The sequence below is a fragment of the Dendrobates tinctorius genome, unplaced genomic scaffold (genome assembly GCF_039654945.1).
Source record: "Dendrobates tinctorius isolate UK_male_01 unplaced genomic scaffold, ASM3965494v1 ptg000116l, whole genome shotgun sequence".
Lineage (NCBI taxonomy): Eukaryota > Metazoa > Chordata > Amphibia > Anura > Dendrobatidae > Dendrobates > Dendrobates tinctorius.
The window spans coordinates 208,711-352,889 of record NW_027361784.1 but is presented as its reverse complement, the minus strand read 5'-3'; the positions used below and the strand labels follow the sequence as shown (position 1 = coordinate 352,889).

General features: G+C 48.2%; 2 protein-coding genes across 3 annotated transcripts; one reads left to right on the top strand and one right to left on the bottom strand.

The window, feature by feature from the left end:
- Positions 1–43,462: 43,462 nt before the first annotated feature.
- VIRMA (vir like m6A methyltransferase associated) lies at positions 43,463–105,150 on the top strand. 2 transcript variants are annotated; one of them, XM_073590066.1, is made up of 24 exons: positions 43,463–43,619; positions 47,614–47,729; positions 49,033–49,119; positions 52,402–52,450; positions 53,128–53,296; positions 53,647–53,778; positions 54,084–54,377; positions 71,319–72,474; positions 74,383–74,874; positions 76,324–76,478; positions 76,904–76,986; positions 84,050–84,143; positions 85,487–86,031; positions 86,132–86,367; positions 97,659–97,908; positions 98,017–98,234; positions 98,776–98,908; positions 99,748–99,897; positions 99,984–100,144; positions 100,849–100,945; positions 101,086–101,249; positions 102,876–103,207; positions 103,475–103,615; positions 104,715–105,150. In XM_073590066.1, exons 1-24 carry the CDS (start codon positions 43,485–43,487, stop codon positions 104,876–104,878), a joined length of 5,553 nt encoding a protein of 1,850 aa, XP_073446167.1. In that variant the 5' UTR covers positions 43,463–43,484; the 3' UTR covers positions 104,879–105,150. The 2 variants fall into 2 exon arrangements, with proteins under 2 accessions (XP_073446167.1, XP_073446168.1); XM_073590067.1 differs by lacking the exon at positions 43,463–43,619 and adding an exon at positions 43,938–44,000.
- Positions 105,151–105,154: 4 nt separating this feature from the next.
- Positions 105,155–116,476, bottom strand: LOC141101203 (RING finger protein 151-like). The gene is given in 7 exon segments (XM_073590069.1): positions 105,155–107,149; positions 109,852–109,972; positions 110,520–110,614; positions 110,617–110,690; positions 110,772–110,908; positions 111,752–111,965; positions 116,382–116,476. Coding segments are annotated over 6 exon segments (867 nt in total). The 5' UTR covers positions 111,958–111,965; positions 116,382–116,476; the 3' UTR covers positions 105,155–106,915.
- Positions 116,477–144,179: the final 27,703 nt, after the last annotated feature.

Here is a 144,179-nt window from a genome sequence, read left to right as displayed (position 1 = left end):
CAGTCGGGTTTCACGAAACCCGATCCGACCAAAGTCGCTCAACTCTAGTGGTGACCTCTTTGCCCCCATCTAGTGGCCACAACCCAGACTGCACTGTCCCTATCATACATATGGTGCAGTAACATGAAATATACATCTAACATGAAATTTTGCATCAACGGTACAAATACAGCACACACACATACACACACACACGTTAAACATAGCATAATATAGTATATACATCAGCAGCACAGAGAGAGTAAAAGGGGTTAAACCTACAACCCCTTACATTCCCCCTTTCTTAAATGATTGTCACTCCTGACAATACTATAGAATCAACTTTACATATTTACAAACGATACTCCATGAAGGAAGAACACTTATGTGCAATAGCTCTATATGAGCCAGGTCCATGAGAAGTAATGTCCACTTCTTTCTTTTATTCATTATTTTTCAAAACAAGTGCCTGTCCCGACAGTCCACAGGCAGTCTCCCTTAAAACACATGAATACAAACGGATGACCCTCCTTATAAAGCCTACAGTCTTTCAGGGTGATCCCCCTTTTAGGGGAGCACCAGAAATATTTATAAACAGCTGCGTGGGAACAGTCCTTCCATAGGCACCATTTTAACTTATTTACATTGGTAGAGGTCCTTTAAGAGGGAGGTCGTCCCCCTTCCCTTGCGGTTAGCACGGTTCCTTGCTCAGTAAACAAACATCCCGATCCACAAGTTCATGGATCCACAATTCCTTTAAAGCCGAGTGCTGCTATTCAGCAGAAGAGGCAAAACAGATGCAACAAAACAACAAACACAAAAACCAATGCTTCGTCTCAACGTTTCTGTTATGCCGCAACGGCCGCAATGCTCTTTAACTCCAGAGCGTAGTAGGGTTCCCTGCCCTGTGTTGACACAGAACAGTCCCTATTCAGCACGGTGCAACAGGCATCCAAAAATTTTTTTACAGACTTCACAAGGACACACTTAAAGTGTCTCCTCCTGGTAATCCCATGCCCTCGTATGGGCCGATGAGGACTCAGCAGCCGCAAGGTCCCGATGCTGCCAAGCATTAGCAGAAGTAGAGCCGGAGGCAGGCATCCCATGTGGGACCGACTATTCTGTACAGGGATCCGTATCTGATATGGGACGGCCGTCTTTTTGACACAGTGTCACGGCTATGGCGTAAGAGCCCCTGGGACAGTCTTCCCTTATAAAAGAAATCCAGTCCCCCTCTGCCAGGGGTCTGCCATGTTTTACTAAGGCGGCATTGATATCAACTTTTGTGTCAGTGCCTGCCTCCCGAATAAAGCCGTATCCACAATCTACATTAGTGAACACTAACTACCCATGGGGGCGGCACCCAGCCACAGCGCACTCCCCTTATTGATGTAGGCGAGCCCACACTTCTTTTTCCTTAGCCTTTTTTTGGGCTATGATATCCGCAATCCAGGCGGAGGGACCGGCGGATGACCTGGAACCCAAATTCCCCGTAGAGGTGCGAGACTCATATGCTGCTGGAACTGCAGGTGACATGGGCCTAGGGTTGGTATACTCCGACAAGATGGGTAAGGGCCTGTTTTCTGACTGTGGATATGATGGCTCACTCACCGGCCTAGCTGTCTCCTAGGTCACATGGTTTCATCTGATCCCGTCCCGCTGAGGCTGGACCTGACCTACGTCAGCATCCGCTGTACGCTGGCTGCCAGGTCATCTGAGAATGCAGCGGGTTTGACCCATTGGCATCAGGCTCCTCCGCGGACGCAGTGGTGCACCCAGTCTCTCACTGATGTAGATCCGACATGGCCTGCTCTTCCGGGTGATGTTCTGTGGAGGTGGATGCTCCAACTCCCGGTCCCCATGGTGGTGAAGCTGACCCCGGAGAAAAACGTTCCGCCATCCGCTTGGGTTCCCGACATTGCGGAAGTTGCGTCTCGCCCTCAAGGGTCTTCGGCACGGCACATTCCCTTGACTAATGACTCGCCGGCGTGGTCACTGGCTCCGGCATGGGAAAATGATGCCCACACTCTGGCGGCGTGGAGGTTCAGGTCCAGGCAGCCGCCAAGGATCCTTCTTTACTGGTATTAATTTCTCCACTGTTAATTCATCCCACGAGCGCTCAGGTCGGGCCTTTTCGACCTCCTTCAGCCACCTCCATTCCATCCGCCCGATACTCCGGCAGTGGAGAATGCAGCAGTGATGCATCGCCGCCGTCATTACGTCTTACACTGACTTCAGGCAGCTGCACCCAAGACTTCCTGCTGTGCCACTCCTGTCCCTGGGTGGGGTTGTTTCAGGCCTCTCCACCCATTTCCTAGAAGTCTGATGCAGGGGGCATGTTTCTCTTAATTTTTGTCGTGCCCACCAGGGGTGGACCTGACGTTGACAGCAATCTTCTGGCACCATTTCTGCACCATCATGCCCATGAAGGTTGTCATTACAGTCCTTTTTGGCGCCAAAGTCCTCCATCTTCATGGCCGCCATCTTTTCACTCCCAGTCTTTTCCACATTCAGTTCTTCAGTCACATCTGGTAATTTACTCACAATTGCGGTATCTTCAACCCACACTCCTCATGTCAAACTTGTCACATCCAATTTCTTCTCAGCATCTCTTTTTATCTCCTCACTTGAATTTCCATCTCTTCCTGCGGTTCCTCCGCACTGTAAGGTGTCGGCAACCTGCCGACTACGCCAATTGTAGAGGTTGGCCAGGGCGGTAGTCGTGGCTGAGGTTGTCGGGCATTGAACACCCTGGCCTTCCTCTACAAGAAAAGAAAATGGTACCTTTTCCCTTGCATGTTACAATTGGTACTCATGGTGATGTCAGCATCTTCTTTGCTGCGCTGACTTGAAGTTGGTCCTGGATCCCAAAGAATAGAGACACAGTCCAGGGCAACTCTTAACTGACTATATTTATTTGCTTCAGGACACAACACATCCACGTAGTAACCAGCATTTCCATTACAGTAAAGACGGAACATTAATTCATCTTTCCCTTCACTGTTCCTTGCGACACTAAGTGTTTCCTGACGGGGTGTCTCAGACGACCCCTCAGTGTCCTCCCGGTGGAGTGCCACCACGGTAGAGCGTTCTCCCGTATGCTTCACCTCAGGTCTCCACTATGCTAATGCTTATAGGCACATGGTTTCCCATGGTTGCAGTTTGCAATGAATCCCCTGATGATCTCATGCATGACTGATTTCCATCTGATCCTTGGATGTGTAATACTAAGTTGTGTTCTTGTCCTAATGGTGTACTGCCAAGCGTTATGCTAGGGACCACACCATATGAATGCCCTAGTGTGAAACATGGCACTGCTACAGAACTACCCTTGTTGCATACAAATCTTGTTTCAACCATTGGGGTGCGTCCACACGTAACAGAAAAAATGCTCCATTACATGTACATTTTGGTGCACATTTCATCCTACGCGTTGCAAAACGGAGAAATCCAATGTGAAAGTCTGGACAAAAATTTTGCATGCTGTTTAAATCAAACAAGCCCTTCACTAAGGACAGTTTCACATACCCGAACTTCACAGTCCAAGTATGGACCCTAGACGTGCCACTGCTCTACTGATCCGAAATCAACAGCCTCCTATGTTTTTTGGGTCAGAGGACTCGTGGCCGATCCAGCCATTACATACTTGGACCATGACTATCCAATGTAGGAAACCGACCTAAAACATAACTTCAGGCACTACAAACCATGGAGACTTCAAAATGACTTGCAGATAAAATTTATCAATACTAACTTGACAGTGCACCAGCCTTTCAGCTAAAAAAGGTAACAGAAATAGACCGCAACTACAACCCCAATTCCAAAAAAGTTAAGAAACTGTGTATAAATTGTGAAAAACTACAAGAATGCAAGGATTTAGAAATTTCCTATAACCATGTTTAATTCCCAACAGAACATGGATCAGAAGGTGAACGTTGATAATTTTTACGTTTTAGTTGAAAAAAGTAACTAATTTAGAAAAGTAAGTGGTACTAATGAAATACACCGAGAACGTTATTTTTTAACTAAGTCACATGACTGCGTATAAAAAGACCATGTTAGAGAGGCAGAGTCTCTCAGAAGCAAAGGTGATCAGAGATTCATCAATCTGTGAAGAACTGCATCTAAAAATTATGAAAAAAATCAGAAAAATGTTCCTCAATGTAAAATGGAAAAGACTTTGAATAACACACCATATACATAATACAATATCATCAAATGACTCAGAGATGCAGGAGAAATCTATGTGCACAAGGGACAAGGCCGATGGTCAGTATTGGATGCTCTTGATCTACAAGCCCTCAGGTGGCACTGCATTAAAAACAGGCATGATCGGGTCATGCAAATTACTGCATTGGCTCAGGAATAATTCTAGAAATCATTGTCTGTGAACACAGTTTTCTGTGTGTTTCCTTGCTAGCATAGAAGTGCTAAAAAATTTCAGCAGGAGGTATGTGCCCCTGAGGTAGACTGGTAGTCTCTGGTCCATACCAGGGACATCACATGCCAGTGTAAATGCATTATTTCCATGCCATACCTATAGTAATCTGATATCAACACCATCCATGGATATATACCGGTATGTGATAGTTAAAAAGGCAAGAGCAGCACCAGCAAAATTAGGTGCAAAGCATCCCAGGTATATACCAGTCCATAAATGTAGCAAAAATGTATGGAAGCAGCATAATCCATGAAAAAAAATACATAATAGTGCTAAAAGAAATCGCCAGAGGAATAATTGAGGAGGGAGAAAACTCCATCATGGACAAAAAGGAGAAAAAACACAAAGCACAAATAATTCCATCAAGACAGACATCACAAAGAAGAAGGGATTAGACCTAAGGTAAATTTATCAACAGCTGATATCTCTGTATTGTCAAAGGGATTTTCATCTAGTCCTACCAAACACATTAACTGGTTTAAATTAGAAACCGAATTGTTCAGATTTTTTAGATCGATAAAACTTAAATTTTGGTATTCGAGAGGATCTAAGGACCCGTCAGTGGTCAGTCCTACTAAATCAGTTTTCAAACTGCAAGAATTCACACTCTAACAAGTGATTATGTACCCGATATCAATGTTCCTGTGATAGAAGCATATATACAGTATATATCTGCTGTAAGTAGGGATATAGAGATATTTAAGCAGACCTATAGGAGAGATAAATTTAAATATCCTAATTTTACCAATGAAGAGAACGTGGCATTGAGAGCAATGGTCCATGATGGCGACATCACCATCAAGCCAGTGGACAAGGGTGGTGATGTCGTCGTCATGGACACTTGGCAAATATGTAGGTGAAATTGAATGGCAATTGTCTGATTTAGAGGTCTATGAGAGACTTGATTGGGATCCTAAATTTACCATTTTCATGAAAATTAAGGAATTATTAGATGAAGCTAATTACTATGATGTAGTAGATGAAGATCTGTATTAATATCTATTAGTTGAGAATCCAGTTACGCCAGTAATATATTTATTACCTAAGATTCACAAATCCTTAAATAACCCTCCAGGACGCCAAATAGTGTCAGGTAGCGATTCAATATTTAGCCATATTGGGAATATTTCTGGATAAAATTTTGGGCTCATTGCCCAGACAAGCTACCACATTTATATTAGACACTGATGACTTTTTATGTAACTTGAGAGTATTAAGTAACATTATTAAATTATTTTAGCATTTTTTGATGTGGTGTCTGTGTATATCTTGATAAATCGCGACATGAGGCTTGCTGCAGAGCTCAAAAAATTGGGTAACACAACAAATACACCTACTGCGGTTGAATTTGTTCTAAATTTACTGGAAGTGGTTCTAAAGAAGAATTATTTCATGTTCGGGGACGATTTTTATATGCAAAAGACAGGGACAGCGATGGGCGCCAATATGGTGCATGATGATGCAAATTTGACAATGATGACCATGGAGAAGGACCTTATCTATGTATCCCACTCTTTTAGCAAGGTTTTGCGGTGGTGAAGGTACATAAATGTCTTCCTCCTATGGATGGGTACTGATGATGAACTTAAAGGGAGTCTGTCACCTCATTTTTGGCCTATAAGCTGCGGCCAAAGCCATCAGGGGCTTATCTACAGCATTCTGTAATGCTGTAGATAAGCCCCCGAAGTAACCTGAAAGATAAGAAAAAAGAGTTAGATTATAATCACCCTGGCGTTCGGTCCGGTCCGATGGGTGGCGCCGTCCGGTCTGGCGCCTCCCATCTTCATACGATGATGTCCTCCTCCTTGCTTCTCCCTCAGCTCCTGCGCAGGCGTACTTTATCTGCTCTGTTGAGGGCAGAGTAAAGTACTGCAGTGCGCAGGTGCCGGGAAAGGTCAGAGAGGTCCGGCGCCTGCGCACTGCAGTACTTTACTCTGCTCTTAACAGGGCAGATAAAGTACGCCTGAACTGGAGCCGAGGAAGAAACAAGGAGGAGGACATCATCGTATGAAGATGGGAGGCGCTGGACCGGACTGCGACACCCACCGCACCCGCCCCCGGTGAGTATAATCTAACTTGTTTTTCTTATCTTTCAGGTTTCATTGGGGGCTTATCTACAGCATTACAAAATGCTGTAGATAAGCCCCTGATGGCGGTGGCGGCAGCTGATAGGGCTAAAATGGGGTGACAGATTCCCTTTAAAGAATTTCATATATTTCTTAATGATCTAGATCAGTGGCGGCGAACCTATGGCATGTGGTCCAGAGGGGGCACGCAGAACCCTCCCGGTGGGCATGCGCACCATCTCCTTAGGACTAGAGGCTGGCGGGGGTAGGGGAGCGGTGAGCCGTGGGTCACAGGAGGCAGGAGCCGACGCTGTAACTGTACCCGCTGCTAAAGAGAAATTAATATTCACTGCACTGGCAATAAATATTCATTTCTCTTATAGCGCGCACAGTTGCAGCCGAAGCCTCCAGCTTCCAGCAGCTGCCGGGCTAGCATGGGTGCCAGATCATTAAGATAATGAATATTTATGTCTCTCCACTCCCATAGGCTGGAGAGATATGAATATTCATTCCCTTAATGATCGGGAGCACGTGATCGCCGGCAGCTGTTGGCATCGGAACAAGATGCTGCAAGGGCTTTTCTCATGGGGGCCATACATACAAGGATAGGGATGAGGAACCATGCATACTAGGATAGGGATGAAGAGCCATGCATACCAGGACAGGGATGAGGAGCCATGCATACCAGGATAGGGATGAGGAACCATGCATGCAAGGATATGGATGAGGAGCCATGCATACAAGGAAAGGGATGAGGAGTCATTCAGAGATGGGGATATGGAGCCATGCATGCAAGGTTAGGGATAAGGAACCATGCAGACAAGGATCAGAATATGTTAATGTAAATTTCTAGATCAAGATATTAAATTTACGTCAACATACTCTGAGACAGAAATTCAATGTTTAGATGCATTGATCAGAAATGAAACTAATAAGCTTACTACAGAGATTTTTTGTGAAGCCTATGGATAAAAACAATATAATGAGATTTGATAGTCACCACTCAATGGTTGAATCCTTGCCGTATAGCCAGTATCTGCGAGTGAGAAGAATTGTTAGTGATGTAAATACATTGAATACTTCTCTGGAATGTATGACAAATAAATTTAGAGAAAGAAACTACCCTAAAAAATGTTAGATAAATGGAAGGATACAGTGATATTTCTGGAACAGTCGACCATTCTTAGTAATATGAATAACAAAGATTGTGTATTGAATAGAATACCAATGGTAACCATCTACTGTGAAGAAAGCAAAACAATAACCAATATCGTGAAACATCATTGGTCTACGTTGGGGAAATACCTACAAGAGATAGAAAAATTTAGGACTCCACCATTGACTTCATACAACGTGCTGGAGACAAGTTATTCGCCTAACATTTCTCCTTCGCCTCATTGGGGGACACAGACACTGTGGGTGAATGCTTCTGCCGCTTGGAGGCTGACACTAAGTGAAAAAAAGAGGTTAGCTCCTCCTCCGCCGTATACACCCTCGCCCCTATTGCGGGCGGAAATCAGTTTTTTGCTTAGTGTCCTTTGGAAGCACACACGTCTGGTTTGTTCCAGACTTTTCCTCTTTTCTTTTTAACTCTTTTTTTTTGCTGTGAAGCTGAGACAGGGGCGACGGACCCTATTGAAAGGGTCCGATTTCCCCAAACCGTCAACGGGCGAGCACGTGTTGAGTATCGCCTCCACGTACCCTCTCCCGCACCGTGGGACATATCTGGACTGTTTTCCCCAGACTTTTTTTTTCTCTCTCCCATGAAGATTATACAGGGGCAACGGATCCTATTGAAAGGGTCCGATTTCCCCAAACCAACAACGGGCGAGAACGTGTGAGTGTCCCTCCACGTATCCTCTCCCGTGACGTGGGACACAATGCCGGACTTAGCGCTGACCATGCCTAGGTATTGAAACCATGGGCTGTACAGAGGCACAAGACTAGTCCGTGCGGCCCCCACTGCTCCACGAATGCTTAGACTGCGGTGCTGCAAGGCGGCGGACGGTCCCTCTCCTCACCCCCTGAAGGGGTTAGATGGAGCTAGGGTGCCTGCACCATCCTATATTGTCAAGGCCCCCCCTCACTTACCTGAGCTGGGAAGCTGAAGAGGATCGCCAGTGAGGAGAGGGCCTAGGAGGGCTCCTGCGACGAAGATCCAGGGCTGGAGCCCGTAGCTGTCAGATGCCACCAGCCATTCCTGGCTGAGCGTGGCTGCAGGAGCGTGGTGCGATAAAGCCCGCGCCAGTAAGTAGCGCCATTGTTTGCGGTGCCATGAAGTCGCGCCCCCCTGTTCCCCCCACCCCGTCGCAGGCAGGGGAGAAAATCGAGGCCACAGCTTTAGCCAGAGCTAGGCTGCAATCGGAAGTTCCGCCTCCGGGCCACGTGTCACTTCCGGCTTCGGAGCACGGCTAGGCCGTAGACCCGGAAGTTCGCCCCTGGAGCAGTTTATATGCCGGCGGTCCGCCCCGCAGCTGGTGGCGCACAATTTCGGTGGTGTAGGCGTCCAGGAACGTGGGAGGCACAGGACTGGGGTAAGTGCTGCCCGAGAGGCCACGCTACAGGGAAACGAGGTGCTACCTCCTCCCACTCATCCCCAGCAGCGGACAGATACAGCATGTCCAAACAGGCAAAGACGCACACGTTTTTTTTTTTTTTTTTACGCTGCATGCATCTCTTGTCGGGCTGCGTTTCCGCGGGCACGGAGCAAGCGGTTATGCGAAGTCTGCGAGTCCGAATGCGCCCAGGAGCCCTCCCCTGCGACCGTCACAGTCCATGGCGTCGTTTACGAGGGCAATCGAGTCCCTTCAGGATAGGGGCAGGGACAGTGGCTCGCCGGCCTTAGAGGGTACTTCCATCTCACTAGAGCCTTCGGCCTGCAGGGGCCGCTCTCACTCCAGGCAGACACGGGGGAAGAGAATCCACGCGGTGTCACCCAGTCCATCCGGTGCTTTGGCATCCGTAAGTTCTGCTTCTCGCTCCCCGTCACCAGTGTTTGATAGTGAGCAGACCTCAGATTTCGACTCAGACGAGCCCCTTGACCTGGATGCTCCAGGGTCACGTGAGACAGTGGACAGTCTCACAGAAGCCGTCAATCAGACCTTGGGGATTGAGGATGATTCCACCGCGGCTTCAGGCCATAAGGTGGCATTTAAGCGACTGAAGCAGCCGCACAGAATTTTTTCCTCTCACCCTGAGTTTGAGGACATAGTGCAGCGACACAGGGAACGACCAGACAGGCGTTTCTCGGGTCAAAAGGCACTCAAAGTAAGGTATCCATTTGCCCCGGACATCCATAAGAAATGGACGGAATCTTCGACGGTGGATCCACCAGTGTCACGTCTAGCCACTAAATCCGTTCCTAGTGTTTCTTCTATTAAGGATCCCACGGATCGCCTCATAGAGAGCTTAGCTTGTTCAGTTTATGAGGCATCAGGATCAGCGCTCTGTCCCTCGTTCGCAGCAACTTGGGTAGCCAAGGCCATGATCTCATGGTCAGAATCATTAAACAAGGTCGCGCAGGAGCGAGAACTACCTGCCGAGATATCGGAGATCGCGAGTCAGATGGCGATGGCCGGAGACTATGTAATCAATGCGTCTTTGGATGCGGCCAATTGCTCGACACTTGCTGCCGCTAACGCAATTTATATCAGAAGAGAGCTATGGTTAAGGACAGGGTGGGCCGATTCTGCTTCCAAGAAGTCCTTGACTTCCCTGCCTTATCAGTGCGGCCGTCTATTTGGGGAGAAGTTGGATAAACTTATCTCTGACTCCACAGGAGGAAAAGAGCGGTTTTCTCCCTTAACAAAAGGTCAAACCGCCTTTTCGCCACCCTTTTCGGACCTTTCGCAACCCCGGGTAGACCACAGCGGCCAATTCCGCCGCTTCAGGCCGCCCTAACCAGGATAAGGAGCGGCAGGTCTCATATAGAACCAACCCATTGGGGAGAATGCGAACTCAGCAGCCCAGATCGAGGGGATCCAGATCCCAAAGATCGGCAGCTAAATGACTCGAGGTGTTTGCCAGACGTCACCAGCAGGGTGGGCGGCCGTCTACTCTGGTTTCACCACGTCTGGTTCAGTGTCGCACGCGACGCATGGGTAAAGGAGTTGGTGGCCTCAGGTTACAAAATAGAATTTGTCAGATGCCCTCCAAGACGGTTTTTTCTTTCTTGTCTTCCCAGGGTGGATACCCAGGCAGGGGCTCTGTTAGGGGCCATCGAATCGCTCCAGCACAACGGAGTCATTGTTCCCGTGCCAGAACACGAAAGAGCTCAGGGTTTTCTATTCCAATCTGTTTGCGGTCCACAAAAAGGACGGGTCTGTCAGACCTGTTTTGGACCTGAAGCTTCTGAACAAATTCATCAGGATCAGACATTTCCGGATGGAGTTTCTCCGTTCAGTCATATCGGCCATGGAGCAGGGAGAATACTTGGCCTCGATCGACATCCAGGACGCATATCTGCATATTCCCATTTTTCCTCCTCATCAGAGGTTTCTACGCTTCGCCATCAACGGTCGACATTTTCAGTTCGTAGTGCTACCCTTTGGGCTAGCCACGGCTCCCAGAGTGTTCACAAGGGTTATGGCAGTTGTCATGGCCATACTGAATTCTCGAGGCATAGTCATCTTGCCTTACTTGGACGACCTCTTGGTCAAGGGCCCTTCAATACGGGCATGCGAGGAAAATGTCAACATCACGCTGGATACTCTTGCCCATTTAGGATGGTTGGTCAGCGCGAAGAAGTCATCTCTTGTGCCAGCTCAGGGGATTTCCTTCTTAGGAATGATCTTCGATACTTGCCGAGGGTTGGTAATTCTCCCTCAGGAAAAGGCGCTAGCTCTTCGGCAGGGAGTCCGGACACCGCCAACCAGTCCCTCATTCCATCCGGTTCGGGATAAGGATTCTAGGAAAAATGGTGGCGACAATGGAAGCGATACTGTTCGCCCAGTTCCATTTTCGCCCCCTGCAGCACGCCCTCTTGTCAGCTTGGGACAAGAATCCTTTCACGCTTGATCGGCGGTGCCGGCTGTCCTCTCAGGACAGGCAGTCGCTCGAAAGGTGGATAACCAGTTCCGTTCTGACCCAGGGGAAACCCTTTCCCCCAGACCATTGGTTGGTGATGACAACCGATGCCAGTCTCCTCGGCTGGGGAGCAGTGTTTCGCCACCACACGACCCAGGGGCGGTGGTCCCCGCAGGAGGCCCACCTCCCGATCAACTTATTGGAGATACGGGCAATTTGGCTGGCTCTGCAACAGTTTCATCACTTTCTAGCAGGCCACCCTGTCTGAATTCAATCGGACAACGCCACGGCGGTGGCTTACATAAATCATCAAGGGGGCACCGGCAGCAGAGCAACCATGCGCGAGGTGGGGCACATTCTTCAGTGGGCTGAAGCAAACCACTCGGTGATCTCGGCAGTCCACAGCCTGGGCGTGGAAAATTGGACGGCAGACTTTCTCAGCCAGCAGGGTCTTGCGTCCGGAGAGTGGTCTCTACATCCCGAAGTCTTCCAGCAGATTTGTCAACTGTGGGGAACTCCGGTTGTGGACCTGATGGCTTCCAGAGTGAATGCCAAGGTGCCCCCATACTTCGCTCGGGCTAGGGTTCCGCAGGCAATCGCTGTGGACGCGTTGGTTCTGCGATGGAACCAGTTTCACCTCCCATATCTATTTCCCCCGCTGCCACTACTTCCGAGAGTCATCAAAAAGATCAAGATAGAAGGGGTTCCGGGGATTCTGCTGGCCCCAGACTGGCCCCGTCGAATGTGGTACGCAGATCTAATGCAGCTGCTCGCCGACGTTCCTTGGCGCCTGCCAGAGCGCCCAGATCTACTTTCTCAAGGGCCGATTTGCCACCCGAACTCGGCGGTCCTGTGTTTGACGGCATGGCCATTGAATCTTGGATTCTAACCCAGGCAGGGTTTGGGAGCAAGGGGGTCGCTACAATGGTTAGCGCCCGGAAGCCGGCCTCAGCACGAATTTACCACCACACCTGGAAGGTGTTCTTCGCTTGGCGTCGAGGCCGCGGTGTTTCTCCACTGAGATTTTTGATCCACAACATCTTGGCCTTTCTCCAGTCGGGCCTAGACTCGGGCCTGGCCCCAAGTTCCCTCAGGAGACTAATATCGGCTTAATCCGTCCTGTTCCAGTGCGGAATTGCTACCACTTTGCAGGTAAAGACTTTCATCCAGGGAGTCTCCCACTTGGTACCTCCCTATAAGGCGCCTATGGATGCCTGGGACCTTAACCTGGTCCTAAGTGTTCTGCAGGAAGCTCCATTTGAACCGCTTCAGGATATTTCTTTGAGGTACCTTTCCTGGAAAGTGGTGTTCCTAGATCCACTTTGGCTACAAGCAGACCACAAAACTCCTGGCAAGGTCTTATTGGTGGCCGCACAGGGCCCGGGACACTAAAAAATACATTCAGGCATGCGCCTCTTGTGCTCGGAGCAGCTCCTCTAAACAGAGGCCGGCTGAGTTTCTGTATCCCTTGCCGGTGGCAGACCGGGCAATGGAGGTTCGCTACAGTCTGGGTCACACCCCGCATGTCACTCAACCCTCTAAAATGCGAATGAAGACGCCCGCCGACACACATCGGCACCCCGCTCCAACTTCTGCTCCTGGCGACTTAGCCATCCCTGACGCCTTCCACTTGTCCCTTCTCAAACCTGTTCAAATGTCCCGGTTTTCTGAGTCATCTGCCGGGGCATCAGACTTGTCTTCGGAAGAGCCTGAGGCCTACGCCTCTGTGGGACACAAGGTGGTATGTGGCAAAAAACTTTATTTGGTGGATTGGAAGGCTCAGGAGGGGGGGTAATGTTAGGCGTCGGATTCCTGCAGCGACACAACAGGAATCCAGAGCCTCACATGCTGCTCTGCAGCAAGCCATTCCTGAGGCTAAGTCCCTCTGCCACTCCACTGAGCATGCTCATGAGACAATCTCCCATTGAAGGTCGGGAGTCACATGTTCAGGTCCCTCTCCAGATCTGATTGGTCCATCTCAGAGATCTGGAAGGTTCCGGCTATAAAAGGCCCGCATGGCCGCTCGGCCATGCGCTAGTATAGACTCTTCTTGCTAGATGTGTGAATGGTGATGGATGTATGATTCTGGTGACTGATTTATTAAGATTCCCCTCCCTCTGATATTACGCATGTGGATAGGGAACTATAGAAAGAGTCAGCGCCAGTCAGTGGCAAGCCTTAGGCCACTGTGCACACCGCACCTCTACACTAGCGTCCGGTGGTGTCACATCTCTCACGGCACTATCGCATAGCGGCTGTGTCTGCCGCCGCGCTGCATTCATCAGCACTTACCGGCGTCCGCAGTAGCGACGCCGCACGCACGGTAGATCTAGACGGACACCGCTCCCTGTCTTGGACCCGTGTCCTGTGACCAGATACCGCGCGTGCAATTTCGCCGAGATCAGTGAGTCTAACAGGCTCGGTGTTTATGTTACAGCGCCTCTGTGAGTTCGTTGAACCCGTGAGCATTATACCGCCATATAGCGCGTCTGCCATTAATTAGCAGCGGTTTTAACACCTACTGCACGGTGGACCCCGAGCGGCGAACGCACTTTATTATTTATGAATTTAGTGCGTTCCGCTGTTCCTAACAGTTCTCATCTGCCAAGAATCTCTCCCTGATCTAGTCATAAAAGCCTTTATCATTTTTTTTTCGTTTTATTCTGTTTTGGCCTTTTATGTATGTCTTTTTGCTATTTCATCTTTTTGTAACTTTTTAAGCATTGTACCTTTGTTTTTGTATATGAAATCTAAAACTGAATGTATTTCTCCTTGCCACTCTAAACATACCCACAACCCTGCAGAAGGAAAGTATAGCCTGATTATGTTAGGCCTGTTTCACACTTCTGTTTTTTTGGCATCAGTCTAAATCCTCCAAAGTGTTGGAAAACGGATCCGTTACATATTTGGAAAAAACTGATGCACCGGATCCGTTTTTTTTTTACGGATCCGTCACAGCAGTTAGTGTAGGAAATTTAAAGCTACAGAATTTGAGAGAGAGAGAGTTTTCTGTGCCGGAACGGAGGATTTTGGGGTTACATTATGGAAGGGAAATTCGTCCGGGCATGCTCAGTTTGGAAAAACGGAATCTGTCAACGGATTCCATCCTGCGATGGATCCGCCGCCCATTGGCGTCCATTATGCCACATGACGGACGGCAACGGATCCGTCACCAGCCGTCTTTTCGACGCAGACAAAAAATGTTCCTAGGGACGTTTTTCTGGCTGACGGACGCCAATTTTATGACGGACCCAACGGAAGGCCATCCATCACAATCTGCCGCCAATACAACTCTATGGGGAAAAAGACGGATCCGCCAGGCAAATCCGTCAGTACCATTTTTTTCCCCAAACGGTGGATTTTGACTGACGCCAAAAAACGGATGTGTGAATCAGGCCTTACCCTGTGCATGCCAGAGTGCAAGAAAAGTACCTATCAGGTGCTCGGAAAAGTGGGAGGCGAGTATGGTTCTGCCTCCACTGCTATGTATGTTAAGTAATTCAGTTAAATTGGCCAATGAATGCATAATTTATTATATCATTTATGGAAAAATTATTTTGTGAAGCTCCTCAGTTCTATTTTCTTTCTACAAGGATACACAAACACTTACTGATCGTGAGCGAATACTTATTCAGCATGTTTTATCTATACATAGGTTTACAATATCATGCACAAGGGTTATCCATAGGCTGCTGGGCCCCAGTGCAAAATCTGTCAAATGGATCTGCACCAATAATGAATAATCTTTTATGTGACAGAGGAGCACTAAGGCCCCTCATGCTTCATGGATCAGTTAAAACTTTCCTCTTTGGTACACCCAAATCATGCGTACGTGTTGCACAATGGTGTCACACGTGTCTTTTCTTTCTCCACGTAAAGTGCAAATTAGTTTTCTTAATAGATCAGCTGCTTAGAACAGCGATATGCCTATGGAGAACTCATGACCCTCCACCCGCCTGAATCCATTACATTTTGGTCTATTTTCTACTCTTAGCTCATTCAGTTCACTAGAAGTAAAGAAAAAAATCTGCATTTGAAATTATCACAGATTTGTCTAGATATCAAAACAGTAGTGTGAATTCATGCCAGTGGCGTAGCAAGGGCAAGGCAAGTATTTTGTGCTCCCTAACCTGTGGTCAATCAGCACCCCCCAAGTCCCTTCCACGAGCCCAGTATTAAATCCCTTATCCCCCAGGCACATGTATTGTATTCTCATAAAATACTCACAACTATAGTTTGCCCTTTGATTCTTCAGCTTTTTTTGCTTTTTGATGAGCTCTGACATAAAATTTTAATAATAAAAGTTATACATTTTAATATTTTTTATGTAATGATTTTATTAGACAAGCCCTAATCCTAACCCTAGCCCTAACCCTAAACCTAGCCTTAACTTGAAACCTAGCCCTAACCTTAAATCTAGCCCTAACCCTAAAGCTAGCACTTATGGTAAACCTAGTACTAACCCTAAACGTAGACCTAAATCTAGCCCTAAGCCTAAATATACCCATAAACCTAGCCCTAACCTAGCACTAACCATAAACCTAGCCCTAATCCTAAATATCGCCTCAAACCTAGTCCTAACCGTAAGCCTAATCCTAACCCTAAATCTAGCCCTAAACCTAGGCCTAACCTATCCCTAACTCTAAATCTAGCCCTAAAGCCTAAATATACCCATAAACCTAGCCCTAACACTAAATCTAGCCCTAAACCTAGCCCTAACCATAAACCTAGCTCTAAGTCTAAATATAGTCCCAAATCTAGTTCTAACCATAAGCCTAGCCTAGCCCTAACCCTAAATCTAGCCTTAAACCTATCCCTAACTCTAAACCTGGTCATAACTCTAAACCTAGCCCTAACCCTAAATCTAGCCCCAACCCTTTAAGCTAGCCCTAACCGTAATGCTAGCCCTAACCTTAGTTAACATTTTTTTTAGGTAGCTGTAAGTAATGAATCTTGTAAGTATTGAGAGCACAAGATTAAATACATTCTTCATTTATTACCTGCTCAGCCTCTGACATCTGTAATGCCTCCTATGCAGAGCACAGCAGTAGTGATGACTCTGTCTTCAACTGCTGTGCTCTGCATAGGCAACAACTGAGATGGCAAAGCTCATTTCATTATACCGAAATCTTTGTCATCACAGTCGGGGCTTATGTAAAGCGCAGCAGCTGACGACAAATTCATTTTCACTGTTACACTCTGCATAGTCAGAGCCAGGCAGACACTCACTGCACAACCCTATAAAAAAGGCAGCACTTACCATGGAAGTGCGGGCAGGGAGTGACCAAATTTTGCATCCCCATAGACATTGACAACTGCAGAAACTGCTCCAGTTTTCTAATGTCTGTTTAATGGGAACAAGAAAAATAGAAGTGAAACCTAAATATAAATGAATAGATGACTGCAGATCCATGGTCACATATTCTACTGGTATTTCTTGTCTTGATATATTCTGCAAAGCAGGAGAATCACATCACTAGAAACCAGGGGTGGGCAATTAATTTTCGCGAGGGGCCATTTGAGAGACTATGACTGTTGTGAAGGGCCGAACCAATAGCTTGAAATTAATTCTACTCAATATTAATTTATTAATATTAATTGTATCACTTAATATTGAGCAGAATTAAGTATGCTGACACCCCCCTATATATCTTTAAACCCCTCCACAGCCCCTTATATGCAGAATGAGCCTCACACAGCCTACTACATAAGCTGCATGAGCCCCACACAGCCTCCCTATATACGGCATGAGCCTCACACAGCCTCCCTATATACGGCATGAGCCCCACAGAGCCTCCCTATATACGGCATGAGGCCCCCACAGCCTCCCTATATACTGCATGAGCCCCACACAGCCTCCCTATATACGGCATGAGCCCCACAGAGCCTCCCTATATACGGCATGAGGCCCCCACAGCCTCCCTATATACTGCATGAGCCCCACACAGCCTCCCTATATACGGCATGAGCCTCACACAGCCTCCCTATATACGGCATGAGCCTCACACAGCCTCCCTATATACGGCATGAGCCTCACACAGCCTCCCTATATACGGCATGAGCCTCACACAGCCTCCCTATATACGGCATGAGCCCCACACAGCCTCCCTATATACTGCATGAGCCCCACACAGCCTCCCTATATATGGCGTGAGCCCCACAGAGCCTCCCTATATACAGCATGAGGCCCCCACAGCCTCCCTATATACGGCATGAGCCCCACACAGCCTCCCTATATACTGCATGAGCCCCACACAGCCTCCCTATATACGGCATGAGCCCCACAGAGCCTCCCTATATACTGCATGAGCCCCACACAGCCTCCCTATATACTGCATGAGCCCCACACAGCCTCCCTATATACGGCATGAGCCTCACACAGCCTCCCTATATACGGCATGAGCCTCACACAGCCTCCCTATATACGGCATGAGCCTCACACAGCCTCCCTATATACGGCATGAGCCCCACACAGCCTCCCTATATACTGCATGAGCCCCACACAGCCTCCCTATATACGGCATGAGCCCCACAGAGCCTCCCTATATACGGCATGAGCCTCACACAGCCTCCCTATATACGGCATGAGCCCCACACAGCCTCCCTATATACTGCATGAGCCCCACACAGCCTCCCTATATACGGCATGAGCCCCACAGAGCCTCCCTATATACTGCATGAGCCCCACACAGCCTCCCTATATACTGCATGAGCCCCACACAGCCTCCCTATATACGGCATGAGCCTCACATAGCCTCCCTATATACGGCATGAGCCCCACACAGCCTCCCTATATACTGCATGAGCCCCACACAGCCTCCTATATACGGCATGAGCCCCACACAGCCTCCCTATATACTGCATGAGCCCCACACAGCCTCCCTATATACGGCATGAGCCCCACAGAGCCTCCCTATAAACGGCATGAGGCCCCCACAGCCTCCCTATATACGGCATGAGCCCCACACAGCCTCCCTATATACAGCATGAGCCCCACACAGCCTCCCTATATACGGCATGAGCCCCACACAGCCTCCCTATATACGGCATGAGCCCCACACAGCCTCCCTATATACGGTATGAGCCCCACACAGCCTCCCTATATACAGTATGAGCCCCGCCCCACACAGCCTCCTCGTGTACAGCATGAGCCCGACACAGCCTCCCCATGTTCAGCATTTGCCCCACACAGCCTCCCCATGTACAGCATGAGCCCCACACAGCCTCCCCATATACAGCATGAGCCCCACACAGCTTTCGTATATTCAGCATGAGCCCTAGAGTCTCTCAACATACTGAATAAGGCCCCACACAGCCTCCCAAATACTGCATGAGGCCCCCACAGCCACCCCATATACTGATTGAGCCCCACACAGCCTCCCCATATACTGCATTACAGTATACAGCCTTCCCATAGCCTCCCCATGTGCAGCATGTCAACGTCATAGCCTCCCCATGTGCTGCATGTCACCCCATAGAATCCCCATGTGCTGCACGTCACCCCGATAAAATCCCCATGTGCTGCACGTCACCCCCATAGAATCCCCATGTGCTGTACGTCACTCCCATAGAATCCCCATGTGCTGTACGTCACCCCCATAGAATCCTCATGTGCTGTACTTCACCCCCATAGAATCCCCACGTTCACCCCATAGAATCCCCACGTTCACCCCCCATAGAATCCCCACGTTCACCCCCCCATAGAATCCCCATGTTCACACCATAGAATCCCCATGTTCACACCATAGAATCCCCATGTTCACCCCCATAGAATCCCCATATTCACACCATAGAATCCTCATGTTCACACCATAGAATCCCCATTTTCACCCCATAGAATCCCCATTTTCACCCCATAGAATCCCCATGTTTACCGTTCACTTCCATAGAATCCCCATGCTTACCCCTATATTCATACATATGAAAAAAAACAAACCACCACATACTCACCTCGGTCCTGTTCCCAGGCGCCCTGCTTCTTCTTCTACCTCCGGTGCGTTGACTCTCCGGCGGTACACAGCTGACACGATGAGATTACATAATTGCTTCAGCTGTTTCACACATGGATTGCTTACTGCAGGAGACAGCGAGCGAGTGGGCAGGCACGGTGCGGCCCGCGGACCTCAGGATTCCAGCCCCACGGCTGTCTCGGTCCGAGAGCCGGACTGAGACAGCCAGAGGGCCGGAAGTGGCCCGTGGGCTGCACTTTGCCCAGGTCTGCTACAAAGGATAACAAATTACATGTGATGTAGTACAGGTTCTCAACACTAGATGGCCCTATTGTACAAATATCACAAGATAAAGTAGTGATATCTTGTAAGGAAAGATATAGATAGATATGTTCTCCCCGTGTTTGCGTGGGTTTCCTCTGGGCACTCCGGTTTCCTCCCACACTCCAAAGACATACTGATAGGGAATTTAGATTGTGAGCCCCATCGGGGACAGTGATGAAATGTGTGCAAACTGTAAAGCGCTGCGGAATATGTTAGCGCTATATAAAAATAAAGATTATTATTATTATTATTATAGATAGATAGATAGATAGATAGATAGATAATGTAGTATAGTTTTTCTGATTCGCCATACTGCTTACCCCATGTGCAGGGCATTGCAGTAGCTTAGTATCCATGGTTACGACCACTAACAGCTAACTAGCTGTCACTACAGTGGCATGCAAAGATTTGGACCCCTGGTCAAAATTACTGGTATTTTGAACAGTTAGACAAGTTGAAGATGAAATGATCTCTTCAAGACCTAAAGTTTAAAATTACACATTACTTTTGTATTTTAGGCAAAATTATTATGTTCATCTTTAACATTATAAAAATTACCCCCTCAAACCTTGTGCCATAAACCAGCAGCCATGGGTTCCTCTAAGCAGCTGCTTGGCACTCTGAAAACGGGAGGATGATCTCCACCCTGCCTGGGTAGTAAAGGGTGTTGGGAGGTGGGTGGAGTTAGTAGGACGAAAGTGGGAGAAGATAGTTCAGTTAGTCTGTCAGGAGGGGAGGAAGTGGAAAGACGTGTGTGAAGCAGCTCCTTGTCAGAAGGAGCTGCAGGTAAGGAAACAGACAGAAGGAAGCTCCCTGTAAAGGGAAGGGGTCCTAGAGGCACGGCGCAGTGACCATACTGCCCGTGGGGCTCGTTCCACGCCAGCTAACGTTGGGTGGAGGGATCAGGTCGCAGTGGAGTACCGGCCCCCTAGCCTGGTGGAGAGATCATCAGACTCAACTAGCAAGCCAGAGGTAGAGGCACCTGTAGGTGTTTCAGCCACAACCACAGTTACATCGCTGAAAAGGCTGCCATATAGGAGCAAGGGGGCGCAGAGAGGATGTTGCCCGACAAGGTCCGCGGCTGCTGGCTTGGGACACTGACTGTGAGATGTTGGGTAGGAAGCGGTGGAAAACCAGCACAGTGAGACAGCCAGGAAAGGCACATACTGAAGGGAGTCCTGGGAAGGTGGATCCTGATCTACCTGGGAGTTTGCTGAGCCCCTCACCTGGAGGACGCAGCGCCAAGCGGGCACTTGGGCCCATAAGAACTGTGAGTAAACCTTTGGAACTGCACCCAGCTGCGTCACCTATCCAACTCTGCTACATCTATCATCACTGAACACCCACTCAACATTGCTACATCTACCAACATTGCCAAATACTACAACTCTTCTATGACAACTGCCCCGGAACAAAGCTCTGCCTGTGGAGAGCTATACGAACACTGCTGCATCACCATCAGTCCCAGAGGATCTGCTCTGCAGCGCTGGCCACCTCTGACCAGAAACCACAGGTGGTGTCACGAACACTTTATAAACTTTATTACAAACTCTTATCCCTTTTAAATATCCCCTTTAATTGGACGCCATGGGCCACGGATCAGGTCACTGCCGCTGTGGCACATCCCTTTAAGAACCGGCCCGGTACCGAGTATCCCACTGCCCTGGTGGGCGATCCATTTACAAGCTGTGATAATTTCAAAAATGGGGTGCTACTAGGTACTAACCATGCAGGGTGCCCAAACTTTTGCAGCGGCCCATTTTCATTTTTGTAATTTTTAAAATGTAAAAGATGAAATTATTTAGATATTGTTTGCCTAAAATACAAAGGAAATGTGTCATGTTTAACTTTTAGAGATCATTTCATCTTCAACTTGTTCACAATAACTGTAATTTTGACCAGGGAGGCCCAAACTTTTACTCATCTCATCTAAGACTATGGGAACATCCGCAAGTAAAACGCTTTAATGCTGGAGAGGTAGACATGTTGTGGATTTAAAAAACGAACCGATGGTCATTGTATTCTTTGTAAAAAAAAAAAAAAACAAAGTGGACTTTTGAAGTGACTTTGAAGGGTCTATGTGACAGAAAATACATAAAAGTGACACGATTCTAAAAACTTCACCCCTCAAAGTTCTGAAAACCACATTCAAGAAGTATATTATCCCTGCAGGTGCTTCACATGAACTAAAGCAATGTGGAAGGAAAACATTTTCATTTTCCTTTTTTTTTCACAAACATTTTACTTTAGCCCCAATTTTTTTATTTTCACAAGAGTAACAGAACAAAATTCACCACAAAAATTGTTGTGCAATTTCCTCTCAGTTCGCAAGTACCCTATATGTGGGGGGGAAGGAAAGGAGCACCATTTGACTTTTTGAATGTAAAATGGCTCGAATCGAGAGCGGATGCCATCTCACGTTTGGAGAGCTCCTAATGTGTCTAAACAGTGGAAACTCCCCACAAGTGACCACTTTTTGGAAGATAGACCCCTCAAGGAATGTATCTAGATGTGTGGTGAGCACCTTGAACCCTAAGGTGCTTCACAGAAATTTATTAAGTAGAGTCATGAAAATAAAAAAATATATTTTTTATCGCAAAAATGTACTTTTAGCTCCAAATTTGTTGTGCTATATCTCCTGAGTATGCCGATATCCCATATGTCGGGCAAAACTACTGTTTGGATGCATGGCAGGGCTCGGAAGGGAAGGAGAACTGTTTGACTTTTTGAACGTAAAAATGTCTGAAATTGAAAGAGGATGCTGTCATGAATGGGTCACCGAGGAGGAAAAAACAACACAAGCCAAGTCTCAGAAAACCAGAGGGGTTGGTAACTATGCAGATTGCAGATCCCTGATCTTACCACACAACTAGCAGCAGTCGTGGAGCATACCTACGATGATCCTAGACGCCTCGTCACAACCGGAGAGCTACATAAGCCTAAAGCAGGAAAAGAGGAAAACTAACTGCCCCAGAGCAGACCCCAAAGGAAAGACAGCCCCCACACATGTATTGACGGTGAAACAAGATGAAACACACAAAGAAAGGCAGAAAAATAGGCTGAGCAAACGATGGGGCCTGACTAACTAGAAAGGACAGGAAAGGAAAGACACAGTCTGCAATCTGCCAAAAACCCTACAAAATAATGTCCAACACTTCTGATAGCAAAATTAACCCTGAAGTCACTAGACTTCTCCTCACTATATCAGCACTCTGAAATCTTCTGAGACAGAGGAAAAAGAGGCCAATCTAATAAGGGACCAAAAGGCAAATACAGATAAATAGGAGTGGAAATTCAGCACAACCCCAGCAGGGGCTGGCTGACCACAAAAAACTGAATTGACCAACAAGAGCAAGTGTGAACAATAGCAAAAACAAACTTAACTTGAGAAGACTGGAACAGAACTGAAGTCCAAGACCTGAGAAGCAGACTGAATCACCAGCACCAGGATAGGGCGTCGGCGGTCTTATATCCAGTCTGATACTCCAGAGATCCAATCATTATCCTCTTCATCAGGTGGCAGATCACTACCAATTAAACCAACCTCACTACCTCCTGTCACCACCAGAGGGAGAACGGAAGGAGGAGCAGAAAATGAGTTCACAACAGGATGCAATGTCGCATTTGGAGATTCCTTGATGTGTGATGTGCCTAAACAGTGCAAAACCACCATAAGTGACCCCATTTTGGAAACTAGACCCCTCAAGGAATGTTTCTAGATGTGTGGTGAGCACCTCTAACCCCCAAGTGCTTCATAGAAGTTTATAATGTAGAGCTGTGAAAATAAAAAAAATCACATTTTTCCCACAAAAATGTACATTTATCCCCAATTTTTTTATTTTCACAAGGTCAACAGGAGAAAATGGACCTCAAAAATTGTTATGCAATCTCTTCTGAGTACGCCAAAACTCCATATGTGGGTAACAACTACTATTTGGGTGCATGGCAGGGCTTGAAAAGGAAGGAGGTTTTAGAACGCAGGCATTGATGGAATAGTATGCGGCCATCATGTCGCGTTTGGAGCGCCTTTGACATGGAAAAACAGCAGAAACCCTCCACAAGTGACCTCATTTTGGAAACTAGACCTGTCAAGGAATTCATCTAGGGGTGTACTAAGCATTTTTAACCTACAGGTGATTCACAAAACTTTATAACATTTATATGTTAGAAAAAAAAAAATTCCAGTAAAACACTGTTTTAGCACTAATTTTATAATTTACACCAGAAGTAATTGGAGAACTTGGACCCCACAATCTATTATGTAAGTTCTCCCAAATGTGGCAGTACCCCATATGTGGCTGTACTCTACTGTTTGAGCACGCAGCAGGGATTGGATTGGAAGGAGGACTATTTGGCTTTTAAAATGCAGATATACTTTGAATAGATTGTGTGCTCCATTAGCTGAGCCCCCGAGGGGCCAGAACAGCAGAACGCCCTTTCCCCCACAGGTGACCCGATATTGGAAACTTCACTGCCTAAGGAATTCATCTAGAGTTGTAGTGAGTATTTTTAACCCATATGAGCCTCACAGAATTTTAAAGCATTGAGACATGGAAATATGATATTTTAGTGGTAAAAATGTAATTTTTGTATTTGCTGCAAATTTGTCAGATACACAAAGATTAATAGGTGAAAATGGACCTCATAATTTCTTATGCAACTTCTCCCGGACGCCGTGATGCCTCATATGTCGTCAGAAATTACTGTTAGGCCACACGTCAGGGCTGAGAAAGAAGGAGCGTTATTTGGCTTTTGGAGCACAGATTTTGGTAGAATAGTTTACGAGTGACATTTGCGGAGCCCTGGTGGTGCCAGATCAGCAGAAACCCCCAAAAGTGACCTCATTGTAGAAATTGCAACTCTCAATGAATTTACCTATGACTGCAGTGACTACTTTGTAACATGCACACCAGTCTTTTTTTGAGAACTGCAAATATGCCAGTTTAGTGCCCATACATTGTGCCCCCAAAAAGTGTAGAGCCCCCATATATTGTAGCCCCCCTCATACAATGTGCTCAGCTTGTGCTTCGGGTGATATGCACCCCATAAATTGTTAAGTACTCTGTCCCCACTACAATAATGAGAAATATGTGGCCGCTTACTGTGGTTTAGGCACAGTGGGGCTCACAAGGAGGGGGCATTTGGATTTAGGAGTGCAGAATTCACTGGATTTTATTTGAGGAGGAGGGAGCCATGATGCTTTTCAATTTTTGGGTACATGATATTTTTTGATCCCTTCCAGAATAAGGCTGGGATCACATTCTTGTGTTCTACGCTGAGCACTTACGTCAGGGTTTCCGTGTAAATTCCCACAAAAATGTGATTCACACAAAACCCCCAACGGAACCACCCACCATAATGAGGCAGATGGAGACACTTCATACTCCTTTTGGCGTCTGCTCCAGTGGTATCCATGTTTTTAGGTATACACAGATCTTTGATCGCCCACACTTGTGCGCTAAAAAGATGCCTAAAATGATCGGACACTGCCGAAACGCAGACCAGTCTTCAGCGACTCCTGCCTCATAAGTGAGTGGTTCCATCCAAGGTTTTGTATGAATTGCTGTTTCGGGAAATTTACACAGAAACCCTGACATACGCGCTCAGTAGAGAGCGCAGGATAAATGTGAGCTAAGCGCACCCTGAAGAAGGATATTCGAAACATAGGTCGTGATAGAGGGCAGCGACGTATCAACTGGGGGGCAGCCGGGGCATTTGCCCTGGGCGCAGCCAGCAGGGGGGGCACAGTCGGGCCGCCTAATGCAGCGGTCCGCAGTGTCCTCCCTGGCGGCTGCGTTCTGCAGCCCCCCGGCCTGGGAGTCGGCGGTTCTCTGTGTCAGCTGTCAAGCTGACATCCTTCGCAGAGAAGGAGCGTGTGCCGGCTCCCAGGGAGCAATTGTACTGGCGTCTATACAGACACCAGTGCAATTGCAGCTCTGACCGCCGGGTCAGAGCGACGTTAGCAGCGTGATCAGGTCATGTGATCACGCTGCTGACGTCACTCCCCGGTGCCCAGAGAGAACTCTGGTGGTAAGTGTGTTCCACTGTGGAGCTGAAGAACCACCGAAGATGGGAGATTGGGGGGGATTTGTAGAGGGGAGGGGGCTTAATGTGTGGGGGGATTTGTAGAGGGCATGGGGGCTAATGTGTGGGGATGGGGGTTAATGTGTGGGGGCATTAATGAGTGAGGATGGGGGTTAATGAATGGGGATGGGGTTAATGTGTGGGGGCGTTAATGAGTGGGGATGGGGGTTAATGAGTGAGGATAAGGGATAATGTGTGGGGGGGTTAATGAATGGGGATGGGGGTTAATGTGTGGGGGCGTTAATGAGTGCGGATGGGGGTTAATGAGTGGGGGGGTTAATGAGTAGGGATGGGGGTTAATGAGTGGGGATAAGGGTTAATGTGTGTGGGGGTTAATGAATGGGGATAGGGGTTAATGTGTGGGGGTGTTAGAGAGTGGGGATGGGGGTTAATGAGTGGGGATAAGGGTTAATGTGTGGTGAGGTTAATGAATTGGGATGGGGTTAATGTGTGGAGGCGTTAATGAGTGGGGATAAGGGTTAATGTGTGTGGGGGGTTAATGAATGGGGTTAATGTGTGGGGGGTTAATGAGTGGTGATGAGGGTTAATGTGTGTGGGGGTTAATGAATGGGGATGGGGGTTAATGTGTGGGGGCGTTAATGAGTGGGGATAAGGGTTAATGTGTGTGGGGGGTTAATGAATGGGGTTAATGTGTGGGGGGTTAATGAGTGGTGATGAGGGTTAATGTGTGTGGGGGTTAATGAGTGATGAAGGGGGTTAATGAGTGGGGATGGGGTTAATGTGTGGGGGGATTTGGAGTGGGGATGGGGGATACTTAATGTGTGTGGGGGATTGGGGATGGGGGATTTGGAGTGGGGATGGGGGTATTTAATGTGTGGGGAGATTTGAGGACACAAAATGAAGAGTATGTATGAGGAAACAGTATGGGGGATTGGTGCAGACACAGTATGATGGGTGCAGACAGTATGGGGAGCGAACGGGTTAATGTAAGTGGACACAATATGGGGAGTGAGGGTGATGGGATTTGTGAGACACAGAATGGGGAGTCTGGGGTATGTGTGAGCAGACAGTATAGAGAGTGAGGGGGTAAATATATGAGGAGACAGTATGGTGAACAGGAGGGATGTTAGAGGAGACAGTTTGAGGAGGGAGGAGAATAGTGTGAGGCGACAGTATATTGCAGATATTTGTATTCAGGAGCATTATAATGACACTTCTATCTTTAAGGGCGTCGTGTGGAGATTTGCTGCAGAAGACCGGAGAAGATGGAAGTCTGCAGAGACGGCTGGGGATGAGAAAACTCATCATGGGGTCTGGTCAAGAAGCACAAAAGAAGGAGAACGACTCCAGAGATAACGACATCTATAAGGTACCTGGATGTAAATGTTATTTGTGATACTGACTAATTCTCAAGTTTTTATTTGTTAGGAACATTAAAGGGGTTGTCCAGGTTTGTGCTGAGTCTGCAGTCATTCCTTGTGACTGCAGGCTTCTGAATTCTCACAGTGCTCACTGAACGCTGTTAGGATTCTCTCGTGCCAGTAATTTACATACATGCGGTCACATGCTGACTAGACATGTGTGGCCTCACTCAATGAAAATGAACAGAGCGAGGCCGGGCATGTCTAGTTGGAATGTGGCCAGAAGTATATAAATCACATACTTGTGCTGACATGACTGTCCATCGGCAAGGGAGAATCCTAAAAGTGTGCAGTGCATTCTTTGTGAGAATTCAGAAGCTGCAATGTCAGGATTCCGCTCTGCAGGTTCCAGTAGTCATCACACGGACACTTCACTTATATGCGATTTTCATAGTTATGGTCTTGTGACAACGAGCTTCTCCTCCTGCTTCTCTCAGTCTTTTACTGAACATTGAGAGCATTAGGGAGAGCAACTCGTGGGTACTTGGCTAAGTGTGCAAGTCGCATATGTACTTGGGGGGGGGGGGAGGCGGCGCCGAACCGAATTCTTGCCCCGGGTGCCAGAAAGCCTAGATACGCCTAGATACGCCTCTGATAGAGGGACGTCTGACAGCAAAGGCCTAGCATTTATTGACATCACAGGCACTTTCCGCTTCCACAACAGCTGATCTTGGTCTATCATTCCTTATATGCCACTGACACTCTACTAGAGATACATTAGCACACATGCACTAGCACTTTTGCTATATATCTTTGGAAATATGCAGACACTATATAGTTGAATTGATGTACCGTGCATCACTTACAGTTGTGGCTAAAAGTATTGACACCCCTGCAATTCTGTCAGATAATACTCAGTTTCTTCCTGAAAATGATTGCAAACACAAATTCTTTGGTATTATTATCTTCATTTAATTTGTCTTAAATGAAAAACATAAAAGAGAATGAAGCAAAAAGCAAAACATTGATCATTTCACACAAAACTCCAAAAATGGGCCAGACAAAGGTATTGGCACCCTCAGCCTAATACTTGGCTGCACAACCTTTAGCCAAAATAACTGCAACCAACCGCTTCCGGTAACCATCAATGAGTTTCTTACAATGCTCTGCTGGAATTTTAGACCATTCTTCTTTGGCAAACTGCTCCAGGTCCCTGATATTTGAAGGGTGCCTTCTCCAAACTGCCATTTTTGATCTCTCCACAGGTGTTCTATGGGATTCAGGTCTGGACTCATTGCTGGCCACCTTAGAAGTCTCCAGTGCTTTCTCTCAAACCATTTTCTAGTGCTTTTTGAAGTGTGTTTTGGGTCATTGTCCTGCTGGAAGACCCATGACCTCTGAGCGAGACCCAGCTTTCTCACACTGGGCCTTACATTATGCTGCAAAATTTGTTGATAGTCTTCAGACTTCATAATGCCATGCACACGGTCAAGCAGTCCAGTGCCAGAGGCAGCAAAGCAACTCCAAAACATCAGGGAACCTCCGCCATGTTTGACTGTAGGGACCATGTTCTTTTCTTTGAATGCCGCTTTTTTTCTCCTGTAAACTCTATGTTGATGCCTTTGCCCAAAAAGCTCTACTTTTGTCTCATCTGACCAGAGAACATTCTTGCAAAACGTTTTAGGCTTTTCCAGGTAAGTTTTGGCAAACTCCAGCCTGGCTTTTTTATGTCTCGGGGTAAGAAGTGGGGTCTTCCTGGGTCTCCTACCATACAGTCCCTTTTCATTCAGACGCTGACGGATAGTACGGGTTGACACTGTTGTACCCTCGGACTGCAGGGCAGCTTGAACTTGTCTGGATGTTAGTCGAGGTTCTTTATCCAACATCCGCACAATCTTGCGTTGAAATCTCTTGTCAATTTTTCTTTTCCGTCCACATCTAGGGAGGTTAGCCACAGTGCCATGGGCTTTAAACTTCTTGATGACACTGTGCACGGTAGACACAGGAACATTCTGGTCTTTGGAGATGGACTTGTAGCCTTGAGATTGCTCATGCTTCCTCACAGTTTGGTTTCTCAAGTCCTCAGACAGTTCTTTGGTCTTCTTTCTTTTCTCCATGCTCAATGTGGTACACACAAGGACACAGGACAGAGGTTGAGTCAACTTTAATCCATGTCAACTGGCTGCAAGTGTGATTTAGTTATTGCCAACACCTGTTAGGTGCCACAGGTAAGTTACAGGTGCTGTTAATTACACAAATTAGAGAAGCATCACATGATTTTTCGAACAGTGCCAATACTTTTGTCCACCCTCTTTTTTATGTTTGGTGTGGAATTATATCCAATTTGGCTTTAGGACAATTCTTTTTGTGTTTTTTCATTTAAGACAAATTAAATGAAGATAATAATACCAAAGAATTTGTGTTTGCAATTATTTTCAGGAAGAAACTGAGTATTATCTGACAGAATTTCAGGGGTGTCAATACTTTTGGCCACAACTGTACGTTTTTAATAAGATCCTGACTCTGCATCTTCTGTTATAATGGTTTTGGGATACCAGTGAATTTTAATATTGACAAAAGAATCTTTTTGCACACTGTTAGAACTATATTTATGCTTATGTTGCATGGCTGGCCCATTACTGTTGTTTTTGTCAGACGTTCCCCACATTCTGAGGCAATCGATTAATTTATGTGTACTTATTTTAAATAATTTTTTTTTCTAAATAAAATATTGAGATTTTAATCTAATTATCTTGTGTGTCTCTACCTTCACAAGTGTGAATTGCTGGCAATGGTACTGTTGATTAAATGCTGTTCTAGTGACATTGGCCATTGTCCCTGTAGACCTATCTACCTATGATATCCCACTGTGGGACATTTATAATTTTCAGTTTGATCTCACAGGCCACCGTACCCTGGGGTCATCACATGACCTCAGCGTACCATGGTAACCGTTGGCACCAACGATCCTCATCATGGGGATCTGATAGTTACTAAGGAGGTCTTGTAACCCTTTTGTAACCAATTAAATGTCACAGGCGTGATTGACAGCAGTATTTAAGGGGTTAATCGGCCCCCGATCAGCTTCAAAACCGGCCAGGGCAATACTGCAAGGTGTCAGCTGGTGGCGCGATTCGATTTTTTCTGATTGCCGATTTAAAATGATGCTGAGAGAATAAGGCCCACTTACAACCGCCGTTTTAATGCATATTGGCCATTGTTAACTTATGTGCGTAAACAGTAAAATAAAAAAACAACAATACAAGTTTTGTCTTGCTGTTATCTACTGACCTGGAGAATCACGTCCATAAGTCATTTTTAGCAAACAATGAATACTGTTCGGGCCTCTGTCCCGGGCGGTGAGCCAAGTGTCCTGCTCTCCTTAGAGTAGCGCTGCGCTGTGTGAGCACTGACCTGCTGAGCTCACACGGCGCAGAGCTGAGCGTCAGCTGAGAAGACAGAAGCGGTTTATCACCACTCCTGCAGGCACAAAGCGCTCAGTGAGCACTGTGTGCTGAATAGAAGCTTAGGCACAGCCGAGGCTTCGATCATGACAACATTTTATAACATTTTGTTATAAAATTGCATGTGTTAAAAGGAACCTGTCTGGTTGGATAACACCCTTACCCTGCAGATGCACAGTTAGTATGCATATGACAGTACAGCTACCAGGAAAAAAGGACCAATATTCCTCCCAGGAGCTGCTGGCTTTCAGGCTTGCACATTCGGCTACTGTAAGTGTGGCGCCCCTGAGGGTTCAGTCGCCACTGAGGTACTGCACCTCCTCCTGAGGTGTTGTACCCCACCATTCAGGTAAGGTGGAGACACCTGACCACACTCCAACACCTGCATCCCACACAACAAAGTAGTGTAGCAAAGCACCTTTGGTGGCTCCCTGCTTGGAACACGAAGAGTGCTGGGAGGTGGGTGGAGCTTAGTCTGCACAAGAGAGCGGGAGATCATTAGGACTAGGTCAGTCTGACTACTAGGTCAGTCTGTGAGAGAAGATCCCCTGAGTGGGATGGATTGAAGGAAGTGCTGCAGCAGACCTCAGTGACCTGGGTCTGCTGGCACAGGAAAGAGATATTCAGAAAGCCTAATTCTCCATAAGAAAGATAGTTTTGTACGGAACGTGAGGAGAAGAAGAGGACTAAGGATTAGGGTTAGAGCAGAGCCCTTCCTCAAGTTCTAAGCGCAAGGCCAGGGCCCGGTCCCCGAGGTTGTATGGATACTAATGGTCCTTCAGCAGATACTGGAGGAATAGAAGTTGTCACCACTTTATTCCCACACAAGACTTGGGGGTACAACAGCAACGAGAGTGAACCGGGACTTAGTAGCAAGGAGTCCCCGAAGCAGGCTACAGCTGTCTGCCGTACAAGTAGAGTTCTAAGAACATCTGAAAGGAGGAACTCCAGTGTAACTCAGTACTGTGAGTACTTCACTATAGGCGCAAAAGGGAGACTTTCAGAAAAGGCACATATGTTGGCGGAGTGTTGGAATGGAGTACTTCATCTTGCATGGAGGTTGGCTGAGCCCCTGACCTGGAGGACACGGCACGGATGCGGACACCTGTATGCACAACAGACTGTGAGTAAAGCTTTGGAACTACATGCCCTGGTGTCCTCCGCTTATTCCTGCACCAACACACTCAGCCCTGCTACATCGCTGTGCCTGACACTGCATCATCTACGTCTCCTCCATATCTCCTCACCTACACTGCCCTGGGACTACTGCCCTACCTGTGGAGGGCCACAACATCATTGCTGCACCACACCATCTGTCCCAGAGGATCTATCTGCAGCGTCGGCTTAACATCTTCCTAGCCGAACACCACAGGTGGCGTCACGAATCATTCACTCATAAACTTTAATCATCATCCACATGTTCAAACATCCTCCCTTTTACAATGGACGCCCAGGACCACGGACCGGGTCACAGCTGCTGTGACATCTCCCATTGAGCTCAACGGGCCCGGCTCCGAGTACCCCGCCGCCCTGGGTGCGAGGGCGATCCATAAGCTCACCATGGCACTTTGATTTGCAGTGCCCCACTCCAGAGCCGGCTGTCAGTCAGTGTGCTTGCAGCTGCCTCTCTCAGTGCTGTCAGCGGTGACTAAAGCCACGATAGCATGCCACTATGACTGGGACGAAAAAAGTTAATTTTCTCCCATGTGTTGCACTTGTAGTACCTCAGCTAGGCACCTTCATCATGCCATTACTCTGCAGATTTACCCTATATCTGCAGGGTAATAGTGTTATCCGACCTGACAAGTTCCCTTTAAATAACAAAAAACACATTCACAATTGCCTGAAGGTATCCCTATTAAGGCTCTACGCTCTGCCCTTACTCCAGACCACATTGTGACAAAGTTCTGATGTACCTTGGTCTGAGGGTACAGAGGAGCTCTGAAGAGACAGCCAGGGAGCAGAGGGTATCGCTGAGGAGACAGCCCAAGGGCAGAGGGGATCGCTGAGGAGACAGCCCAAGGGCAGAGCTGATTGCTGAGGAGACAGCCCAAGGGCAGAGGGGAATGCTGAGGAGACAGCCCTAAGGCAGAGGGGAATGCTGAGGAGACAGCCCTAGGGCAGAGGGGAATGCTGAGGAAACAGCCTTGGGGCAGAGAGAAATCCTGAGGAGAAATCACTATGGCAGATTGGAATTACTGAGGAAAAGCTTGAGGGCAGAGAGAAATGCTGAGGAGACAGCCTGGGGCAGAGAGAAATGCTGAGGAGACAGCCTGGGGCAGAGAGAAATGCTGAGGAGACAGCCTGGGGCAGAGAGAAATGCTGAGGAGACAGCCTGGGGCAGAGAGAAATGCTGAGGAGACAGCCTGGGGCAGAGAGAAATGCTGAGGAGACAGCCTGGGGCAGAGAGAAATGCTGAGGAGACAGCCTGGGGCAGAGAGAAATGCTGAGGAGACAGCCTGGGGCAGAGAGAAATGCTGAGGAGACAGCATGGGGCAGAGAGAGACACTGAAGAGACAGCTTTAGGGCAACGAGGATCATCGAAGAAATGGACTGAGGGCAAAGAGGAGTATCGAGAAGATGGCCTGAGCAAATAGAGGAGCGCAGAGGAACCGGTCTGAGAGCAGAGAGGAGAATTGAGGAGTTGGACTGAGGGAAAAGGAAAGAGAGGAGCAATGAGCAGATAGCCTGAGAGCAAACTGGAATGCTGAGAAGACAACCTGAGGGTAGAGAGGAGCATTGAGGAGACAGCTTGAGAACAGAGAATGACGAGGAGATGGTCTGATGGCAAAGAGGAATGATGAGGAGACAGTCTGAGGATAGAAAGGAGAGCTGAGCAGATGGCCTGAGGACAGTAAGGAGATGGTCTGAGGGCAGAGAAGTGGGTCGCCCGCCAGGGCCGTGGGGTACTCGGAGCCGGGCCCGTGGGTTTCAATGGGAGTTGTCACAGCGGCGGTGACCCGGTCCGTGGCCCTGGGCGCCCATGTAAAAGGGAATGGTGTTAAGCGTGGCTGATTAAAGTTTATAAGTGGATGATTCATGTCGCCACGTGTGGTGTTCGGCAATGAAGGTGTTAAGCCGACGCTGCAGACAGATCCTCTGGGACAGATGGTGTGGTGCAGCAATGATGTTGTGGTCCTCCACAGGTAGGGTTGTAGTCCCAGGGCAGTGTAGATGGAGAGATAATGAGGAGAGCGTAATGGTGCAGTAAGCACAGAGATGTAGCAGTGCTGAGTGGGTTGGTGCAGGAATAAGCGGAGGACACCAGGGCATGTAGTTCCAAAGCTTTACTCACAGTCTGTTGTGCATACAGGTGCCCGCCTCGGTGCTGTGTCCTCCAGGTCAGGGGCTCAGCCAACCTCCAGGCAAGATGAAATACTCCGTTCCAACACTCCGCCAACATATGCCTTTCCTGAACGTCTCCTTTCTAGCGCTTGTAATGAAGTACTTGTGGTTGTGTGTTAAACCCAAGTTCCTCCTTTAAGATGTTCCTTTGAACTGTACTTGTACTGCAGACAGCTGTAGCCTGCTTCGGGGACTCCTTGCTACTAGTGATGGGCGAGTCCTAAATTACTCGGAACCGCTTGACTCTAGCGAGTCCGAGCCCGGGACTCGCTACTCGTTGCGAGTCTAGCGAGTCCAATGTTAATGAATGGGGAAGCGAGTCTTAGCGAGTAATGTGCGATTTACAAATCGCAGATGTGTCTCGGAAAGCGCTTGCATTGGCGATTTGTAAACCCCACTCGCAACAGTTTGTTGCTGCTGTGTCCGAGTCCAAACTCGCATTTGTTTGTCTTATTTAGCGCCGATGAGGCGAGGGAAGCGATTTTCTCTAGCACACACCATGCTTTGAGCAAACAGGAAATAATCCGAGTCGAATTGACATACGCACACACACACAGAGCAATACAGAGCAATCATGGCCCGTGTCACTGTCAACACGCTGCAGTTGATTGATCTGGTGGAGGCTCGGCCCCTGCTTTGGCTCCCCACTGACCCTGCCTATGGCATAACATCCAGCGGACTACAGCCTGGAGGGAGATCGCTCAAGTGATGTTCCCTGCACTGCTACGGCCACGACCTCGTCCCTTTGCAATCTCTTTTTTGGGAAATTGTGGTTTTTGTGACATTGTTGACAAATGCACAGTCACCGAGATGGAGTTAGGTGGTGCTGTAGGCGTCACTTGCTGGCGGGGTAAGTGTGTGTGCTGACACCTAGCAGTGAAGCTGCACACTAGTCCCTGCACTGTGCACTGCACTGTAAGGCTTGATCCTCCCTGCCTGCCTGCCTACAGTCTACACAGTACTCCTCTGTCCTCCTGGTAGCTCTCAGAAGAGCTGTTTGGGTTTAATATAAGGAATCTTGAAGTTTCCCTACACTAACTGACAATCCCTATGATCTGCTCAAGCATCTACCTCACCCTGCTCTATCTCAGATCTCTCAGGAATGTAGAGGAAATGGCGGTGGAAAAGGCTTATATACAGCCTCGCCTCTCATACATGACATAGGCATCACGATGGACAGAAGCCAATCATAGTCCTGCCACAACCAACATTACTGAATATGATTGGCTAACATGCTTGTCCATCTAAAAAAGTTTTCTGACCTAACACGCTAGGCTGTCTCGGAAGCTTTGTAGGAACATAACAGATTCTATATTTGCGAGTCCCGAATCCAGTATACAGGACTCGGGATTCGTAGACTCGCTCAGACTCGCTCACAATCGCTGTGTGTTGACATAGGCTGTCTTGGAAACTTATAGGAACATAACAAATTCTATATTTGCGAGTCCCGAATCCAGTATACAGGACTCAGAATCGTAGACTCGCTCAGACTCGCTGTTGACAGCGATGTGATATAGCGAGTCTAGCGAGTGAGAAAAAAAAACTCTGACAAAACTAGGATTGCCATTGACTTGCATTGGACTCGTTACTGTGCGAGTAATCACTGGGAGACTCGCCGAGTAACGAGTCCAGCGAGTCCCTTACTATTCGCCGAGTAACGAGTCCTAGCGAGTAGACTCGCCCATCCCTACTTGCTACCTAGTCCCGGCTCACTCACGTTGCTGTTGTGCCCCCAAGTCTTGTGTGGGAATTAAGTGGTGACAACTTCTATTCCTCCGGTGTCTGCTGCAGGACCATTAGTATCCATACAACCTCGGGGACCGGACCCCGGCCATGCGCTTAGAACTTGAGGAAGGGCCCTGCTCTGACCCTAGTCCTTAGTTCTCTTCTTCTCCTCACGTTCCGTACAAATCTTTCTTCCTTATGGAGAATCAGGCTTTTTATATCTCTTTCCAGTGCCAGCAGCTCCAGGTCACAGGAGACTGCTGCAGCACCTCCTTCCATCCATCCCACTCAGGGGATCTCCTCTCACAGACTAACCTAGTCCCAATAATCTCCTGTTCTCTTGTGCAGACTAAGTGGGTCGCCCTCCCAGGGCTTTGGGGTATTCGGTACCAGGCCAGTCTCTCAGAGGGGATTGTCACAGCAGCGGTGACCCGGTCCGTGGCCCTGGGCGCCCATGTAAAAGGGGTTGAGTTGGGAATAAAGTTTATAAGTGATTCGTGACGCCACCTGTGGTGTTCGGCAAGGGAGGTGTTAAGCCGACGCTGCAGACAGATCCTCTGGGACCAGAGGCGTATCTAGGCTTTCTGGCACCCGGGGCAAGAATTCTGTTCGGCGCCCCCCCCCCCGCCCAAGTACATATGCGACTTGAACACTTAGTCATGTACCCACGAGCTGCTCTCCCTAATGCTCTCAATGTTCAGTAAAAAACTGAGAGAAGCAGGAAGAGAAGCTCGTTGTCACAGGACCATACCTATGAAAATCGCATATGAGTGAAGTGTCCATGTGATGACTACTGGAACCTGCAGAGCTGAGTCCTGACATTGCAGCTTCTGAATTCTCACAACGAATGCACTGCACACTTTTAGGATTCTCCTTTGCTGATGTACCGTCATGTCAGCACAAGTATGTGATTTATATACTTCTGGCCACATTCCGACTAGACGTGCCCGGCCCCGCTCTGTTCATTTTCATTGAGTGAGGCCACACATGTCTAGTCAGCATGTGACCGCATGTATGTAAATTACCGGCACAAGAGAATCCTGACAGCGTTCAGTGAGCACTGTGAGAATTCAGAAGTCTGCAGTCACATAGAATGTCTGCAGACTCAGCACAAACCTGGACAACCCCTTTAATGTTCCTAACAAATAAAAACATGAGAATTAGTCAGTATCAGAAATAATATTTACATCCAGGTACCTTATAGATGACGTCGTCTCTGCAGTCAGTCACCTTTTCTTCTAGACCCCATGATGAGTTTTCTCATCCACATCTCGTCTCTGTAGACTTCCATCTTCTCCGGTCTTCTGCAGCAAATCTCCACACGACCCCTTAAAGATAGAAGTGTCATTATAATGCCCCTAAATACAAATATCTGCAATATACTGTCTCCTCACACTATTCCCCACTAGCATCCCACCTGTTCACCATACTGTCTCATATATTTACCCCCTCACTCTCTATACTGTCTGCACACACATACCCCTGACTCCCCATACTGTGTCCATCCACATACATTAACCCATTCGCTCCCCATACTGTCTGCACCAATCCCCCATACTGTTTCCTCATACATACTCTTTATTTTGTGTCCTCAAATCTCCCCACACATTAAATCCCCCCATCCCCAATCCCCCACACACATTAAGTACCCCCATCCCCATTCCAAATCCCCCCCACACATTAAATAACCCCCCATCCCCACTCCAAATCCCCCCACACATTAACCCAATCCCCACTCATTAACCCCCATCAGCACTCCAAATCCCCCCACCCCCACTCCAAATACCCCCACACATTAACCCCAACCCCACTCATTAACGCCCCCATACATTAACCCCCATCCCCATTCATTAACCCCCGCGCACATTAACCCAATCCCCACTCATTAACCCCATCACCACTCCAAATCCCCCCCACACATTAAATAACCATCTGCACTCCAAATACCCCCACACATATTAACCCCCATCCCCACTCATTGATGCCCCCACACATTAATCCCCATCCCCATTCATTAACCCCCCCACTCATTAACCCCCATCACATTAAATAACCCCCATCTCCACTCCAAATCCCCCCACACATTAACCCCATGGCATCCCCACTCATTAACCCCCACACACATTAACCCCCATCCCCACTCATTAGCCCCCATCCCCACTCTAAATACCCCCACACATTAACCGCCATCCCCTCTACAAATCCCCCCATCTCCACTCATTAACTCCCCCGCATCTCCCATCTTCGGTGGTTCTTCAGTTCCACAGAGGAGCACACTTACCACCAGCGTTTGCTTTGGGCGCCGGGGAGTGACGTCAGCAGCGTGATCACATGACCTGATCACGCTGCTGACGTCGCTCTGGCCCGGCGGTCAGAGCTTCAATTGTACAGGCGTCTGTATAGACGCCAGTACAATTGCTCCCTGGGAGCCGGCACGGCCTACTTCTCTGCGCCGGCTGTCAGCTTGACAGCTGACACAGAGAACCGCCGACTCTCAGGCGGGGGGCGGCAGAACGCAGCCGCCAGGGAGGACACTGCGGACCGCTGCATTAGGCGGCCCGACTGCGCCCCCCTGCTGGCTGCGCCCGGGGCAACTGCCCCGGCTGCCCCCCCCTAGATACGCCACTGTCTGGGACAGATGGTGTAGTGCAGCAATGATGTTGTAGCCCTCCACAGGTAGGGCTGTTGGTCCCAGGGCATTGTAGCGGAATGTCTAGGAAGAGGGTGCAGTGTCTGGCACAGAGATGTAGCAGTGCTGAGGATGTTGCAGGAAGGAGGCAAGGACACAATAGGGTGCGGTTTCTTTACCTTTACTTGGCAAACGCAGTCCAGGGTCCTGATTACAGATGGCACAGGAGCAGGCCAGCCTGGAAGCAACTCAGAGATCTCTCTATCAGATGGGTTGTGTAGTCTCCTTCCTAGCGTTGGCTTGAGGTACATCCAGTACTGTGTTACACTGAAGTTCCTCCTTCTTATTGTCTCTTAGAACTACCTTGTATGGCAGACAGCTGCAACCCTCCATCTCTCTTGGCTCACCCGTCGCTGTTGTGCCTCCGAGTCTTAGTTGGGAATAGAGCATTTACAGCTTCCTATTCCTCTGGTTTCTGTTGCAGGACCTTCAGTATCCCTACAACCGTGGAGACCAGGCTCCAGATTGTCACAATCACATGTGTCTGGACGCAGCGAGTACCGCAAGGCGAACCCATGACACGCGTGACACTGGATACACCGCCTCCAGTGGGGCGAATTTAAATAATAAAACGTGAAGCTGGATACACCGCCTCCAACTGGCGAATTTAGATATTACACATATATATAAAGTAGTCTGGAAACCCCGCCTCCAGTAAGGCGAATTTAAATAATAAAGGGGGAACCTGGGTAACATTAACAATGGTGGGCCCTGCAATAGAGAATAGGGAAGTGGAGACCTCCTGAACTCCCCTAAGCCAGTGTCCCTGCACTCCTAACGTTCCCTATGCCGGCTCCGCACCGGGCGACGCACAGGAACCTAAAAACCCTAGCTCGCCCTGAACCTAAACCCTCACTAGGGAATTGGTCGGTGCGGAAACTAATCGCACCACTGCACTAAAACACATATGAGGGAAAATGACAATACAGGGGAAACACCACTTAGCTTTGCTCTGTTGCGTACGCTCCTAGCAACAGAGCCCACCACCTGTGTGCATCTTCTCCTCCACTCGGATCCATCACCATAACTGGAGCCTTCACCATAGTGCAGCCTTGGAGCAGAGTCCACCACCAGTTGCAGCTGCCCAGTAGACAGAGTCCCAAAGATGAGTTCAGCTCCTGCCCAAAAAGTCAAGCATGCTTGAGTCCAGCTCTCAGCAACCAAGTCCCGCATGCTGAGTGCAACTCTCTCCATAGTCGTCACTCCATCAAGCCATGCAAGCACTTCCTGCCAACACCATAAACTGTGACTCCACCACGCCATGCCAGCCCTTCTTGCAGACCACATAGCTGCCACTCGTCCCCTCTGGCTGGGCTGCGCAGGACTCATGTTCAGCTCCCTCTTTCACCCAGGCTTCCTTGTGAATGACTAACACACAATATCACCCACAGTCATCAAACACACCTGAACTCTTTTGAAGAGCCTCACACCTGATTTATAATTAAGTGCACATTAAACCAAAGAAACTAAAGTGCACTACCACTCACCACCACAGGGGCAACTTAGAATGAACGACACCACGTGTAATAATTCTAATGGCCACCGGGGGCAATCACATCACTTTGGCACCTAGCCAAAGGGAAAAAAGTTCATTTATCCATTTAAACTGTCAAATCCACGCTGGATCATGACACAGATCATGCGCTATCACTGGCAGGGAGCTCTCTATCCTCAGTTCAACTTCCAGCTTCTCTCCACACATCTACACTCTTTGCCCTCCTCACACTAACTCCTAATTTCCCTTCCTGGCCCTCAGAGAGCACTCCTCCCTCAATTCTGGTTCAGAGCTCCCTCTGCTGGCCTGGAGTGGGAACTGTGTTGCATGACATGGTTAACTATTAGAGAGACCCTTCATTGCCTGCAAGCCTGACATCACCCTCCCTGGAGGAAGGCAATGCCACTGCGGCGACCATACTCCTGGGGGCGCCGCATAAGCTCCACCCACCTCCCAGCACTCTTCGTGTTCCAAGCAGGGAGCCACCAAAGGTGCTTTGCTACACTACTATGCTGTGTGGGATGCAGGTGTTGGAGTGTGGTCAGGTGTCTCCACCTTACCTGGATGGTCGGTTACCACACCTCAGGAGGAGGTGCAGTACCTCTGTTGTGACTGAACCCTCAGGGGCGCCAGAGAAGAGCCCTGAGGAGATGGACCAAAGGCACAGATGAGCGCTGAAGAGATGGCCTGAGGGCAGAGAGGAGCCCTGAGAAGATTGCCTGAGGGCAGAAAGGAGCGCTGAAGAGATGGCCTGAGGGCAGAGATGAGCACTGAGGAGATGGCCTGAGGGCACAGAGGAGCCCTGTGAAGATTGCCTGAGGGCAGATAGGAGCACTGAGGAGATGGCCTGAGGGCAGAGAGGAGCCCTGAGAAGATTGCCTGAGGGCAGCGAGGAGCGCTGAACAGATGGCCTGAGGGCAAATAGGAGCACTGAGGAGATGGCCTGAGGGCAGAGAAGAGCCCTGAGAAGATTGCCTGAGGGCAGAGAGGAGCACTGAGGAGATGGCCTGAGGGCAGAGAGGAGCCCTGAGAAGATTGCCTGAGGGCAGAGAGGAGCGCTGAAGAGATGGCCTGAGGGCAGAGAGGAGCACTGAGGAGATGGCCTGAGGGCAGAGAGGATCCCTGAGAATATTGCCTGAGGGCAGAGAGGAGCCCTGAGAAGATTGCCTGAGGGCAGAGAGGAGCGCTGAAGAGATGGCCTGAGGGCAGAGAGGAGCGCTGAGGAGATGGCCTGAGGGCAGAGAGGAGCCCTTAGGAGACAGACCAAGGGTAGAGAGGAGCACTGAGGAGATGGCCTGAAGTCAGGGAGGAACCCTGAGAAGGACTGAGAGTGTGGCGCCCCTGAGGCTCAGTCGCCACAGAGGTACTGCACCTTCTCCTAAGGTGTGGTGCCCCACCAACTAGGTAAGTTGGGAACTCCTTTCCACACTCCAACACCTGCACCCCACACACGGGATAATTCAGCAGGACCACATTGCGGCTCCATGCTTAGAGGGTAGCAGAGCACCTTTCGTGGTTCCTGGCTTCGTAACACGAGATGTGCTCGGAGGTGGGTGGAGTTGAGATATATAAAAGGTTGGGAAGGTTTAGAATTACAGGTCAGTCTGAGGGGAGTCTGGTCTGTCAGTCAGGAGAGTCTGAGGACGGGTCGGAGAGGAAGGAGATCCCTAGAAGGAGGGATGGAGGAAGGAGTGCTGCAGCTGCCTCAGTGACCTGAGCCAGCTGGCACGGGAAAGGAACAGAAAGAGAAAGACGTTGAACTGCAACCTAAGCTTCCATAAGAGAGAGAAGGAACAGCGCGGAATGAAGGAGTAGGAGAACAGAGAGGAGACGTGGGTTGGAAGAGGAACCCTGCCTATAGGTTCTCAGCGCAAGGCCGGGGCCCGGTCCCCGAGGTCGTATGGACACTTATGGTTCTGCAGCAGACACCAGTGGAGTAGTTGGCTGTAAATGCACTACTCCCATCTAAGACTTGGGGCACAATAGCAACTGAATAGAGAGCCAGGATTCTGGAGAAGGGAGTCCCCGAGAGAGGCTACAGCTGTCTGTCATACAAGTAGAGTTGTTAGGAACATCTGACAGGAGGAACTTCAGAGTACCACGGTACTGGAGCTCTTCACACTAAAAGGCGCAATAGAGGAGTCGTTCAGGAAAGGTACATGTTGGTGGAGTGTTGGAGAGGCGAATCCTGACTTGCCCGGGAGGTTGACTGAGTCTCTGCGCCGGAGGACACGGCACGGAGGCAGGCACCAGTGTGTACCACGAACTGTGAGTAAAGCTTTGGAACTACAAGCCCTGGTGTCCTCCATTCAATTGTGCGCCAACACCGTCAGCACTGCTACATCTGGGTACCAACATTCCTCACACCGCCTGCGCCTATCCTCATCTATTGCAATTACACTGCCCTGGGGTTACAGCTTCACCTGTGGGAAGCTACACCATCTTTGCTGCAACACACCATCAGCCCCAGAGGATCTGCATGCAGTGTTGGCTTAACATCTTGCTTGCCAAACACCACAGGTGGCGTCACGAACTATTCCATTCCACTTAAACTACATTAACTACAAACCACCATTGATTTGGGCGCCCAGGGCCACGGACCGGGTCACCGCCGCTGTGACACATTCCCCTGACAACGGCCCGGTACCGAGTACCCCACAGCCCTGGGACGGGGTGACCCAAGAGCATAGAGGAGCGCTGAAGAGACGGACCAAGGGCAGAGAGGAGTGCTGATTGGGGGCAGAGAGGAGTGCCTGAGGACAGGGAGGAGCGCCCGAAGAGATGGCATGAGTGTGGACTAACAGGAACAAAAAAGTTAGGTTTGAAATGTGATGGACACGAGGAAAGTTGATGGAGCCGATTATAGTCAGTGGGGTCGGTCAGACTCTGCCCCCGCTGCTTTCCGTTCTTCTGCTCTTATAATGGTCAGGACAAGAAAAAAAATATTTATCAGTAGTGTGAACAGAGCCTTCAAGGGTTTGTCCATCACTTTCTACACTTTTCTTAATGTGGCCCTGTGAGATGGAATGATAGATGGCCGTGATTAAGGCTGTGGCTTTACACCTTGCTATAATGTGCGCCACACAAAATGTTCTGTCCCTTTTTCCTTCCTCAAGAAGCTGGGACGTACGGGAGAAGCAAAACCCAAAAAACAATTGTGGAATTTTTTTTTTCCCACAATTTCACCGCACTTGAATGAATTTTCTTTCTTCTTCTAGTGAATTATATGGTAAAATGTTATTCAATGGTTATTCAAAACTATAACTCTACTGTCAAAACACAATCCTAACGCGGCCTAAAAATCAAGGCTCTCCGAAAAAAAAATATCCCCATCTCCAAGGAAAAGGTGAGAGATCCAGTAGACCGTGGTAAAATAGTAATAATTATATAGTGACCGTGTTTATTCTTATAAATGACAGAAATATCAATTGGAGGAACCACAGCGTAATATAACGCGGAGAGCAGTGCAGTTCAGGCCTCATGTAACCAACCTACATCATGGCGACTGCCCGTTCCGGCGACACTTCTGTGATAGGCGGGGTCAGGCGCTCTTCTACAACCTCATTGGTTGACTAGATGGTCGCTCACGAGGACGCACTGATGAGGGAGCGGAAGTCCCGCCTCCTCACTTCCCCGCCCACACTAAACATGGCGGGTGACGCCGCAATGGAGCTCTTGTTTTTAGATACTTTCAAGCACCCGAGCACTGAGGTGAGAAAAGCCGCCATGTTAGTAATGTGGTCCCGGTGTGTTACTATGGGGCTCGTGTAGGGAGGTCGCGGTGGATATATGAGGGCTGGGGTTGTTGGAGGCCGCATGAGGCCTAGTCCTCGGCTCTGGGAGGCGGTCACTTCCAGGGCCGGGGTCTGCGCTTCTGTGCCGTAGTTTGTTCACCGGCTTCATCTCTGTCATGTGGATGTTTCTGCTGCGCTTTGACCTGGAAACTGCAGATAGTTGGGGACTACATGTAACATACTGCATTGCTAGGGCTTGCTGACACTTGTGGTTCGCACGCATCTGTGTCTGTTGAGGCTTCTGTTAAAGATGGATTTCTTGACAGATGAAAATAAGTGTCTGTATATAATTTTGATGGTATGTGTTACCTGCTGAGTAGCTTTGCTTGCTGTCAGTGAATGCAAACATTTAAAGGGAACCTGTCAGGTCCTATAACAGCAGGTAGGGGTTAATAGCATAAGGTAGGAGGCAGGGCACTGTGCTGAAAGTGACGGCTGGCTGTGTACTGATGCACTGCAGAGGCGGCTGTCAGTCATACAGATGCAGTCACCGTACACACCACTGTCGGCTGGCTGTATAATGATGCACTGCAGAGCCGGCTGTCAGTCATATAGTTACGTGCACATCACTGGCGGCTATCTGCACGCCCCTGGCACTGACGTCTGGCTGTGTAATGATGCACTGCAGAGCCGGCTGTCAGTCATACAGTCACATGCACACCACTGGCAGCTATCTGCACGCCCCAGGCACTGACGTCTGGCTGTGTAATGATGCACTGCAGAGCCGGCTGTCAGTCATACAGTCACATGCACACCACTGGCAGCTATCTGCACGCCCCAGGCACTGACGTCTGGCTGTGTAATGATGCACTGCAGAGCCGGCTGCCAGTCATATAGTCACATGCACACCAATGGCAGCTGTTTGCACATCCCGACACTGATGGCTGGCTGTATAATGATGTACTGCAGAGCTGGCTGTCAGTCATATAGTTACGTGCACATCACTGGTGGCTATCTGCACGCCCCTGGCACTGACGTCTGGCTGTGTAATGATGCACTGCAGAGCTGGCTGTCAGTCATATAGTTACGTGCACATCACTGGCAGCTATCTGCACGCCCCAGGCACTGACGTCTGGCTGTGTAATGATGCACTGCAGAGCCAGCTGTCAGTCATACAGTCACATGCACACCACTGGCGGCTATCTGCACGCCCCTGGCACTGACATCTGGCTGTATAATGATGCACTGCAGAGCCGGCTGTCAGTCATATAGTTACGTGCACATCACTGGCGGCTATCTGCATGCCCCTGGCACTGACAGCTGGCTGTATAATGATGCACTGCAGAGCCGGCTGTCAGTCATACAGTCACATGCACACCACTGGCAGCTATCTGCACGCCCCAGGCACTGACGTCTGGCTGTGTAATGATGCACTGCAGAGCCGGCTGCCAGTCATATAGTCACATGCACACCAATGGCAGCTGTCTGCACATCCCGACACTGATGGCTGGCTGTATAATGATGCACTGCAGAGCTGGCTGTCAGTCATATAGTTACGTGCACATCACTGGTGGCTATCTGCACGCCCCTGGCACTGACGTCTGGCTGTATAATGATGCACTGCAGAGCCGGCTGTCAGTCATACAGTCACATGCACATCACTGGCAGCTATCTGCACGCCCCAGGCACTGACGTCTGGCTGTGTAATGATGCACTGCAGAGTTGGCTGTCAGTCATACAGTCACATGCACATCACTGGCAGCTGTCGGCACATCCCGACACTGATGGCTGGCTGTATAATGATGCACTGCAGAGCCGGCTGTCAGTCATACAGTCACGTGCACATCACTGGCAGCTGTCTGCACACCCCGACACTGATTATTGGCTGTGTACTGATGCACTGCAGAGCCGGCTGTCAGTTATACAGATGCAGTCACCGTACACACCATTGGCGGCTGTCTGCACGCCTCTTGCACTGACGGCTGGCTGTATAATGATGCACTGCAGAGCCGGCTGTCAGTTATACAGATGCAGTCACCGTACACACCACTGACGGCTGTCTGCACGCCTCTTGCACTGACGGCTGGCTGTATAATGATGCACTGCAGAGCCGTCTGTCAGTTATACAGATGCAGTCACCGTACACACCACTGGCGGCTGTCTTCATGCCCCTTGCACTGATGGCTGGCTGTATAATGATGCACTGCAGAGCCAGCTGTCAGTCATACAGAGTCACGTGCACATCACTGGCAGCTGTCTGCACGCCCCGGCACTGTCGGCTGGCTGTGTACTGATGCACTGCAGAGCCGGCTGTCAGTTATACTGATGCAGTCACCGTACACACCACTGGCGGCTGTCTTCACGCCTCTTGCACTGACGGCTGGCTGTATAATGATGCACTGCAGAGCTGACTGTCAGTTATACAGATGCAGTTACGTGCACAGCACTGGCGGCTGTCTGCACGCCCCGACACTGACTGCTGGATGTATACTGATGCACTGCAGAGCCGGCTGTCAGTCATACAGTCATGTGCACTTCACTGGCAGCTGTCTGCACATCCTGACACTGATGATTGGCTGTAAACTGATGCACTGCAGAGTCGGCTGTCAGTCATGCAGGCGCTGCCGCTGTGATCGTTCATAGCATTGTCGGCTGTCAGTCAGGGCCGGGACGTGCTTCCAGTGGTGTGAACTGTGACTGTAGCAGCTCTGTATGACTGAATGACGGAGGCTACCAGGAGGAAAAAGGTTTATTTTCCCCCTGGTGCCGCACTTCCAGTACCGTGCTCAGGCCTCTTCCAAATGCTATTAATTTGATATTTGCAGGTTAATGGCGTTATCGGACCTGACAAGTTCCTTTTCAGGAGGCAGACAACCTTCAGTTTTGCTCTTCTTTTTTTTTTTTTCTTTTCCTGTCAACATTCCTTTGAGGGTTGTTTTATTTTTGCAGGACGGGTTTTAGTTTTGAACAGCACCATTCACTTTACTGTATAATGTACGGGGAATAAAAACATTCCAAGTGGTGAAAAAAATCCAATGTCGCCATTGTTTTGGGGATTTGTATTTTGTTTTGTGTTCATTGCACGGGATTCTCCAGGTCGATATGATTATGGTGACACCAAAGTAACTTTTTTGTATGTATATACAATAAGTACCGTAACTTTTTTAGTGGCCTGTTTTGTGTTGCCATTCTCCAAGACCTGTAACTTTTTGTTTGTTTTCTACTAGTGAGGTTTTTTTTTTGTTTTTTAACAGTGAACTGTAATTTTTGTTGGTGACATTTTAGCTTACATACCCTATTTTGATAACTTGTTACTGCATTTTTTTTTTTTGGGGGGGGGGTTGCAGGGACTATTTTTATCTTGCGCAAAGTAGGGTGATTCAATTTTTATTTTATTTATATTATTTATTTTATTTTTTTCACTGTATTTTTTTCCTCCCCATGAGGGACTTAAACCTGTGATTTTCAGTGCTGTTTACAGATGAGCGGATCTTTTTGCAGTACCTTGACCCTGTCTTGGCAGTCCGTGGGTGCCTAATCACAACCCTGTGTCCCTGCCATAATCTGTCGCCTCTACGAATTAGTAGCCATGGCTTGATGTCATGCTGCAATCATGACATCGCTCCGGACCTATAGCTTAGAAGAAAAGATTTGGGCAGGCAGAATGCAGTTTGCGAGGCTCTGGTCCGCTGGCTAGGGCGCACTTGTACGCCACTGGCCCAGGATCCCGTGAAGAGATCCGCTCCTCTCCAGCGTGGTTATACTTGTATGGAATATTGATTAGTTGCTTCTATGTGCGTTCTACACACTTTTCTCGTATTTTGCGGCAGGGTATACTGCCAAGGACTCCCCTCGTATCCTCTCTGAAAACAGCTGCACAGAGGGGTTCTTATTTTGGCGGACTCCGCAGCCACCATTTATTAGATTACCATTTTTTTTTTATTAATTCTCTTTTAACCCTGTGTTTACAGCAAGGAAGTAATGTAGACGTGGTCCGATTTCCATGTGTTGTATACATCAATGAAGTCCGGGTTATCCCACCAGGGGTCAGAGCGCACAATAACCTGCCTGATAGCAGAGCTTATGGGTGAGTAATGGGTGAAACATTGAGACTTTTCTAAAAGAACCATTATAAATCCTAAACCGCATAACCATTAGGTCACATTCACAGTTCGGTATTTGGTCAGTATTTTACATCAGTACTTGTAAGCCAAAACCAGGAGTGGAACAATCAGAGGGAAAGTATAATAGAAACACGTCACCACGTCTGTATTTATCACCCACTCCTGGTTTTGGCTTACAAACACTGATGTAAAATACTGAGCGTGAGAACGTGGCCCTAGAAGGAAAGACACCAGGTTAGAACCCACAAGGGCCACCTTATAAATCACTTCTCTTTCTGGTTTCATTTTTTTTTCTTTCATTTTTTTTTTTTTTTTTTTTTTTTTCCCCTTCCCACTTTCATTTATTTATTTATCTATTTATTTATTTTTTTTGGAGTCAAAACTTTATTTTTTTTTATTTTTCCGTCGACAGACATACAAGGACATGGGTTTTGTGGAACATGTTAATAGTTTTGAATGACACTCTTTATATACTAAAATAATATACTGGAAAATCTTGAGAAAAAATTTAAGGACAGCGAAATGGCGAGAGAAATGTTCCCCTTTAATTCTGGCTTTGTGTTTTTGGGCTTTGTCTTCAGTGTGCAGTAAAAATGAGCTGGTATTGTTATTCTACAGGAAAGTAGAAATCCAACAGAACTAAACTTATTAGGTTATTTTTTTTTTTTTAATACTTTTCGTGATTAAAAAAAAATGAATGCTGTTTATTAAATGTGACAATTTTGTGTTGTGATTAGGGATGAGCGAACGTGCTCTGATAAGGTGTTATCCGAGTAACTCGAATAATATGTTTGAGTCCCCGCGGCTGTTCAACAGCCGCAATACAGGCCTGTTTGTCAGTGTTGTGACTGTCGGAACAGCCGCCGGGACTAAAACATATTATTAAAACACACCTATGTTACTCTGATAGCACCTTATCCCAGCACCTTCACTCATCACTAATTGTGATCACTTGGACTTTGCGAAAGCAGCAACACCAAAAATGATCATTTCTTTCATTGCACTTTTTTCATACTGGGAAAAACCTGGTGATTTAAACAGTTTTTTTTTTTTTTCTAATGTTTTAAAAAACAATTTATTACTTTTTTTTTTTCTAGTCCCCTAAGTGGTCTGGAACGTGCAGCCAGTATTGCATTAGAGAGATTTACGATCTCCTCCTGGCAAATGTGATGTGACACCGTATCGTGTCACAGCGGTATTTAAGTGGTTAAACAGTTACTTTGTGCCGGCAGACCCCCTATAACATAGGCATTTTCTTTCTTGCAGGGAGACCTCACCGCACACATTTCATCTGGACCTGTTTTTCAACAATGTCAATAAGCAAAGTGCAACCGTGTTTGACAGACTCGGGAGGTTTGTATGAACATCTGATTAATCCAGAAACAATCTACAGATCTGCCTTGCGTGCACACAGCAGATTTTCATAGCACAGTACCATTAGGTAAATGAATCATTAGAATCGTAGAGTTGGAAGGGACCTCCTGGGCCATCTGGTCCAACCCCCTGCTCAAAGCAAGATTCGATAAATCATCCCAGACAGATGTCTGTCCGGCCTCTGTTTGAAGACTTCCATGGAAGGAGAACTCTCCACCTCTCGTGGCTGCTTGTTCCACTCATTGATCACCCTCACTGTCAAAAAGTTTTTTCTGATATCTAATGTGTCTCTTCCCATTCAGTTTCATCCCATTGCTTCTAGTCTTTCCTTGTGCAAATGAGAATAAAGATGATCCTTCTACAATGTGACAGCCCTTGAGATATTTGTAGACAGCTATTAAGTCTCCTCTCAGTCTTCTCTTCTGCAAGATAAACATTCCCAAATCCTGCAACCTTTCCTCATAAGACAGGGTTTGCTGACTGGTCACCATTCTGGTCGCTCTTTTCTGAACTTGCTCCAGTTTGTTGATGTGTTTTTTTAAAATGTGGCGCCCAAAACTGGACACAGTATTCCAGATGAGGTCTGACCAAAGAGGAGTAGAGGGTAATAATGACTTCACGTGATCTAGACTGTATGCTTCTGTTAATACATCCTAGAATTGCATTTGCCTTTTTTGCTGCTGCATCACACTGTTGACTCATATTCAGTCTGTGATCTATTAGTATACCCAAGTCTTTTTCACATGTGCTGTTGCTTGGCCCTATTCCTCCCATTCTGTATATGCTTTTTTCATTTTTATTGCCCAGATGTAGTACTTTGCATTTTTCCCTGTTAAAAACCATTCTGTTAGTTGCTGCCCACTGCTCCAGTTTATTTAAATCTTTTTGAATCCTCTCTCTTTCTTCTCTAGTATTAGCTATCCCTCCTAGCTTTGTGTCATCAGCAAATTTAATCAGTTTACCCTCAATTCCTTCATGTAAATCGTTGATAAAGATGTTATGAATCCACCTAACAGTTGCCTTGTCCATTCCATACTTAGTCATTTTTTCAATAAGGATTGTGTGAGATACTTTGTCAAATGCTTTGCTGAAGTCAAGATATACTATATCTACAGCATTTCCCTGATCCACCCAATCAGTGATTCCATCATAGAAGGAAATTAAGTTAGTCTTACATGACTTATTAGTTACAAACCCATGCTGACTGTTTAATCACTTCATTCTTATCCAGGTACTGACATACATGTTGTTTAATAATTTGTTCAAAGATCTTTCCTGGTATAGAAGTCAGACTCACCGGCCTATAGTTGCCTGGGTCCACCTTCCCCTTTTTGAAGATAGGAACAACATTTGCTCTTCTCCAGTCTTCTGGGACTTCTCCTGTTCTCCAAGAATTTTCAAAGATTATGGAGGGGATTCAAAAATTTCTTCTGCTATCTCCTTCAGTACTCTGGGGTGTAATTCATCTGGACTTGGAGACTTGAATTAATTTAGGTTAGCTAAGTGTTTCCTCACTTTCTTTCTGTTTATAGATATCCAGGATTCTTCTATTCCCTTAATAGGACAGTGAAGAACAGTTGATGTTACATTTCCTTTCTGAGAGGAAACAGATGCAAAATAGGAATTTAAAGTTCAGCCTTCTCGACATCCTGTCTTACCATTTCATCATTTTCATCCTGTAAGAATTCTATAGCATCTGACTTTTCTTTTACTTTTGACATATCCCCAAAATCCTTTATTATTGCTTTTGACGTCTCTTGCAAGCCTCAATTCATTGTTAGCTTTAGCTAATCTGATTTGTGCCCTGCAGGTTCTGCAGACAGCATTATATTCTTCTTTAGATATGCCTCCCTCTTTCCATTTTATAAACATTTCTTTCTTCCTTATTAGCATGTGTTTAAGTTCTGTGTTCATCCTTCCTGGTTTCCTTAAATGCTTCCTATTCTTCCCTCTTTGAGAATTTCATTTTTCAAGATTTCCCATCCTTCCTGGACATGTTTGTCTTTAAGGATATCCAGCCATTGGATCCCTCCAATTCTCTTTCTGAATCCCTTAAAATCTGCCTTTATGAAATCTAACCTTGACGTCTGAATCTTCACAGGTCTTCCTCCTCTAGTTATCCAAAATTCTAAAATAGCATGGTCGCTACCTCCTAGGGTCCCAGCCACGTTTACCTCCTCAACCATTTCCTCCCTGTTTATAAGGATTAGATCCAAGCTAGCAGTTCACCTTGTTTTCTCCCCTACCTTTTGGAAGATAAAGTTGTCAGCAAGAGAGGATAAGAATTTCCTTGACCTGTTAGTTTTGCCTGAGAGAGATTCCCAACAAATGTCAGGATAGTTGAAATCTCCCATGACAACTATGTCATATTTTTTGGAGAACTCGGCCATTTGATGCATAAAGAGTTCATCCATATCTTCAGCTTGCACAGGCGGCCTGTAGTAAATGCCTACAATGGTGCCCTTTCTGTTGTTCTGTCCTTGTATTCTTACCCAAACAGTTTCCACAGAACTCCCAGTCTCTGAAGCTTCAATCTCTGTGCAGATATACGCGTTTCTAACTTACAATGCGACACTTCCTCCTCGTTTATCAAGTCTGTTTCTTGCAAATAAGTTGTATCCTTCTAGCCTTGTATTCCAATCATGTATATCGTCCCACCAAGTTTCAGTGATTCCAATGACATCATATTTCTTTTCCTGTGTTAGTAGTTCCAGTTCTCCTTGTTTGTTGCCCATGCTTTGTGCATTAGTATAGAAACATTTTAGTTTGTGATTGGTTTCTCTTTCTCCAATATTTTTATTATTTAGATTCTTTTGTCTTTGTTCTTCCTTTCCACTTCTAATAGCAGAATCCTCAATAGCATTTGTCAGGTTTATGGCTTTTTCTGGCCTTTTGCTTCCCTTCCCACATTGTTTTATTATTATTATTTTTTTTTTTTCTTTCATTTACACTTTGCAGAAATAAACCTATGGTGCAAATGGTAAAAAGGTTTTTTTTTAGGGTTTTGTCTTGCCACGATTTAGCTGCTTTTTTTCCCCTCAAAATCTACAGCTGATCAGTCATGAGTTAAATCCACCTTCCTGAGCGGCACGTAGCTTTTATATTCCAGATATGCGTTCACAATTCTGTAGGCTTCTGAGATGAAGTCTTCTCAGTGTCTCGTTCTGGAAATCGTACAGTAATAAGTGCTTCAAGCTTTTACTATATAGTTATTAATGTTACGATCTTTCTCTTTTTTTTTTTTTGCTTTCCTCTTGCCAGCTTGGAATATGATGAGAGTAGTTCAATCATCTTCCGGCCAAATGCAAAGGTAAGAAAACCCAAGCTAGAGTATAACTAATAAAGGACTTGTATTTCATTCCCTATTATTTCCACATCATGGCTCCCACAAATATGTCCACAGTTGGGGGGGGTCACTATAGGGTATTTCAATTTTCGGCACCAAGGGATGCGCAATAATTTCCTGATAGAGGAAAGTCTGGGGTAGGAGTCCCCACCTATTAGAATGTGGGTTACATGACCTTTGATTTAAAGAAGCCATTATTAGTTTTTTTTTTTTACCATTGAAATCAATGGAGCGATGATCAAGCTCATGTGAGTCCCTCCATTGAAGTTAAAGGAGTTGTTCAATATAGAAAAAAAATCTTAATTTTGAAGCATAGATTGGCTTAACATATAAAAAAAAAAATGATGGCATAACCAAATTTTTTTTTTTTTTTTTTTTTTAATTTTTTTTTTTATTTCAAGCTCATTCATGTCTTAAAAAACATTTCTATATCAGACAACTGCTTTAATGAAAAGGCAAAGTAAGCAGCCACTGGACACCTCTGTTTGGAAGCCCTCAACTTTCAGACATTTGTCATCTCTTTGCTGTAATGTCATTGTTGCTGTTACTTTATTGTTGGCTTTTGAAAGATGCCTTTTTTTTTCTTTTGAGTTTTGCTTCTTTCTTTGTACCTGACTGCATTTGTTGTGTTTTCGAGTCAGGTTAATACAGATGGGCTTGTCCTCAAGGGTTGGTACAATTGCCTGACTCTTGCTGTTTATGGATCAGTGGACAGAGTAATTCTCAACCATGAACGAGACTCTCCTCCACCTCCTCCTCCACCCCCTCCTCAGCACCAGCAGATAGGGCTGAAAAGGAACACCAAGCATGGTAAGTGTGAGCAGAAAGCCGAGCCTGAAACATTGGAGCGTTACCTCCTATGTCCCCTGTGAAATTACTTCTGCTGAAGCCTCAGATGCCCTCATATAAAGACTGAACTCGATGTCCTCTTATCTAGCATCTGCAAATCCCAAGTTTTCATCCATATGTTTCTTTAGTTCCTGCAATGAGCACATGGGACCACTCATCCATATATTTTAATGCATACTTATGGCCTCTTGGATGGAGTAATGCAATTTTTAGCATTGGCCTGTTGATAATTTTCGCCGCCTTTTCTTCATTGCGTGCTTGTGGCTACATATTGGGCTCCTTAGGTTGCATTTGTCTATCTCCCGTCTTAGTTGAAGAAGACAAAGAAGACCAGTACAATGGTAGTCCACCAAGACCGCAGCCAAGAGGGCCTAGAACTCCCCCTGGCCCTCCACCTCCAGATGATGATGATGACGATGATGATGAGCCAATGCCAGCTGCAGGTAGACATCTAATATTTCATTGGCAATGGCATCTTTAGCTTTGTCTTTGATCTTTGCCCTCTCCTGCATGAAAAAAGGCTCCCAAAATTAGTAGTTAAAAATGACAATAATCTGCATGCTACATGCAAAAGTGAACATGTCCTGACGTGAAATGCATGGGTTAACTATCGCAGCACGAAATGCGTAGAGCTTTCTTCTTGCTTTGCAATTATAATACAAATTGAAACCTTCTGCTTGCTTATAATTCATTCATTTACATTCATTGTAGAATTTCAATGCATTTTCTGTGTTTTTCCTTGTATCAGGTGGAGAAAAGGAGGACGATCGAGAACAAAGGGAAGGTTACTTTGAGCCCATATCTCCCGATCGTGTATCTATTCACCCTGATGGCGTTTATTCAGACGAAGACGATGGGGACGATGATCCTCAGGATGACTGTGATGAAGATGACGACGATGAGGAGGATGAAGATGATGACGACCTTAACGCAGAGGATGATGACGACGACGATGATGAGGACGATGAGGATGATGTGCAAACAGAGGACAGCATTGCTGATGAAGATGAAGACGAAGAGGGTGATGATGAAGAAATTGAAGGTGATTTGGTCTTTTATTTCTCATCTTTTTATATCGTTCACTATCTGAAGTCTCACGGGACGTCCACACAGATAAGAAATATAGGATTTTTTTAGGGTCACCATTACAGACACAGTTGTGGACTGCCCTTATGAGGTTGTGCGATTTGGGGCCTTAAGGAAAGATGTTCTGGTGAGGCATTATTGTGCTGCTGGTCCTCCTGCCTGGAGTATTGGTCCCCACTAGTGATGAGTGAATGTGCTCAGATAAGGTGTTATCCGAGCATTCTCTGGTGCTAACAGTGTCTTCGGCTTACTCGAACAATATGTTTGAGTCCCGTGGCTGCATGTCTCGCTGCTGTTCGACAGCCACAATACATGCAGGGATTGCCCAACAAACGGGCAATCCCTGCATGTGTTGCGGCTATTGAACAGCTGTGAGAAATGCCGCCGCTGGGAATCTTAACATATTTTTAAAGCACACCGAAGACACTTGGTTAGCACCCGATTATGGAATTTTTTTTTTTCCAGGACGTCCACCTGACAGCACCATGGAGGACGTCCTCCTCCTCCTTACAGGGACAGGAAGCACACGAGAGGTTAAAGGTCACGTCCCTCTCCCTCAGTGTTTTTCCTGTCCCTGCACGGAGGGACACACGAGAAGCTAACTGGAGGGGCTCAGGGGATCGTACGGCTAGTCCAAGCCTTCCCCTGTCAAGACGTCCCGGGGCCGAAACTCCCCGGTGGGGAGTCCCTCTGCCCCAAAGGCCAGGAGCAGGACGACGCTCCTGGAGGGAGCCGTTCCTCCCTATGGGAGGCTCTCGGCTCCAAAAACTCACCACCACGGCAGGTGACGGTCGGTTCCCCGCAGGCGGCTGGCTGGGCGGGCACCGACGGATGGATGGCGCAGTCGGCGCTGGGAGGCAGGAATGAGGCCTCCGCAGTCCACCATGGCAGGCGAAGAGGCCGAACGACAGGCTGCCGCAGATGGCTGGGGGTCGGCCCCCACGGCGGCAGGCCGGAGGGGCACCGATTGGGGCGCCAGGAGGCGACGGCGCCAGCAGGCCGCCATAGTGCGGGCAGATCAGCCCGGCAGGAAATGGAGGAGGCGGCCTAGCGCGAGAGGCCGCGCGTCACATCCGGTGACGTCAGACGCCGGCCTTTGAATCCCAGCGCGCGCTACCTAGCCTAGCACGCGCTACTGAAGCCACACAGCGCTCGCTTCTGGGGTCCACAGCGTGCGCTCCTAAGGCATAGAGCGCGCTTCTGAAGATCCTCGGAGCACGTTTCGGAGGTCCATAGCGCCCTGCGGACCGCGCCAGGATGGAAGGAATTGCTCCAGCAGGCGGAGGGGTAAGTGCGCATAGCGCAGACCACCCTCCCCCACCCATTCCCTCAACCCAGATCTGAGTAGGTGCCCCTTCTGTATTATTAGGAGAAGGGAGCCCCGGCAGAATCCCCCTCGGGGGCGAAGGACCCGACAAAGACCACCTCCAAATCGGTCCGATGCCCAGTATGCAGGGTAAAGCTGCCAGACACCTATAACAAGACCCTATGCGGACCCTGTACCTCAAGGGTCATAGGCGAGGAACAGCCATCCCTCCTAGCCGAAATGAGATCGCTGATAAGGGAGGAAGTTTGGGCCTCTACAGCCTGCCTCGAGCGGCGTCAATCCCCCAGGCCAGGGCCAAGTCGCAAACTGTCCAAGGTTGGAAGCGGACCCAGAGTCGGAAGAAAGCCCTAGTGAGGAGTCCGAATTCCGGGATTCGGATCGGGAAGAAGGCGAGATCCGGGGGGATAGACAGGATCAGAGCAAGAAATATCTATTCAGACTGGAGGACACGGACGAGTTGGTCCAGGCAGTCAGAAATACTATGCAGATAGAGGAGGTCCCTAAGCCACAGTCCAGACAGGACTTAATGTTCGGAGGACTTGTGGCCCGGAGACAGGTAGTGTTCCCTGTAAGTGAACACATCAAAACGATGGTCCAGGAGGAGTGGAAGGAGGCAGAGCGTCGACTGATACTCTCCCGAGACTTTAGAAGCAGACTGCCTTTTGATCCCGAGGAAACCCGGGCATGGGAGGAAGTTCCTAAAATAGATGTCCCTGTCGCCAAGGTTACCAAAAAGACGGCCATCCCATTCGAGGACTCATCAGGTCTTCGAGACCCGATGGATAGGAAGGCAGACGTCTTGTTAAAGAGAGCATGGGAGACGTCGGCGGCGCTTATTAGGGCCAACATAGCAGCCACCTCGGTGGCCAGGTCTATGTTTTTGTGGATGGGGCAGTTGGAGGAACACCTAACCAACAAGACCCCTAGATCAGAGATCCTAGCATCCCTTCCTCTCATGAAATCGGCCACGGCGTTCCTATCAGATACGTCGGCCGAATCGGTAAGGTTTGCAGCCAGAAACAGCTCCCTCTCCATTGCGGCCCGAAGAGCAGTCTGGCTTAAATCCTGGTCGGGGGACAACGCTTCAAAAGCTAAGCTTTGCGCCATCCCCTTCTCGGGCCTGAGGGTATTCGGGCCAGCCCTAGATAACATTCTAGAGCTGGTGTCCGATAAAAATAAGGGATTCCCGGAGGAAAAACCCAGGCGGCCCCAGTCCTTTCGGAGAGGCTCCTTCTCTAGGAGACAGACCGAGTTCAGGGGTCGAGCAAGGTCCAGTAGAGGCTCCTATAAGGGCTCCTTCAGCCAGACCAGGAGGAACAGAGGTCCTCCATTCACATCAACCTCTAGATCGAGGAGGCAATGACGCCATCGGTATTGGGGGGAGACTTCGCAACAAACTGGTCCCGAGTCACCCACAATCAGTGGGTCCTCAGAACCATCGCGGAAGGCTACAATATAGAGCTTTATTCACCTCCCCCCGAAAGATATATTGCCCCCACTGTCGTCCTGGAGGACTCCGCAATGTGGACGGATCTACAGGACATGGTAAAGTCAGAGGTCATAGTACCAGTTCCCCCGTCAGAAAGAGGGAAAGGGCACTACTCGTCCCTGTTCTCGATCACAAAACCATCTGGCGAGGCCCGTACCATCATAAACCTGAAACCACTAAATGCCTGGGTACAAGAGATTCCGGATGGAATCGGTCCGATCCGCAACCCTCCTGATAGATCGGGACGCCGTCATGTGCACCCTAGACCTAAAGAAGGCCTACTACCAGGTCCCCATCCATCCCTCATCCCAGAGACTTCTAAGGTTTGCGGTCAGTTTACCAGCCCGGACCTGCCACATCCAGTGTCTTCCATTCGGGTTGGCCTCAGCTCCCAGAATCTTTACAAAGCTGGTGGGAGAAGTAGTGGCCTACCTAAGAGATCAAGGTATTGTGATCATACCCTATTTAGACGACTTCCTACTGGTGGCAAGATCCAGGGAAGCGCTCATTCGCGACAGGAACCGAGCAACTGCGGTAATGGAGTTCCTCGGATGGGTGATCAATTGGGAGAAGTCGGACCTCAGGCCAGAAACCAGGAAAATATTTCTCGGAGTCCTCCTAGACTCAGCCGACAGAATATCCTGGCTACCCGAGCAGAAGCAGAGGACTATTCAGACCAGAACCAGAGACCTGTTGAGGCGTCAGTGCTCCATAAGAGAGGCAATGGAGGTCCTGGGCCTCATGACGGCCTGCATCAAGTGTGTCCGATGGGCCCAATCCCACTCAAGATCACTGCAGAAAGAGATCCTTGCGAGGTGGGACAGAAGTCAGGAGTCGCTAGACAGACCCCTAAGGCTGCCAGAACAAGTAAGAGAGTCCCTTCTGTGGTGGACACAGTCCAGAAACCTTCAGGTGGGCGTATTTTGGACAGCCTCTCCATATGTGGTAGTCACCACGGACGCCAGTGTGTGGGGTTGGGGAGCCCACATAGAAGGGAAGATCTTCCAGGGGAGATGGCCAGTAGACATCAGGACCAGATCCTCCAATTTCAGAGAGCTCTAAGCGGTCTGGGAAGCGCTGCGGCGGAACCAGTCGATACTAGAGAATCGTCATGTCCGCATACTATCCGACAATATGACGACAGTGGCATTCCTGAAGCACCAGGGAGGGCCCAGACATCAACCTCTACAGGCCCTGGCGGGAAAAATATTCGCTTGGGCAGAAAGAACAGTCCGATCAGTGACCGCAGTACACCTAGAGGGCTCCCAGAACGAAGTAGCAGACTACTAGAGCAGACAACGGATCCGCCCGACAGAATGGGAACTGAACGAAGAAATCTTCAACCATCTCTGTCAGCGTTGGGGGACCCCCAGTATAGATCTTTTTGCAAGCCGAAAGAATTCTAAGGTCCCCAGGTTCTATTCCCTGAATCCGACGGACCACCCAGAAGGGGTGGATGCCCTGAGCCAGACTTGGGGAGAATCCCTCTCTTATGCATTCCCGCCACTGGCCCTCATACCGGCAGTGCTCAGGAAAATACGCGAGGATCACGCACGAGTGATGTTGATCGCTCCATACTGGCCGAAGAGAAGCTGGTTCCCCCTTCTAGGAGCCATGGCAGTAGGAAATCCAGTCGAGCTACCCCTGTGGAAGGACATCATCCACCAGGGCCCGATCTACCACCCAAACCCAGCAAGACTTCACCTATCGGCTTGGATCCTGAGAGGGACATCCTGAAGACAAAAAGATTGTCGGATCAGGTCATATCCACCCTACAGGCCAGTAGAAAACCGGTGACATCCGCAATCTATAGAAAGATATGGAAAAGATTCTGTCTGGAGGGTGGCAGGTCCGATCTCGTGGCAGGCAGCCCCGACCTCCCTAGCATTAAGTTTTTTGCAGGCAGGTTTTAATAAAGGCCTTAAGCCTAGTACTCTAAAAGTCCAGATTTCAGCCTTAAGCGCCTTCTTCGATTACCAGCTAGCTTCACATCCCTGGGTAATAAGATTTATAAAGGCCACGCAGCGCCTGCGCCCCACGATTAGACAGCTCACACCGCCTTGGGACCTGGGCCTGGTACTCAGGTTTCTCTGTACAGACCCCTATGCTCTAGGTGAGAAAATAACCATCTCTGCCCTCAACAGTAAAACAGCCTTCCTAGTAGCCATTACCACGGCCAAAAGAATAGGGGAGATCCAGGCCCTGTCCACTAAGGACCCATATCTTCAGATAAGAGAGGATAGTATAATCCTAAGGTTAGACCCGGCATTTACCCCGAAGGTAGCCTCTTCAAAGAATCTAAACCAAGAGGTAGTGTTACCATCGTTCTGTGATAATCCCCGTAATAAAAAAGAACAGCGTCTTCACTCGCTGGATGTGAGGCGCGCAGTACTAGACTATCTAGAGGCCACCAATAGCTGGCGCACTGACCCAAACTTGTTCATCCTTTTTGGGGGTAAAAATAAGGGGAAAAAGGCCTCTAAATCGTCTATCGCGCGCTGGATTACCTCAGTGATCTCTGATGCCTACCAAGCCGAAGGCATCAGCCTGCCAGGTTCCATAAAAGCCCACTCTACGAGGGCGGTATCGGCCTCATGGGCTGAACGGGCGGGGGCCTCGGTTGACCAAATCTGTAGAGCAGCAACCTGGGCCAATCTTAATACATTCTGCAAGCACTACAAGCTTGACGTGTTGGCTGGTCAACAGACCGCATTCGGGAGAAAAGTTCTCCAGGCGGTGATCCCACCCTGAGTAGGTGCTTTGGTACTCTCCATGGTGCTGTCAGGTGTACGTCCTGGAAAATAGGTATTAGACCTACCGGTAATGATGTTTCCAGGAGTCCATCCTGACAGCACGGGTACTTCCCTCCCTGTTATGTTATACTATATTGTATTATGATATGTCATATGCTGTAATATGATTGTTTCATTAAACTGTTTCTAGCATCATCCACCTTGCGGTACTTGTTAAATCACTGAGGGAGAGGGGGTGGGATGTGACCTTTAACCTCTCGTGTGCTTCCTGTCCCTGTAAGGAGGAGGAGGACGTCCTCCATGGTGCTGTCAGGATGGACTCCTGGAAACATCATTACCGGTAGGTCTAATACCTATTTTTTTTTTTTTTTTTTAATCATCATCATTTGAGGATTATCTGAACCACTCTCTGATATTGAGTTTTTGGTGTTGGTAATATTTATGTAGTCTGTATGTTGAAGGGATTGAATTATGCATTTCTCTATCGCTTCATTGGGGGACAGAGGTAGCCATGGGTGTATGCTGCTGTCGCTAGGAAGCTGACACTATGCAAATAAAGCAAAAAAACTGGCTCCTCCTCTGTAGCGTACACTCACCGACAGGCAGGAAGTACCTCAGTTTTTGCTTAGTGACTGTAGGAGGGGGCCCTGGATCTAACACTAGATCTGCAGTGTTTTTTATTTCACAGGTTTCTGTGTGAATTTATTAATCTTTTTCCCTTTGTTTTTCAGATACAGCTCGTCGGGTAACAGGGTTCAGATTTCTCACCCTGTTTTCCCGCAATTAAGCGACCGAGAGAGCAGTGTGGTATCACCCACATCGCCCACTCTCGGACCCGCTGGCAGGACTTTGTCCCCTGTCCCCGTTTTGGGGTATTTCAGGGTGACTCTCGGTGGCCAGTCCTTGCCTTATCCCCTCCGCACCCCTCTCCGAGGAGAGGGCTGAGAGGAAGACGGTGGTCACCGGTGGTGGCCTTCCCCCTTCTCGTAAAGGGTTGATGCCATCTACGGTGCGGGAAGGAGGATCTTCATTTCCATGACCCTCTTACTTCCGAGGGCTCCTGATGCGATCCTCATCTATCAAGAGGAGCCGGATTCAAGCAGGTGGTAAGCCAGCGGGCCCCTTCTCCCCCCCCCCCCGCAGCAGCTCCCCCGTTTACCGGTGTATAGGTCCCCGCTGTAGGTAGACCTCTTTCCTCCCGGGTCAACAGGTTAAATTTTCGCGCCTTGTTTCTCATAGCGCGCGGCCCCGGCATTTTGCAGGCCTTCTTCCCTTTGGCCATTTTACGTCAGGAGCACGCCCCCCTCCCCGTCATGTCTCCTATCAGCCGCCTTTATCGACCAGACACGCCCCCCGCTTGGCGTGTTTAGTTTGCCCTAGCCATCCTCTATGTCGGACACGCCCCTCGGCGTGCCATCTTATCTCGCCTTTTTCCACCACCTCATCTGCTTGTCAGCCTATCAGGCCGCGGCTTCTTTCGCGCTCTTTTCTGCCTGAGGGGAGGTGATGCTTGGTCAGATAATCCTGGCTAGGTCCAGGACACGCATCCCAGCGCAGTTTCGGCCGGATCACGCCCACCGCTCCGCAGCATGGCGTTGTACCTGTCTCTCGCCGTGTCAGCCATTAGGAGGGGCACTTTTCTTGGTTTTTCGCCGACCGGCACATTAGCCTGAGATGGCGCGGCTTGTCTGGTTCCGTCTGTAATTGAGCCCCCGGCTTTGGGCCTTCTCTCCTGGTCTCCATGTAGTCACGCCCTCTTACCGGCCTCAGGCCAGTCAGTGTCTCTCGGCCAATCAGTGTGCTCCCTGAGCATTACCAGGCCGATCGACGTGCGCCTCAGGCTTAGCCACGCCCCCTCCCGATGGCCGCGTTTGTTTTGATTAATTAGTGATTGTGCTTCTAGCCCTCTTTCCCTGTCACCCGAGACACAACCACAGTATAGCGTCTCAATCCCTGCAAGTTTGGGATCATGCACTATCTGTAGATTTGTGCATTGTCACCATCTGCCGCAGTACCCAGAGGGCACAGCAGGCGGTGTGTCTCTGTCTTTAACAGCGGATGCGGCGTCTCTCAAGGACGCTACGGACAGACAGATTGTGGCCTTAACTGTGTCGACCTTAGAGGCCTCATGCACTTCTCTCTGACCTAATTTCGCCTCTACTTGAGTGCTGAAAGCCATATCGCCCTGGGCCAAGATACTTCGCCGGGGCATTATGGCGCTAGCAGATCTAGCTCTTTGGGACCAAGCTAGTCCAGATCACTTCTGATGCCACCATTGGTGAAAGCACCTCTCTGCCTTTCCTCTGGCGGTTCTTTCCAGCAGGACCGTTCTTCTGCACAAGGAGAAAGAAGGACACCTTCCTTCAAGCTATTCCTCACTGGAGGCCTTGGACCCGTCTCTAAGTCCTCTGGACTCGCCTATCACACTAATGACGGGTCATCCCTATCTGGGAATCTTTCCAGTGTGGAAGGCAGGTTTCTTCTTTTCACGGAGACTTGGTTGTCAGCGGTCGACGACGCCTGGGTCAGGGTGATCGTTATACCCTGCTACAAGGTGGTATTTCCTTTGCCCCAGGAAGACATTTCTCCCTCCCGCCAATTCAACCTTCTCAGGGGTTCTCTAAGCCGTCTCGTCCCTGCCTAAGCTCAGTTGTCATTGTACACGTTCCTTGGCACGATCGGTTTTCTGGGTTGTGCTCAAACTTCTTCATACTCCTATATAAAAAAAAAAAGGACCGATCTTAGACCTCCAGCAGTTCAATTGCCACCTTCGGATTCGCCTCTTAGCGGAGTCCTTGCGCACGGTGATCCCCTCCATGGAGCAGGGGGTTTACTTTGCTCTGTGGACATTCATGATGCTTACCTGCACGTTTGTGTACAGCATCGGAGGTTCCTTCGGTTTGCGATACAGGAGCACCATTACCAGTTCATGGCACTCCAGTTCAGCCTGGCGTCCGCTACCAGGGTCTTCACAAAGGTCATGACGGCGGTCATGGAAGCTGTGCCTTATGCCCAGTTTCACACCCGCCCTCTTCAGTTGGCCCTCCGGTCTACCTGGGATAAGAGAATTGTTTCCCTGGATCGGCCAGTGCTTTTACCTCTCAATGTGATGCAGTCCCTCTCTTGGTGGACACTATCCGTCTCTGCCCTGCGCATGAGGTCATTTCTCCAGCTTCGCTTGGCAGATCATCAACATCGATGCCAGTCTTCAGGGTTGGGAGCGGTCTTCAATCTCACAGCGCAGAGTCGCTGGAACGTTCAGGAGACCCTCCTCCCCATCAATCTCTTGGAGATCAGGGCAATTCTTCTTGCCCTTCTCCGCTGGCAGTCTCTCCTCGCAGGCAAGCCAGTCCGCAGTCAGTCGGACTATGTCACAGCCGTGGCTTACATAAACCACCAAGGCGGGACTCTCAACACACAGATAAGCGTAGAGGTAGCAGTTATCCTGCGTTGGGCGGAAGGCCATGTCCCTGCCATATCAGCTGTCCACATTCCAGGGGTAGACTACTGGAAAGTCCATTTTTTGTGTCACCGGGGGTTCGCGTCAGGCGAGTAAGGCCTCTTTCACACATCCGGTTTTCAGCATCAGGCGCGATGCGGCGAAAAGTGTAAAAACCGGATCCGGCGCCGGTTGCCACCGGATCCGGTTTTTCCCCCATTCAGTTTCATTATTGCCGCATCGCGCCGGATACCTATGCGGTGTATCCGGTTTTTGCCTGATCCTGAAAAAACAGCCTGTCCGGCGTCTGGAAAAAACGTTCCATGTAACGTTTTTTTGCAGCGCCGGACCGGCTTTTTCCACAGCGCATGCCCGGACTCTGTGAATGTTAACCCCACAAGTGCCCGGCGAGAGAGAGAGAGATCTCTCTCTGTCACCCGGACACTTGTGAGAGATCTCTCTCGCCGGGCACTTGTGGGGTTAACACTCAGTGTCTGGGTGAGAGAGAGAGATCTCTCTGTGGGGTTAACCCCACAAGTGCCCGGCAAGAGAGAGAGATTCTCTTGCCTGGACACTAAGTGTTAACCCCCAATGTCTCTCTCTCTCCACCCCCCTCCCCTCCCCTCTCCTCCCCTCACCTCCCTTTCAGCAGCTGTCTCATTGGCTGCCTCTGTCCACCTCGTCCTGCGGCTCCTTTAATAATGTCCGAGCCGTATCGTCTCGCCGCACACACATCCGGTGTCACGGCTGCAGGCCGGATCCGGCGGCCCGGCTTTTCGCCGCACGCCGCCGGACCCCACACACCGGATGTGTGAAAGTAGCCTAAGTCTTTCAACACCGCTGTCTTCGGCTACATTTGTCGGAGGTGGAGCATTCTGGATGCCCACCTAATGACTTCTCGAACAAACCAAAGGGTTCCCCAGTACGTTACCAGGTCCCAGGATCTGAGGGCAGTCGGTTGCGACGCACTTTTGATTCCGTGGTCCCAGTTTCAGATGCTTTTCTGTCCCCACCTCTTCCCTTAATCACAAGAGTAAAAAAAAAAAAAAAATCACAGTCAGAAAGGTTTCCAGTATTCCTGAAAACTACAAGCTGACAAGTCAGACCTGCTACACGGAGCTGGCGTACATGCTCATGGACTGCTCCTAGGGCTTTCCAGACCGTCTGGATATTCTTCCGCAAGGCCCCTCTTCCGCCACAGCGCAGTCATTTCAGTTTAACGCCATGGCCTTTGAGGCCTTCTTCTGAGAGGGACTGGGTTTTTTTTTTTCCATCAGGTCATTCTGACCATGCTTTCGGCGAGAACCTGCATCCTCAAGTTTCTACTACAGTTACTGAAGATCTGATTCAGGTGGCGTAAGTACAACTATTTGTTTCCGTTAGCCTTACTGGCTGCGAAGAAAGCAAATCAGGGGAGTTCTGAGTTGGCAGCATTATCCTGCCGTCCTCCGTTCCCTTTCATTCCACATTAGTACAGACATTGTCCTTTCTTTAGGTCCCGCTTGCCCCTCTCTGGTCCATACAATGGATAACTCCTGGGGCAGTTTCTCGCTAGGTCTCGGCTTTAGAGGTCGCAGGACCGCGACCTAGTCATCTTCGCACATTCTTGCAAAGTTTTACAAAGTTCATACTTATGTCTTGTCCAACGCAGGCCTAGGAAGGAAAGGTGCAGCAGGCGGCGGTTACGCACCGGCCGGCCTCAGTCCTTATTTTCTCTGCATTCTTTCTGTTCCCACCCTTGGGGACTGCTTTAGGGCGTCCCATGGTTACCTGTGTCCCCAATGAAGCGATAGAAGGATTTTTGGTACTCACCGTAAAATCTTTCTTGGAGCCTTCATTGGGGGACACAGCACCCTCCCTATTTGTTCTGGTTTTGGGTCTACGTGCCTTGGTCGTTGAGCCGATACATATGTGGAGTTTGTTGATTGCTTCTCCTACTGCTTTAACACTTAACTGAAGTACTTACTGCCTGTCAGTGAGTGTATGCTACGAAGGAGGAGCCAGTTTTTGTGCTTTATTTGCATAGTGTCAGCCTCCTAGCGACAGCAGCATAGACCCATTGTTACTTGTGTCCCCCAATGAAGGCTCCAAGAAATAGATTTTGTGGTACCAAAAATCCTCCTTTTTGATAGTTTACTGATTTACTCACATATATTATCTCTATTCTTCCTTCATCATTTTTTATGGATTCGTTGACTTTGAGAATATGCGGAATGTGAGGTTTGGATATTCTCACTTAGGATTTCTACATCTGTGATATAATAGTGCAACACCTACATATGTTTTTTGGGGTCCATGTAACACCACATCGCTAATCTGGACAGATGCGTACACTACAGATATGGTAGAATTTTAACACCTTTAGTATGTTTTGGCCATATTTTATTAATGGCTATTAAATGATACGTTTTATTACCTCTTATGTTATTGCTGTATTTTTTTTTTTGCACTATCTGTTATTTTCATGTTTTGAAAGGATCAGCACAACATAAAGTTCAATGAAAAGAGGTCTGAGCAATGTTATTTCTCCTACGCCACATTGGGGGACACAGAGACAGTGGGTGTTATGCTGCTGGCCTCTAGGAGGACACTAAGTAAACCAGAAAAAAAGTTAACTCCTCCCCTGCAGTATACGTCCTCTCGCTGGCTGAGATTCTCCAGTTCTTTGCTTAGTGTCTGTAGGAGGCACTTGGGTCTGTAAATTTTTATTTTTTAATTAACGGAGTGAAGGGGGTGACTGTTCCTTTCTACGGCCCGCTCTCCCCCGAACCCACAACAGGCAAGCACGCGGAGTATACCTCCCCGTACACTTTCCTGCGACGTACGGGGCTGATTGCTCTAGCGATGATGGCTATGATCCTTGCGGTTAATCCACGGATACGAGGGCAGGTACATGGAGTGCAATGGTGAAGACTGGACAGCGTTTCCGAATGCCCTGAATCAGCCCCATAGCTCTCCATCCCCCTGCCATATGGAGGATCGATTGAACAGACTCCTTTAAGAACTCCTCAAGCTCTGCTTCATCACCCAGGATGATAAGACCTGCGTTATGGATGGCCGCGGACAGCGTGGCCTGCCGAGCACTGGAGTGGAGGTATGGGGTCGGGTCCTGGCCCCCCGTGAGAAGCGCTGACTTAGCGCCCCCCCGGTCCTCGGCGCCCAGGTAGGCCAAAAATGTAGTTCCTGCAATCAGGCCACAATTTAAATAGCGCCGCCCGCACTATCGTTGCCGCCCCCTCCTCTTGGCGCCTCTCATTACTTACGAGACGCGCGTTCCTACTCTCGGGGGCCATGTCTTTCACCTCAGCCTGCTCTGGATACGAGCTGTGAGGCGTGCACGCTGCCGGATACTGGGTGACACCATAGAGCCACCGCTATTCCTCCCGGGGGACACAGCACAGGACCGTGGGTAAACTGCATCTGCCCTCAGATTAAAGCTTAACCCCTTCCCGGCACATTCCCTGCAGTTGCAGACAGACTCTGCCGTTAACCCTTTCTGGAGCGCTATGTCTCAATCTAAGGAGGCTAAACGGGCTGCTAAGAAGCACACTGCGTTTTTTACCGTGTGTACCACTTGCAAGTCTGCCTTACCCAGTGCACAGACTAATCCGTTATGCACGGACTGCAATCCGGCCTGCGCCCCGACCTGCGCTCAAACGTCCCTCGCCGCCGCTGCTGACGGACCTCCTGCGTTTAGTACCCGAGCGGGCTGCGTCCCTGTCACGGTCGGTGGAGTCTCTGACCCAGGCTATATTCTCCCTCCGGGAGGACTCTTTAAGCCAGAAGGCATCCTTACCCCCCCCCCCCGAGCATCTGCGACTCCTGTCCTGTCAGCCCCTCAGAATCCCCCAAGTGATCAAGAGTCGCTTGATTCTCTTATAGAATCAGTCAACAGGATTCTGAAGTTGGATGAGGAAAATATTCCCACTCCAGCACATCCTATCTCACTTAAGAAAACCAAGCGTGTGCGCAGGTTATTTACCAGCCATCCGGACTTTCAGGAAATTGTCCGGAAACATAGGGATCGTCCACATAAGCGGTTCACAGGGCAAAAGTCTACTCAGGCTAAATACCCTTTTTGATCCAGACCTAATGAAGGATTGGTTACAGTCCCCTCCGGTGGACCCTCCTGTATCGCGTCTTGCTTCTAAAACGCTCCTATCCATTTCTGAGGGTTCCTCAATCAGAAACCCCTCCGATCGTCAAATTGACTACCTTGTCCGTTCAGTTTTTGAAGCTTGAGGAACAGCGCTTTTTCCATCTTTCGCGGCAATTTGGGTAACTAAGGCAATGGCCGCTTGGGCAGAAGTCTTGATTACTTCCTTCCAGAGCACCAGTCTTCCTCCGGAGGCAACCACTGTCGCTAGGCAGATAATTCACACAGCGGACTTTGTAGTGGACGCCTCTTTTTTAATGCAGCTAATTGCGCTGCTCAAACTGCCGCTAATGCGATCTCCATTAGAAGAGACCTATGGCTCTGCGACTGGCGGGCAGATGCCTCATCTAAAAGATTGTTGACTTCTCTCCCCCTTCAAACGGGTCGTCTTTTTGGAGAGAAACTGGACCAGCTCATTTCTGATGCTACTGGGGGAAAAAGTAAATTCCTTCCTCAACAAAAGGCTATTTGGCTGTTTTGCAGCCAACGCGTTTTCGATCTTTTCGCAACAATTCCGGTTGGTCCTCTACCTTCTCTTCCGGATCAGGTCGGTCCCCGTGCGGAGACAGAGGCTCCCAGGTCTCATACAGACCTAATCGCCTACTTTCCTTCAGCCACACCTGGCTCGTGGTCGTCCACAAGTGGGTCAGGGAGCTGGTGTCCTCCGGGTACAAGATAGCATTTTCTTCTCCACCTCCAACTCAGTTTTTCCCTTCTTCTCCCCCCCAAGAAAGACACAAGAGCCTTCCTTTGGGCTGTTCAGGCTCTGCTAAGGGACTGAGTCATCATTCCGGCCCCTCATCACGAAAGGTTCAGAGGATTGTATTCAAACCTTTTTGTGGTTCCAAAGAAGGACGGGACGATGCAACCCATTCTGGATCTCAAAGTGGTAAATCAGTTTGTCAGGGTACGGCGATTCCGAATGGAATCTCTCCAATCAGCTGTCGCTTCCATGGAAAAAGAGTTTCTAGCATCCATCGACATCAGGGACGCTTACTTTCACATTCCGATCTGCCCGTCCCACCAGCAGTTCCTGCGTTTTGCAATTCACGAGGAACACTTCCAGTTCGTTGCCTTGCCCTTCGGACTTGCCAGCGCCCCCATGGTCTTTACATAGGTCATGGCGGCTGTCATGGCCATTCTCCACTCTCGGGGAGTGGTGGTGTTACCGTATCTGGACGACCTGCTCATCAAGGGTCTGTCCCTTCCAGCCGCCGCCGAATCCGTGCATATAACAGTATATACACTTTCACGCCTGGGGTGGAAGATAAAGTTCGAAAAGTCTTTCCCGAAACCAGCTCAGCAGATTTCCTTTTTAGGAATGATCTTGGACACTTCCCGCGGGTTGGTCATTCTCCCTCCAGAAAAGACCTAAGCCTTACAACAGGCAGCGCGGACTCTTTCCCGACCAGCTTCACTCCATTCGTTTCAGCATGAGAGTTCTCGGAAAGATGGTGGCTGCGATGGAAGCAGTTCCATTTGCACAGTTCCATCTCCGTCCCTTACAACATGCATTGCTGTTAGCTTGGGACAAGAGCCCGTTCTCCATGGACCGTCGGATCCTTCTGTCCCTGCGGGTCAGGCAAGCCCTCAGGTGATGGACACTGAGGTCCTCCCTGAATCAAGGGAGGTCTTTTCTCACAGTAAGATGGTTGGTAGTAACCACTGACGCAAATCTCCTCGGCTGGGGTGCGGTCTTTCGTCACCACACTGCACAGGGTCGTTGGTCGACCCGAGAGTGACGTCTCCCCATCAACATTTTGGAGATTCGAGCGATCAGATTAGCTCTACTGACTTTACACCATCTCCTCGCAGGTCACACCATCAGGATCCAATCCGACAACGCCACGGCTGTAGCGTATATCAACCGCCAGGGAGGTACCTGGAGTAGGATGGCCATGCACGAAGTGAGTCACATCTTCCATTAGGCCGAGACCAACCATTCGCCCATCTCAGAAATTCACATCCCGGGCGTAGAAAATTGTTCGGCAGATTTTCTCAGTTGCCAAGGCATTGCCTCGGGAGAGTGGTCTCTTCATTCGGAAGTTTTTCAGCAGATTTGTCATTGTTGGGGGACTCCGGATGTGGATCTCATGGCCTCAAGACTAAACAACAAGGTTCTTCAGTTCATTGCCAGATCGCGCGATCCATGCGCCATCGGAGCGGACGCCCTAGTTCTGCCATGGCACCGGTTCAGGCTCCCGTACATCTTTCCCCCTCTTCCCTTCCTTCCGAGGGTCATCAAGAAGATCAGAGCGGAGGGAGTACCAGTGATCCTAGTCGCGCCAGATTGGCCGCGCCGAGCATGGTATGCAGAACTAATACAACTAGTCACCGACGTCCCCTGGCGACTTCCAGATCGCATGGATCTGCTCTCACAGGGCCTGATTTACCACCAGAACTCCGGGGCCCTGTTTTTGACGGCGTGGCTGTTGAATCCTGGATTTTAGCACAGGCTGGGTTCTCTCACAACGTGGTTTCCACCATGATTAGTGCTAGGAAGCCTGTGTCCAGGCACATCTATCACCGCACCTGGAAAACCTTCAGAATTGGCAGCCCTGTCCTGCCGTTCTCCGTTCCTGAATTTTCATCAGGACAAGGTAGTTCTCAGGACGTCACCGTCCTTCCTGCCCAAGGTCGTCTCCTCTTTCCATCTCAATGAGGAAATTGTTTTGCCTTCCTTTTGTCCGGCGCCAGTCCATCGCATTGAGAAGGCCCTCCACACCCTGGATGTGGTTGGTTAGGGCGCTGAGACGGTACATCTCGCGGACGGCTCCCTTCCGCAAGTCAGATGCCCTGTTCATACTTCCAGAGGGACATAGGAAGGGTCTAGCCGCTTAGAAAGCAACGCTAGCCAGGTGGATTCGCTTAGCGATTCAGGAATCCTACCGTGTCAGGAACGCGCCTGTCCCAGCGGGGATTAAGGCGCCCTCTACCCGGTCAGTGGGCGCCTCTTGGGCCATTCGGCACCAGGCCTCGGCAGAACAGGTCTGCAAGGCTGCGACTTGGTCCGGTCTGCATACTTTTACAAAACATTACCAAATTCATTCTCAGGCCTCTGCGGATGCAGCTCTCGGCAGACGCATCCTGCAGTCGGCGGTACCTCAGTGTTGACTCAGTGGTACATGGGGTATTAGCAGATGTATGCTCCCCACCCAGGGACTGCTTTAGGACGTCCCACTGTCTGTGTCTCCCAATGAGGCGTATTAGAAATAAGGATTTTTGTGTACTCACCGTGAAATCCTTTTCTCCGAGCCATTCATTGGGGGACACAGCACCCGCCCTGTTTAGCCTACTGGCTCATTTGTAGCATTCTTAGGTTTTGACATAGTTATGGTTATTGTTGACTGTTTAAGCTCCTACTGCTTTTTTCACCGAACTGGAGATATCTTATCCAGCAAGAGGGTGAATACTGCAGGGGAGGAGCTAACTTTTTTCTGGTTTACTTAGTATCCTCCTAGTGGCGAGCAGCATAACACCCACTGTCTCTGTGTCCCCAAATGAATGGCTCGGAGAAAAGGATTTTACGGTGAGTACACAAAAATCCCTATTTCATGAGAAATACAAGTAGTCACTAGACATGATGCAGTCGCCTTTTATATTAATGTACTAGAGTCCTGCTAATTTTTTAAGGGCTATTTGGTTGCAATCGGCTACTGCTCCATTTCTTAGTTTGCACCAGTTTTGATGAATCTCCTCATTGTCCCTAATATAAGTTTTTGGTGCATTTCAGGAGATGACGGCTATGAACAGATTTCGAGTGATGAAGACGGGATTGCGGACTTTGAGCGGGAAGCATTTAAATATCCAAGTTTTGATATTGACTACACACCAGAGGATTTGGATTTGCCCACCATGACTTATGATCCGTATGATCGAGACTTGGGACCCCTCCTTTACTTCAGTTGTCCATACAGAACAGCTTTTGAGAATGAAATTGGAAAACTTCGGGACCAGGACCTCGATAAGGACACTTTTGGGGCCAGTGAGGTGTCAGTGAAGCTGCTGGAACTACTCGATCTCTATCAAGATGACCGAGGTGCAAAGTGGGTGACTGCCCTGGAAGAAGTCCCTAGCTTAATAGTTAAAGGATTAAGTTTTCTTGAGCTTAAAGATCCTAGCCGAGACCACCTGAGTCAGATAGTGGACTGGGCTATGCAAGCACTGGACTTGCAGCTCGCTCTCCAGCAACCAATCGCACTGAACGTTCGGCAGCTCAAAGCAGGCACTAAGCTGGTGTCATCCCTCGCAGAATGTGGCCCTCGAGCTATCGAGTCTCTGCTGAAGGCAGACGTCATTGGCAAGTTATATGATCTTTTGTTTGCGGAGCACGTGTCCTCATCCCTCAAGCTGAATGCTTTTAAATCCCTGGACGGCATAATCAGCACAACTGAGGGCATGGACGCATTTTTGAAAAATCCTCTAGATTTACAAAGTAAAAGTGGTTACCAGAGACTCCTGGAGCTGATCTTGATGGACCAGACTGTCAGGGTCTTCACAGCTTGCTCTGCCGTCCTTCAGAAGTGTCACTTCTATGAAATCCTTTCTGACGTAAAGCGAATGGGGGACCAATTATCAGACTGCGCTCCTCCACCACCACCCTCTGCGGACAATAGAGATCCTGATCAGGAAACCCCGGCAGCAGCGGAGAGGCCAAGTCGGGACTATGACAATGATGTGGAGGTTCCCATGGATATGGATAATTTCTTAGAGTCTTCTAATATTAGTGAAGGAGACTTGGAGAAACTTTTGGGTCTTCTCAATGAGATTTTTCATCTTTTAGAGAGTGCACCCCACTCTATGATCCAGCCCCCAGTGAAGTCTTTCCCAACATCTGCCAGAATCACTGGTCCCCCAGAACGAGATGACCCTTACCCTGTTCTGTTTCGGTAAGATATCAGTGGCCATGGCTGGTGTGTTTCAGTTCTAAATTCTGCATGCTTGGTCTTGTTTCGCACATCAATCACCTTCTCATAAGTAAAAAGAGAAAAAGAACCTTTTTTTTTTTTTTTATTCAGTTTTTGTATTGTGCCTGATCTGTGTCGGCTTGTAAAATGATATCAGTTTTTCTCCTAATGAAGAAATAGATTTCCAAAAGTGATGCGTGTAAGGGAATGTATGCTGACTTGTTAGGGCATAAGAATGTCAGAGATACATGCCCATGTGAAAATCCCTGAGCTCCTCTGATTCTGCCTCTTTTTTTTTCTTTTTTGAGCTGCTTCGCTCCATTGCAGAGATATTCACTTTTCTTTCTCCTGGAGAGCACAATGTGAAATATTTGCTTTGCAGCCACCTGGCGTTTCTTCAGAGTCTTCTCTAGGAGCGTGCGATTTCTCCCCTCTCACATGCTGCCAATTAGCTCGGCAGCTGATCCAGCAGTCTCTGGCAGTGTATGGAAGGAAGGCATGAAAGCGCACAACCTCATAGTTCTGAAGAAATTCCATGTGTTGCACTACCTACAAGTGGAGATTTCACATACTGCGCTTCAAAATAAACAAATGTGAATATCTCCGCAATGAAGCGATGTATCATAAAACTGAAAAGAGCAGCAGAATCAAGGGCTCTCAGGGGATTTTATTTAATAGTGACGAGCGAGCGTGTTATCCGAGCACGCTTGTGTCTTAATAGAGTATTTTCAGCATGCTCAAAAAAATGCTTGAGTCGCCGTTGCTGCATGTCTCGCGACTGTTCGACAACCGCAACACATGCAGGGATTTCCTAACAAACAGGTAATCGCTTCATGCGTTCCAGCTGTAGAACAGTCGCGAGACGTGCAGCCGCGGCATTCTAGCATTTTTTTCGAGCACGCCAAAAGTACTGGCTTAAAAGATGTGTGAGCTCATTACTAGTATTTAAGGCTAGTTTCACACTAGCGTTTATTTGACGCAGCGCACGGCGCCGCTAAGCCCCGCTCCCTGTCCGCCCCATCCGGTCATCGCCGCCTACTATCGCACATGGACGCTTGCGATCTGCGCACCCTATCTTTAGCATAGGGTGCGCAGATCGTGCGGTAGTAGGATTTTGGGGTGCGCTGCGCACTTTTGAAGGTGTGCCGTGCGCGCCGAAATGCAACATACTTCAAAAGTGCGCAGCGCACGCCAAAATCCTACTAGCGCACGGCCAGCCCTCGATCTGCGCACCCTATGCTAAAGATGGGGTGCGCAGATCGCAAGCGTCCATGTGCGATAGTAGGCGGCGATGAACAGGATGGGGCGGGCAGGGAGCCGGCAGGGGGCGGGGCTTAGCGGCGCCGTGCTCTGCGTCGAATAAACGCTAGTGTGAAACTAGCCTAACTACATTTTTTGAGAAAGTGACAGGTCCTCTTTAAGGACTCGTGGATGGCGCTAATAAATGCGTTAGTTTCTTTGTAATTCCACCATCATAAAACTGGGTCAGTAAAGGTGTTATAAATAAACTAGGCTAAACTACCATATCGGGCACAGCCACTACCAAATGTGCACCACTATGCCTGGTATATAATGAGCACCAATGTCCCTTCTGTCAGCTGACAGATGAGGGTCCTGGAAGTTGGACACCCATTGATCTGACCTTCATGGCTTACCCTATGAGAAGGCCATAAATATCGAAGTCCCAGAAAAAAAATCCTTTAAAATAGGTGTGGTACATAGTCATATATGCCAACAAAATTTCTAATTCTGGCCACCAGGTAGAATGGTGAAGCCGCTTCCAAGAACTTGATTGCCTTTGGAATTTTGGCGCGGGGGGGTGTAATAAAGGATTTTATGTATGAAATGTGTGTAGATTAATTTTTAATCACTTTTTTCCATTTCCCTCAGGTATCTCCACCATCACCAGTTCCTGGAGTCGGCTACTTTGCTTCTTTCGTTACCAGGGACTAGTTCTCATCCTGGCATTGTTCAGACTTCTCGGCAGATACTTGGGCTTCTGGCCCAGTCTCAGAAAGGACTCTTGTTTCTGTTGTTTGAGAACGAAGCCACAAATCTGATCGCCAGGGCTCTGTGTCAGGCATCCGAACAAGATCAAGATGACAATCTGCCTTCCGAGGGGAACAACGAAGACTCGTGTGCCTTGTGGCTTCTACATGCCACCCAGGCTCTTCAGTACATCTCCGAGCTCTTTCACCACTTCCAGCATTGTGCTGCCACTGAGGAGGCTGACCAAGCCAACTTGCTGGGCATACTGCACAACCTTTACCTTATCACCTTCAACCCCATCGGCAGGTCTGCGGTGGGCCATGTCTTCAGCCTGGACAAGAACCTGCAGTGCCTTATAACCTTAATGGAGATCTGCTCTAAGGAAGCCCTTGGGTAATTTGCCCGCTGTATCTTTGGGTCTTGTCACGTAGACCGATTTTTATGTTGCCTACATCAGGTTTTATTGATACGTACCTTTTTACTTTTCTGCAAAATTTTGGTTTGACACAATCTGCCACTGACTTCCTCAACAATTTTATTCAGAGTAGACAGGAATGTAAAAATCTGGAAAGGATTTCGGTGGCATTCTCGCACTAAACTGTGTTAAAAGGATGAGGAAGACTCGGCATCACTCCTTATCTGATACACTTAATTAAAATTAAAGGGGTTTTCTGGGACCTAAGACATCTTGCACCAGCAGTCTTGACTGCAGTGGAGATCTTACTCCTGCTTAATAAAAGGGACATGAAGATCCCTGCTATGGCTCGTCCGTATACATGGCTGTGCCTGGTCCTACAGTCAATCAAGTGGGACCGAGGTTACCGGTACCAGGCACAGACACTGATGGATATACTCTTCTGAACCAGGGTAATTGATGAAGGCGTTGCGGAGAGGCTTTCCGTTCTGTCACTCAGCGAGTGATCTAGAGTCGAATCCCCACCGGTCAGTCATTAATGGAAGAAGGATGACATCAATATTTAAAGAGGTTACTGATTTACAACACCTTATTACTGGCTCCAGGGTGAGGGAACAGAAAAAAAGGACTGATCATCTGCTGCCATCACTTTTTTGTTGCTTGGCTGCAGAGGTCACGTAATATATCCTGCCAGAAGAGGAAGCCTGGAAGACGGTGAAGGACATGGTGCTGAGTTTAGAAAAGTGGCGCCATTCCGGGGGTCAATAAAGAGGTGTTGTAACGTAGTAGATATCCACTTTAATGTGGGAGGGAGAAGACTTAATTTTGGTTTTGCAACAGAGAAAGTATTTGTCAAATTTTTGGCTGCTGCCAAATGGCACAGATTCCTGTAATCTTGACTTAAGCAAGATGGAGATTTGTTCTCATTTTCAGGTCTTCATCGGCAAAATGTTTCCTCTGCATGTACCTGCATCTTTGTCAACCAGTGTATACTCTCCTCCCCTGTATTCTGTACCACCATATCCAATCTCCTCCTCTATATGCTGTACCGCCATATCCAATCCATCCATGGTTGCACACCTCCATGTCCAGTCTCATCTTCTATATAAAACACCGCCATATCCAATTTCATCTTCTGTGTGCTCTACCGCCATATCCAATACCATCCTCTGTTACATACCGCTATGTCCAATCTCATCTTCTATGTAAAACACCGCCATATCTAATCTCCTTTTATATACTGTACCGCCATATCCAATCTCCTCCTTTTATACACTTTACCGCCATAGCCAATATCTTTTATATAACACCGCCATATCCATTCTCATCCTCTGTATACTGTACCGCTATATCCAAACTTCTATATAACACCGCCAAATCCAATCATCAGGGAGCAGGAGCTGAACAACTGTGACTTCTTCTTTCAGGGATACAAAATCAAAGAAATCGGTGGCTTACAATTACGCCTGTCTGCTTGTTCTGCTGGTGGTGCAAACATCAAATGATATTCAGATGCTGGAAGCTCATTCTGCCCCATTACTGAAGCTCTGTAAGGGAGACGAGAATAATGCCAAGTTACAGGGTAAGCGCTCATCGCTCCTAGTTCCTGCCTCTTTTGTGTGACACCTATTAATGTGACATGTCACTCCCAACATAGAATGGCAGCCCTTATCCACAGAAAAGGTGTTAACTTTCTGATTGGTTAGTTTCCAAATGTAGGACCCCCATTGATCCTGAGAACGGGGCTCTGAGATACCGGTCATGCATTTACTCTCTATGGGACTGCTGGAGAGAGCCAAGTAATGTCCCTGGCTATCTCTCGACAGCCCCACAGCAATGTCGTATGTGTCGCTGCTGCTCTGTTCCAGCAAGGCATCCCACTGCCCCCTTGTCAGTATGGGGGCTTCCAGCGCTTGGACTCCTGCTGATCAGCATGCTATCTCCTATGCTGTGGTGATAACTTTCAATATTGGGAATACCCCTTTTTAAGTTTGTTTTTGTTTTCAGAGCTTGCAAAGTGGCTGGAACCATTGAAAAATATCCGATTTGAGATAAATTGCATCCCCGGACTGATTGATTACATTAAACAGGTATGTGAAGCTTGTCCCGGGTCACATGTGTTGGATTTACAGAGTGCACATCTGGGTCTTCTGAACTAAAAGGTTCTTTGTATTTATTACCAAATAGGTTTCATAGAAACAAGCAAGTATTAAACAGGATGTTTAATTTTATGGTTTAGATAGGAAAGCGCTTGTAAAACTAAGCAACTTTTCAATTTATGTCTTAAAAATCCTCTCCGCTCTAATGAAAGGAGGCATTTTTAATGTTATACTTCACTGCTTGTTGCCAATGTCACAGGCCACCTCTGGAATCTGAATGGTCGGTTACCTTGGCAAGGCTTGCAGGCTCTCTGCTTTAGTTCAGGAATTGCTGAATCCCACCAGCTTCACTGCCCCTGTCATGCATCAGAGGCAAAACCCAACAATCAGACTTGTCCGCAATATCCTTCAGCAGAAGATAAGAACCACTGCCTTTAAATTGCCTTTTGCGTGAGCCAAATCTGTAGAGGCCTTGTTCCCGATAATTGACCTGTGCAAACATGGCAACGATCGGCAGACGAACACACAGACTCTTGTCCGTCTGCTGATCACTTATTCTATGCTGCCTGAATAATAATGGTGGCACATCTTCCAGTAGAAACGGGTAAGTGCCGGTGACAATATGCAAACTGTATAGGACTCGGACAGTCATTCTCCCCATATAGGATGCACTGGTATGTGGAAAAACGTCACTAAAGGGACCTGTCAGCTTATGCTCCCACGCAGGCAGAAGCTTGTAGAGTCCCTGTCATCGGGCGGGGAGAAGCCACTGGGGACCGCCGTACGGCTAGTCAATAGATCAGCTTGTTCTCCAGCGGTGATTAAAAGTATATTTCTCCTTCGTCTCATTGGGGGACACAGAGACTGTGGGACACAGAGACTGTGGGTGTGTGCTTCTGCCGTCTGGAGGCCGACACTAAGTGTACAAAAAAAGAGTTAGCTCCTCCTCCGCCGCATACACCCTCGCCCCTAGGCCGGGCGTAACTCAGTTTTTTTGCTTAGTGTCTGATGGAGGCACACGCAGTCTGGAATTCCAGACTAGATTTTTTTTTTTTTTTCTATGAAGATAAGATAGGGGCGACGGTTCCTATAGAGAGGATCCGATCTCCCCAAATCACCAACGGGCGACCACGTGTGAGTAACCCTCCACGTGTCCTCTCCCGCACCGAGGGACACATCTGGGACTTTTTTCCAGACATCTATTTTTTTTTTTTTTTTTTTTAACGAAAGAGGGGCAACGCGTCCTGATTAGAGGACTCGGTTTCCCCACAACTTCATCAGGAGCACGTGTGAGCAGAACCAGGGGTCAGACTCCGCGTTGCTACTCTCCTACAACAGCAGTGTATGGAGGACCCGTCCACCCCTTGGTAGTGAGTCCAGGGGGTTGAATCGGAGGCGCAGGTGAGAGCGTACAGGGGGAAAAGGCCGCGGGTAAGACCGACAGAGCCCCCCCCCCCCCCCTCCCCTCCCCCCCCCCCGCGCCTGCACGGCGGATGGCCCTGCTCACCTGTTTGGTATATGGGGGATCCGCTCCTGGAGCGCACCGCAGGTTGGCGCTGGTGGGTAGCGGTAGCCAGGGCGTTGCACCCGGGCTCCGCACGCCGCGTGTATCGCGGCCGGAAGCCCGCCGGCGGCCGCGGCCCCACTGCAGAGCGCGAGTATCGCGCGACGCCGCGCGCCGACTTCCGGTGGTAGCCGGAAGTCCCGCCCGCTGACTTCCGGTGGTAGCCGGAAGTCCCGCCCGCTGACGCGGCGGTGACAGCGGCGATGGTGGAGACGCGCGATATAGGGCAGGAGGTCAGAGGCGCAGATCCCGGAGAGACTTCCGCCCTAACACATTGCATCCACGCAAGGACAGCCCGGTGGGTGAGTGTAACTCCGTTTGGAGAACCACGCTGCTTGTCAGGGAAGAGGTTACCCTCCTCCTCCTTCTACTCTGCCTTCAGCCTGTGCAAGTATGTCTGCAAAGGGGAAGCTCTGTACAGGAAAAGCTCACTCTTTCCTTTACGCGGTTTGCGTGTCCTGTGGGGTCAGGCTGCCAAAGGCACAGGCGGGTAAATATTGTGAAGCCTGTGAGTCGGAGCGCGCCCAGGAGCCCCCCACTGTTTCTGAACCAAGGGGTCAGGACCCCCCGGAATGGGCGGTGTCCTTATCGCAGTCTATGCTGTCCCTTACGAGGGCAATTGAATCCCTTCAGGGCCCAGGCGGGAGCAGGGAGGGGGGTCTGCCAGCGGAAGAGAGCTCGTCCTCGTCTCAGGACCCTCCAACCATTAGAGGTCGCTCCAGTACCAGGCAAGCTCATATAAAGAGGGTTCGTTCCCCGTCGGCCGGACCCTCCGGGGCTTCGGCGGCGGGTATTAGGGCATCCCGTTCCCCGTCACTGAGCTCTGGGAGCGATCAGGATGAAGGAGAAGAGGAAGGAGCCTGGAATCTAGAAAGTCTGGGGTTCCAGGATTCGGTGGACAGTCTCATTGAGGCAGTCAACCAGACATTAGAGATCGAGGACGATGTGCCCACAGCCTCAGGTCACAAGGTCTCTTTTAAGAAATCCAGGCGACCACATAGAAGATTTGCCACGCATCCGGAGTTTGAGGAGCTAGTCCAGAAACATAGAGATCACCCGGATAAGCGCTTTGCAATGCAAAAAGCGCTACAGGCAAAGTATCCGTTTCCTCCTGAGCTCCATAAGGCTTGGGTAGAGTCGCCAGTAGTGGACCCTCCCGTGTCACGTTTAGCATCTAGGTCGCTATTGTCAATACCCAGTGTTTCCTCTATTAAGGACCCAACTGATCGCCTCATGGACGGGCTTGCCCGCTCGGTATATGAGGCAGCAGGGTCGGCTCTGGCCCCCTCCTTTGCGGCGACTTGGGTGGCTAAAGCCATGGTTTCGTGGGGGGAAGCTCTGTATAAGGCCCTCCAGGACAGGGATCTGCCCGCGGAGGTCTTAGAGGTGGCAAATCAGATGTCAGGGGCAAGTGATTATCTTGTCAGCGCCTCACTGGACGCGGCCGAGTGTTCGGCGGTGGCAGCGGCGAATGCGATCGCCATTAGGCGTGCATTATGGCTGAGGCTGTGGAAAGCGGATTCTATCTCTAAAAAATCCTTGACCTCATTGCCTTTTCAGGGCAATCGATTGTTCGGTGAGAAGCTGGATAGGCTTATCTCAGAAGCCACTGGGGGGAAGAGTAGTTTCCTTCCGCAGCAGAGAAGTTGCCCGGCATTCAGGCAAACGCAAAGGCGTTTTCGACCCTTTCGTAGCCCCTGGGGGGGGACTCCGGCCAGGACATACTCCTCCGCAAACGATGGCCAGAGTAGGGAAAAACAAGTCTCTTACAGGGCCAATCCGCTGGGTAGAGGCCGAGGCCATTTACCCAGAGCGAAGGGGGCCAAGCCCCAAAAGCCTCCAGCTAAATGACTGGAGGCGCTCCGTACCTACGGACGACAGGGTGGGCGGACGCCTACTAAGGTTCAGCCACGTTTGGGTCGCAGTGACACGCGACACTTGGGTGGCAGAACTTGTATCGTCCGGGTACAAGATAGAGTTTGTCGGACGGCCACCACAGCGATTCTTCCGTTCACGACTTTCCAAGACAGATTCGCAGGCGGAGAGTTTGTTACAGGCTGTAACGACGCTAGAGCACAAAGGAGTTATCGCCCCAGTGCCGCAGGGCGAAGAGTCGCAGGGGTTTTACTCCAATCTTTTTTCGGTCCTCAAAAAGGACGGGACTGTGAGGCCGGTTCTGGATCTAAAGATCCTAAACAGATTCATCAGGGTCAGGCGATTCCGGATGGAATCCCTCCGCTCGGTCATTGCAGCCATGGATCCAGGGGAATTCCTGGCCTCAATCGATGTGCAGGATGCATATCTGCATATTCCGATATTCCCCCCACACCAGAGGTTCCTGCGATTTGCGATCGGAGGACGTCACTTCCAATTCGTGGCTCTGCCCTTTGGTCTGGCCACTGCCCCCAGAGTCTTTACAAAGATAATGGCGGTGGTTATGGCCATCCTGCATGCACGGGGCATAACGGTGTTTCCTTACCTGGACGACCTTTTGGTAAAGGGGCCGTCGTTTCAGGAGTGCCAGGACAATGTCAATATTACTCTGGATACCCTGGCCCGTCTGGGCTGGCTGATCAATTGGAGCAAGTCGTCCTTGATTCCAGCCCAAAAAATCGTGTTCCTGGGCATGATTTTCGACACCTCCCGGGGGCTGGTGATCCTCCCTCAGGACAAGGCGCAAAAAATCAAGCAAGGGATACGGAACCTTCTACAGCCGGGCTCCAGATCCATCCGGTATGGCATGAGTGTGTTGGGAAGAATGGTGGCGGCGATAGAAGCAATCCCGTTTGCCCAGTTCCATCTCCGTCCGCTTCAGCATGCGCTCTTGACAGCATGGGACCGGAGGCTGCTGTCTCTCAGTCATCGGTGCAAATTGTCTCCGCTAGTACGGAGTTCACTCCGGTGGTGGACTCGCGACTCGTCTCTGGTCCAGGGGAAGCCTTTTCCCCCGGAACAATGGTTGGTGGTGACGACCGATGCAAGCCTGCAGGGTTGGGGAGCAGTTTTCCAGAGTCACATAGCCCAGGGGCGATGGTCGGTTCAGGAGGTAATTCTCCCGATCAACATTCTGGAGATACGGGCAATACGATTGGCCCTGCGACATTTCCAGTGTTTCCTGAGACACCGGCCGGTGCGCATCCAGACGGACAATGCTACAGCAGTAGCATATGTCAACCATCAGGGGGGCACACGCAGCCAGGCAGCCATGCGCGAGGTCGGACTGGTACTACGTTGGGCGGAGAAGAACCGCGTGGTAATTTCAGCGGTGCACATTCCAGGAGTCGAAAACTGGGCGGCAGATTTTCTCAGCCGACAGGGGGTTGCGGCAGGGGAATGGTCCCTGCACCCCGAGATCTTTCAGCAGATCTGCCAACGGTGGGGGACACCAGACGTGGACCTTATGGCATCCAGAGAGAATGCCAAGGTACTAAGGTTTGTCGCTCGATCCCTCGATCCGCAGGCAATCGCAGCAGACGCACTGGTGCTCCCGTGGGGCCAGTTTCGTCTCCCGTACTTGTTCCCCCCGCTGCCGCTGCTTCCAAGAGTTATCAGGAAGATAAGGAGAGAGAAGGTTCCAGCAATTCTGCTGGCCCCAGACTGGCCCCGGCGGGCCTGGTACGCAGATCTGGTCCAACTAGTGGTGGACATACCCTGGCGTCTTCCAGATCGGCCGGACTTACTGTCCCAAGGGCCGATCTGCCATCCGAACTTAGGGGCCCTGTGTTTGACGGCGTGGCCATTGAATCTTGGCTGTTAACACAGGCAGGATTCAGACGCGATGTGGCGGCCACGATGGTGAGTGCCCGAAAACCTTCCTCGGCGAGGGTGTATCATCGGACTTGGGAAGTATTCTTCCGTTGGTGTAGGGATCGTGAAGTGGCTCCTCTGGTTTTTTCGATCCCCAACGTACTGGCTTTTCTACAAGCAGGGCTGGACGCAGGGTTGGCCCCGAGTTCCCTCAGAACGCAAATCTCGGCCCTGTCGGTACTTTTCCAACGAAAAGTCGCTTCCGTCTGGCAGGTTAGGACGTTTATGCAGGGGGTCGCACATTTAGTACCCCCCTATAAGGCGCCGACGGAATCATGGGACCTGAATTTGGTGCTCAGAGCCCTTCAGGAGGCCCCTTTCGAACCATTGCAAGAGGTCTCCTTACCTTACCTGTCCAGAAAGGTCGTTTTTCTAGTAGCCATAACGTCTATTAGGCGGGTTTCGGAATTGGCGGCCTTATCTTGTAAACCACCGTTCCTAACTTTTTATAAGGATAAGGTAGTTTTAAGGCCAGCTCCTCCCTTCTTGCCGAAGGTTGTGTCTGCTTTTCATATCAACGAAGACATCGTCTTACCCTCGTTTTGCCCGGCACCGGTGCACAGGGTAGAGAAGGCTTTGCACACTCTGGATCTGGTAAGAGCTCTTAGGAGGTATGTGGCGAGGACGGCGCCATTCCGCCAGACAGACTCTCTATTCGTGGTTCCAGAGGGACGGCGGAAGGGGCTCGCTGCGTCCAAAGCGACTTTGGCCAGATGGGTTCGCCTGACGGTTCAAGAAGCTTATCAAATCAGTGGCACGCCAGTTCCGGCAGGGATCAAGGCTCACTCGGCACGGGCAGTGGGAGCCTCATGGGCACTACGACACCAGGCTTCAGCGGAGCAGGTATGCAAAGCAGCTACCTGGTCCAGCTTACATACGTTTGCCAAGCATTATAACGTACATACCCAGGCATCCTCGGATGCAAGCCTGGGAAGAAAGATCCTCCAGGCAGCAGTTGCGCACCTCTAATCAGGGGCGCAAATTAGCATGGATTGGGTGAGTTAAGATCCCGCCCAGAGGACTGCTTTAGGACGTCCCACAGTCTCTGTGTCCCCCAATGAGACGAAGGAGAAACATGGATTTTTGTGAGTACTCACCGTAAAATCCTTTTCTCCGAGACGCTCATTGGGGGACACAGCACCCACCCTATCAGCCAGTTGGCTTTTACTTATTTTGAGTTTTACAAATCCTTGTACAAGGTTTAGGGTGGTCCCCTTTTTCAGACATATAGTTTCTTGCCTGAGTTTAAGGCGCGTTCTCCTACTGCTTATGCACTAAACTGAGTTACGCCCGGCCTAGGGGCGAGGGTGTATGCGGCGGAGGAGGAGCTAACTCTTTTTTTGTACACTTAGTGTCGGCCTCCAGACGGCAGAAGCACACACCCACAGTCTCTGTGTCCCACAGTCTCTGTGTCCCCCAATGAGCGTCTCGGAGAAAAGGATTTTACGGTGAGTACTCACAAAAATCCATGTTTTTCTCAAACTCCACAATGTTACAACAAAACCTACATGGCTGTGAGCACACAGTCCGGAGCTTCATTGATTCCAACAAAGATGGGATCAGTGAAGGTCGGACAGCACCAAGATGAGTAAAAGCCCAGTTTATTTTATGCTTTTCTGATTCGATGAAGAAATCAAGTTAAAACTGGACAATTCCTTTTTAATTGATTTTTGATCTTTGCAGAATCTGGACAATCTGATGGCTCCTGAAGGCGTAGGACTGTTGACAGCGCTCAGGGTGCTCTGCCACGTGGCCTGTCCACCTGCTTCTATTGAAGGTAACTATAAGCATTCATAAAATAAAGGTCTTTGAATATTGAGAGCTGCTGACTGAATAAAAACTACTAGGCTCCAAGTAAATAACTTAAAGGGGTTTTCCAGACTTGGTGTCCAAGTCTGCAGACAATGTGACTGCAGACTTGGGAATCGTCACAGAGCGTACTGTGCACACTGTTCGGATTCTCTGGGAATGGGCGGGTGTGTGATCAATGGTATGTGGTTTGCATACGAGTGGTCACATTCCTACTAGATGTGTAAGACCTCTCTAAATTCGCTTGTATTGAGCGAGGCATGCATATCTAGTTGGCACGGGACCATGACGCATGTATGGTTACTTGTGCAAACTTACGGTCATGCACTTGGCGAGCGAGAATCCTGACAGCATGCACGCTATGAGGGTTCACAAGTTAGTGCTATAACTGCAGGCTTGGACCTGAAGCCTTTACAATCCCTTTATCTTGGCCATACACCTTAGTAATATGTTTGCCAAACCTGACAATTTAGGCCAATTATCTAATGCTTTTAAGTGTTTTCATACAACAAATACTGGGAAAACAAAATGGATCTGACATGGTGGAAAAATGACAGCACTCAGTACACAGTAGAACGGAAATGTGTTTTTGGTTAAGTGTCCAAAATTCTAGTGACTGCCAACATTTCTGTCCATCCTGTCATGTTTACTTGCTTATTATTGATGAGTGACTTCCTGCGGCTGCATGTCACCGCTAATCAAATAAAAGCATGATTTATACCCGGTTGAGTGTCACAGACTTATGAAGTCTTTGGCTTGTGCAGCTCTTTCATACCCGGAGATCGTCGCCTTGTTATATATGTTTGCAAGATAAGTTGACCACCTTGGTGATCGAATAGTTGATCAGAATGACTGACAACAAAGTAATGCTGGTTGACTATCTCTTGCTCTGGATACTTCACGCAGGGCTTGAAAAAGGTCCAGGATGGACTGAAACGTTGTCCGTCGCTAGTATTTTAACACTTGGCACCTGGTGATCTCTTAATAAACAAATTTCCTTTCTATGACACAGTGAGTGCCGTGATAATTGCCTAGACCTGAAAATACACTACTGTATCGCTCCTCTTAAGTTCTTTGGCTGCTGCAGAAAATGGGGACGATTGAGGGGGTGATCCCAGTAGACACCGTGGCTGGCAGATACCGGGGAAGTCAGGCTACCTTCTTGGAGCAGGGTGTGTGGATGGTTTTCTCTCATCGCTTAAGAACGGAGAGACGTTGTCCCACTATTAAATTAAAATAAAAAAATTTGCTGTCGGCAGCATATATTCTCACACGGATTTTATATCCATCTTTAATTTTTTCCCTTCACAGGGCAGCAGAAGGACTTGAAGTGGAATCTGGCTGTCATTCAGCTCTTCTCTTCTGAGGGACTCGACACCTTCATTCGGATTCTGCAGAAAATGAACAGCATTCTCATCCAGCCCTGGAGGCTGCACGTCAACCTTGGGACCACTCTGTACAAAGCAGTCACCATCTCTTCAGCTCGATGTTCTCTGTCATTACTCAAGACTATGCTCACAGAGCTTTTAAGAGGTGGCTCCTTTGAGTTTAAGGATATGCGAGTCCCGTCCACTCTTGTGACGTTACACATGCTCCTATGCTCCATACCTCTAACTGGAAGACTGGACGGAGAGGAGCAGAAAATTCAAAGCGATATCATAGATATCTTACTTACTTTTACCCAAGGAGTCAATGAGCAATTGACTATCTCAGAAGAGACTCTGGCCAACAATACTTGGTCTTTGATGCTTAAAGAGGTGCTTTCATCTGTCTTAAAAATACCTGAAGGCTTTTTCTCTGGACTCGTCATTTTGTCTGAGCTTCTTCCTTTCCCACTACCAATGCAGACCACTCAGGTAAAATCACTAGCGGTATTATTTGCTCTCTTCTTAATGTCATAAGGTCAAGGGGCAAAGCCAGTTCCAGAGAGTAAAGGGTTTGTGCGCTTTCTTTCAGGCTATTGAACCACAGGACATTGCGGTGGCTTTGAACACTAGGAAGCTGTGGAGCATGCATCTACACGTACATGCCAAGCTCCTACAGGACATAGTCCGGTCCTTCTCCGGCACATCCTGTCAACCTGTGCAGAATATGATCAGACGTGTCAGTATTCAGTTGTGTGATCTGGCTTCACCCACCGCCCTCTTAATTATGCGCACAGTCCTGGATCTGATCGTGGAAGACCTGCAGAGGTACGTTACATTCCTCCTGTGTATTTTCTGCATATTACTACATAAAGTAAGTGGGGGAAAAAATAAAATTAAAGTTTAATTTCTGTGAAGTTATTACAAGTAAATTAGGGAATTTTATTACTAGCCATTCTTTCATGTAGTTGGCCCTATGGGGCCAGTTTTCTAGTCACCGGGACAGTATGTAATTAATGCAAGGGCTCTGCGTAGAGTAGCGTATATCTGAGCCTCCTGGCAATAATGCTTTTAGGAGATGAAGTATTGGGGTTCAGGTATACCTCCAGCGATCCTCTCAGGATTTGCACTTCAGTGCTTCTGTAATAATCATTAACTTGCAGGTTGCACTCATCTTTGCAGATGTATGAATGGTCAGGTAAACAGAGGATGAGAGGTATGAGAATAGTGATAACTACCTGTTATTGATTTGACAAACCCATATATTCAACGTAGCTATTCTTCTGGACTCCCCATAAGGTTGCCAGGCTCTGCTGGATGTTCATGTCAATGTATTGTCTGATTTATTTATATTTTTTTACTCGGAGAGTATGAGATGCTAAAGTAGGCTGCCACTAAGTAAAAAAAAAAAAATGGTGTTGCCTAATGGTCTATACCCACTCCTAAGACACAGCGTCCTGGAAAGACACATCCTGGACTTAAAGATGCTCAGCAGTTTTGTCTGACTTTGTCATCACTGGAGCCAGAAGGGTTCCTCTCTCTTGTAGACATCGGTGACATGCATCTTCATATTCTCCTAGCTGGGCCACTCCACTTTCCCTTCACTGTATGTTCTCTTTGGAATCGCGACAGCCCTCACTGTCTTCTCCACAGGTCTCACCTCTCTTATGGAATTTGCTAGGTGAGGGATATTCCCTTCCTGGACATTTTTCAGTTCTGCATGAGGGTGCTGAGCATGATGGTCATTGTTTTTCAAATCATTTACTTGCACTATATTTAAGACCAGGTAATTAAAACAGGAAGATCTGCTCTGCAAACCGGATGCCATAATGGGTTTTTGTTTACAGAGAGACATAAGCTTCCTCTCATTAAAGAATCTTCTTAGACTTTTTGACTAAAGTGTCCAGATATGAATATTGGGGTTTGCATTGATCCAATATTATGGGAGATAGATTATCGGTGTTGTAGTGAAGGGGCGAACTGAATGCATTCCCTCATCACCATAAGGCCTACAGAACCCCTCCATTTAATAACTGTCTGATCGATGATGCTATACATGCCATATTTCCACTCTATCAAAAGGTAAAATCGCTATAGGAAACATGATGATATCTACCGTATGAGACCTCTAGGGGTGAAGATATCCTGTAAGTTAGAGAATTCATAAAATTCTGAAGGGCCGAGCACATCCCACAAACATGAGCTCATCAAGGGGAGCTATGTGGGCGTAACTTTGATCTTACAAAGAGCAGAAGTTGGGTTTGGTCCTTTGTCAGTTCTGGGAAGTTACAGCTTGCTGTGAGATCTGTCTGTTTCCTATGCAGTATCTCCCTTTGCTAACCTGTGGGCCATTTCCGTGACATCAGATTTAGTAATTCTTTTGTTATTCCTTCTTATTTTTATTATACTGTTTTGTTCCCATTTTGCATAATCTTTGCATATTTACAGGCAGAAGTGCTGCGTCCCTGGCAGACTGGTGACAGCGGTGAGATCTGTTTTCTGTGTAATCCTTCCCACCGGCTGTTATCCGTCTTGGGCATAAGTGACATCCAGTGCCCTGCTCTCTGGTTTGGTTCTGGAGTTCGCACTACACCCCACTCGGTATCTGATGTCGCCGGCGGTGTCTTGGCTACGGATCAATCTTGAAAATTTGTGAATCATCCCTTTACCTTGCACTCAATGGTCTCTCCCCCTCCAGGACTACCTATTGTAGTCTATACCATCAACTCTATCGAGGGGATCTATTAATCTCTGCCGAGGGAGTACATGGAACCCTCTACCATAAAATAAATCGGCAGCTTTCTCTACAGGTTGGAACTTTATGCTCCACTAACGCTCAGTCCCTATTTTTGGGATGGTCAAGTGGCTCATGGTTTTTCTGCGACTACCTCGGTTCGATCTTTGAGATCTCAGGATATCTTCCCCCAGATTCAATCACTGCATAAGTGATGGAGTTGTGTAATTCTCTCAATGTGCATCTCTACAACTCCCATCCCAATCTCAGGGACTCAACTTGTATGGCAGGTTCATGTATCTGTGAGTAGTCTCGGTGGACGCACCGGTCACTACTAGGAGAGCGATCTAATTCCATTGTCTTGCAGCCTTATGTTCTCATGTGGGTCAATGCGGATGGTATTTCAAGGACCATTATATCCCTAGACGGCTTTGTTAGTGCTTTTGTGTGTTTTTGTTTTGTTTTTGTTTTTTTAACCCCTTTTCTCCTACTCCTCAGTAGGGGACTCAGGACCATGGGTGTTATGCTGCTTGCCACTAGGAGAACACTAAGTGAACACAGAAAAAGTTAGCTCCTCCACTGCAGTATACACCCTCTCGCTGACTGAGATTTCCCCAGTTCTTGCTTAGTGTCTGTAGGAGGCACTTGGGTCTGGCTTCAGACCCCACCGTTTTTATTTTCGATTTTTGAGTTTTCTGTAAATTTTTATTTTTTAATTAATGGAGTGAAGGGGGCGACGGTTCCTTTCAAGGGTCCGCTCTCCCTCGAACCAATAACAGGCAAGAATGCGGAGTATATCTCCCTGTACCCTCTCCTGCGACGACTGGGCATACCTGATTCTTCAGGGCGACGGTCCCGATCTCGCACGGATGAAAGGGGCGAGCACAAGGAGTGCACAGAGACTGAGGAGTGCTTCTGATGCCCTAAATTAGCCCCGTGGCCTCTCCATCCCCCTGCCCATAGGGAGGATCGATTGAGGTATACCCCTTTTAAGAACTCCTACAGCTCTGCTGCATCGCCCGGGAGGATGAGATCTGCAGCTGGGTCCTGGACAGCGCGGCCTGTGCGAGCACCAGATTGGAGGTATGGGGTCGGGTCCTGGTCCCTGGGAGAAGAGCTGACCTAGTGTCAGCAGCGGTACGTTGGCGCCCCGTCGCGCCCCCCCCCCCTTTTTTCCTTCATCTGACGCTTAGCGCTGGAAGGCCCAGAAATTTAGTCCCCGGCTTTTCGGCCGGACTAGGCCACAATTTACATAGCGCCACCTACCGTCAGCGCCTTCGCCCACGTCCTTGGCGCTTCTCGCTCTGAACGAGAAGCGCCCTGTTAGTTTCGGCGGCCATGCTTTTTACCTCAGCCTGTTCTGTGACGGCTGTGGGGGGCTCGCACTGACTGACAGCACTTGGCGACGCTGCAGGGCCACCGCTATTCCTCTTGGGGACACAGCATCAGGACCATGGGTAAGCTGCATCTGCCCTCAGAAGACAGCTTAACCCCTTCTCTGCACATTCCCTTCATCTGCAGCCCAGGCTCTGCCTGTAACTCTTTCGGGGGCACTATGTCTCAATCTCAGGAAGCCAAAAGGGCTACTAAGAAGCACACTGCATTCTTTACCTCTTGTGCCACTTGCAAGACTGCCTTGCCCAGTGCCCAAAATAATCCGTTATACACAAATTGTGACCCGGCTTGTGCTCAAACACCATCCGCTGCCACCGGACCCTCTGTATTTAGTTCCCCTGAGTGGGCTGCGTCCCTGTCACGGTCTTTGGAGTCACTGACCAAAGCTATAGACTCCCTCCGGGACTCCTCTTTAAGTCAAAACCTGCCTTCGCGGACCGAGGAGGGCTCTGGAGACGGCCAGGAACCGTCCACCAGCAGGGGCCGTACTCGTTCAAGGGACGGTCAGGTCTCTAGAAAGCGGACCCATGACGCGTCCCCCAGTCTCGCTCGCGCTTCAACATCTGCGAGCTCTGTCTCTCGCTCTCCCTCTCCCAATGTGCACAGCGAACATGACTCTGAATACGAGTCTGACATGTCTGTACCCCAGAATCCCCCCAATGACCAAGAATCGCTTGATTCTCTTATAGAGTCAATTAACAGGATTCTGAAGTTGGACGAGGACACTATTCCTGCCCCAGAACACGTTGTATCTTTTAAAAAGACTAAACGTGTGCACAGGGTGTTTGCCAGCCATCCAGAGTTTAAGGGCATTGTCCAGAGACATAGGGACTGGCCACATAATAGGCTTTTGACCTGAAAACCATTTGAGGCTAAATACCCTTTTGCTCCTGAACTAATGAAGGATTAGTTTCAGTCCTCTTCTGTGGATCCTCCTATATCGCGTCTTGCTTCCAAAACCCTCCTATCTGTTTCTGAAGGTTCTTCAGTCAAAAACCCCTCTGATCGTCAGATTGACTACCTTGCTCACTCAGTTTTAGAAGCTTCAGGAGAGGCACTCTTTCCATCTTTCACGGCGACTTGGGTGGCTAAGGCTATGGCCACCTGGGCAGAGGTATTAGTTACTGCCATCCAGGATAGCAATCTTCCCCCGGAGGAAGCCAGCGTCGCCAGTCAGACAGTCCACGCAGGAGACTTTGTAGTGGACGCTTCTTTAGATGCGGCCAGTTGCGCTGCACAGGCAGCCGCAAATGCAGTCTCCATTAGAAGGGCCCTATGGCTCCGTGACTGGCGGGCGGATTCAACTTCCAAAAGATCGTTGACTTCCCTGCCTTATCAAACCGGTCATCTATTTGGAGAGAGTATAATGAAAACCTGGCACTCAACTTAAATGCTTAAATGGAACAGTTTATTTGTAGTACCAAACAAAACGTTTCGGTCAGTGCAGACCTTCATCATTTACGTGCTCAAAGATTGTCTGTACTTAGATTGGAGGGTGCTTTTTGTATGTCCCTGTAAAGCCAAATGTCAGTGTGCTGCTGGAGCGCAGTTAAGTCTTATCTGTCTGGCAGGGAAAGCGCAAGCCTGGTCCTCCTGGACGCTGTGTTCCAGTAAATTCCTTCCCCAAAAAAGGCCTGTGCGGCCGTTTCGGAATCAACAGCTGACTCGTTTTCAGCCCTTTCGCAACAATTCCACTTGGTCCTCCACAACCTTCTCATCTGGATCAGGTCGATCCCCGCGTGGTGACAGAGGTTCCCAGGTCTCAAACAGACCTAACCGCTCTTGGAAACCCAGGCCAAGGGCATCTGGATATAGTGGAGCTGGTGTCCTCCGGATACAAAATAGATCCCCCCCGACACGTTTTTTCCGGTCCTCACCTCCCAAGACAAAGACAACAGCCTTCCTTCGGGCTGTTCATGCGCTGCAAAGGGATGGAGTCCTCATTCTGGTCCCACAAGACGGAAAGGTTCAAGGGATTTTATTCAAACCTTTGTGGTTCCAAAGAAGGATGGTACGATGCGTCCCATACTGGACCTCAAGCTGTTAAATCAGTTTGTCAAGGTACGGCAATTCAGAATGGAATCTCTCCGTTCAGTCGTCGCCTCCATGGAAAGAGGAGAGTTCCTAGCATCCATCGATATCAAAGATGCTTACCTTCACATCCCAATTTGTCCATTCCACCAGCAGTTCCTGCGCTTCACAATTCGCGAGGAACACTTCCAGTTCGTTGCCTTGCCTTTTGGACTCGCCACCGCCCCGTGAGTCTTTACCAAGGTCATGGTGGCTGTCATGGCCATTCTTCACGCTCGGGCAGTGGTGGTACTTCCCGTTTCTGGACGACCTGATCAAGGGTCTTTCCAGCCTGTGAGGAATCCGTAGATATCACAGTAAATATACTTTCTCGCCTGGGTTGGGAGATAAACTTCGAGAAGTCTTCTCCGGCACCGGCTCAGTAGGTTTCCTTTTTGGGAATGATCTTGGACACTTCCCGTGGGTTTGTTCATTCTCCCTCCAGAAAAGGCACGAGCCTTACAACAGGCAGCGTGGACTCTTTCCCGTCCAATTTCTCACTCCATTCGTTTCAGCATGAGCGTTCTCGGAAAGATGGTAGCAGCGATAGAAGTGATCCCATTCACACAGTTTCATCTCCGCCCTTTACAACATGCGCTGCTGTTGACTTGGGACAAGAACCTGTTCTCCCTGGACCATCGGTTCCTTCTGTCCCTGCGGGTCAGACAAACCCTCAGGTGGTGGACACTGAAATCCTCCCTGAATCAAGGGAAGTCCTTTCTCCCAGTACGATGGTTGGTGGTGATCACCGACGTAAATCTTCTTAGCTGGGGTGCGGTTTTTCGCCACCACACGGCACTGGGTCGTTGGTCAATTTGAGAGTCTCGTCTCCCCATCAACATCTTGAAGATACGAGCAATCAGATTAGCCCTACTGAGTTTCCACCATCTCCTCGCAGGTCACCCCATCAGGATCCAATCCGACAACGCCACGGCTGTGCCGTTTATCAACCGTCAGGGAGGTACTCGGAGCAAGATGGCCAGGCATGAAGTGAGTCACATCCTCCTTTGGGCCAGTACCAACCATTCGCCCATCTTGGCGATCCACATCCCGGGGGTAGAAAATTGGGCGGCGGACTTTCTCAGTCGCCAGGGCCTTGCCTCAGGAGAGTGGTCTCTTCATCTGGAAGTTTTTCAGCAGACTTGCCATCGCTGGGGGACTCCGGATGTGGATCTCATGGCCTCAAGGCTAAACCACAAAGCTCCTCGATTCATTGCCCGATCTCGCGATCCATGCGCCATCGGAGCAGACGCCCTAGTTCTGCCGTGGCAGCGGTTTCAACTCCCGTACACTTTTCCCCCTCTTCCCTTGCTTCCAAGGGTCATCAAGAAAATCAGAGCAGAAGGGGTACCAGTGATCCTAGTCGCGCCAGATTGGCCGCGCCAGGCATGGTACACAGAACTTGTCCAACTCATCGCCGATGTTCCCTGGCGACTTCCAGATCGCATGGATCTACTCTCACAGGGCTCGATTTACCACCAGAACTCCGGGGCTCTGTCTTTGACGGCATGGCCATTGAATCCTGGATTTTAGCACAATCTGGTTTCTCTCACGAGGTGATCTCCACCGTGATTAGTGCTAGGAAGCCCATGTCCATGCGCATTTATCACCGCACCTGGAAGATCTTTTTCTCGTGGTGCAAGGACCATGGTCGATCCCCTCTGGTGTTCTCCATCCCTTCCATATTGGAATTCCTACAATCCGGATTAGAGTCAGGCCTCGCGCTTAGCTCTCTCAAAGGCCAAATTTCAGCTTTGTCAGTTATATTCCAAAGCAAAATTGCCACCAAATTGCAAGTGAAGACGTTCATTCAGGGAGTTTCCCATGTGGCGCCTCCCTATAAAAGGCCATTGAAATCATGGGACCTTAACTTGGTTCTCGGAGCCTTACAGGAAGCCCCTTTCAAACCACTGCAGAACGTGCCACTAACTGTTCTCTCTTGGAAGGTGGTCTTTCTAGTGGCAATTACATCAATAAGATGAGTTTCGGAGTTGGCGGCCATGTCCTGCTGTCCTCTGTTCCTGAATTTTCATCAGGACAAGGCAGTTCTGAGGACGTCCCCGCCCTTCCTGCCCAAAGTCGTTTCTTCCTTTCATCTCAATGAAGAAATTGTTTTGCCTTCCTTCTGTCTGGCACTAGTCCATCGTATTGAGAAGGCCCTCCACACCCTGGATGTGGTTAGGGCTCTTAGACGGTACATCTCGCAGATGACTCACTTCCGCAAGTCAGATGCCCTGTTCGTGCTTCCAGAAGGACATAGGAAAGGTCTAGCCGCCTCAAAAGCCACACTAGCCAAGTGGATTTGCTCGGCTATTCAGGAATCCTACCGTGCCAGCGGGCACACCTATCCCAGCAGGGATTAAGGCGCATTCTACTTGATCAGTGGCGCCTCTTGGGTCATTCGGCACCAGGCCTCGGCAGAACAGGTCTGCAAGGATGCGACTTGGTCCAGTCTGCATACCATTACAAAACATTACCAAATTCACTCGGGCCTCTGCGGATGCAGCTCTTGGCAGACGCATCCTGCAATTGGCAGTACCACAGCGTTAGGCCATTGGTACATGGGGTATTAGCAGTTGTATGCTTCCCACCCAGGGACTGCTTTAGGACGTCCCATAGTCCTGTGTCCCCCAATGAGGCGTAAGAGAAAAAGGGATTTTTGTGTGTACTCACCGTAAAATCCTTTTCTCCAAGCCAATCATTGGGGGGACACAGCACCCACCCTGTTTAGCCTATTGGCTTATTGTATTGTTCTTAGGTTGTGACATAGTTATTGTTGTTTGTTTAATGCTCCTACTGCTTTTTCACTGAACTGGGGAAATCTCAGCCAGCGAGAGGGTGTATACTGTAGAGGAGGAGTTAACTTTTTCTGTGTTCACTTAGTGTCCTCCTAGTGGCAAGCTGCATAACACCCATGGTCCTGTGTCCCCCAATGATTGGCTGGGAGAAAAGGATTTTACAGTGAGTACATACAAAAATCCCTATTCTTTTCATCCCAACTTCCTTTTGCTGGGTCCACCATTCCTGAATTTTGAAGGGTTTTGTGCGGCTCTGCTACCTGGATTTTTAAGGCCTGTAACTCCATCCTGCAAAAGTTTGTCCATTCTTGGCAGTGCTACTCCCGTTTGAACAATGGGCTCCCTTACTTTTGAAATGTTTAACTCTCAGGACCTTCTCTATTCCAGTTTTAGTTACGAACTCAATTTCTAAATCCCTCTTTTTATACTCCTAAATTTCAACAAGCATGTCTAGACTCCCATTGGCACTGACCCCTGTGCACTGCCCTCCAGCATCCTCTGGCTCCTTAATACCTCATCGTACGGTTTGTGCCGTTGTTTTGCTCTTACCTTACGCAGGGTGAGGAAATTGTTTGCTCTCCACTTCCAGAATGTTCCCCGTGCCCTCAGGTTTGGTCAGAGTTCTTGGGATATATATGCGTCTATGAAAGCCGTCTGGCGTTTTTCTACTTTTTTTGGGCCCTGAGATTACATCTTTTATTTTATTTTATTTTTTTTTGTATGTTTAATGTGTGTTTTTTTTCTATTACTGTAGAAGCCAATGGGTTCATTAGTAGAGCTGCTTCCTTTCACATTGCCACTCATTCTTCTAGGGTGGTCCGTTATCCAGTCATCTGCTACAGCTCGGCAAGGCTGCCACCAGGGCTTTGTTTTTCACCGTCGCATACGTCACCTTTTTGCTCTCCTACTGCTTTTTGGCACTAATAAGAGCTGCCTAGTGTTCTTGGATAGGTTGCAGCCCACCAGGGCCTATAACTTACTAGTCGCAGAACGTATACTTATTGTGCCATTGCAGTATATTCAACATGAAAGGGATTTTAATTGAAATGTGTCATAAGCTGCTGAACTTTGCCATTGGACCCTATTGTAGCTCTAGCTCGCATTACGACTGCAGTAAATGTGGGCGGGGTCTGCTCACGTGTGTGATGTCCCCTCCCCTTCTGGGCAATTGAAAAAGATAAGGGAGGATGAAGTTTAGGATCACAGGGCGTAGACTATCTTGTTGGTGATTGCAAAGTGATGTTGAGATGTGAACAGTGTCACTGAGAACGGCCGGCAGCACTGATTCTGATAGTTGGTGCTGATCCTTGTATCACTCGCTGGGATTAGGTGTGCATCTGAGCAGAGTGTGTACCATACACTCTTCATCTAATCCCTTCCTGTATTACAAAGGATGGTATTATATGCACTGCAGTGTATGACACATGATGGAATCGGATACATGGCTCTGCTATGTCAGCGTAGAGCCTCATTCGGATGTCTACAATGCAGGGACGTCTAATGGAGGCTTTTTTATTTCTGCTTCTGCAAAGCCCATTAGACTTCTGATGCACTTTGCAGAAGCAGCAATAACGCCTCATTTAGACGTCCCTGCATTGTAGACATCGGAATGAGGCTTTACGCTGACATAGCAGAGCCCAATCCGTGTTCAGAGGAGAGCAGCATGATGATTGCACTGATGTGCACAGAACACTCCATTGCTAACCGTGGCGGTGAGGTTAGGTCAGGCAGCCTGACATTGTGCTACTTATCCTAGGCTACCGACCAGTTCTCACCGTTCTTACCTCACCAGCACTGCTCTCACCTCTCGGAGAAGCCCTGCAGTTATAATTTCTTCTTCCAGCGGTGGGAATAGCTCAGTAGTCCAACACTGGCAGTACGATGTCAGGCTGCCGACCTGCACTCACTGATGCTGCCCTAGACCCCTTTGCTCGATGCCGTAGCTCGGTCCTCCCAAAATCACCGAGCATTGTGTGAGCAGTGACGGGGGGGAAATTGTAACACGGAGCACAACTCTGGACTTCAACAAAATGGCCCCTGAGTCCTCTCCCAGAGCTGTAACCTGGACAGCCCACGGAGCGGGACCAGCTCACAGCTGGAGGCAACTGCAGTGTAGGAGATAGCACAGAATAACAAATGTGCAAAAATACCCTGCAGTAAAAAATGACAATCAGCAAGTGCTGGTAAAAAGATGACAAATACAGGGTATTTAGTCGATACTTTTTTTGCAAAAAAAAGTGTATACCAAGCCACTCCACCTCGTCAAGGTAACCCTTAATGGAGCAGTCCCTATCTAATGATTTAAAACCTGAACATATGAACAGTGTCTAAATGAACAGGATTAAGACAGGCGCTTCCTAGTATGGGCACGTGGTGTAAGACGGCTCTTCATGTGCATGTCACACAAGAGGGGTGGGGTCTCTCAAACCATGCAAAAGCAAGGAAAAAAATGGATTAAAAACACATGTGACATGCACAAATGTGAACAAGTCGGTCACACAGTGTTCACACCACCCACTGACTGAAACACAAACAGAAAGCACAGAATAACAAATGTGCAAAAATATCCTGCAGTAAAAAAATATGACAATAATCAGCAAGTGCTGGTAAAAAGATGACACTGTCCGACCGACTTGTTCACATTTGTGCATGTCACATGTGTTTTTAATAAATAAAAAAAAAAAAAATAACATATATATATATATATATATATATATATATATATATATATATATATTGTGTGTGTGTGTGTGTATATGTATATACATATTTATTTTCTCAACAAATGCAGGTTACCAAACAAAAAATAGTACTCACACCCCGCCATTGGTGGAAAAATGAAGATAACTGGTCTCAGAAAATGTCGACAAGCCAATTTTTTTTATTTTTAACTACTAAAATAGAGAAAAAAAAACTATATAAAATTGTAGTGACCTGGCTTGGTCATTCAGGACGAGGTTTATACAGGGGCAGGAGACTAAGTCTTTGGGGTTTAGTTCATGACCTGACTTTGGTTCTCAGTTATTGATGGTTTCCTTGTGGAGACCTGTTCGTGACCATTTCTGAATCTAATATAGTGGATGTGATAATTTGGGAAGTCAATGTGATGTGACCTTTTTCAGCACCCCAGAAGACAAGGAGAAGCAGTTCACGGGTCAGACAGCTCGGCTCCTCGATCTCCTCGACTCTTTGGCTGCCCACAGAGCCTGCAAAGTAGCAATTCTTCACCTTATAAGTGGAGGGAAAGGCGATGAGCGATACGCTGAAGTGTTCCAAGAGCTGCTGACATTACTAAAGTCTGCGGGTGACCGTGTCGTCCAGCAACAGTGCGCAGAGTACGTGGCGTCCATTGTGCAGTACCTCTGTGACCAGGTACCTTTTTGTATTACTCTGTTTTTACATTGTCTTCTCCTGAAGCTGTGATTTTCTTTTTTTTTTTTTTTTTTTTTTAATCTGAAATTATTATTATTTTTTTTTTAGGACATAGCCCTCATTGTACCAATCTCAGGGGAAGCTCCGGCTTCAGAAGTAGATCAACTTTCCAACTCCTTACCGAGCAAAGATCATCTTCCTTCCATCTGTGACAGCCTGATGGAGACGTTGGCTAATAATGACTGCAGCTATACCACGCTCCTCACCTGTATCAGGACTATGATGTTCCTCTCTGAGCATGACTTTGGCTTCTTCCACTTAAAAAGGTAACACAAAAAACAAAAATGTTTTTTTTTTTTTTTTTTCGTTTTAGCTCATTTTAAAGGAGTTTTCCATGATTTGGGAAACATGGCTGCTTTCTTTCAGAAATGGCGCCACTCCTGAACATGGGTTGTGTGTTGTATTGCAGCTCGGCTCCATTCACTTCAATGGGGCTGAGTTGGATTAGCTGACTTAACCAATGAAGGAAAGCAGCCACGTTTTCCCAATCCTGGAAGGAAAGGGATGAATTGGGGCAGGGGACTCAAAAAATATCACCTGTCACAGGTAGAACTCTGTTGTGCGGCGTACACAGCGTGGCTGCTTTCTTCTGGCCAGTCTTAGGGCACTGTGTGGTCTTACATAAACCTATCAATGTCAGTGATGGCATGGCTGCGCAGGATGAGTGTGAATGCTGACATCTATTTGATAGTGTTAAAATAACAGCATGTTTAAATTAAAAAAATTCACACTTTAAAAAGAGAAAAAATGATTGCAGTGTAACTCTTACAATGTTTGTAATGTACTTATTTGGTTTTTTTTCTCTAGCTCCTTCAGGAAACACAACAGTTCCCTCTTCTTACTACTGAAGCGGATAGTTTCGGGGTTTGGAAAAGACACTGGGGAACTGGCCTCATCGTTTGTGGATTTCATGCGGCAGATACTGAACTCTGATCCAACGGCAAGTATTCTTACCTATAACATGAAAACCACAATGTAACATTGCTGCTGTTTGTAAATCATACTGCTCCTGTTATTTAGCCATAAAGCGGTGGTCTGCTACTTTATCATTGATGCTCTTATCCTTAGGATAGGTCATCAATGTCTGATCAGTCGGGGTTCGACACCCAGCACCTCCCTGCCGATCAGCTGTTCACTGTGCCAGTGGTGGCCGCCTGCCGAAGATGTTGAATTGCGGAGTTGCTCTGTATTCTGACAGTGGCCTTGGCGGGGTTCTGCACATCCTCCCACTGAGCTGAATAGGGGGTGGATGTGTAGTACCCCGACGCAGCCACTGTCAGAAGACAAGGATGGCAGAGGGGATGAAGTAAGACAGATAGGCATCGGAGAGTCATGCTATCCTATGGATAGACCATGAATGCCAAAGTAATAGATAACCGTGACTGGATAATACCTTGAATGCTCAAAAGTGCTCAGTTATATAAGGGGGGAAAAAAACATGTTCCTGGCGATTTCATAGCATTGTCTCATGAGCGCTGCAGCCTTTCGGCGGCTGCTGATGGGGTGCAGCATTCACAGTGCCGTGAGACGGAGCAGTTCCAGTTGATGACGTGTGAGCTTATTTCTGTTGATTTCCTGTGTGTGAGTGATTCTGTAACTTATGTCAGGGCTTGCTGGGCTTTGTAGTGGATAGCAGGCTGGCGATCACCTGCATTACTTTAAACATGCTTGGCCCACGCTTATATTTTTTAATGGCTACACAATAATGAAATGGCAGAATACTTGGTTTAGTGACTTTAGAGTCACTGGTTTAACCCCCCCCCCCCGCTTGTCGTGCAGACGTGTGGAGATGATGGGGGAGTTATGGAAGTGGACGGAGCCCCTCACACACGGACTCTCGGTGTCAGCTCTGGAGAGATAAAGCAACTACTGCTCAACAAAGACGACCCCGCACACAACCTGCTGCTGGACCTGGAAAAAATCGTTCTGGCGAGTTTGGGATTTTTTTTTTCCATTTTTTTTCTCTGTTACGAGGTTGGATATTCTCAGCGCTGATCTGATTTCTGTGTTTTTAGGAGCAGTCCAAAGAAGATGACAGCCTGGAGTCTCTGCTGGACAACGTGGCCGGATTCCGGCAGATACTAGAAGCTGCAAAGGAGCCGCTACCACTGAGTGACCAGGACGTGGAGCCGGTGCTGCCAGCTGGAGACTCCCTGCAGAACCTCTTCAATAACCGGTAACTGAGTAGATTGTAGCTGACCCAGGCCAAGATGAATACTGCAAAGATATCTACATCAAGGGACGCTCAATACAAGCCATATTTATGAAAGACCTATTCTCAGAGAAACAGAAATGTCATTAGCAAATCAGATGATTTCCATCAGTATTTCAGGAATGCAGGCTTTGTCTTACCAGGGAGCACAAAACCTGGTGAGATCCTCTTCTCTGGCCGTGTCCTCAGATCTGGCAGAAATTGGCCTCTTTTGCCGTTTTAAGGGATAATCGTTTTAACCATTCTTTCATTAATTTGCCAAAAGAGAATAACAAATGTGGTGGGTCGGCTGCCTGTAATGGGTTAATGTTAGTGTGTCACTACATGCAGCAACAGAACACTTGAGAAGCTTGTGATAGGATTTACCCCAGTTGTTGTTTCTGGCCTCCTGCTGCTTTATAATACACTGGAATCCATCTTTTACATAATGACATCCGGTATGATAACATGCTGCACACAGCAGTATGTATCAGTCCAGGAGCAGCTGTCAAGATAGGAGACAGCAGAGCCCCCACTATGTTATCAGAATTTCAATACTTTTGGTATATAAGTATTTCATGGGATAACCCCTTTAAAGGAACCAGGTGGTGCTGGTATCTGTTTTGAGTACTATGTTGTGAAGTTAGTATTTCTGGCAACAGATTAATATGGCGTCTTTTCCTCTGCAGGACTGTGTACGTTCTAGCAGATGTGATGGACGATCAACTGAAGTCTTTCTCGTTTTCGCCCTTTCAGCCTGAAGAAGCAGATGTGGACCTAGACTTGGTATAAAGCTTTCCTTTTACTGCAGTGTTTCAGACAATCACACTCCTATTGGATGTGAAGAATCCTGAATATATTGCTGTGCACACACAAGGTGTAATATGAGGTCCATGTTTTTTTTTTTTTGTTCGTTTTTTTTTTAGGGGAAAGTTGATTTGATTGACCTTTCTTCCAAATGCTGCAGTGATTTTGACTTAAAGGCAGAGCTGGAGAAATCCTTTTTGTTGGAGCCATCGTCACCAGGGCGGACGAAAGCCTCCAAAGGGTTCAAGCTGGGAAAACACAAACATGAGACGTTTATTACAAGGTGAGTCTCACAGTGAGTTCCTGAGTAGCAAATGGATCCAGATGCATTCAGATCAAGCCTGAAGATGCGGAAGTGGTCCCCAGCTGGGTGTTAACATCCCTGTTACTGAAGCATCTTGGATGATCTCAATCCTAGTACATCATAAATGGCAGAAGTGGACTGGGGGGGAGGTCAAGAAGACCGGACTGCCCTCCTCTGTTTTACTGAATATCACAATTCATTTCTTGTAATTTTCTTTTTTTTGCCATTACTCTGTTACTCCTCCCGGAAATGAATGAATAATTGACAGTTTGGCTTCACTATTATCACTGTCAATAACCTGAAAAGTATCAGACTGTGTAGGGACCTTCTCCATTAACAAAGGAAGAGTCTGTTGTTAATGTATGTAGTCATTTTTCAAGAGTAATGACAGAGGAACAGTGTAATGTAGAGACCTAAGAAGACGCCCCAGGCATTTAGTAAAACTGTCCTCTTGAAGAGAATGTCATCAGAAAAATGACCTATGTTAGGCTCCTGCCGCTTTTTTTTTTTTTTTTTTTTTTAGGAAACAACTAGTGATGAGTTAACATGCTCAGATAAGGTGTTATCCGCCATGCTCGGGTGCTAACAGAGAGTGTCTTCGATGTGCTCGTAAAAATATGTTGGAATCCCTGCGGCTGCATGTCTCATGACTATTAGGCAATCCCTGCATGTGTTGCGGCTGTCGAACTGCAAAGAGACATGCAGCCGCAGGGACTTGACCTTTTCACTCGAACATGCCGAAGACACTTAGTACATGAGCATGCTCAGATAACACCTTATCCGAGCACATTCGCTTATCACTAGAAACAGCACATGGCGATTAGGCTCAATGATCCAACTTCCTCTTTTGTATTGAAGCGCCTATTGAGCATGTGCAAAGGCCATTGTGAAGGGAATGGGAGCAGGGTCAGCCTCGACATTGCCTATTGTGATTGGATACTGTTGTCAGCTGCGTATAGAGGTGTTTATCTGTCATTGTAATTCTGCCTCTGCTGAAAACTCTTCTTGCAAGAACAGGAAGTATGAGCCTAGAATAGGCCCAGCCACCAGTGTGAAAATTGCAAGTTTTTATTTTTTAAAACAAAATATTGGTAAAAGTTAAAACTTTTTTTTCCAGTTACTGTATTTTCAAAGTCACCTTGGGGAGCTTGAATGTGCAATTGTTGTATCACATATTTTGTATATACTATAAAATCAGTCATCTTCTATGAAGGAGACTGGAGTGGCAGGCATGCAGGTCGTCTTTGCCCTCGCCCCGGCTGCAAAAACAAGCCATCGGCACCCTGTGATCATGTTGTGGAGAGCTGATGGTCACGTGCTGTAAATGCCTCAGTCAGAGATTGACAACGGCATTTACAAAGACAACCGCTTGGCTCCACTTACTGATGTTAGAGGCAGATGATGGCTGTGTAATACAGCCATCATCTACCGGGAGGACTGCAATCTCAGATTCTGGGTCCACATCAAAGACCAGGACCTAATATATTTATATTCTGTACCAATATGTTGTGTGTCAGGAAGGGGTTAAAGCTATGTAGGTTACTTCACTTTGTGCTGGTGTGAGATGGTTCTTAATTGGTTGTATTGCTCTTTTTCTTTTAAAAGTGGAAAGTCAGAATACATTGAACCAGCAAAAAGAGCCCACTTTGTGCCTCCACCACGTGGAAGGGGCAGAGGCGGGTTTGGACAAGGTATGCGCCCCCACGATCTCTTCAGGCAAAGGAAGCAGAACACAAGCCGCCCTCCGTCTATGCATGTGGACGACTTTGTGGCTGCAGAGCGTAAAGAAGTTGTACCTCCAGTTGGAATCCCTCCGCCCAAGAGACCCATAAAAATTACTCCAAAGATTTCATCTCGTGGAGGATTTCCAGGAAACCGTGGTGGTAGAGGGGTCTTTCATAGCCAGAGCAGATTCTTCACTCCTCCTGCTCCTAAAGGTGGGTCGCAACGATTTTACCAAGCGGAGTTAGCTAATTATTTTATGGTGGTTTTACATTGTGTATATTTTACCGTGCATTGTGCAACTTTAACAACCATGGAAATGCCTTACAAACACACAAGATAATGCACCTGAGACCATGCAAAAGCAAGAATAGATCTGGACGGAGGCCTGTAATCCATGGATTTTATATGTGCAGTATTTTATTCTAACATAGGTTTTTATAGTTTTTTTTTTTCCCTTTTGTGGTTTCGGTTCTGTTTAGTTAACTACAGTCGTCGTGAAGGTGTCCGTGTGCTAAACTGGACTGCTCAGGCCGCCCCACGAGGAGCGTATGTGGAAAGCAGAGGAGCTCAGAGCAATTTTGACAGAGTGCCCCTGCCTTCGCTTAGGCAAAGCTCCGCAGGTTGGTAACCACACTCGTTTTAATATTATACATTTTACAGATCTCCGCTGTTTTCTATTATTTTATGTTCTGTTTGCGTGTTGCCAGTTTCAACTATGTTGTAACCCCTTTACAACCTATGACGTATAAGTATGTCATAGGTCGCCTCCCCCTCTTTGATGCGGTCTGTGGCACTGAGCCAGCATCTTTTCAGGCACATGACAGCTAATCTGATCAACTGTCATGTACCCGTGACACCCACGGGTGGAATCGTGATAAACCCGCAGGTGTTGACATGTTAAATGCCGCTGTCAATCCCTGATATGAGTATTTAATGTGCCTGCTCCGGATGCGCCTCTTTAGCTCCGCCAGTCACATGTTCGCGGGCCGCCGATGGGTTGGTATGACAACCCCCGGGGTCTGCAGCAGACCCCTATGGTTGTCCTTGCTGATCTGCTATGAGCGCCGCCCCGTGGCCGCTGTTCATAGCAGATGAGCATTTCTGTTGCACATAGCCGGGCTGCAGCTCTGTTATGTGTATCACAAGAAGATCGCAGCTTCAAGTCTCTTATAGAGACTATTGAAGCCAGTAAAAAGTAAAAAAAAAAAAAAAAAATGTTAAAAAAAATTTAAAATATAAAAGTTCATATCACTTCACCCCCCTTTTGCCCTTTAGGTGTGTGCACTGTACACACAACAGAAACAGCTTAAAGTCCAGTGTCTCTTCTGCTTTGGAGTGCGACTTGCCTTACATAGCTGCGGAAAAGCACGCACAATCGGGAGGTATCGAGATCAAGTTCTGTAGATATGTGTACAATACTTGCTGATCGAGCGCACAACTTGTTAGGTAGTTTGGAGGCCAGAGTTGTCCATGATGATCTGACCCATGTTGGAAGTGAACGCTGCTGGACAACCACTTTTTAACATTGTGATACCAAGTTTCCGTCTTGTGCACCATTTTTTTGTTCTATGAGTTATTTTCCTTGCAGAGATTTTCCATCGTTTTCATCATACGTGACTTTGTGCACTTATATCTACAGTATCGACCTTCTCATAAAATGAGCATTGAACGTTGTGTTTTTCCTTTACCACCCTGAACATTGATCTGTTTCTTTATTAGGATACCGTCCAAACCCTCGTGAACGAGCACTCAGGGGCCGCGGTGGTGGTGGAGGTCTTGGACCTTCTTGGGCTAATGCTGCAGGCGGTGGAAATATTTCACGTGGAAAATTCCTTGGAGGAAACGGCAGCAGAGGACGTCACGTGCGTTCCTTTACCAGATAGAAGGAAATCTCCCGGACATGTTATATATGTGAATAGTTTGAATGATTATTGGAAAGCGGTACAGCACTGAAGGACCAAGGGACAATGTGGTGTGATACCGCCGCACCATCCAATATTGGGCCTGATAGTAAACGTATTTTGATACACGTCACAAGTCCAAAGTGAAAAGCGTTTTATTTTTATGTACAGTTTAGTCCTTTTTTGTTTGTCCCATTTTCTTTGGCGCATTTTTTTTTTTTTATATATATATATAATAAAAAGACTAAATATCAGACGTGCATTATTTGTATTTTATTCAAAGTAACTCTTCAAAACACAACATGAAATGGGATGTTCACAGTGGATTTCATTGAAAGGTATTTGGTTAGGGACCTTTCACACTTCGTTTCAGCTTACATTTATTGGTCCCGTCAGGGCTTATCTCCAGATCCATTCCGGACGTCTGCACCGACGGCGCCATAGACTATAATGGTGCCAACAGAGTTTGCGTGCACCGGGACGTACATCATTTTCATGCTGAAGGCGAACACCCAGATGCAGTCTACTATGTCTGGGTGTCCAGCTCCAGTATGTGTATACACCCCAAAATGATGCACGGGAGAGTGTACATTGACTCTGTTGGCACCATTATAGTCTGACCCCGTTGGTGCATACTTCTGAATCACATTTTGCAGGGGGTCCGGTTGTAAGCCCTCGACTGGAAAAAATGCTTTATGAAAGGGCTCTTAAGGCCCCGTCACACATAAAGATGCACCAGCGATCCCGACAACGATACAACATTGTCCGGATCGCTGGTGCATCGCTGCATGATCGCTGGTGAGCTGCTAAACAGGCAGCTTCACCAGCGATCAGCACCAGCGAGGATGCTGGTCTCTAAGGTAAATATCGGGTTACTATACTGAGCGGCGCTCGTCAGTTACCCGATGTGTACCTTAAAAACCTGCGTGCTCATGCCGGGAGCTGCCAGCACGCAGGTTTCTAAGGTACACATCGAGTAACTAAGTGACGCGCGCCGCTTAGTAACCCGATATTTACCTTAGAGACCAGCGCCTGCTTAGAGCACTGGGAGCCACGCTGTCACACGCAGCGATGCACGCTGGCCAGCGGGAGACCAGCGATCAAAAAATGGCCCAGGCCGATGAGCACGCTGGCGACATCGCTGTGTGTGACGGGGCCTTTAGAGAGGTTGTTCAGTGATTGTTGGAGGATTATGGACAATGGAACCTGCTCTGATCGGCAGACTGGGAAATTTTATCCCCATTTAATTCACCCACCGCTCCATGAGATCTCTATGAAGTTGCTGAGTGCTGCGCTCTGCTTTTTCAGGCAACCCCATAGAGAATGAATGGAGCTGCAGTCGAGCATCCAAGATGCTGCTTCATTTTGTAAAAGGGATAAAAGTGCCCCACTGGTGATAAATACTGTGTATTCCCTTTTCTGCTGATTGGTGTAGATCCCACTTGACAACCCCTTTAAGCAAAAATACTCTGATGTGTACAACCTGTAATACAGAGGAGGGAGGGTTAGAGCAGGGTGTCCTTCCTGAGCCAAGAGCAGCCAGGATGCTGACTGATCTAGGTTTGATGCAGCAGCACAGCCGGCTTTGTAAAGGCGTCATCCAGACTCTACAGCAGGAAAATGGTAGGCAATTTTTAAAGATCATTTTAAAACCTAATTTTACATTTGGGAATCAAATAACCAATGGAATGAAAACAATGCTAATGTGTACACGACCTGTAATAAAATCCTAGATCTTTCGAAGACAAAAATAAAATGAAGTATACATTTCTCTTAAAATATACCTTTCTGGAATGGGAGAAGATGTAAACAAATATTCTTAAATGCATTTATCTGTCAAGCATGTATAATAACATACGGACAGTTTCTTATATCCTTCATTATTGCATGTATTCGGGAAGAGCAACCCATAACTTAAAACAACCAATGTTTTCTTCCTTGTCTACATCCCAGGTCTTCTAAAAAATAAATGTGCCTATACGGGTCAAAACTCTCTAGTTGCTACATCCTGACGAGTGCTTAGATTATAGAGACCTCTCTGGTTCTTCTCTTAAAGCTTTCGGGGCACCTTGAAGAACGTTCACTGGAAGATCTATCTATTTCATCCTTGTTTGTTTGGCATTCTCTCTGCAACCCTTTCAGTAGCTCCATCAGTTCTCTCTTCTCCAGGTTTGTCTGCTCCAGGTCCTGCCGGTGCCGTCTCTCCGAAGCCGTCAGAGTCCGTATATCTGACGAGAGCTGTGACATCTGACTCTGACAGTACAAACCAAGCCAGAAATTGAATACAAACAAAGCAGATATTTTTATTTATTTTCAAAAAATTTTTCAAGGCAGTAAAGGTTCTAATATAATGAAACCACCATTACTACTTTGATGAAATCCCTGTCAATCCTGCATTGCTGCTCTCTGAGAACTCATTGGCTTTTCTGCAGGTGTTCGTTATTGGCTGCAGTGGTAACATGATGGGAGATGTAATACAGAGCGTCATGGAGCGAAGGTGCCAGAGTGACAAGCATTCATCAAATAAGCACTGATTGCTTTATTTTATGTATGGGATGGAGGATTTGTGGAATTATTCCACGCTGCTGAGTATTGATGACATCAAATGTCAGAAAATAGAAAGTAATATGGTTTTATTCTACGCGTTTCGAAGTGTAACGCTTCTTCAGGAAGTAACCACATATAAAAAGACTTCTTATGTGGTTACCTCCTGAAAAAGCGTTACACTTTGAAACGCGTCGAATAAAACTGCATGATATTATTTCCTTGGCATCTGATGTCTTCACCCCTCAGCAGCGGGGAATGATTCCCCAAATCCTCCATCCCGTATCTAAAATTGGTCCGACGACCTGAGGATCAGCAGCAGTTGAACAACATTTCCAAACACATATTTTAATGGATCAGAATAGAATAATCTGTTTTTAACCTACATGAAGTTGTCGGATAAGACCCTATTTGTGCTAATTTCCAGCTTTCTCTGTTTTATTCTATGGCAATTACTGAGATTAGCTAAATTTTTTTGAGCCAAAAAACATTTTTAACTGCATAGAGAGGACCTTTCTAGTGTTGAGTGAGCATTGAGGTGCTTGGGTACGCATCGATTATCGCAAATGCTCGAGTGACATGCAGCCGTAGAGACTCGAACATAATATACGAGCACACCCAAGATACTCTGATAACACCTGATCATGCACGTTCCCTGATTACTATTGCTAATATCTCTGCAACGGAGAGGCGAAATGAAATTAAACATTTTATTCCACTTTGCAGCTACTGTTGCATCCTGTGTCAAGCTCAGCATTTAAAATTTGGTAAAAGGTCCTTCTAGACTCGGGTCTAAGTCCAGGATACTCCCTATATCTCAATCCTATTGAGAACCTGTGGTCAATCTTCAAATAGTGGGTGGAGAAGCAAAAACACAGAAATTGGCTTATCCTCCAAACACTGATTGGGCAAAAATGATCTGTCATCAATCCGGATTTGGCCCACAAGCTGATATCCAGCTGTCGGAGCGCATGCGAGAAGCCTTGTAAATGAAGGGTCAACACTGTAATTATTGAGTTTTTGCATAAACGTAATATATTTTTCAAAATGGGTTAAGAACTTCTGAAATGCTGATAATCGTACTTCTGTAACCATAAGAACACCTGACTTAGGCTAAAGTTCACATTAGCGTTCGGGGGCTTTGCGGAGGGCTGCGTACTTCTTACATTAAGCTCAGACTACTTCCGCATACTTCTGCATGCGTCCTGCGTACCTATCTTTAACATTGGGTACGCCGGACATGCGGATGCATCGTTTTGACGCTCCCGCCAACTGCATTGGAACAAGTTGCGTTTTGCGAAGACGGCGGGTGCTTCAAAACGATGCATCCGCATGTTCTGCGTACCCAGTGTTAAAGATAGGTACGCAGGACACATGCAGAAGTAGGTGGCGCTTAACAGAGGAAGTACGCAGCCCTCCGCAGAGCCCCCGAACACTAATGTGAAACCAGCCTAAAAGGTCTAAAACCACTGATGCAACGAACTCTGATAAAACCAAAATTTGTCAAGTCTCAAAACTTGACCACATCTGTACTATGAATACACTGGTACACAGAGCTAAAAGCAGGTTTAGAGCTTTTTAGTTTTTTTCTTTTAAAGGTGGACATTTCCTTTAAAGGGAATGTTAGCAGGTTTTTGCTATGTAATCTGACAGTGGCATGATGTAGGGACAGAGACCCTGCTTCCAGCGTTGTCACTTAGTTCACTGGGTGCAGCAGTTGTGATAAAAAAAAAAAATCACTGTTTTCTCTACTGCAGATCTCGGAATGCTGAGCCCTGTATAACCCCGCCCACATCACTGATTGGCAGCTTTCTAATACACTGTATATTGACAGAGCTGCTAATCAGTGCTGGGGGTGTGGTTGGACCAGGAGGCACAGAGGCAGCTAGTCCTGGAGTGATTATCTGCTGCTAATAAAACACCAATTTTATTGCAATAGTAAAACATCCTAGTAAGTGACACATGGCTGGAATCGGGGTCTCTACCCCCACATCATGCTGCTCTCAGATGACAAAGCAAAACTCTTCTGATTCCCTATTAGAAGTATTTTCTCACATTCAACATTTATCCACACCATTCACTGGAACAGGGGTCCGACGTCCTCACTCCACAGTTTGAGTAAAGAGAAGTCTATTAGGGGACTGTTCTTGGCTGCCAAAGAGTATTTCTTGGCTGGATAGGAGTCCATGCTTTACAAGACCAGCCTGCAAACTTCAATACGCACACATTTCTTGTGGTGGTGCTGTAGAGAAGTTGAACAGTTGTTTTCCCACTAGTGATGGGCAATCTGGCTCTTTTTGGTGAACTGGATTATTTGCCTCCACTCCAGAAAACTCTGGATCTCAAACGGATCCCTATTAAATAGGTCTTCAGATATTTATATTCCACTTGTGTGCAGACACAAAAAATACCTTTAGCTCTTCAATCTCGGCCTGTAAAAGACTCTCTTTCTGGACCATGTGTCGTCTCTGTGAGTCCAGCCTAGATTCCATCTCCTGCTTTGTTTCTTCGACTCTGCATATCATTTCAGATCTAGAGAAGAGATATCAGTACAGTAAAGGCCGCCCCGCACATTAGATGGCTGTCGGCCAAATCATGCTTAGAAGGCCATCTTGGCCGTCTCTCCCATACACAGGAGCACTCATTTGGCCGAGCGCTCGTGTGGTCTCTGGCAGAAAGCCCCTGAATGGCATGTCAGCGCGTCCATCAGGACTTGCGTCCAAAACCCTGTAAAATGAGATTTGGACATTTGCGCTTATAGGGCCGTTGATTTAACACAGAGTCTCATCGCGCTCTGTCGGACACAATTTACGTCCGTATCCTGCTATTTGAGAAAGGCACTAAGATGTGGTCAACTGTGTCTTGGAGCCCACCAGAAGTAGGTTGACACTGCCGAAAATTATATCTGACAGAGCAAAATGTAACGCTGCCGTTATTAAAGTCAATGGCCCCATCAGCGCAATCATCAGAATCCTTTCTTTTCCAGGGGCATCAAATGTAGACCCTGACAGAGCCACTGACAGCAGGCTAAAGCACAGTGTGAACATACGCTAATGCTTGTATGTGTAAAGGTTATTACCTTAGAAGTTCTAGCTCTGTCCTGAGTTCAGCGATACAGTTATGCTGGAGAGCTTCAGCACTTAGGATCGTATAACCACAGCCGTTAGGAACTTAGGACATTCCCGGTTCCGATGTTCACACACCGCCAGGTGGCTATCCAAAAGTCTTCTCTCAAACTGGACAGGACAGCCTAATCCAAGAAAGCTCATGTAGAGCGTCACATAGAATGGAAGGGCGGACAGTGGTCGTAATGAGTTTATTACATCCTTACCAGCATTTATACAGGACATACGACTGTATTCACACTCCTCATGTTTATCTATGGACTCCAGAGAACAAACCATCTCGCAGCCACTTCTGGAATTTTTACACTGGATCTGAAGTCGACTCAGATCGTTCCACATGTATCTAGACAAATGCAGATGGATATAATGAGGATGAACTCATGTAGTATCATCTCATTCAATCCTCTCTCTAGATCTATCGCAGTAAATGACTCCACGTTTTCACCTGTCTCACAAATCCATAAAAATGTTAGAAAAATGCCCTTATCTTCTCCCTCCTCAACTACTGCAATACCCTCTCTGGACTCCTATCTAACACCTTTCCAATTCATACTTAAAGGGGTTGTCCCATGAACAAAGTTACAGTAATTTTAATGAACAGATCTGGGAATAATAATTTCCACAATTTGATGTTTAAAAATAATATTCCTGTGCTGAGATAATCTTATACATGTGCCCCTGCTGTGTACTGTGTAATGGCCGTGTCTGACAGTGCCTGACCGTGCAGGGACATGGTCTGATCGTACCACAGCTCCTGGGCAGAGGAGGAAGCAAAAGAGAATACAGATTATTACAGCAGGTGATATAATAATATAATTCTTAATTTGAGGTAAAACATTTAAAAGAAAACAGGCAGTGCAATACTTTATCATACAGAAATAATCATTTGTGATCTCCTACTGTAATGTCTGTATACTCCCACCTTTTTTTTTTTTTTTTACTATATTGAACCATTCAATATTTTTTAGCCGAAACATCCCATTAGAGGTCATTCAGACTTTGTGGGCGAGTCCCCTGCGTACGATACACCGTGAGGGTTTACGGATATGTCTGATGGTATGGGCATCGGGATGAACACTACCATATTGCTAAGAAACAAAGACAGGAATTTGTAGTGTCCTGAAAAGATGCAGTCTAAACATAGGAGACTGCAAAGAACAAAATCAGAAATCACCCAGAAGAATACCTGTGCAATGCCTTTAGATCGGTGACAGCGAGGGCTTGCCGGTTCTCAGGACAGTTATTGTGATGAACGAGCCAGCCATGAATACATGAAGCACAGAATGCGTGTTCACAGGGGGCTTGTAATGGGCGCTCAAGGACATCTCGACATATGCAGCAGAGAAGACCGTCATTCACGTAGCCAAGGAAACGTTCAATGTCATAGCCCATTACTATGGCTGAAATAAATGGAATATATTAGAAACCCTACAAGACTGCAATGTGTCCCTCTACTCCTGATAACCAGAGGGTATCGGGAAGGGTTCATTCTCACATGCGAGAAACTCGGACGAGTCTGGCACGTCAATACCCGGCACTCGGGACCGGAGCGTATAGCTGCATAGAAATACATGCAACGGAGCGCACCGATCCGAGTGCCGGTGGCAGTGCCGGGTATTGACGTGCCAGACTCGTCCGAGTTTCTCGCATGTGAGTATGAGCCAGAAGGGTCATAGTCTCTGGGTGTTGTACCGTAACCTGGGCATTTGTAGCCCAAATAAAAAAGTGTAACTTCCTGACTTTCGATCAGAACTGGCCTCCATCAGGCCCATGTCCAAATGAGCAGAAGAAAACTTCATAAAAGTGAACACATCAAGTACAGTTATTTGATGTAGTTTTTTCTGCTAGTTTGTGGGAGAGAGAGGGAAGATGGAGAACACCTTCAAAAATAATTCTCATAGCTTACTGCGCTTAAAAAAAAAGTCATACCAGAATGAAAAATGTGTTTAAAACTACCTATACAGTAAATATATAGCCATAGCTTTTTGGGCTAAGAAGAAAAAAAAATAGTGAATCCAGCCTAATGCTGCCCACATACTTCCAATAGTAATGACGACTATTCCTCTCATCACCACTAATGGTGAGAGGGGAATACGACGAGGCTGGCGGTGGCTATCATGTCAGAACAGAGGCTCAGGCAAGGGGGGTTTCTTCCCCCAACATGTACTGTGGCCGGAGAATGCGTCATCCCTATATACATTAGCGAGGCAGGTGGTCCTGCCAAAATCATCAGGATCATCCAACTTATCTTTTCGCGTATGGCTATCTATACGCTATTTTTTTATACTTATATTTATTTATTAAGATTGCCCTTTAATGGAACTAAGAATGTCCCCATAGCGTTGTCCCGTCTCCACCATACTTTACATCTAGCACAATGTATTCATGCAGGTAATGTTCTGGCATTTGCCAAACCCAGAATCCTCCATCAGATGCTGACCCCATTGTGTAACTTTCCGTTGTCTCCACTTCGTGGCTGAGTTGCTTCAGTTCCTTCAACTTTCCAATAAAAAACACGTGATGATGGAATATTTAGGAGGGAGGAAATTTCACCAAATTACTCATTACACTGCTGGCTCCTATTACAGGACCGCGCTGGTATCAGTGAGCTCACTGTCATATGTTAGGCAAGGAGGACGGCACAGAGAGGGGCCAGATGTTATACACCGAGGGCAATGAGGTCAAATGATATACAATGAAGGCAATGGGGTCAGATGATAAACCACAAGGGTAGTGGGGTTGGATGTTATACACTGAGGATAATGGAGCTGGATATTATATACCGAGGGTAATGAAGTCAGGTGTTATACACCGAGGACAATGGGGCTGGATGTTTTACACCGAGGGTAATGGGGATAGATGTTATACACCGAGGGCAATGAGGTCAAATGAAATACAACGAGGGCAATGGGGCCAGATGATAAACCACAAGGGCAATGGTGCTGGATGTTATACACCGAGGGCAATGGTGCTGGATGTTATACACCGAGGGCAATGGGGCTGGATGTTATACACCGAGGGCAATGGGGCTGGATGTTATACTCCGAGGGCAATGGGGCTGGATGTTATACACAGAGGGCAATGGGGCTGGATGTTATACGCCGAGGGCAATGGGGCTGGATGTTATACACCGAGGGCAATGGGGCTGAATGTTATACACTGAGGGCAATGGGGCTGGATGTTATACACAGAGGGCAATGGAGCTGGATGTTATACTCCGAGGGCAATGGGGCTGGATGTTATACACAGAGGGCAATGGGGCTGGATGTTATACTCCGAGGGCAATGGGGCTGGATGTTATACACCGAGGGCAATGGGGCTGGATGTTATACACCGAGGGCAATGGGGCTGGATGTTATACACAGAGGGCAATGGGGCTGGATGTTATACTCCGAGGGCAATGGGGCTGGATGTTATACACAGAGGGCAATGGGGCTGGATGTTATACTCCGAGGGCAATGGGGCTGGATGTTATACACCGAGGGCAATGGGGCTGGATGTTTTACACCAAGGGTAATGGGGCCAGATGTTATACACCGAGGGCAATGGGGCTGAATGTTATACACTGAGGGTAATGGGGCCGGATGTTATACACCGAGGGCAATGGGGCCAGATGTTATACACCGAGGGCAATGGGGCCAGATGTTATACACCGAGGGCAATGGGGCCAGATGCTATACACAGAGGGCAATGGGGCTGGATGTTATACACCGAGGGCAATGGGGCCAGATGTTATACACCTAGGGCAATGGGGCCGGATGTTATACACCGAGGGCAATGGGGCCGGATGTTATACACAGAGGGCAATGGGGCCGGATGTTATACACAGAGGGCAAACGGGCCGGATGTTATACACAGAGGGCAATGGGGCTGGATGTTATACACTGAGGGCAATGGAGCCAGATGTTATACACAGAGGGCAATGGGGCCAGATGTTATACACAGAGGGCAATGGGGCCAGATGTTATACACAGAGGGCAATGGGGCCAGATGTTATACACAGAGGGCAATGGGGCCAGATGTTATACACAGAGGGCAATGGGGCCAGATGTTATACACAGAGGGCAATGGGGCCAGATGTTACACACAGAGGGCAATGGGGCCAGATGTTACACACAGAGGACAATGGGGCCGGATGTTATACACCGAGGGCAATGGGGCCAGATGTTATACACCGAGGGCAATGGGGCCAGATGTTATACACCGAGGGCAATGGGGCCAGATGTTATACACCAAGGGCAATGGGGCCGGATGTTATACACAGAGGGCAATGGGGCTGGATGTTATACACCGAGGGCAATGGGGCCAGATGTTATACATCGAGGGCAATGGTGCTGGATGTTATACACCGAGGGCAATGGGGCCAGATGTTATACACCGAGGGCAATGGGGCCAGATGTTATACACCGAGGGCAATGGTGCTGGATGTTATACACCGAGGGCAATGGGGCCAGATGTTATACACAGAGGGCAATGGGGCCAGATGTTATACACAGAGGGCAATGGGGCCAGATGTTACACACAGAGGGCAATGGGGCCGGATGTTATACACAGAGGGCAATGGGGCCAGATGTTATACACCGAGGGCAATGGGGCCAGATGTTATACACCGAGGGCAATGGGGCCAGATGTTATACACCGAGGGCAATGGGGCCAGATGTTATACACCGAGGGCAATGGGGCTGGATGTTATACACCGAGGGCAATGGGGCCAGATGTTATACACCGAGGGCAATGGTGCTGGATGTTATACACTGAGGGCAATGGGGCCAGATGTTATACACCGAGGGCAATGGGGCCAGATGTTATACACCGAGGGCAATGGGGCTGGATGTTATACACCGAGGGCAATGGGGCTGGATGTTATACACGGAGGGCAATGGGGCCAGATGTTATACACCGAGGGCACTGGGGCCATATGTTATACACCGAGGGCAATGGGGCCAGATGTTATACACCGAGGGCAATGGGGCCAGATGTTATACACTGAGGGCAATGGGGCTGAATGTTATACACAGAGGGCAATGGGGCTGGATTGATGTTCTATACCGCAGGCAATGAAGTCAGGTTTTATACTCGGGGAGGGCATTGGGACTAAATGAGAAAACTGAATTCAATGATACAATGATATGTGTTCCAACAATTTTGTCCACGTAGTATACTTCAACACCTGTAGGGCACAGAGCCACTTGTCTGCACAAGTCAACAGTACATCAAGTCGCAATATAGAGTGAGAGGTTATTTATCTAATGAAATGTTATTTGCCTTCTTACTAAATGAATTTCCACCTCAGGCCGGAGCTCCACAATGTCATATCACTTGTGATTCTGCAATGTCACATGCAATATCTTCAGTCAGTATGGGCAGAGAAATGCATTGAATTTAACTTTATGAGCGTCTCCTATCTCAGTAATGGGAAGGTCTGTACTCGCTAAAGTCAGATTTTTACTCCTAAATTGAGACTTTTATGAATGAATGATCAGTCCAGGAGGAGAAAGAAGCAGATTTCTCTATTAAGATACATCACAAAGTTTCTTATTTTTATGTGTACTGTTGATTTATGAGAAAAAAATGGAAATGATGGTTATTCTTTACGTCGGTGGTTTTTGTAGTCTAAAGCTTTTGCAAGTATCAGTCACGTTATTTTGCTGCGGGGCCGTGGCCTCAGGAGGACTTTTCCTCAATCAGATAAAGGTACATCCATCTGCAAATATATCACTCACGTGACAGTTCTCATCCATGACGACCTCATTATACTCCGTGCTGTAACATGACGACCAAGTCCTTGTCCTGTGATGGGATAAGGAAACACTTACCCAGTGAACCTGACAGAAGGCTGAAAAATCAAGGAATGGACGGGGACTGGGTGACACTGGGCAGAGGAGCCTCACTGGAATGCTATTCCTGTCCTGTGAAAACAAAGGAGGAAGATCACGTGTTTCCTAAGAGACCGGACCACGGCAGCCTGAGCTCCCCACACAATACGCCACTGTTCACTCAGAAAACAAATCCCTGGATAGTCAGACTCTGCACCGACATAGAGGGGAGAATGGGCGGCACCATGATATCTCCTGAGTGGCAAAGAAAACGTAAAAATAAACATTCAAAAATAAATCTAATTTTTGTTGGCATTGATGTGTTTTATGACACATCCAGTGGATACGCAAAAATGTGTCATGTGGATCATACAACTGAGACCCACACAGGCACCTAGCCCATTTCCCGGCTGACAGACGGCAGCGTAGTTACAGACTGAGGTTCAGTCCTTGTATCTAAATGACCAATGCAACCACAACCTGTAGCTCGAGAGCCACATGTGGTTCTCAGGCCCGGGATGTGTGGCTCGTGGGCACGGGATGTGTGGCTCGTGGGCCTGGGAAGTGTGGCTCGTGGGCACGGGAAGTGTGGCTCGTGGGCACGGGAAGTGTGGCTCGTGGGCACGGGATGTGTGGTTCGTGGGCACGGGTTGTGTGGCTCGTGGGCCTGGGAAGTGTGGCTCATGGGCACGGGAAGTGTGGCTCGTGGGCACGGGAAGTGTGGCTCGTGGGCACGGGATGTGTGGCTCGTGGGCACGGGATGTGTGGCTCGTGGGCACGGGATGTGTGACTCGTGGGCATGGGATGTGTGGCTCGTGGGCACGGGATGTGTGGCTCGTGGGCACGGGATGTGTGGCTCGTGGGCACGGGTTGTGTGGCTCGTGTAACATGGGATGTGTGGCTCATGGGTCTGGAAATGTGTGGCTCGTGGGCTGGGATGAGTGGCTTGTGGACCCAGGATGTGTGGCTTGTGATTGTCTGCCAGCTTGGTGCATTAGAAGATGTAGCAAACAGCTATTAAATGTAGATCTCTAGATGGTGATTTTTGTGTGTCGCCCCCTGTGCAGAAGAGTAGTTCTGAATGGGGGTAAGATAGGAAACCCCAGAGCTTGGCATACACATGGAAGGAATTGGGAATACGGAGTGAAGGAGGCAGCTTCAATTTGTAAGCAACATCATTAATCTGCCTGAGGACCTCAAAAGGACCAATGTAATGGGGACCCAGTATGTAAGATGGTACCTTAAGGCGGATGTATTTGGTGGAGAGCCACACCTTGTCACCAGGGAGAAATGGAGGAACGTCCAGGCGCCTCTTGTCAGGAGGAGAGAGCGTGTAATTTCATTCTGTCCCGTGCTTTCTCGAGAGCGGTTTTGGTCTCCTGCCATACCCTGGAGAACTCCACAGACAGAGAATCGGCAGCAGATACCCCCGAGACAGGAAGTACCGGTAGAGGCACATTGGGATGCTGTCAAAAGACGATGACGAAAGGAGACTTGGTAGACGATTCACTGGAGTGATTATTGTAGGCGAACTCAGCCCAAGGAAGTAGACCGACCCAGTCATTCTGATGAGCATTAGAAAAATGCCGGAGGTAGGATGTAAGGATCTGGTTGGTACGTTCCACCTGCCCATTGGTTTGGGGGTGATAGGCGGAAGAGAAATCCAATGACACTTTCATGAGTCCGCATAGAGCTCTCCAGAACCGAGAGGTTAATTGGACCCCTCTGTCTGACACGATGTGCTGGGAGAAGCCGTGAATCCTGAAGATATGGGAAATGAAGATCTTCGCCAAGTCAGGAGCAGAGGGTAGTCTGGGAAGAGGAATGAAGTGGGCCATCTTTGAAAATCGGTCTACAACCACCAAGACCACAGTACAACCGGAAGAACCAGGCAGATCAGTAATGAAATCCATGGCTAAGTGCTGCCATGGAGCCAACGGAACGGGAAGCGGGAGCAGAAGACCAGAGGGTGGTTGTCTGGGTATCTTGTTCTGGGCACAGGACGGGCAAGATGCCACAAAGTCTTTAACATCCTGGGAGAGTGAAGGCCACCAATAATAGCAAGAGATTAAGTCCAAAGTCTTTTGGACACCCAACGTGGCAAGGCAATCTTGGATGAATGTCCCCAATTTAACACTCGTTTTCGGTTACTCTCAGCCACAAAGGTTCTTCCCGGAGGTAACGTGGTTAACTTGACAGAAGCCACGGTAATTACTTTTGATGGATCAATGATATGAGAGGGTTCTTCCTCTGCATCAGATGACAGGAATGATCTTGACAACGCATCCGCTCTAACGTTTTTACCGCCGGGCCAAAAATGTAGTTCAAAGTCAAAGCGGGCGAAGAATAGGGACCACCTAGCTTGCCGAGGATTGAGCCTCTGTGTGGACTGGATGTACGCCAGGTTCTTATGGTCCGTGAAGATCTTGAGTGGATGTATGGCACCTTCCAGTAAGTACCTCCACTCCTCCAAGGCCAATTTAATGGCCAATAGCTCTTTGTCGCCAATGGAGTAGTTCTGTTCAATGGAGGAGAATACTTTAGAAAAGAAGCCACAGGTGACAAAACGTCCAGAAGAGGATCTCTGCAGAAGGACTGCGCCAGCCCCGGTAGAGGATGCGTCCACCTCGAGAGTGAAAGGTCTACTAACCTCAGGTCGGTGAAGCGCCGGAGCAGCGGCGAAGGCTTGTTTCAATGACTGGAAGGCCTCTTCAGCCTCAGAGGGCCAAGCCTTTGGGTTAGCTCCCTTGCAGATAAGGGACGAGATGGGGCGAACCAACGAGGAGAAATGAGGAACGAACTGTCGGTAGTAGTTCGCAAAACCAAGGAAGCGTTGGATTGCCTTCACCGCATGGGGCTGTGGCCAATCGAGGACGGCGGACACTTTTGCCGGATCCATGCGTAGACCTGATTCTGAGATAATGTACCCCAAGAATGGCAGGGACGTTTGCTCGAAGGCACATTTCTCGAGCTTGGCATAAAGGCGGTTCTCCCTCAGGCGCTGGAGGACTTGATGCACATTATTTCTGTGGGCGGAGAGGTCTGGAGAAAAAACGAGGATGTCATCCAGATAGACTACCACGCAGGAGTACAGCATATCCCGGAAGACGTCATTCACGAACTCCTGGAACACCGCTGGGGCATTGCAGAGGCCGAAGGGCATGACCAAATACTCGTAGTGACCGTCTCTGGTGTTAAAGGCGGTCTTCCACTCATCACCGAAACGAATGCAGATCAAGTTGTAGGCCCCACGAAGATCCAGTTTGGTGAAAATTTGGGCTCCTCTAAGCCAGTCAAAGAGTTCCGGGATCAATGGCAATGGGTACTTGTTCTTGACCGTGATATCGTTCAGGCCTCGGGAGTCTATGCAAGGACGGAGGGAGCCGTCCTTCTTTTTGACAAAGAAAAATCCCGCTCCCGCGGGCGAGGAGGACTTACGGATAAAACCTCTCGCAAGGTTCTCCTGGATATACTCAGACATAGCTTGGGTTTCAGCAGGGGATAGCGGATATATTCTAACCCTGGGTGGCGTAGAACCAGGAATGAGGTCAATCGGACAGTCATATGGCTGATGGAGGGGCAGAGTCTCGGCCTCCTTCTTGTCGAAGACATCTGCAAAGGACCAGTAAGCCGACGGCAGACCTGTAGGTGCCGGGGATGGACAGGCAGAGTTCATCGGATGGACGGGCAACAGGCACTTCTCCTGACAGGACGGTCCCCAACGGAGTATCTCACCCGACCGCCAGTCCAGGGTTGGCTCATGAGTCCGTAGCCAAGGGGAGACCTAGAAGAAGTGTGTGAGACATGGTAGACAAGACGAGGAAGGAGATCTTCTCCTGGTGCAGGGCTCCGATCTGCAGCTCGATGTCTTCGGTGGCCTGGGTAACGGTCTCCTGCACGGACGTACCATTGACCGAAACTATCGACCGAGGAGTCTCCAGGGATCTGACAGGAATCCGGTATTTTTTAACCGCCTCGAGTGTGATAAAATTCCCCTCCGCACCAGAATCCAGAAAAGCCTCCTCAGAATAACGCTTGGCACCGAGATTCAATAACACGGACACGAGCAGGGGAGGAGAGGGATCACGTACACCTAGGGAGGCCTCTCCTACCAACCCTAGGCGGAGAAGTTTCCGGGCTTCTTGTGGCAGGAACAAAGGAGGTGAGAGGAGCTCCTCTGGCTGATTCACGGGCACGTTCCTGAAACCGCAGGTCAATGCGTGTCTCCAGAGAGATCAGATCCTCTAAAGAGGTGGGAGTATCCCGACCTGCCAGTTCGTCTTTGATCTGACCGGACAGGCCACGCCAAAAGATCCCTACGAGAGCCTCGTTGTTCCAACCGAGTTCGGAGGACAAGGTACGAAAACGGATGGCATACTGTCCCACCGGTAGCGTACCCTGATGGAGGTTAAAGAGAGACTCGGTGGTAGAGGCCAGCCGACCCGGCTCATCGAACACCTTGCGGAAGGTGTCCAAAAAGGTGGAAAGCTGAGAGACGAGTGGGTCATTGCGCTCCCAGAGGGGGTTCACCCATGCTAACGCCTCCCCCTCTAAGTGTGAAACAATAAAGGCAATTTGGGCACGCTCACTGGGATAGTGCTGCGGCAAAAGCTCAAAATGTAACCGGCATTGGTTCAGAAATGCTCGACAAAATTTAGGGTCCCCGCTATATCGGGGTGGCTTGCCGAGGCACGGCAGCGGGTGCAGGGCCGAGGACTGGGCAGAAACGGCTTGTATGGAAAGAAGCTGACTGTCTACCGACGACATATAGTTGAGGATATGGACCTGGGTGTCGCGTTGCTGTGTGAGTTCTTGCTGGAGGCTGGCCAGCTGGGATGCATTCCCAGGGTCAGAGGACTGCATGACCGACAAACGGAACTCCATGGATTTCAGAGAGGACATGATCCTGGACTGACTCTCCCGTAGGAACACCAGTTCCTTTTGGACGGAGGCGGTGGTACCAGCGGGGTCGATGGCCTGATTATACTGTGACGACTCCTGGAGTGGACCCTCTGGGTCGTGGCACCAACCCTCCCAGGGCGAGCTGACCTAGTGAAGAACACCCCCTATACAGGGAGTGTCAGGGGCAAGCCCCAGGGGGTGAGGTACCACGACTGCTGGCACCAGGCGGCCGGCTCACAGGAGACATGAGTGGGTGAGTGTGTCTGCAGGAACGTGTAAAGCGTGGACACGGGAACACGTGGTATACAGAGACTACGTATGTCCGGGTGTGAGTGAAGCAGGATGTGTGCAAGGAGCACATCAGAGCACTGAGTCAGGCAGCAGGTGTGCCAGGAGGTGTAACAGAGTACAGGAGCAGGGTGTGTGCCAGAGGGCACAACTGAGCATAAGACAGAATGCAGGATTGGAATGTGTGCCAGGAGGCACAACTGAGTAAGAGACAGAGTACAGGATCAGAGCATGTGCCAGGAGGCACAACTGAGCATGAGACAAGGCACAGGGTCCGAGTGTGTACCAGGAGGCACAACTGAGTACAAGACAGAGCACAGGGTCAGAGCGTGTGCCAGGAGGCACAACTGAGTATAAGACAGAGCACAGGATCAGAGTGTGTGCCAGGAGGCACAACTAAGTACAAGACACAGCACAGGGTCAGAGCATGTGCCAGGAGGCACAACCGAGTACAAGGCAGAGTGCAGGTTCAGAGCGGGTGCCAAGAGGCACAACAGAGTGCAAGGCAGGGTGTCACGTCCGCCATGTCTGCCATGTCTGTCTCAAGAACTCCTGGAGCGATGTGCATGCGCATGTTTTGTCTGCTGTCCTGCATGTTCGCTAGAGCTGTGTGCAGACTCGCCTCATGTCTGAGCTGCAGGATCCCTGCGTTTCTGCTCTGCCTTCTGTGGTCTTCTCGTCATGTCTGGAGTCCTTGATCATGTGATGTTTCTTAAGATCCTGCACTGTCTGGTTCTGCAATCATCTCGTCATGTCTAGAATCCCGGATCATGTGTTCTTCCTAGGATCCTGCACTGGTTGGTTCGGTGATCATCTCGTCATGTCTGAAACCCTGATCATGTGACGTTTCCTAAGATCCTGCACTGTCTGGTTCTGCTATCATCTCGTCATGTCTAGAATCCCGGAAGTTCTCCCCTGGTCCTGACCTGGAGGAGGAGGTGCTATGCCCTATATCAGGCCGCCTCTTCCTATGCTCAGGGCCTGATTATTGTGTTGCTTCCCTGCAAGGCTCTGGGTCTGTGGGGTTGCTCCCTCTATTCTGTGCCCTTGCACTTTGCTCTGTGGTGCGTCTCTGCACACGCTCCGTGCTCGTATTCCGTCTCTTGTCTTGTGCCATGTCTTGTGTTGTCTCTCGTGCCATGTTTGTCTTTGCCTTGCTTTGCCTTGTAGTCCTTCTGCTGTTCTTTGTCTTAGTCTGTTTTGCCATGTCTTGCTTTTGCTATGCTTTGACTTGTAGTCCTCCCTGTGTTCTCTGCCTTGCTATTCCTTGCTTTGTGTTCCTCCCTATGGTCTCAGTCTTTGCTTGCTCTGCCTCGCTCTCTCCTATGGTGCTCTGTAGTGCTCCCTGGCACACGCACCATTTCTCCTCTCCTTAGTGCTCGTTTCTTTGTCTAGTCCCAAGGTCTTCCCTTGGCCCGGCTCTGGGCTTCTGCCTATGCTCCGCTGCTAGACTCTGTCCTCTCTCTGACCTGGCTCTGTTTCTGCCTGTATTCCTTGCCTTGTTCCCTGCCTTGTCCTTGCATTGAACCCCGGCGTGGGTTCCCCTTGGCCATCTCCTGTGCCGTGGTAAGTGCCACGTGTTTGTGTACAGCCGTGTGTACTGGCCAGTGTGGCGTGCCCCCTGCGTGGCTCCTAGCATGCAGCCCTTCCTTGTGCCCTGGCGTGGCTCCTAGCACGCACCCTGCCTTGAACCCTGGCGTGGCTACTAGCACGCACCCTGCCCTGAACCTGGCGTGGCTCCTAGCACGAAGGTTCCTTTGCCCCCTCCTGTGCCTTAGTCGTGCCTCGTGCTGGCGTTACAGCCGTGTGCATTGGCCAGTGAGGTGTGCGTCCCTGCGTGGCTCCTAGCACGCAGCCCTTCCTTGTGCCCTGGCGTGGCTCCTAGCACGCACCCTGCTCTGAACCCTGGCGTGTCTCTACACGCACTCTGTCTTGTGCCTTGGCGTGTCTCTACACGCACTCTGTCTTGTGCCTTGGCGTGTCTCTACACGCACTCTGTCTTGTGCCTTGGCGTGTCTCTACACGCACTCTGTCTTGTACCTTGGCGTGTCTCTACACGCACTCTGTCTTGTACCTTGGCGTGTCTCTACACGCACTCTGTCTTGTACCTTGAACCTTGGCGTGTCTCTACACGCACTCTGTCTTATACCTTGTACCTTGGCGTGTCTCTACACGCACTGTCTTATTCTATGCTTTGGCGTGGCTACACACGCACCCTGTCTCGTTTGCGAACCTTGGCGTGTCCCCTACACACGCACCTCGCTTTGAACCCTGGCGTGTCCCCTACACACGCACCTTGCCTTGCACCTAGTCTTGAACCCTGGTGTGTCCCCTACACACGCACCTAGCCTTGGACCCTGGCGTGTCCCCTACACACGCACCTAGCCTTGGACCTTGGCGTGTTCCCTAAACACGCACCCTGCTTGGATATCTGTCGTGCCTCCTTGCCTGAACCCTGGTTTGCCTGCCGGATGCCCGGAACCTGCCGACCGTTGCCAGAGGTCCGGAACCAGATGACTACGGCCTGATGTCCGGAGCTGACGTCCGCAGCCTGATCCCTGGACCCTGTCGGTTTGCCAGCAGTCCGGAGTCCGATGCCATCTTGCCATTACCTGTGCCTAGGCGTGCCATCTGGCACGTACCATGTTATGGACCTTGGCGTGCCCACGCGCGCACCTTGCACGTTTTGCTTGTTTTCTCTGTATGTGATCTTGTGTTATTCTAATGAAGATACCTTGCACCTACGTCTAGTCTCGTCTTGCTTCCTGCTTGTCGTCAGACACTCGTCTAGTGTCCCCTGAGCCGGCCGTCTGGTCCCAGCTGTCGTGGTGGCTCACCCCCTTGGTCTTGCCCCTGACACTCCCTGTATAGGGGGTGGATTCTCACAAGGTCAGCTCGCCCTCGGTGGGTGGGTGCCACGACCCAGAGGGTCCACTCAAAAAATGGGCTCAGCAGGAGCTGAGTCCGTCACAGTTAATCAGGCCATGGACTCCGCTGGTACCTCGGCTACCCGTCTGATGACCCGTCTGTTATAGAATCTGATCTGCTCTGTCTCCTGGACTCTCCTGAATATGGCGGTACCCCGGCCACTCTTCTGATGTAAATCAGACCTGGCCCTTGACCTCTGGACTCATTTGGAAATGATGGCAGCCAGAGTAAGAAGACTTGCTTGTCTAACCGCAGTCCTCCCAATGGATCTTCATGTCTCGTTAGCGGCTCCTGTGTCTTGACCGGTGCAGGTGTCCGTTTCAGATGTCGGATCAACATTGTTGGAGTGGTTTTGTACTAAACTCTGGTTTCTGCCGAAGAAAATTTTTTTTTTTTTCTTCTTTCCAGCCCCGGTGAGAGGGGGCTTAAAGAGGGGGGTACTGTCACGTCTGCCATGTCTGTCTCAAGAACTCCTGGAGCGATGTGCATGCGCATGTTTTGTCTGCTGTCCTGCATGTTCGCTAGAGCTGTGTGCAGACTCGCCTCATGTCTGAGCTGCAGGATCCCTGCGTTTCTGCTCTGCCTTCTGTGGTCTTCTCGTCATGTCTGGAGTCCTTGATCATGTGATGTTTCTTAAGATCCTGCACTGTCTGGTTCTGCAATCATCTCGTCATGTCTAGAATCCCGGATCATGTGTTCTTCCTAGGATCCTGCACTGGTTGGTTCGGTGATCATCTCGTCATGTCTGAAACCCTGATCATGTGACGTTTCCTAAGATCCTGCACTGTCTGGTTCTGCTATCATCTCGTCATGTCTAGAATCCCGGAAGTTCTCCCCTGGTCCTGACCTGGAGGAGGAGGTGCTATGCCCTATATCAGGCCGCCTCTTCCTATGCTCAGGGCCTGATTATTGTGTTGCTTCCCTGCAAGGCTCTGGGTCTGTGGGGTTGCTCCCTCTATTCTGTGCCCTTGCACTTTGCTCTGTGGTGCGTCTCTGCACACGCTCCGTGCTCGTATTCCGTCTCTTGTCTTGTGCCATGTCTTGTGTTGTCTCTCGTGCCATGTTTGTCTTTGCCTTGCTTTGCCTTGTAGTCCTTCTGCTGTTCTTTGTCTTAGTCTGTTTTGCCATGTCTTGCTTTTGCTATGCTTTGACTTGTAGTCCTCCCTGTGTTCTCTGCCTTGCTATTCCTTGCTTTGTGTTCCTCCCTATGGTCTCAGTCTTTGCTTGCTCTGCCTCGCTCTCTCCTATGGTGCTCTGTAGTGCTCCCTGGCACACGCACCATTTCTCCTCTCCTTAGTGCTCGTTTCTTTGTCTAGTCCCAAGGTCTTCCCTTGGCCCGGCTCTGGGCTTCTGCCTATGCTCCGCTGCTAGACTCTGTCCTCTCTCTGACCTGGCTCTGTTTCTGCCTGTATTCCTTGCCTTGTTCCCTGCCTTGTCCTTGCATTGAACCCCGGCGTGGGTTCCCCTTGGCCGTCTCCTGTGCCGTGGTAAGTGCCACGTGTTTGTGTACAGCCGTGTGTACTGGCCAGTGTGGCGTGCCCCCTGCGTGGCTCCTAGCATGCAGCCCTTCCTTGTGCCCTGGCGTGGCTCCTAGCACGCACCCTGCCTTGAACCCTGGCGTGGCTACTAGCACGCACCCTGCCCTGAACCTGGCGTGGCTCCTAGCACGAAGGTTCCTTTGCCCCCTCCTGTGCCTTAGTCGTGCCTCGTGCTGGCGTTACAGCCGTGTGCATTGGCCAGTGAGGTGTGCGTCCCTGCGTGGCTCCTAGCACGCAGCCCTTCCTTGTGCCCTGGCGTGGCTCCTAGCACGCACCCTGCTCTGAACCCTGGCGTGTCTCTACACGCACTCTGTCTTGTGCCTTGGCGTGTCTCTACACGCACTCTGTCTTGTGCCTTGGCGTGTCTCTACACGCACTCTGTCTTGTGCCTTGGCGTGTCTCTACACGCACTCTGTCTTGTGCCTTGGCGTGTCTCTACACGCACTCTGTCTTGTACCTTGGCGTGTCTCTACACGCACTCTGTCTTGTACCTTGAACCTTGGCGTGTCTCTACACGCACTCTGTCTTATACCTTGTACCTTGGCGTGTCTCTACACGCACTGTCTTATTCTATGCTTTGGCGTGGCTACACACGCACCCTGTCTCGTTTGCGAACCTTGGCGTGTCCCCTACACACGCACCTCGCTTTGAACCCTGGCGTGTCCCCTACACACGCACCTTGCCTTGCACCTAGTCTTGAACCCTGGTGTGTCCCCTACACACGCACCTAGCCTTGGACCCTGGCGTGTCCCCTACACACGCACCTAGCCTTGGACCTTGGCGTGTTCCCTAAACACGCACCCTGCTTGGATATCTGTCGTGCCTCCTTGCCTGAACCCTGGTTTGCCTGCCGGATGCCCGGAACCTGCCGACCGTTGCCAGAGGTCCGGAACCAGATGACTACGGCCTGATGTCCGGAGCTGACGTCCGCAGCCTGATCCCTGGACCCTGTCGGTTTGCCAGCAGTCCGGAGTCCGATGCCATCTTGCCATTACCTGTGCCTAGGCGTGCCATCTGGCACGTACCATGTTATGGACCTTGGCGTGCCCACGCGCGCACCTTGCACGTTTTGCTTGTTTTCTCTGTATGTGATCTTGTGTTATTCTAATGAAGATACCTTGCACCTACGTCTAGTCTCGTCTTGCTTCCTGCTTGTCGTCAGACACTCGTCTAGTGTCCCCTGAGCCGGCCGTCTGGTCCCAGCTGTCGTGGTGGCTCACCCCCTTGGTCTTGCCCCTGACACTCCCTGTATAGGGGGTGGATTCTCACAAGGTCAGCTCGCCCTCGGTGGGTGGGTGCCACGACCCAGAGGGTCCACTCAAAAAATGGGCTCAGCAGGAGCTGAGTCCGTCACACAGGGGACCCGAACACAGCACACAGCCAGGCAGGGACACGGCAGACCAAGCCAGGAAGCACAACAATAATCAGGCACCTCCCCTAGGAAGAGGTAGCCTGATATAGCAAATGATCACGAGAGCTTCCGGGTCAAGTCCTCCAGTACCATAGAGAGGACTGACCTGGAGACCGAACTGCGAAAAGCGCACAAGCGCAGACAAAACATGAAGGAGACAGGGACCAAGGTACGAGAGGGCTGAGGGCTGAGGTCCCATCCCCAGGTGAGCGCGGCGTGACATATGTTATATGGTCAATTAGTGTACAGTCTGCTGTGAATGTTGTGGTCAGTCAGTCCACAGACTAGTTTAAATGATATAGACAGTCAGTCCACAGTCTGGTATTATTACTGTGGTCAGTCGGTCCAAACTTAATGTAAATGCTATGGTCAGTCGGTGCACAATCTATTGTAAATGTTGTGTTAAGTCAGTCCTAAGTCTGGTATTAATAATGTGCTCAGTCAGTCCACACCTAGTGTAAATTCTTTGGTCAATTAGTGCACAGTCTACGGTGAATGTTGTGGTCAGTCAGTCGACAGTTTTTATAAATACTTTCCTCAGTTTATGGTCACATAGTGTAAATGCTATGTTCTGTCAGGCTGCGGTCTAGTGTGAATGCTGGGGTCAGTCTCGTGTAATCAAGGTATTGATTGTTTCACCGCTGAAACAAGTGTATTTTATGAAATATAACAGGGTATTCCCAATTTGGAAGAAAGTTGATGAGAAAAAATGTTCCCTATCTCTGTACCTGAGATAAAGTGGTGTTATACTAAGAGTTGTGTATAGAAGATATACATTTAAGATATCACCTACAGTATATTGTCATGTATCAGGAAGGTGTTATCACACCTCCGCAGATCTAGAACTCAAACCTAGACCAACAATCATCAGTAATAATTTGAAAATTAATTACCTTTTATGTGATTCTTCCAATTGTCTTGCTGGAGTCCACAAAGAAAAATTTTACCCTTCATTATGACAATTAGAGCAGTAACCTGTAAAAAGACAAACGTATGATAATATGTTCCTGCTACATGCTATGCACACCAATAAGTATAACTCCCTAGGGCCAAAATTACTTATCTCAGAGATAATGAATGTGGTCAATCTATCCACAGTTTATTGTCAAAGCTGTAGTCAGTCTGTCCACAGTATATTGTAAATGTTGCTGTCAGTCACTCCATAGTGAAATGTTAATATTGTAATCAGTTGGTCCTCCGTCCAGTATAAATACTGTGTTTAATTAGTCATCACCTAGTGTAAATGCTAGGATGAGACCTTCATGGTGCCTACAACCTGATCTGCATCCACGCTGGTGACGAGTGGAAGACCGTGTTTAATACGCGGGATGAAAATTACGAGTACCTGGTCATGACCTTTGGCCTCTGCAAAGCACCCACTGTATTTCAGGAGTTTGTTAATGACATTTTTCGAGACCCCTGTATTACTGTGTTGTAGTATATTTGGACGATATTCTCTTTTTCTCTCCGGATCTGTCATCTCATCGGCAAGACGTTCGCCAAGTTCTGTTACGTTTAAGAGAGAACCGTCTCTATGCCAAGTTCGAGAAGTGTGTCTTTGAGCAAACCCCGTTACCATTTTTGGGACACATTATCTCGGAATCCTGCCTGAACATGGATTCGGAGAAAGTATCAGCCATAATCAAATGGCCACGGCCTCTCAGGGTAAAAGCCATCCAACAGTTTCTTGGATTCGTGAACTATTACAGGCAGTTCATCCCACATTTTTCCTCACTATCTAAGCCTATCTCGGCTCTTGTCCGTAAGGGAGCCAACTCCCACATCTGGTATCTGGAGGCTAAAGATGCCTTTTTGTCTCTAAAGCAAGCCTCTGCAGCCGCCCCTGTGCTTCATTGTCATGAGACTAACAAGTCTTTCATGCTCGAGGTGGATGCCTCCTCCACGGGAGCTGGAGCAGTGCTTCTCCAAAGATCCCCTTCCGGTCGCTTAGTCACCTGCGGTATTTTCTACAAGGCATTTTCTTCTGCTGAGCGCAATTATTCCATCACAGACAGAGAGTTGTTGGCCATCAAACTGACTCTTGAGGAATGGTGGTACCTTCTACAGGGGGTGGTTCATCCTTTCGTAATTTTCTCCGACCACAAGAATCTGTCCTACATCCGATCGGCTCAAAAACTTAACCCCCGGCAGGCCAGATGGTCCTTTTTCTTTGCCCGCTTCGATTTTGAATTTCACTTCCAATCAGGCCATTTTAACGTCAAGGTCGATGCTTTGTCTAGGTCTTTTCAGCCAGCTGATGCAGAGGAGGATCCTTCTCACATCATCGATCCCTCCAGGATTATAACGTTGACTCCCCTAGGTCTTGCTAACTTACCCCCGGGGAGGACGTTTATCGCCGAGAATAACAGAAAGAAAGTGCTGCTTTGGGGCCATTCATCCAAGATTGCCGGTCATGCGGGGATAAAGAAGACTAACTCTCTCATATATCGCCACTATTGGTGGTCCTCTTTACGCCAAGACATCGAGGAGTTTATATCTTCATGTATCTTATGCGACAAGAACAAGATTCCGAGGCAACTTCACTCTGGTACTTTGCAGCCTCTCCCGGTACCTTCAGCCCCATGGCAACATATCGCCATGGATTTCATCACAAATCTCCCTCGATCCTTTGGTTGTATGGTATTCTTGGTGGTCGTGGATCGGTTCTCTAAGATGGCTCACTTTATCCCTCTGCCGGGTTTGCCCTCTGCCTCCGAATTGGCCAAGACTTTTATTGCTCATACCTTCGGCATTCATGGATTCCCGCAACGCATTGTTTCCGACAGAGGAGATCAGTTTACTTCTCAGTTTTGGAGAGCTCTCTGCAAGCTTATGAACGTGGTTTTGGATTTTTCTTTGGACTATCACCCCCAGACCAACAGTCAGTTGGAACATACCAACCAGATCTTGACATTGTACCTTTGCCATTTTTCCAATGCTCACCAGGATAATTGGGTCTGTCTTCTTCCTTGTGCCGAGTTATGCCTATAACAATTATCCTAGTGAGTCCTCCAACAAGTCTCCTTTTTTCATTGTCTCGAGACAACATCCTAATATGCCCCTGCCGGTTCCACCAGTCTCGGGTGTACCAACAGCTGACTCCTTGTCCGTTGAGTTCTCTAAAATTTGGGAGGAGACCAAAGAAGCTCTTGTCAAAGCAGGTGACATGATTAAGAAACATGCTGACAAAAGATGATTGGAACCACATCCGTACCTTCCCGGTGACAAAGTATGGCTATCTTCCAAGTTTATCCGGCTTAAAAGTCTTTCCGACAAGTTGAGTCCTCGATATATCGGTCCCTTTGAGATCTTGGGACGAATCAATGATGTGGCCTAAAAGTTGACGTTGCCTGCCTCGCTCCGTATTTCCAACACCTTCCATGTCTCCCTCCTCAAACCCGTGGTGCTTAATCGCTATGATTCCTCTATCTGTCACACTCCTAATCCTGTTAGCCATGAGGACATTTTTGAGGTGAGGGATATACGCTCAATGAAAAAGGTGAGAGGGAAAACCTTCTTTTTGATCGATTGGATAGGGTTTGGTCCTGAGGAGAGTTCGTGGGAACCTTGGGAGAACATCACTGCACCTCGAACCTTAGAGAGGTTTCTTTCTAGCCTCAAAAGGAGGGGATATAAAGGGGGAGGTACTGTTACAACGCCACACGCCCCCCAGCAGCAGGACACTTACCTCACTTGGCATGCAGCTGACCGGGCTCTACCGGGGGGTCTCTCCTCAACTTCCGGCTTGGCGGGCACGTCAGGGATCCCATCCACCAGGAACACGCACCCGGCTGCTTAGGCCACGGCGGCGCACTTCCTCCGATCATTATTCTGCCTGACCCGGAAGTACTTCACTCTTGGCAACAGCAACAGGTAATTCAGGATGCTTTCTGCTAGAGGAAGCCACTGATTACTATATCATCTGTGCAGGTCTCAGTGCGGGTGCATTTCTATGCTCAGGTACTACAGCCTGCTTCTCAGTGCACGCTATGCACTCTCTGTATCTCAACGTGCTCCCCAGTGCAAGCTCTGCATTATCTGAATCTCAGCGTGCTCCCCAGTGCACGCTCTGCTCTCTCTGTATCTCAGCGTGCTTCCTAGTGCGCGCTCTGCACTCTCTGTATCTCAGCGTGCTTCCCATTGCATGCTCTGTATTCTCCTGTATTTCAGCGTGCTTCCTAGTGCGTGCTCTGCACTCTCTATCTCAGAGTGCTTCCCAGTGCACGTTCTGTATTCTCCTGGTTCTCTACTTGCTTCCCAGTGCATGCTCTGCGCTTTACTGTATCCAGCGTGTTCCCATTGCGTCTCGTGTAATCATGGTATTAATTGTTTCACCGCTGAAACAAGTGTATTTTGTGAAATATAAGAGGGTATACCCAATTTCGAAGACAGATGATAATGAGAAAAAATGTTCCCTAACTCTATACCTGAGATAAGGTGGTGTTATACTAAGAGTTGTGTATAGAACATATACATTTAAAATAACACATACAGTATATTGTCATGTATCAGGAAGGTGATATTACACCTCCGCAAATCTATAAATAAAGCCTAGATCAATGATTATCAGTAATTAATTTGAAAATTAATTACCTGTTTTGTATTTCTTCCAATTGTCTTGTTGTAGTCCACAAAGAAAAATGTTACGCTTCATTATGTCAATGGGAGCAGTAACCTGTAAAAAGACAAACGTGTGATAATATGTTCCTGCTACATGCTATACACACCAATAAGTATAACTCACTAGAGCCAAAATTTCTTATCTCAGAGATAATACATGTGGTCAATCTATCCACAGTTTATTTTCAAAGCTGTAGTCAGTCAGTCCACAGTATACTCTTAAATGTTTTTGTCAGTCCATAGTGAAGAGCAAATATTGTAATCAGTTGGTCCTCCGTCCAGTATAAATACTGTGTTTAATTAGTCCACACCTAGTGTAAATGCTGGGATGAGCTGGTCTACAATTTACAGTGAATATTGTGGTCTGTCACTCCACATAATAGTGTAAATTGTATAGACAGTCATTCCACAGTCTGATATTATTACTGTGCTCAGTCAGACTACACTTAGTGTACATGCTATGGTCAGTCGGTGCACAATGTATTGTAAATGTTGTGGTAAGTCAGTCCCAAAACTAGTATAAATACTGTGCTAGGTCAGTCCACACCTAGTGTATGTTATATGGTCAATTAGTGTACAGTCTACTGTGAATGTTGTGGTCAGTCAGTCCACAGACTAGTTTAAATGATATAGACAGTCAGTCCACAGTCTGGTATTATTACTGTGGTCAGTCGGTCCAAACTTAATGTAAATGCTATGGTCAGTCCGTGCACAATCTATTGTAAATGTTGTGGTAAGTCAGTCCTAAGTCTGGTATTAATACTGTGCTCAGTCAGTCCACACCTAGTGTATATTATATGGTTAAATAGTGTACAGTCTACTGTGAATGTTCTGGTCAATCATTCCAGAGACTAGTTTAAATTATATAGACAGTCAGTCCACAGTCAGGTATTAATACTGTGCTCAGTCAGTCCACACCTAGTGTAAATTCTTTGGTCAATTAGTGCACAGTCTACTGTGAATGTTGTGGTCAGTCAGTCGACAGTTTTTATAAATACTTTCCTCAGTTTATGGTCACATAGTATAAATGCTGTGTTCTGTCAGGCTGCGGTCTAGTGTGAATGCTGGGGTCAGTCTCGTGTAATCAAGGTATTGATTGTTTCACCGCTGAAACATGTGTATTTTATGAAATATAAGAGGGTATTCCCAATTTGGAAGAAAGTTGATGAGAAAAAATGTTCCCTATCTCTGTACCTGAGATAAAGTGGTGTTATACTAAGAGTTATGTATAGAAGATATACATTTAAGATATCACCTACAGTATATTGTCATGTATCAGGAAGGTGTTATCACACCTCCGCAGATCTAGAACTCAAGCCTAGACTAATAATTATCAGTAATAATTTGAAAATTAATTACCTTTTATGTGATTCTTCCAATTGTCTTGCTGGAGTCTACAAAGAAAAATTTTACCCTTCGTTATGACAATTAGAGCAGTAACCTGTAAAAAGACAAACGTATGATAATATGTTCCTGCTACATGCTATACACACCAATAAGTATAACTCCCTAGGGCCAAAATTACTTATCTCAGAGATAATGAATGTGGTCAATCTATCCACAGTTTATTGTCAAAGCTGTAGTCAGTCTGTCCACAGTATATTGTAAATGTTGCTGTCAGTCACTCCATAGTGAAATGTTAATATTGTAATCAGTTGGTCCTCCGTCCAATATAAATACTGTGTTTAATTAGTCATCACCTAGTGTAAATGCTAGTATGAGACCTTCATGGTGCCTACAACCTGATCTGCATCCACGCTGGTGACGAGTGGAAGACCGCCTTTAATACGCGGGATGGAAATTACGAGTACCTGGTCATGACCTTTGGCCTCTGCAACGCACCCGCTGTATTTCAGGAGTTTGTTAATGACATTTTTCGAGACCTCCTGTATTACTGTGTTGTAGTATATTTGGACGATATTCTCTTTTTCTCTCCGGATCTGTCATCTCATCGGCAAGACGTTCGCCAAGTGCTGTTACGTTTAAGAGAGAACCGTCTCTATGCCAAGTTCGAGAAGTGTGTCTTTGAGCAAACCCCGTTACCATTTTTGGGACACATTATCTCGGAATCCTACCTGAACATGGATTCGGAGAAAGTATCAGCCATAATCAAATGGCCACGGCCTCTCGGGGTAAAAGCCATCCAACAGTTTCTTGGATTCGTGAACTATTACAGGCAGTTCATTCCACATTTTTCCTCACTACCTAAGCCTATCTCGGCTCTTGTCTGTAAGGGAGCCAACTCCCACATCTGGTATCTGGAGGCTAAAGATGCCTTTTTGTCTCTAAAGCAAGCCTCTGCAGCCACCCCTGTGCTTCATTGTCATGAGACTAACAAGTCGTTCATGCTCGAGGTGGATGCCTCCTCCACGGGAGCTGGAGCAGTGCTTCTCCAAAGATCCCCTTCTGGTCGCTTAGTCACCTGCGGTATTTTCTACAAGGCGTTTTCTTCTGCTGAGCGCAATTATTCAATCAGAGACAGAGAGTTGTTGGCCATCAAACTGACTCTTGAGGAATGGTGGTACCTTCTACAGGGGGCGGCTCATCCTTACGTAATTTTCTCCGACCACAAGAATCTGTCCTACATCCGATCGGCTCAAAAACGTAACACCCGGCAGGCCAGATGGTCCCTTTTCTTTGCCCGCTTCGATTTTGAATTTCACTCCGATCAGGCCATTTTAACGTCAAGGTCTATGCTTTGTCTAGGTCTTTCCAGCCAGCTGATGCAGAGGAGGATCCTTCTCACATCATCGATCCCTCCAGGATTATAACGTTGACTCCCCTAGGTCTTGCTAACTTACCCCCGGGGAGGACGTTTATCGCCGAGAATAACAGAAAGAAAGTGCTGCTTTGGGGCCATTCATCCAAGATTGCCGGTCATGCGGGGATAAAGAAGACTAACTCTCTCATATCTCGCCACTATTGGTGGTCCTCTTTACGCCAAGACATCGAGGAGTTTATATCTTCATGTATCTCATGCGACAAGAACAAGATTCCGAGGCAACTTAACTCTGGTACTCTTCAGCCTCTCCCGGTGCCTTCAGCCCCATGGCAACATATCGCCATGGATTTCATCACAAATCTCCCTCGATCCTTTGGTTGTATGGTAATCTTGGTGGTCGTGGATCGGTTCTCTAAGATGGCTCACTTTATCCCTCTGCCGGGTTTGCCCTCTGCCTCCGAACTGGCCAAGACTTTTATTGCTCATACCTTCAGCATTCATGGATTGCCTTAACGCATTGTTTCCGACAGATGAGTTCAGTTTACTTCTCGGTTTTGGAGAGGTCTCTGCAAGCTTATGAACGTGACTTTGGATTTTTCTTTGGAATATCACCCCCAGACCAACGGTCAGATGGAACGTACCAACCAGATCTTAACATCGTACCTTCGCCATTTTTCCAATGCTCACCAGGATAATTGGGTCTGTCTTCTTCCTTGTGCTGAGTTATGCCTATATCAATTATCCTAGTGAGTCCTCCAACAAGTCTCCTTTTTTCATTGTCTCGAGACAACATCCTAATATGCCCCTGCCGGTTCCACTAGTCTCGGGTGTACCAACAGCTGACTCCTTGTCCGTTGAGTTCTCTAAAATTTGGGAGGAGACCAAAGAAGCTCTTGTCAAAGCAGGTGACATGATTAAGAAACATGCTGACAAAAGATGTTTGGACTCACCTCCGTACCTTCCCGGTGACAAAGTATGGCTATCTTCCAAGTTTATCCGGCTTAAAAGTCTTTCCGACAAGTTGAGTCCTCGATACATCGGTCCCTTTGAGATCTTGGGACGAATCAATGATGTGGCCTAAAAGTTGACGTTGCCTGCCTCGCTCCGTATTTCCAACACCTTCCATGTCTCCCTCCTCAAACCCGTCGTGTTTAATCGCTATGATTCCTCTATCTGTCACACTCCTAATCCTGTTAGCCATGAGGACATTTTTGAGGCGAGGGATATACTCTCAATGAAAAAGGTGAGAGGGAAAACCTTCTTTTTGATCGATTGGATAGGGTTTGGTCCTGAGGAGAGGTCGTGGGAACCTTGGGAGAACATCACTGCACCTCGAATCTTAGAGAGGTTTCTTTCTAGCCTCAAAAGGAGGGGATATAAAGGGGGAGGTACTGTTACAACGCCGCACGCCCCCCAGCAGCAGGACACTTACCTCACTTGGCGTGCAGCTGACCGGGCTCTACCGGGGGTCTCGCCTCAACTTCCGGCTTGGCGGGCACGTCAGGGATCCCATCCACCAGGAACACGCACCCGGCTGCTTAGGCCGCGGCGGCGCACTTCCTCCGATCATTATGCTGCCTGACCCGGAAGTACTTCACTCTTGGCAACAGCAACAGGTAATTCAGGATACTTTCTGCTAGAGGAAGCCAGTGATTACTACATCATCTGTGCAGGTCTCAGTGCGGGTGCATTTCTATGCTCAGGTCCTACAGCGTGCTTCTCAGTGCGCGCTATGCACTCTCTGTATCTCAACGTGCTCCCCAGTGCAAGCTCTGCATTATCTGAATCTCAGCGTGCTCCGCAGTGCACGCTCTGCTCTCTCTGTATCTCAGCGTGCTTCCTAGTGCGCGCTCTGCACTCTCTGTATCTCAGCGTGCTTCCCATTGCACGCTCTGTATTCTCCTGTGTTGTGAGTTCATTTTCCCCTTCACTACTGAGGCCCGAGGAACTCCCTCTTCTGGTAAAGAAAGGTAGTGAGCCTGATTATCAAACACCTGAGTCTGATGATGATGACTGGCTGAGTGGAGTTACTGACTGGATATAAGGCTGCCAACACACTTCTGCCCTGCGGGTGATTTCTCTGTGGGATCCTTGGAGACCAGTCTGAATTCCTGCTCTTCTAAAGCTAAGTTTGCTGCTCGGCTTTTTGCATTTGTGCTCAAACTTTGTTTTGCTTTGTTTTTCTGGATTTCTGCCATTCCCTGCTGGGGTGTGCTGAATTCCTTTAGCTCTGTCTTCTGAAAATACCTGAGTGCTGATTTAGTTTTTGAAGCCTAGCTGCTTCAGGGTCTTTTTCATATCAGCTTGTTGGCTTATGTCTTTGATAGGGTTTTGGCAGATTGCAGACAGCAACCTTCCTTTCCTGTTCTGTTAGTTAGCTTGGGCCCCATCATTTGCTCAGCCTATCTTTCTATCTGTGTGAGTGTTTTTTCATCTTGCTTCACCGTCATTATATGTTGGGGGCTGCATTTTACTTTGGGGTCTGCTCTGGGGCAGTTTAGATTTCCTTTTCTGTCTTTAGGCTATTTAGCTCTCCGGCTGTGATCGAGGGGTCTAGGGCATCGTAGGAACCCCCCACGGCTACTGCTAGTTGTGTTGATAGGTTCAGGGGTCTGCAATCTGATAGTTGCCAACTTCTCTGGTTTTCTGGACGTAGCTTCTATTTTTGTGTATGCCTCCTACGGTGACTCAATCATAACAGAATCACCCGCCATACCGCAGATCCCAGGGTACTCAATAGCAGGAAAGAATTGTAAAAAAAAAAAAAAAAAAAAAAAAAAAAAAAAAGTGTATATTTTTTCCTCTATATCTCTGAGGCCGTAGGGGCAATTTTTTTTTCTCTCAATGGAGATAAAGCAATTGTCTGATCGTGTGGAGCAGCTCGCTGCGGAAGTGCGGGGAGTTTCCGCCTACCTTGCTCATTCACATGCTGCTGAACCAAAGATTCCTATACCTGATGTATTTTTGGGGGATCGGTCTAAATTTTTGAATTTCAAAAATAATTGTAAATTATTTTTTGCCTTGAAGCCTAACTCGTCAGGGAGCTCCGCACAGCAGGTTAAAATTGTCATCTCTTTTCTGCGTGGCGATCCCCAGGATTGGGCGTTTTCTTTGAAACCAGATGATCCTATTCAGACTAATGTGAACGCATTTTTTCACGCCTTGGGGTTGTTGTATGACGAACCTAATGCCATTGATCAGGCTGAAAAGACCCTGCTGGCATTGAACCAGGGTCGTGATTCTGCAGAATTGTACTGTCAAAAATTCCGAATGTGGGCAGTACTTACTACCTGGAATGATAATGCCTTGGCTGCTCTCTTTCGGAAGGGGATGTCAGAAGCCGTAAAAGATACTATGGTGGGATTTCCTGTTCCCTCTGGTCTTGACGATTCTATGTCATTAGCCATTCAGGTTGATCGGCGTTTGCGCGAACGCAAAGCTGCACGAGAGGTGTTGCCACCTGTTGAACAAATGTCTGGACCTATGCAATGTGATAGAGTTTTTTCCAGAGAGCAGCGTCAGGAGTTCAGAAGGCGTAATAAGTTGTGTTTTTTCTGTGGAGATGCCTCGCATATTATTTCTGTCTGTCCTAAACGAGAGAAACGCTTTGCACACACGTTTTCTGTTGGTGGTGTTCAACCTAAGTTTCTTCTGGCTATTACTCTGATCTGCTCCCTGTCCACATTTTCCGCCAAGGCTTTTGTGGATTCGGGAGCAGCCCTAAACCTAATTGACTTGGATTTTGCTAAACGTTGTGGATTTCCGATGACACCTCTGCAGACGCCTATCCCTTTGAGGGGGATTGATGCTACTCCTTTGGCTAAAAATAAACCTCAGTTTTGGACCCAGGTGGTAATGCGGGTCGCCCCAGACCATCAAGAAAATTGCAGATTTTTGGTGTTGAATAATCTGCATGATACTATTGTTCTGGGGTTTCCCTGGTTACAAATTCATAATCCAGTTTTGGATTGGAAATCTGTGTCTGTGGTGAGTTGGGGTTGTCGGTGTGCCTTTAGTGAGGCTCCGGTGTTTTCCACCTCTCCTCAGTCGCATGATGTTCCTGATTATTTGGCGGACTTTTATGATGTATTTAGTGAGAATGAGTCTGCGTCTCTGCCTCCTCATAGGAGTTATGACTGTGCAATTGAACTGAGCCCGGGGTGTAAATTTCCCAAGGGTCGGCTCTTCAATTTATCTGTACCCGAGCACGAGGCTATGCGATCCTATATTAAGGAGGCGTTGGAGAAGGGTCATATTAGACCATCCTCGTCAACCTTAGGTGCCGTTTTTTTTTTTGTAGCCAAAAAAGATGGATCATTAAGACCTTGTATTGATTATCGTGCCCTCAACAAAATTACTATTAAATATCAGTATCCGTTACCCCTGATTTCTGATCTATTCTCCAGACTTAAAGGTGCTTGCTGGTTTACCAAGCTTGACCTCAGGGGGGCGTATAATCTTATTCGCATTAAGCATGGGGATGAATGGAAGACGGCGTTTAATACTCCGGAGGGACATTTTGAGTACCTGGTGATGCCTTTTGGGCTCACTAATGCCCCTTCTGTCTTCCAGTGCTTCATGAACGATATTTTCCGAGATTTTGTCGATAAATTTTTGATTATCTATCTGGATGATATTTTGATCTTCTCCAAGGATTGGGATTCTCATGTGGAACATATTCAGACTGTGTTCTGGATCTTGAGGGAGAATTCCCTGTATGTCAAAGGATCTAAATGCCTTTTTGGAGTACAGAGGATTTCTTTTTTGGGATTTATTTTGTCCCCGTCAACTATTGAAATGGACCCGGCCAAGGTACAGGCCATTTACGATTGGGTTCAGCCCACTTCTTTGAAGGTCCTCCAGAAGTTTTTGGGTTTTGCTAATTTTTATCGGAAATTTATAGCAAAATTTTCTAGTATTGCCAAGCCATTGACTGATTTGACTAAGAAGGGTGCTGATGTGTTAAATTGGTCTCCGGAGGCTGTTTCTTCCTTTCAGGAGCTGAAGCGAAGATTCACCTCCGCCCCGGTTTTGCGGCAACCTGATGTCTCACTTCCGTTCCAGGTAGAGGTGGATGCTTCTGAGATTGGTGCAGGAGCTGTTTTGTCCCAAAAGGATCCTGTAACATCTAAAATGAATCCCTGTGCTTTCTTTTCCCGAAAGTTCTCTCCATCTGAACGTAACTATGATGTGGGGAATCGGGAACTGTTGGCCATGAAATGGGCATTTGAGGAGTGGAGACATTGGTTGGAGGGAGCTAAGCATCAAGTCGTGGTCCTCACTGACCACAAGAATTTGATTTACCTAGAGTCGGCTAAGCGCTTGATCCCTAGACAGGCTAGGTGGGCCTTGTTTTTTACACGTTTTGATTTTGTGGTTTCTTTTCTTCCTGGAACTAAGAATGTCAAGGCAGACGCCCTCTCTAGGAGCTTCTTTGCTGATTCTCCTGTGGTGACCAAGCCTGCTACCATCTTAGGCGAAGGGGTAGTTCTTTCTGCCATCTCGCCCGATTTGAGACGTGCTCTGGAAGAGTTCCAGGAGGACAAACCTGAGCGTTGTCCCAGTGGAAAGTTGTATGTTCCTGACCAGTGGAAGAAGAGAGTGATGTCTGAAGTTCATTGCTCTGCTTTGGCTGGTCATCCAGGTACAGTATTTTTGGTACTAGAGATCTGGTGAGTCGGTGTTTTTGGTGGCCCTCCTTGTCTCGTGATGTCAGGAATTTTGTGCAGTCCTGTGGGACGTGCTCCCGGTCTAAATCGTGTTCTCGCTCTAGTGGGTTGTTGATGCCTTTGCCTGTCCCCAAGAGGCCATGGACCCATATTTCAATGGATTTCATCTCTGATATGCCTGTCTCTCAAAGGATGACTGTTATTTGGGTGATTTATGATAGGTTCTCTAAGATGGTTCATCTTGTACCACTCCCTAAGTTGCCGTCTTCCTCTGAGTTGGTGCCCCTGTTTTTACAACAGGTGGTTCGCTTGCACGGGATTCCTGAGAACATTGTATCTGACAGAGGAGTCCAGTTTGTGTCTAGATTTTGGAGAACTTTCTGTTCCAAGCTGGGAATTCAGTTGTCCTTCTCCTCTGCTTTTCACCCTCAGATCAATGGGCAGACAGAGAGAACAAACCAGACCTTGGAGTCATATTTGAGATGTTTTATTTCTGCTGATCAGGATGATTGGGTTTCATTTTTGCCCTTGGCCGAATTTGCTTTAAATAATAGAGCTAGTTCTGCCACTTTGATGTCACCTTTTTTTTGTAACTTTGGGTTTCATCCTCGATTTTCTTCAGGGCAGGTGGAGCCCTCTTCCTGCCCAGGTGTTGACACTGTGGTGGAGAGAATGCACCAGATCTGGGACCAAGTGGTGGATAAGTTATCTCTCTCCCAGGAAAAGGCCCAGCGGTTTTCTAGCCGACATAGGACCATTGGTCCCCAGTTTAAGGTTGGTGATATGGTGTGGTTATCATCAAAAAATATTGCTATGAAGGTGGTTTCTCCTAAGTTTAAGCCTAGATTTATTGGACCTTACAAAATTTTGGAGATTATTAATCTGGTCTCTTTTCGTTTGGCTCTTCCTGTCACATTTAAAATCCATAATGTGTTCCATAAATCTTTGTTGAAGAGGTTTGTTGAACCTGTTGTTCCGGGGGTGGCACCTCCAGACCCTGTATTGGTTGAAGGTAACATGGAATATGAGGTAGAGAAAGTACTGGATTCCCGTCTGGCTAGACGGAGACTCCAGTATTTTGTTAAGTGGAAGGGTTATGGTCAGGAGGATAATTCCTGGATCTCTGCCTCTGATATTCATGCCAAAAGATTGGTGCGTGCCTTTCAACGGGCTCACCCTGATCGCCCTGGTGGCGTGGTTGAGGGTTCGGTGACCCCTCCTCAAGGGGGAGGTACTGTTGTGAGTTCATTTTCCCCTTCACTACTGAGGCCCGAGGAACTCCCTCTTCTGGTAAAGAAAGGTAGTGAGCCTGATTATCAAACACCTGAGTCTGATGATGATGACTGGCTGAGTGGAGTTACTGAGTGGATATAAGGCTGCCGACGCCCTTCTGCCCTGCGGGTGATTTCTCTGTGGGATCCTTGGAGACCAGTCTGAATTCCTGCTCCTCTAAAGCTAAGTTTTCTGCTCGGCTTTTTGCATTTGTGCTCAGACTTTGTTTTGCTTTGTTTTTCTGGATTTCTGCCATTCCCTGCTGGGGTGTGCTGAATTCCTTTAGCTCTGTCTTCTGAAAATACCTGAGTGCTGATTTAGTTTTTGAAGCCTAGCTGCTTCAGGGTCTTTTTCATATCAGCTTGTTGGCTTATGTCTTTGATAGGGTTTTGGCAGATTGCAGACAGCAACCTTCCTTTCCTGTTCTGTTAGTTAGCTTGGACCCCATTGTTTGCTCAGCCTATCTTTCTATCTGTGTGAGTGTTTTTTCATCTTGCTTCACCGTCATTATATGTTGGGGGCTGCCTTTTACTTTGGGGTCTGCTCTGAGGCAGTTTAGATTTCCTTTTCTGTCTTTAGGCTATTTAGCTCTCCGGCTGTGATCGAGGGGTCTAGGGCATCGTAGGAACCCCCCATGGCTACTACTAGTTGTGTTGATAGGTTCAGGGGTCTGCAATCTGATAGTTGCCAACTTCTCTGGTTTTCTAGACGTAGCTTCTATTTTTGTGTCTGCCTCCTACGGTGACTCAATCATAACACTCCTGTATTTCAGCGTGCTTCATAGTGCGCGCTCTGCACTCTCTATCTCAGAGTGCTTCCCAGTGCACGCTCTGTATTCTCCTGGTTCTCTACTTGCTTCCCAGTGCATGCTCTGCGCTTTACTGTATCCAGCGTGTTCCCATTGCGTCTCGTGTAATCATGGTATTAATTGTTTCACCGCTGAAACAAGTGTATTTTGTGAAATATAAGAATTTCCCACGCAGCAATGGCATAAAGTGAGACTAGGGACTTTTTTTTTTTAAAGTGGTGGAGGAATACAGTGCGGAAGGATACCTACCTTCCGTCATTGTATTCCTGGAGCTGGTAGAGAACGGTAGCATCAGCTGATGCTGCTGTTCTCCACGCAAGATGGACGTGGGACCCTCGTGGACTTCTGCGGATCGGGGTAAGTATATTGGTGTTTTTTTATTTTGATATTTATTCCTCAGGCGACAATGGCTTCGGGGATCAAAGTGACAAGTGACGGTGAGTATGTACTCTATGTTATATGTACTGTATGTCTATATGTATGTATTGTATGTAGTATATATGTATGTTGCATGCATGTAGTATATATGCAGTATATATGTAGTATGCATGTTGTATGCATGTGGTATATATGTAGTATGTATGTTGCATGCATGTAGTGTATGTATGTAGTATGTATGTAGTATGTATGTAGTATGCATGTAGTATGTTGCATGTATGTAGCATGTAGTGTGTATGTTGCATGTATGTAGCATGTAGTATATATGTAGTATGTATGTTACATGTAGTATATATAGTATATATGTAGTATGCATGTTGCATGCATGTAGTATATATGTAGTATGCATGTTGTATGTATGTAGCATGTATGTAGCATGTAAAGTTTTTTTTTTTTTTTTTTTTTACATTCAACACATTAGCCGGATGATGGGACTACTACTGTCCCATCATTGGCTAATGTGTCAATCACTGTCATGGTAGCAGGCATCGCCCGATGGGACTTGTAGTCCCATCGGACGATGCCTGCACAGACCCCCGGAGCCTGCACAGACCACCGGCAGGCCGGCACAGCCCCCCGGCAGGCCGGCACAGACCACCGGAGCCTGCACAGACCACCGGCAGGCCGGCACTGCCCCCCGGCAGGCCGGCACAGACCACCGGAGCCTGCACAGACCACCGGCAGCCCGGCACAGACCCCCGGAGCCTGCACAGACCACCGGCAGGCCGGCACAGCCCCCCGGCAGGCCGGCACAGACCACCGGAGCCTGCTCAGACCACCGGCAGGCCGGCACAGCCACCCGGCAGGCCGGCACAGACCACCGTAGCCTGCACAGACCACCGGCAGGCCGGTACAGACCCCCGGACAGTCGGCACAGCCCCCCCGAAGGCCCGAACTGACGGCGCATCATGATGCGCACAGACAGCGCATCATGATGACGTCATTTCGGCAGCCAATCAGAGCCACAAAAGTGGCTCATTGCATTTTGGACTTCCGATTCCGGTATCCGATACGAAAAAAGTATCGGTACTCGGTATCGGAATTCCGATACGGCAAATATCGGCCGATACCCGATACTTGCGGTATCGGAAAGCTCAACACTACTCATAGATAATACATGTGGTCAATCTATCCACAGTTTATTGTCAAAGCTGTAGTCAGTCAGTCCACAGTATAGTCTTAAATGTTTTTGTCAGTCCATA

Coding starts and splice junctions, on each gene's coding strand:
- VIRMA (XM_073590066.1), top strand. CDS start 43,485: ATGGTCGCTCACGAGGACGCACTGATGAGGGAGCGGAAGTCCCGCCTC. Junction 53,779..54,083: donor TGAGCCAATGCCAGCTGCAG/GTAGACATCTAA, acceptor TCCTTGTATCAG/GTGGAGAAAAGGAGGACGAT. Junction 101,250..102,875: donor CATGAGACGTTTATTACAAG/GTGAGTCTCACA, acceptor TTCTTTTAAAAG/TGGAAAGTCAGAATACATTG.